This window comes from Diprion similis, chromosome 6 (assembly GCF_021155765.1).
Source record: "Diprion similis isolate iyDipSimi1 chromosome 6, iyDipSimi1.1, whole genome shotgun sequence".
In the NCBI taxonomy this organism is placed as follows: Eukaryota; Metazoa; Arthropoda; class Insecta; order Hymenoptera; family Diprionidae; genus Diprion; species Diprion similis.
The window spans coordinates 6011910-6135000 of record NC_060110.1 but is presented as its reverse complement, the minus strand read 5'-3'; the positions used below and the strand labels follow the sequence as shown (position 1 = coordinate 6135000).

The window sequence follows — 123091 nt, the reverse complement described above, 5'->3', positions numbered from 1 at the left end:
TCCTACCCCCTCCCCCCCACCCCTCCCCCTTATATCTCCATCCAGATCTGCAACAAATCAAACACCCCCGTATCCTGTACTGAGAAGCAGAAAAAAAAAAAAAGAAACCGAAAGAAACACCCCGAACCCATCAGTCACATAGTAAGACACAAGATGCACCCGATTCCTTTCCCATCAGTCGCAAAATCACTCTATATATAATATATATATATAATATTATATTACATAGAAATTTGCCCCGAAAAACCTTGAATCCTGTCCGGCGTACTGTACGGTTGATCATCGCGACGTAAATTTAAATAAGTAAATTCGAATTCGAAATCTTATAAAAAATGAGACAAAAACAAAAGAAAAACTTTGGTTCCTATGATATACATATATATATGTAATAAATAAAAGAAATTTGATGATGAAAAAAAAAAAGAGAAATAAAAAAAAAATAAATAAAAACAAATGAATGAAAACGAATGATGAATAAAAAATTATAACAAAAAGTACAACCAGAGAGAGAGAAAAATAATGTATCACATGATGGATATTGTCATGTAGTATACTAAAACATCGCTCGCCCGCTGGACGACGATCGTTCGCTGTAATGATAATGATGATATGGTAATCACGCGTTATTGTCGATCATCCGGACGACTCTACCCCCATCACCACCAACCTCGGGTACAGGGATGCGATTGTCGAGATACGAACGAAAAAACGATCCAACTCCATTTCATGATATGTGCCTACACATTTAGTACATATGCGCATGTATGTACGACATCGTTGTTCGATCATGCATACATAAACACGCGCACCGCGTTTATTCGTTCGGAAAAAGATCCTAAATCTTAACGTTTATATATATTGAAACAGACATATTATTTACAAAAAACTGCCATACTCTCAATATTTCCTTACTGTTTATACAATTATTTCCGATACTGTGTAGACTTTCTTTTGTAAGAGATACAAAAAAATCTACGCACACATTTCAATTTGTTAACTTTATTATTGTCGATAATGGATTGTTGTTGTTTTTTTTTCAAATTCAAGAAATTATAGTGAAAACTGATTACAATTGAAACAAACGAAAGGAAAAAGTAATGAAGTAGTAAAATAGAGACGCGTTTAAGGCCGCCGAAGCTCGTGTAAACTTTGCTGGAATATTTCGAGAATTAAACGTGGATTCAGATACATAAAATACAATCAGGGACGAGGTCGATGCCACAATATTTCCGCGGACGGGATCATCCCGTTCGATTATATCGAACCTCGTTTTATATCCGGTCGCCACGCGTCCCATTTCCGTTCCCGAATATTAGCTGCTACGTACTACGAAATTTACATTACCCGGGTTAGATTTATCGGATTATCCATCCGCCTATGCATCCATGGGATAGATACGCGTTTGCGTATATATAAACTTTGAATTCACAACCTCTCATTTTCTGCACATTTTTAATTCTGGCATTCATTTTGGCATTCTTGTTTTCTTAAGAACATTCTCACGTTCATTTTTATCAGGCAGTATTCCAGGGAGATGGAGAAAAGTTTTTTCTTACCATTTGTACCGCATGTTATGTACAGACCTGTAGGTATAGAGAAATACGATATCGTCGGAATGAAAATGAGATAACGTGTGAACGCCACACATTACAGTTTGATATTTTTAATTGAAAATAGAAGGAAAAAGAACCATGTCGGAAAAAGAGAATGAAAGAACAAAGACCACACACAGATCCCACTTTACCCCCAATATCCCAAACCCATCCCCTCCTCCTACCCCCATCCCGGTCCAATGTATACACTGTATCTAAAGTCGTCTGGTTTTCTGAAACTCAACTAAAAACTAAACTGTACTTAAACATCAACGTATTCTATTAAACGCTAGTTTATCAGAAAATTACATGTCTGAGTTGTTATTTTCGCATTATATATTATACATATGTATATATTACTATGCAAATTCAATTTATTTTCTCACTTCGTTCATTTTACGGAGAAAAAAAAAGACATTTTTTCTTTCTTCTCCTTGCGTACGTTCGTGGCGAAAATATAACGCCGACCCTGTATACATAATAGGCGATCTTGAAACGCGAGAGACTAGAAAGACCATTGTATAAATCATCCATGCATGCGAAGGAATTCGCGGTTATATAATATACGTATACGTATGTACAATGATTTAAATAACGGACTTAAAGCTTCGCCTGCAATGCTCGCCGCTGAGAATAATGCCGAGTATAACGACTTCATTTAATTTTATTGCCCGCATTGAGTACCGGTATCACTGCAGTTACCTACAAGACTTTACGGTTCTACAGACATTTATTCCGTCTCTGATCTTTCCTGCTATGTTACACGATCGCCGGAATTTTTAGACAGCATATACCCAACATATTTTCTGCAATATTTTAAACTAATTCGACGACATTCGAATCAGATTCCCACCGCGCAAGCACGTTGATTCCAACACCTCTACCCACTTTAGTAATAATTGTTTTTTTTTTTTTTTGTAAGCGTGTGTCTTAACACAACAGAATAGTAGCCGATGTCGAGACGAATCCATCGATACGTAACAACGCTATTTTCGCATTAAGGAAACCCGAGATATCGTGACTTTGCGGACAAAGCCGGACGCGATAGACTCGCTTCAGTCCGACCACGAACGGGCTGTCTCTACTGTCGCACTTTGAGTAACAATATCTGAGCGTGCTCAGTCGAAATATAGCCGTGTTACATGTCGTTGGACTCGTCTCCATTTCGGCTACATTTGCAGGATTAAATAGTGACGATCGTTCATTACCCCTCAGTGTTATAATTTTTTGTGATTGTGCGAACACGGTGTTAGATCTCTGAAATCTCTGAGGGCGGCGGACTCAACGTCATCGGTCAGCTGCATCTTTTTCCACGATCGACGGTAAGTGATCATTGAATTTTGTTGTTCGATAAACGAGTTCCAAGCTGTTGTACAACCCAGTTGAGGTTTGAATACACCCGGTTTTGCATTTGATGCACAGCGTGTCTCCGCGAACAGAGCCAGAAATTTTGTTGCTCTTTTCATCGTGATAATATGTGAAGCCTGCGTACCAAGACACAGCTTGAAAAATATAATCCAACGGCGATTTAAGAACGAGTTTGACTCGTTGTCGTGCGTCGCAACGTCTCGTTAGACAATGGCCCGTTTGGAAAAGGGATCTTAAAACCAGTATAAGCATATACACGCATGGATAGTAGGCACCATCTACTACCTGTCAGCGATTTAAAAAATTACGACCTTTCGTTCACGCCTCTCCGCACTGCTCCTCCAACGTATACGTGTATACTCGCCTCACCATTCGATTTTAAACTCCGTGAGGGTTCCGCTTTAAACGACGTGCAAAAACGATCATCTCTCATTTTCCTTTTACTTTCAAATTACGAGGCGGTGCTCAGTGCTCTGCCACTTCTCGCTTTTACGACAATAATTTAACGGTTCTTCACCTCGTCGTATTTTTATCGTACGGATCTACTCGATTATTGTATGTACATTTTCAAACTCGTTAATCGCACAATGTTACATCTGCCCTGATTACAGGCGCATTGATATGTGTAGGATCAAAAACAGGATGAATTGTAAAAATTAGACTCCTCAATTCATTCGATACGCCAAGAAACTATTCAGAAATTTTTCCACACTATATAATTTAGCCAAGTTTGAAGTGTGCATGAAGACAAATCTTTCCAAAACATCTGATAGAGAAAAAGGAAGAGCTTTTCACCTTGCCCTGCCGAGTGGCATGCCTAGTTTATTTTTGAATCAATCCTGAAATAGCAGCAGACGACATAAAATGTCCGCTATACAGGTATACTTCTGCATATAACCTGCGCTAAGAGCGATGAGAAGCGGGGTCAACAATGATGAAGCACACCTATTAACTTATAAGATTGCCAGACAGCAACGACATCGCCGGGCGTAAACATAACAGCACGCGCGTTTGTACACCAGCATAACATAACCTACTACGTTGACTCTGAGGTCTCCGGACTACCCATGAAAGTAACAGACTACGACTATTATATACCCCGCATGATTTATCACGCGACGTTTTCGCGGGCTGGATGAAACGTCTCCGTCTCTATCTCTAGAAGTGAAAAATTAATAAAAATAAATAATACCGGTTAAACTGGTGAAGAATAAAAATCGCTGAGCCTCATCGTCACGGAAGAATGTTTACCCCTGCGTGCAGAGTCACATTGTGAGTAATAAACATATATTTGTATTATAGTTATTGCGCATAGAAATCAGGAACAACTATAACTGTAACAAATCTGTAAACAGACTTTTTCGGTTTCACGTTAGAAAAAGTATCCACGATCGAGTCAACCTGCTAATGGAAGGTAACATGCGCCTAATTTTGACAACTAAATTCTGAGTTCTCAGAACTTGTGTCGGAAGGAAATTGCAATGAAGATATTCTTGGCATTATTTTGCGCAGTATAAAGTGTCACTTGACAGTCAATAGGTACTGAAAATAATCTTAAGGCTGAAACAAAATCTTAAGTCAGTAAACAGCGGCCATATTGAGCATATCTCTAGCATTTTCTTTCGTGATTCGTACTCTCAAGCTCTCAACGAATGTTGATTGATTCAAACCATATATTATTTCTTCTCTCTCGCTCTCCCTCTTTCTCTCCCTCTCTATCTTTTTTTCTCTTCGTTTCCTTCCTCGTTGTCGGAGATCCTCGAATGTGGGTTGGCGGGGCGGGGTTCAGCTATCGACATTCGTCGTTGAATTCTCGTGGGAGCAGAGCGTCAGGGCGCCGGCTTTTTCGTCAAGTGCCATCTGACTGTACCGCGCCACCCGCGACCCCCCATCATCTTTACATAATGTATTGCCGGGTTTGCATACGCTCTCGCAGAACTTTTCCTCATCCACTATAGGCAGTTCCGTTGGCTTATGTAGGTGTTTATATATTCCCACCTACAACACACATTGACGTCCACATATGACTGGCACAGAGAGCAAGTACCTGTGCGCATCTCGTCGTGCCAGTGTAAAATAATTTCAATAAAGCTCAACGCACCCACCTTGGATCTGTAATCTTGCCAAATTTTTCGTCGCTTTGTATAGGCAAGGTTCATAATATCGGGAATTACATTCACGGTGTAACGGATTCTGTTCTTAAAAACTAACATTTCATTTTAAATATGGGATAGTCGAGAAATAAAATCTGGGGAATAATTTGTAAATAAGATTTTTGGTTTGTTTTTTTTTTTTCTTTATTTAAGTATATTTGTTAATTTTTTTAATTACAATCACATTCACAATAAAATAAAATCGTGGTGTCAAGATTAATGGCTAAAAATGTATATAAGTATAAATTTGACAGTTGAAACTTAGGTTTTATAAAAATGTATGTTTATTTTATCTGGTTCTTTTGGTTCTTAGGTCATACAGATCAATTTATTCATCTAGGTTTCGGTCAGATGTAAATTACTTTCAATCACAACAGGGTTCGTCAATTTTTTGATTATCAATTTATTAATATCACAGGCTACGTAGTTGAAACTTTTTTCTTGATGTTAAATATTTAACTAACGGAAAGAACTATGAATTTAGACGACTTCGGCAAGTTTTGAATGATAGATCCATCGATTTGCGTATTAATTGACGAAATGCTGCTAGCCGAGGGATCAAAAATTCTCTCACCTCTTTACTTCGCATTCGCACCTATCGAATAAGCGCTAGTTCCACAATTTTGGAATATATAGAACTAATTTCTATCCTCTTCTATCTTCTAGCCTATTGCTTCTTACAACGAATAGTTACTTTGGGGATCCTTTTCGGAATTTTTTTTTTTTTTTTTTGCTCTCTCTGTGTTTCACCAGTCACATTTGTGTTGATATAACAATCCTATAATTGACCGTCACTGACTGTTCCATCGAAAACAGAACAGAACGAATCAGCTAGAAGTAAAAAAAAAAAAAAACGCTGATATATGAAGGATAAAAATTGCGGTATCAACCCCAACTCTCACGATATACCTATGTAACACGACTGTTATATGTAGGTATCTCTCTCGTTCACGTCGTTCGTAATGACGCGAAAGACATTCTTTGGAATTGGCAGTCGATTTGCGTCGAGCGATTGCGTGCAACGGTGGCGATTGAGTCAACTGGGGTATGAGAAATATAAGGTAAAAGATAGAATAGGTGTGAGGTACACCTATACATGTAATATACGCCAGTTACAAATCGAGTCTCGGCCGTGTTTGGTTCGCGTTAAATATTATAATAAGCTCGAGAAGCTCCTCCGCTCGTATCACGCCCCCTCCGCAACCCCTTGCGACACCCCGTGCGTCAAACACCCTCGCCTTACCGCCCCCTCCCCCTCTACTGGCGTCACGTAGAGGTGGACGTGTTTGTGAGGAAGAGATCGTGTGTGCGTGTAAAATATCCGAGCGATACATCAGGAGTATTCCCCCTGGACCCACCCCCACCCCTGGTCCCCCCCTGATCCGTCGGGAACGCGAAAACGCGAAGCGCAGCCCCGCGTGGATGCGCCGCTCCGAGTGTTTGCCGGCGAGATGGAAGGCAAATTAGGTTTCGACGGGGATCGAACCTCTGCCGGTATCGAAATAAAGGCGGCACGTAAAATATACGTCTCCGTACCTCACCCCCACCCTTCCTCCTTCCATTTACCGCGACCTCGCGAACGGATCGCCCGTTCAGCCTGCCTTTGGGGCGCAGCCCCTTCACCCCTTTCCGCACCTACATGTAATGCGCGAAACGTCGGTACACGGATGCCCGGCCACTCTTGTGGCAGACGCCCCCACCCTTGAATCTTCAGAAATTCCGCGACCTCGATATGAATTCGAATAAAAAGGAATCGCACGATACCCGGGTTAAGGAATCGCGCAGCTCTTTGCGAAACATAACAGAAATTACTGATTTTCATATTAGATTAATTTCTATTTTTCATTCGATTTTGAAAATTGTCCTTCGTGTGAAGAAAGTATCGGTTTGGTGAGAAATTCATTATCGAGGAAAAATTGTAATTTAAAAACAAAAACGTGGATCAGGTACTTTATTGTGGTACACATTTGCACACCAATATATCTACGATTGTGAAAATGCACCAATCAAATAGTGTATTTGCTATGCAACTTACATGCTTACAGCAGCTATTCTGAGGAATTGAAGAATAAATTCGTTTCTAATATACGGAAATGAAAAAATTGTCTGGTGAAACGGGAACTGAACAGAGGATGAAAGAAGATAAATAGCGAATTGAGAAAATCACATTTTTTGAAAGGCATTCGCCCGATTCTTGGCTTATGATTTTATTTGCTCCGTTTCTTATAAGTTGATATTTAATCGATTCATCATTAAAAAAAAGAATAGATGTTTGTCGATTTATCGAATTGTCTCACTTCTTGATTCATTGGTAAAAGAATTTCTTTTGAGAAATGTTTATAACATTATTAATAATTATAAAAACGGGAAAGAAACACATTCTAATTAGATGAACAGTAATGGCAACTAGGCATATTCAAGGAAATGGTGTGAAATCAGATTTGCGAATATAACAATCTTCGTGAAGTTCTTATTTCTGTCGATATCACGTCTTTATCGCTTCGTTTCATTCTTGATTATTATAAGAAGTCGAGAGGGTAGAAACTGTTGAACGTGTGGAAATCTTTGGGAGGCTGATTAGTCAGTCGTGCCCGCAATTAAGAAAAATCGACATCTTCGGAGAAACCAGAGTAAAAAAATGCTCCGCTAATAAAAAAATATGCAATGCCGCTTCGATGACGCTTGCGCGACAAAGATCGACGTAATTGTAGCCACCGAAGGGTGAGTAAGAAGAGGGGTCATATCTTTTCGTTAGCTTCGAGCAATGACGTAGACGCTACTATATGGGTTGCGGCAAAGTCACGTTTTTAATTTCTACCACCCCCTGAACACGTTATATCCACCCCTCCGAACCATCCCTGTCGACCTCACTCTTGGACACGATTTAGGTGTAGCTATGTAGGTATCTATACGGTCGCCTCGAGAAAATAGTACGGATTTATTTTCTCGAGGTTCTTAAATGTTTCATCATATCTTGCAATTGATTTCTGTTTTCACGAAGAACAATCTCTGCAGGCTCGTCATTTTTGTAAGACTTGGCAGAGTTTTTCCAATTAAATACTATAAGAATCAATATCGATCGAATATCGAAGCATGGACTTGCATTGCAGTAGATTGAGGAGGAAAGATCTGGTAATTTCTATTCTTTCATCACTCGAAATGAAGTATAAGCAAATTATCTGTAGGTTGATGAAGATGCTATGTGACGTCATCGTATCCGGGTGCTAAAGTACATCTAACTATTACATACAGTGTGAATTGCTAACGACAGAATGTTCCGTCGTCTGCTATAATTTAATGCACATGCGCTACAATCCAAGTGCAAATGTTTGCCAGGGTGACCAACAGTCATGAACGTAACCTCAAAATTTTTGACAGTTATCGCTGGCACTTGAGTTTAACACCGACAGCTTTCAAACTTTTTAAGGTTACATACATCGAGGAAAACTGTCGTCTAAATTTATGACGGTTGGTCACTCTGACAAACAACTGCTCTTGGATTGTAGCGCATGCGCATTTGAGCATTGAACTGTATCAGACGATGGACGATTCTGTTGTTAGCAATTCACATTATGCATAAAAAAAAAAAAAAAAAATCCGTTGCATATTTATATTGAAGCGAGCATGTCGTATCATAGAAAATGTATTTCGCGAAGAGGTGACAATTCAGAGAACTATTCAGCGGCGAATTCCACCCTCTTCTATACATCTGCATCATCATCGACCTGTTAGAATTTGCAAAAATGGCGGTATGCAGGTTCCTGTGTGTATGGTGGGCGCTGCGATTCGTCGGCAAAGGAATGGAGAAGGTAGCTGCTGGGAGTTTGAGGATAGAAAAGAAACGGGGTGGCTTTCCCCTCGTCGCTGTAAGAATTCGCGTATCCTTATATCCGTCGTTCACCTCCACATTCGCCTAGAGCACCCCCATTGCACACACGAAGGAAAACGCGCGGCGAGAAAAAGAGCGGGCGAAACTCGAGGGGGTGGTGCTCCTCCCTCCTTACTTAGCATGCATGTGTTTGCCTTTAATATATTTTTCGCTCGTGTTGACCAAGCCGCGCCCCCCGCTCTGTCCGCGCTTATACGTGACGGTGGATAGATGCCCGAGCACCCCCGAGCACCTATAACGCCCAGCGAGATGCGAGATAGAAGATAGATGGAAGGAAAACAGGGCTTGTAGGGAAAACAAAAGAGTGGAATCACATAAGAAATGGGGATTGCGCAGAAAGTTTTATTATAATTATAAGCTGGGTGGATCGTCACAATATATGTATAACGGTTCAAATATTGTTAAAATTACAAGAAAACTACTTGTGAAGTATAATTTATTACCTAATGTTTCCAGTTCAACAGAACCTTAAAATATCAATTGATTGTTGTGCCATCATCAGATTACAGCAATGGTTACAAGAACGAATAATAAGGCAAAGTAGATTTTCTATAGGTTATAACTAGAAAAGTCATTTTCATTTTTTCCTCAAAACTGTATTTTTTGATTACGGTGACCAATAAGAATGAGATCTTCACTGTCATCGGAGGGAAATATTCATTCCGCGTATAATATGATAATGGAGGATTTTTTGAACTCTTCACATTCCTCTCAGCGAGATTCTTCGAATTCCGCTTTTTCCTTTCCCCCGCTAACACATCAGCTTATACTCCGATTTTCAAACATTTTAAGACTGCGAGCTTCGCGTCCTTTCACAAAACTGTACATTTCACTTGTAAAAACTTCTCGGAATAGAAACGGATTGGGTTGTGAACCGTTCGAGATGGCTGATGAAAAAACGCGAATATTCGCCGAGAAGCGGCGGTCCACGATGTCTTGACTGAAAATATTATATAATGTATAATGTAGCCCAAATATGAGAGTGACTCGAATATCGCTTCGCTCGATTTGGTGAGTCTTAAGCTGTGCTTCTATTCGTGAAAATAAAAAATCCAAGGTTCCGTCGTGAAGGAATGCTTTGATTAGGTAGCTACAAAATGTCACGTTTCTGCTTATGAATTTGAAATTTTTAAAATACGAAAAAATTCTTTAAAAATTCATGTGTATTCAGAAAAATCAAGGAATTCATTTCACGTGACAAACGGTATTTACACGCGAATACGCGAGGTCCTTGCGGCTGTTGATGCGTGGATATCGAACGACGGACGTTTCGTTTTGAGAGAGAAATTTACTTCCTAGCTACGAATCGCGAGTCTAGAGAGAGCCCGTTTCTCTCGGCTCGTTCCTTCTTCCCTTCGCTTCCCTTCGCCCCTCTCTTCATGCAGTCCTTACCCCCGCACAGACGTCATTTATTCCGTATAATTGGACAGGAAGAAGTGGAGAGGAGATTTTCGCTCGTTTCTCCGTCTCCGTCGAACTCCGCGTGTACCTTCCACCTATGAAACCAAGTCCGAGACCCTGGCGAAGGTACAAAGAGAGCCAGGCTTCTCTTTAACGACGCCACGTGACTTCGAGGCTGTGCATACTTGCGCAGGTTAACGAGACGATCTCAGGTAGCTCTGAAAATCAAGCATGTACAAAAAAATTTCAACTTTCGGAACACAGGAATCGAAATCTGGAAAATTGCATAAATTAATGCTTGAATAGAAGAATACTCAAGAGTGACAGTCGGAAGCGGAATTAAATGAAAAACAACACAGTTTGTACAGAAACTCAATATGTCATCGAAAATTGAGGAAATATTTATATTAAACCAATTTATATCACTTTTACAAACAGATTACGCACCAACAATTACGTTTAACGTCACTCTGTGGATTTTGACCCCAGGATGTTGAAAATAATTGGCCTATAGCCAAAAAACATTCCTAGAGATTTTTTAAACGTTTGTTTTTTTTTCGTTTTTCCAACTTTGACGCAGGCGATCCGAACGATTCATTTTTACTCGATACATTTCAGGCTTCGAATATCATTACAACTTGATTCAAGTCATTTTTATCTTATTTGTTTTCTAATTACCTGATTATGGCTTTATATGTATTGACCAAATGTTTTTAACATTATGGTGTCAATATGTACAAAGCGATGAAATTTTATAGCTTGAAAGAATGATATTAAATGTTAACGTGATTACCGGTGAGTAAACAATTCGTGACAGCAATAATTTGAATGTTTTCCTCGAATTCAAAAGTCCAAAAGGTAATCAGAATATAAAGATTTCGTAAGTTTTCAACAGTATCTTGAGTTCCAATGTACAGTGTTTTTATTTTTCAGTTAATTCCTCTTTTGTTTGACAATCTGAGTTCTCTTATTGTCAGTCATTACGTAATGCAAATATTGATATTTCAATTCTTGTATATTTTGCAAGTTGAGAAAATTTCTCACAGGCTTGAGCTGTACGTGAATTCTAAATTTTCTCAATTTATACTCGTTTGATCCACACGGACTAAAATTGTTTAAAAGAAAACCGGATTGCCTCCTTTTTTCAAAATCTACTTGCACATGAAAAACACAATAGTGATTCGTCATTCTACAAAGATAGCTAAAGACAGAGTTAAAATAATATACCAGTTCAATTCTTGCATCCCAAATTTTCGTAAGAATTTTTTTTTTACATAATCTCATATAATTCAATATAATTTGAGTGCGAATCCTGCGTAAATATAAAGCATGTAAAAATTCTCCGCACTGGGTTGTAAAGCACAGCCCAATATATAACACCATAGTGAAAACCTTCCTCCCTGTTCCCGTTCTTCCCAGCATGCATAGATGCATATAACTTGCAAACCAGTTCCCGTGCAACATTCCCAGACACACAACTAGTTCTTGAAGAAGGAAAGAAGGAACCAAATGATAGCACGGAAGCGTGTTCCCTCGGAAAAGCCAGTACACCCAAACCAAATCTCTGTTTCTCTTTCTATTTCACCTCATTCCTCCCGTTCTTCCTCTCCTCCAGGACTACGGAAGAGCCAAATGTTTGTCCAAGAGGAACCGAAGAAGTGTAGAGAGATGGAGAGGCGGCTGTGGATGTGGGAAGGGTGGGAGTGAGGTGTGGGGTGTAGGGTGTGGGGTGAGGAGGGGTCGCGAATCCCTGGATGGGTCTCCGCGGTCTCGGCGACTGAGGTAGGAGGAAGCAGGGTGGGAGGGGGGGGGGGACAGCTCCTCTTAGCGCATTTCAATATATGGCGAAGAAGGCCTTTGAGGTTGAGGGAAGGAGGGCGCTATTGATTCCTCTTTTAATCTCGTCGTGCAGGCCCGTCCTGCCCCGCACCTCCTACCCCCAACCCCCAACCCCCGATCCCGGCGACGGGACCCGGGGCGAGAGGGGTTACTTATTTGAATGTGTCGTCGCGCGCGCCCCGAGACAAAAACGAGAGAGAATCCGTGAAATCGATGTGCCGCCCCCGACCCCCACCGACTCCCAACCCTCCGCCTCAAACTTCGGCACCCCCGACTTTGCTATGCTGGGCGAAAGAAATCCAGCGCCCGTCTCTTTATACCGTAATGTGTTATACGCTACACACGCACGCACTCACACCCTTACACGCATTATAAAATACGTAAATGCTCGCGTTCTCTCATTCTTTCGCCCTATCTTTCTCTTTCACTCTTGTCGAGGGGGTAGTGTGCGTGCAGGTTGCGGGGTCGGGATGTAAGATATTGATTGACTACGATATGGGAGACTCGCAACGTCGATGCGTCCGATGTTCATGTCCGATTCGGAATAAACATATATATATATTGTACACTTGGTGCAGTTCGGATTTTTTATACCCTTACAAACCCCCAACCGTTGGAGAGGAATTGGGGACTCGAGTTGAGCTTGGTGGAACTAGACTCTGGAAAGAACATTTTTTTTTATTACTATCATTATTCTTAATAAGGGGGTGATCACCCTTGCGCCGTTGATGGTTAATTAAAATTTGAAAAGCTGGTACTGATACGGGTAGGTTCGTAAAATAGCCGGAGATTATACAGCGGAAAGAGTCCAGTTTTTTCTTTATTTTAAACTTTGATATTTCATCATCAGGCAAGAATCGTTCTATAAGTTTTGGCGTGAACTTCATATTAGAATCGCATTTGCACAAAATTTCATCGAATCACTTCGTGTGAAGTGTTCAAAATCGTTGTTTTAACTAAAATTCGTGTAAATATAAACAACTGAGGACCATTTTTTTCTTTTTTTTTTTTTGCGAAAGCGTAATCATCCCCTTAATTCGAACGAAATTTTTTTTCTTTATCGTCATTTCGACTGATTGATAGGGTGATTAATCTACTGCAGCGGGCTGATTTGTCCGACGCTGTTAACGCTGATCGACGCTAACATCGGTCGTCATTTTTATCGATTTCAGGTCATCGATGACAGGACCAATTACAAAGCAGCTTTTCACGTCCGATTTTTAGCACTGACAATTTTTTTCAATCGCCGTACGTGTGAGTGAAAAGTGAAACGAAGAGCAAGCTTTGTGGAGAAAACGAATCGTCGTACACTCTGTGCTCTCTCGAAATTGTTACGCTTCGCGGGAAAATTATTTGCGATCATCTGTCTACGTTTTCAAACGTTGTGAATATAGGTATATAGATATGGATAAATGGAGAAGAACAGGCACTTCATAAATACTTTAATCGACTGAATTCGTTTAAGTGTTCTGGAAACTTACGTTATTTTATGGGAAGTAATTCGATGCATCGGTCAACAATTTTTCCAAAGCAAATTCAGATTTTCCAGATAAATTATGTAAATTACAGTCGATTATCATCAGTGAAGAACGAACCAATTTCAATTTTGGGTATACAATCTCTTTCGTTTAATTTTAAACTGCAAGCAGGCGAAATAGAAGTGAAAATGGTAATTGTACCAAAAGTTACAACAATAATCAGCATTGATTATATTTAGATTTTCTTTTCTTAATTGTTGCAAAAGACTCAAACTAATAAATTTGGCGCGAAAATTCAGATAAACATGCGGTTCATTTACACACTCACAGATTTAGTGGTAATAGTTTTTTGGTTTCAGAATCGTAAAGTAAATGTCTGAAAATCACCCATTACAGGATCCGAAAAACACACCCTTAAAACCGCTTGAAAACCTTATACAATTGTGATAATCGTGTTTTTGTAATTTTCCGGCAATGCAGTGAAAGCGAGCCCCGCATCTCGAGCAGCAGAGAAAATATTAGAAAATAATGAAAAGAAGGAATGAAAAAAGTGCGAAACGGAGTATCAGCCCGAAGCATCAGAGCCGGCGGGTGAAAATGAGTAGCGCGGGGTAGGTGGGGTTGGGTTCTGGGTTAGGGTGGCGATGACGCCGAGCTCAGGGAGTTCCGGGACGTAAGAGGCGGTCGAGGGAGTCGCCCTATTTTTTTGAACCGAGTTGCGTGGGGTAAGATATTGATTTTTTTATTTTATAATTAGGGGTGCGCACCCCTTGGCTGCCAGAAAAACACGTCACCCAGACGGGAGAGACCCGTCCCCTGGCTTTGCACCCCTCACCCCCGCACCCCCAACTCGAACGATACACACGCGTGCGTAGCGTGCAGTGCGTGAGTGCAGTGCAGGAGTTACAGCCGTTACGAACCGGCCGGGAGGCTAAGCGCCGGTCACCCCCAACCCCAACCCCACCGACACCCCCACCCTCCCCCTTTTATCTGACTCGATGCTTTCTTCGGCAGCGAGGTTTTTACTATCTTCGCGATCAGGGGGAAACCGGGGAACTGCTTATATATTCTTTCAAGAGCGACCGACGGATTTGAACGACTTTTTTTCAACCACCACCCAGCGGCTTTCTTTACTTATCACTATTTGAATGCGTTTATTTACCCATTTCTTTCCGAGAATCTCTGACATACCAATGATGAGTAAAATTGTTGTTTTTAATGAGACATAAATTACAAATGTGTTTTGTAATTTCAATAGAATAGAATACTAAATACATAATTAGTATGAGTAATTGTGTCACTCATACGTTATTGTGTAAATTGTACTCAGGAGTGTGTATGCATTATTGGTACAGGTACCGATACAAGACTTGCATATACTTGCATTGAGACGTTAATTTTATTCGAAAGTTATAATTGATATTGTATAGTTATAATTGATATTGTGGTGTACACTTGAAGATGCCAGGGTTCAGGCCACGCACCTGGAAAACCTGGAAAACCTGAAAATGTTAGGGTATTCAAAAGAGGTCATGGAAAACCTTCAATTGTCAAGGGATTTATAATTTAGCTATGGAAAAAATGATGGGAATTAGAAATTATTTTTTGTGGTAACAACTTTACTTTCTCTCTTCGTGAAAACAAATTGGCTTAAACTGATTTTTAAATAAATAATATTTTTCTTCAATTCGAATCGAATTTGAACCGAATACAACTGAGTTCTATATAATTTCTCATGGTGAATAATCTGATCTTTCTACTTACGATACTTTTCTCTTCCAATGGGAGAAACCTTGAATTTCGAATCAATCGTGCAGCTGTGCAAAATCAACGAGAGAGGCCAAAGATGAATCAAGAAAACTGGAAGTTCCGTACATTTTCCATCGTTCCCGGGCACAGTGCGTTTTTTACTTCTTCTTTTCACCCTCCCTGCACCCTGGCTCTCTTCCGATTTTCGCACCCCTCGGCATATATTCGGGGACGTTTTCCTCCCTCACGTCAGACTAACGTCCGTAGTAATTGGCACCGCGAACAGCGCGTTTCGCACGGACTTGGGCCCTCAAAAAGATGAATTAAAAAACGAAGAAAAAGCAAAAGATTAAATCACCGGCCGAGTAATCGCGTTCCAGCTAGATTTTCACCTACGTTCAATTTGCACTGGCAAAGAAGAAGCGTCGCGAATCTCACGAGAGAGGCGGTAATTTATTCGCCGTTCGAAATGGCATCGAGATTACGTCGGCGTCGGGGGCCACAAAGGTTGGGGCACCCCGATAGCGGGCCCTCAATTAGCTCAGGAGTTTTCGGACAGCGTCCAGGGTCCGCCATCCGACCCGTAACGAGGCAATTAAAAATCCGCGATATTCGCTCACAGCACCACCACCACTTCTCCTCTCATTCGAGTGCGTTGCGTTGGGCTGGTTCTGTGTGTGATTTCGTTTCAAGCCCCATATGGTTCAGCAAGAAAAACGCTGCAATATTTTCCCGGTAGTTTGAAGCGAAATATATCCAAAAACTAAAAAAAAATTTGATGAATGCTGTTAACTTTTGGTAGGAATCCACTGACAACCTACCACGCTTTGACGTATTTGTAATTCAGACATCGTAACCTATTTTGCGAAAAAAAATCTTAGTGAGTTAGCAAATCTACCCCTGATGATGAGGTTTGTATCAAAATAGTGAGTCACTATAGACGAGTTGATTCGATGTTCAATTAGTATACGATAATTCTGATTCACCGAGAAAAATTTAACGATGCCTTAGCTTATTCGGTGTAAGTTTCACGCCCGTTTTCTTACATGATTCTAAAAATTCTGATAATCCAATCGTTCTTCGCAAGAAGCATTTCATAAACTTGCTATATTTTGTGTAGCAAAGTAGGAAATTTCCAATTGTGGTTACACCCTGCTGCAGTCCTTAACAGTAGGTACGTTGTTCTATAACTATAGCGATTTTTCGATACTCGTAAAACAATAAATTGATCTGAAGGTTTTATTTAATTACAAAATCGTAGTAAACTGATAAGTAAATCTAGTATCGACAACTATAATCACACTGAATATAGTTACTTCCATAACAATGATTTAACATAATTTCGAATATTTAAATTGTTGTTCTAACAATATGCATCTCAGTACAGGTTTTCTAACAAATGCAACAAATCAATTTTTTCTCAATCTGATCAAGCTTCGTAAAAACAAATTTCAGCAACATATAGAATCCACCTTGCTCCAAAACAGAGTCAAACTGTACAAACTTCGAGTTATACACTACAGCTCGTGTTCGGAGAACAATTATCGACAACAATCCTTGTTTTTATCATCCACCTGTGCTCCACTGGCGAAAGTCTCGAATTGGCCATCGCCATCCTTCGACGTTCGTTACAGACGCGACCCGGCACATGTACATTCACGGAATTCGCTTCTCCTTCTTCGTCCTCGTCGTCTTCTTCTTCATCATCCCGACTCCAATTCTTCTGCCTGGGATCCCGCATCCCACATACACGCGTCAATTTAGGCGAGGTTCGCACACCGCAACACCGAGTACCAACCTACCTATCCAGTATAGGGTATGGTTCGCTTGTCACATACAGAGTATAATATGCAAAGTCCCGCCCCCGCGTTGCCAGGGCGACCGAGCGCTCCGCGAGAGCCGGTGCCCCCGTCGAGGTGCCGGAGGATGAGGGAGGGGGAGGGCAGACACTCTTCGAAATTTGTATAACTACCCCCGGGGGCGGTGGGAGGCGGTGGGGCGCCGCATCGATCCGTGACCCCCAGCCCCCCTGAACGAGGAGTGAGGCACCGTCGTCATCTCACGAGGCGGAGAGGCAGAAAGGAAGGAGTGGAGAAAAGAAAGAAAGGGGATACCACCCCTTGCCCATTACACGCGTTGAGACGGCGGGTCAAGATGTTGGAAAAGCGAGGATGCACACGGGCACCTGCACGGCATCGCTTTTCCAGGTTCGGATACCATGCGCCTTTACCGAGAGGAAACGGTGAAACTTTGCAGATCAAGCATCCGTCTGCGCACGCACAAGCCCGTCGGATTTTTATGAAGGCTGGCCACCTCAAGCCTGCCTGTGCTGTCGAACGAGACTTCTGGAGGTTATAGAGGCGATGCGGATTTTTTTGGCTTTAAGCAGATCTCGAACAGTTCACGATACTGCGATTCGAAAAGGCTAGCCAAATCTTTCATTAATAACTGAGTGATAAACAACGACTGTTACGAGTCATCGTGACATAATGATATCAATTCGTCATTTAAGGCGATAGAATTGATATATGAGCTCCGTTTCGAGTAGGTTGGCTCCCCTGTCTTGCAGACGTGGAAGTTGCCGCGATAGGATCTCGATGACCAATAGAGTTCAATCATTTTACGCATGCGCAGTCGGTCGCACAGGATTTTTACCAAAAATTTTGACGATTTCGCAAAGTGTTGCAATTAATTTTTCGAGGCACTATTCCGACGAAATTTTGCGAGAGAAATCGATTGAACGCAGTCCCAGTACGCTGCGAGCAACGGATACAAAGTTACAGCCGATGAACGAGAAAGTCGTTTTTTCAGTTTTGACGCTGCTGGTCTTTTCTTCGTCATTTCTCTGCTCTTGATCCTACGCTCTTTTTGCTATGTTTTCTGAGTTCCTGGGGGTCCAATTACTCTAGAAATGGTCCTACAAATTGATCTCGAGATGAAAAATTTCGGGCCCTTAAAATGACCATCCTAAAAACTGATACAGTTTCACCGTTTCCTTTCGGTGCGCATTTCGATTGCTCTTGTAGCGGAGGATCGGTGCAACCATTGCAACCGCGTTTCCTACGTTCTCGATACCGCCCACGATTTTTGCCTCGCAATTTCTGCCTCATGCCCGCTACATACATGTCGCTCAGTGTATGTGTCGTGGATACGCGCTTGTAGAACTACAACGTTTCGTGTGTAGGTATGCCTTATAAACGCACGAGTATTGCCTCGGGGTTTCGCGCTCTCGCACCTGCCCTTTTATTCTGCTGCACCTCTAACTCGTTCACCCTGTTTTGCTCTTTTTTATTTACCGTACACACGCGTACGGACCTAATATATAATACCAACTGAATTGGCAAAACGAGACTGAAGATTGCGGTAAGAAGTAGAGAGAAGAAGGGAGACAGTTCATCCATTGTTGTATTGTATCCTGCATTATAAGTTAAAAATTTCTCAGAAGTTGTACACTCGGTAATTGGTTAATTTATAAACAAGCACAATTTTCAGAACTGTTTTCATTTTTTGAGCTGTGTGGTTTCCTTTTCTTTTTGTCAGATTCTTTGAATATTACATGTATTATTACATATAAAATTATCCATGAAATTATTTGAACAGTTCTTCATCTATACATCCATATGTATTATCATTATATCATATAGGTATACACATTATAATATACTCGTCCATATCGCTAACACAATTGTCCAGAATTCTGTTTAAAAAAAAATCATTTATATTCAAAATGTTGCCAAGAAGTTGAGGGTGAATTGAAAGCAAGTATTGTGCTATACCTTGTTCGGTCTCTCGTAACCCGTGTAACGTATAATAACCAGACGAGCAATAATAACATAATTCAGCCACGAATCATAATTATGATAAATTAATATTATGCATCAGTTCTTTCGTTAAATTTCTTCTCTAGTGTAATAAACGACATTTGTAACTATATGCTTGTAAATCTGAACAATCATGTCCACATAAACTTTTCATATTTTCATTTAATGATCAATTTTAACGGCATAACAAACGAAAAAAATGAGATAAGAAAAAGAAAAAAAAAAAAAAAAAGAAAATCTATTCAAGGTCCATTACTTGTTGCGGATACCGCGCATATTCACATCTCCTTCCTGCAGGAGATGGTGCGTTCGAGAATGAGTGAAGGTATCATGCTTCGCAGGTCCGCGAATATAACAGTTCTCGGTAATTACACGATAAATGTAGATGGGTGAGGGCTGTGAGCCTGCGTCCAAGCTTACGCTGGCCAGCTGCGGCCGAGCTGATTCAATGCTTGGCTAATTATCCTCGTAACCATCAAGTTAATTGCTACCATTGCAGCGGAACCCGGTCTCTTACTCCCTCTATCGGCTCTTCGAAATCCGCGCTGTTCCCCGCCATCACTCTTCAGCTCTCACTCGATTTTTTGATTCATCTCACTATTTTAGAAGTCATTTTTAGAGCGGCGAGACACTGAGTATAACCAAATGGATAATCGATCGGTCGAATAGTTTGATAAGATGGTGTATAGATAGATGTAATAAAATCAGTCGGAAACCATTGAGAATCAATTCTAAAACGCTCAAAATCACGTCAACTTACCTCAGCTTCAGAATCCTCGTAATCGTGATTATGGAAATCGTTGCAAGTGTTACAAAATTGTTACGGAATCAAATGATACTTATTGTTTTTTTTTTCTATGCTTTCTTACTTTCTACGCGGAGCCGGCAAAACACGATTATTAGACGACGTTGTTTTGTAAAAAAATTCAAAACCTGTTTGAGTAAATTTCTAGATGGTAATTCGATTGTCTCACTAACCAGAGAAATTCAAACCTAAGTAAACGCTGCATTGAAATCTTTTCTGTGCTTTTATTCACGGTGAATCCCTTTACATATATATATACATACTATTTATCCCAAAATTGAAATTAAAAGTACAGAAATCATCTACGCCTTATTATCTAATTCTTGACATAACAAAAATAGGAAGATGCATGAAATTTCTCCTTTGTGGAATTAACGTCACGCGCGATTTTTCCTCACGAAGTTGAAGGAATGCTGCCTCGCTCTTAATTGCAAGCAGGAATACCGATTACGAAGCGTAGCACAAGTTGTCTACACTTAGGCGTATAGCACAGTAGATCTCAGTGAATAAAATTTTCCCCTCATTTAAAATCTTCTGTACATTTGGAGAAATATCGAAAAATTTAAAACGCAATACTATTGCTTCCATATATTACACTTATTATCACAAAAAAAAAAACACGAATTGTGTTATAAACGTGAAGTAAAGAAAAATAGGGAATCGCCAGAAAATCGACAAGCCTAAGAAAATCAGTCTTCTAGATTAACGCAACGTTCTCTTCATTTTGAAATATAATAATTTGTTAGAAAAATAATTTGATTTCAGGTAGAAGGCAAAGAGATGAATTGACAAATTTTGTTCATCATCTCATCGAAATTAACCCAAGAGCTAGCTGAAGTATTAAAAACTCGAAATTGAAAAAAGAAAGAAAAGAAAGAGTGAAAAGTAAGAGTTTACGTCGAGAGAAAGTAGCGACTTTATTTGCACTGCACTCTCCGATCTCGTCTTGTCTTCGAAACGCATAAACAGCTTTGATAATTCTAAAAAAACGGTGAGCCGACAACCATCGTTAATATATTCAAAAACGTGACGTAACTGTACTTAGTTTTGCTCGACTACAATGTCAAGTTCAAACTGCGCATACATCTCGAGTCTTAACCCCAATTTTCTCACCCTCGACGCAACCGATTATAGATCGTCGAATAGCGTAAATCGGTAACTACCACAATTAACTTCTTAACTTCGGAAGCAGTCGAACTCATTAATTACTCGCCCTCGCGCCTTTCGAGCAAAGATATTTTGCGCACTTGGGCTTGGCCAATGCCTGCGTACAGAAGAGGAAGAAAAAGAATATGATACGTACGTAGGTACGCACATTCTGGGGTAGGCAGAGAGGTATAGAGGATGTAAAATCGTCGATCCGAGAGGGTATGGCTGTGTGGCGTGGGTGGTGCCGCGGCGTGGACCCCGGGGGCAGAATTATCATACCAACACAGAGGCGGAGGCAGGTCTGATCTAATCACACTCCCATATACATAAAATAACCGCTCTACGCTACGGGCCCCGCGCTAAGGCCCTGGGCCGGGGCCCATCGCACGGCTCTTCGCCTTCGAGGAGGCTAAGAGGCGGATTGTTTTCAGCTGGGACTCTCCGAGTATAAATTGGCCAATTATTCGGAAATAAGGTAATTATATAAGAGGGAGGTGATCTCGGATGTGGCAGGGAAGGGGGAGATCGAAGAGAGAAATCAAAGGCGATTACCTGCCTATGAGAGGCTCGAAATCAGAGACCATGCCTGGCACCGCGGGGCCCGAGCTCCCCCGATCACCTGAGGACCAAGAATTTCTCGCTTCTTTCCGCCCCGGGGGGGTGGAACGGGATTCCTACTCCTGCATGTACCCGACCGACAGACAACCATCCTTGGCCACATCGGCAGATGTTCCTTACGTAAATTGCCTCGAATTAGGCCCCGATAAATAATAACGGAACGAGCTCCGTGCAATCCTTTTTACGATATAAATTAAACTAAAACACTTGTCTCATTTTTCTTTCCGCTGTTGTGTTTGTGCTTTTGTTTCCTTTCTTTCTTGCTCTCTTGCTTTCTTGCTTACTAACAATAGTATATAATTTAAATTGTAATCATAATAATAGTATCATAATTGCGAAGTTATGTCAGTTACGTGTGAATTGATTTTATATCACAATTAGGATATCTTCTCGAAAGTTGGATAACAGTATCGAAAAGTTTTTGAATGCTGAGAGGACAAAAATATCCTACAATCAGCCACTCGTCCCTTATTCTTGCACTGTACTTTATTTTGTTCCACTTCATATTTCATTCTTTCTCCGTGTTCAGTCTGCAAAGTTTAGAGATCTGGGATTTGGAGTTCACGACAAACTCTGTGAGGAGTTGAGTGGACTGGACTTGGACTATTTATTATTTTTTATACATAATTTCAAGTACAATATTAATATTATAAATTTCATTGCGCAGAATTTCTGAATTATCAGAAATATTATTTTACCAACTCGCATCTAGATTTTAAAATTAACGTCGGTATCACGAAAAAGAAATTTAAGCCCAATTGTCTGAAACGAAATTACAAAACGGTGTATTCTCGGCGTGTTTTCGTTTTGTAAGTGTAAATCAAGTGCAGTGGAAATTATTGACTTGAAACTGCACGAATGCAGTCAATTATCAATTATGACCCGATCATTTACCATTCAAATGTGAATCCTCGTCAAAAATACAATGAACAATAATTAGCCAACATGATGACGTTTTGAAAACCGTTCAGGAGATACATTCGTAGATCCTGAATTCAATTAATTGTGAGATTCAGCTTTGAACAAGATAAAATCATCATTCGGGTGAATCTAATCGTAATTGATAGATCATTATCAATCGAGACCAGAAATTCCAACGAAGTTAAAAAATCATCTTGTTACCACTCGGGATTAATCCGATGGTTAAAATTCAACGACTTTTCCAATTTTCATCATACATTTTCATGAGTGCCACAAATTTATCACACGACTGCATACTCGTTTAGCATATATCTGGTATTACTAATATTTTACATAATTTGTACCGAGCGTTGACCCGCGTAAGAATTTTTTCTCAATTTCCGAAATTTTATGATGGTGAATTTTTCCCCCCACAATCTATATTTATAACGTTTAAAGTCCGCTTATGGAAACGTGTGTGCGCTATAAAATTTAAATAAAATCCGTCCAATCGAATCATACGTTCAAAAAATAAAGTGTATATGTTTAACAAATTATGAAAAGTTTTCAAAAACCGCTGTGAATATTTGTGTTCCATTACACAACACAAAAAAATGTCTGGCGCAATAGCCAGATTAATTAAAAGCGACCGCCACTCGATCAAACAATATTCTATGTCAGTACTATCTAATTATAAACAAAGAATACAGTCCAAAAAAAAATCCGTGCCACGGAGATGGTAACAAGATAAATTTCGCACATCCTGAATTGGCGTTGAACCCTTAAAATCTAACAGCAGAGAAGCTCCAAGTTTATCCTGATGCAGAGCCGCAATTGTACCGGGAGCTTTTTCCCAGCAGCTCAGCTTATCTTCCGCGTGGCCGTTGAAAGCTGGAATGAGGTAAGTGAGAGATATGTAGGCATATAATAAAAACGTCGATGTAAATACAAATAGGGGCAAAGGGGTTGAGGTAGGCAGGGGGAGGGGGGGGTAAGGATTCGCCGCGGATATAATCGCGTGAATCGCGAGGGCACGCGCTTGGGTGGCGGGGTTCGCGTCACGGGCGATGGTTATCGGATCCGGGACTGCATATAATTATAATTAAAAGTGATCAAGCCGATACGACGTACGGCGAGCCGGTCGGGCCTTTCCTCGGCTATGGTTAAGCTCGAGGTAAGGAGCGAAGAGGAGAGGCGAGAGAGAAGAGGGCGGAGAGGAGAGGATCGAGGCATTATAGAGGAAGGCACGGAATGGTGGCATAATACCAGCTCCAACTTAAGCTATATATTCCGGCTGAGGATAGCGGAGCTCGGCGCAGCTCGTGTGGAGGTGGAGCTCGTCCGAGGGTATGCTAATTCCGGCCCGGGGCCACCACGCAGCCCTTAATAGCTCAGCGCCCGAGACTTTCCGAGCTTAACCGACCGCTTCTTAAGCGCGCTTGTGTGCCACGTACGACGGTTCTTTACCTACCTACACCGTCTCCCTCCTCCTCGGGTATCGGCCGAGCGAAGCACGCGGGCGATTTTTCAAATTCCGTTTTTCACCCCGTCTGCCGAATTATTCATTCCGTTTTTTATGCCTGACTTATTGAACGCGGATAATCCTCCTCGCGATTAATTCTAGTCTGTGTGCTGAGGTTTTTTTTGAAAGGACTCGCTCGTAGCGAGCGCGATTTAACTTGCTTCATTTTCATTGGCTCAATATTTGTGCTCGCAGTCTGAAGGCAAACCTTTTCTGACAAAGAAGAAATTCCCTAGAATCAACCGGTTGACAAGGTTGACAGTCAGCCGTAACCTCTCGCCTAGTAAGAATCGTCGGATCGGTTACTGTGCTTATCGTGCTGGTGACATTTATGAAGTTGGCTACGCCGACAAACTAGGCAAATTGCAATTGTCGAGCGGGTACTTTTAACAAAAACTCACCGTGTAGAGTTATTGGTAGCTTGTCTGGTTATACGGTTCTGATTTATTCTACCTAAAAAAGGTCATTCCTTGATTCTACCCTGCTCGATCACATCCGTGACTGCACGCGCTCTAGTTTATGATTAATAGGCGATAATCAGTCGTAACCGTTCCTCTTTAATTCTGATAAATGAGAATCTGCATTTCACCAGATTTTTATCATCATATTAATTATTCATATTTTAATAAACATGAGATTGTTATTCTTCATTTTTTCTCATCATTGTCGTCATTTTATAATATGTTTATCCAGATTCTGATAGTAAAATACCAACTGTATAATATTATTCTCTACACGTGATATATTTATACTAGCAGAAAAATTAACAATCCGATTGAGAAAATTGCTTTGCTGCAATTACATAAAGAACGTAATTATGAGTAATCAAACGAGATTTTTTAATTCTGTTCACCTCTAACTAACGGAAATATCCTACTTTCCAGGCTAATAATAAGTTATATCTATTTTTTATCAAAAAAAAAGTGAAACTCTTCCAAAAAATCGGACAAGGTTTTCACAAAATTTTTTACCTGCCTCTTTTTGCCCCAGCTCTCCGATATGGTAAACTTTATTTTGTTCAAATGTAGAAAATGTTTCAAACTTTGAAGGACAATATCTAATCAAACTTGTGAATTTCCATATCTACTGTCAACAAGCAATTTTATTTCTATACGAGAAACAAACTGTTTTTTTTCTCTTGTTATTCTAGAAACTTTTTATTCATAATTAAATCAAATTCGTCATAGTTTACGGAAATTTTTCCTCGTGCATAGAATATGCGTGAATATTTGTACACTGAAAAAAAATTCATTTGATCCGAGTAAACTATCGCTTAGCCATACTTATATTATCACTATTACTTGTATCAGCAAGTTAAAAAGCAATTGGATTAATTATTTGATCCTGAAAAATTATTTAGGTTGAAATGCAGCAAGTTTTTTTTCCCAGCGTGCGATCTTACTTACCTAACACCGCTGGCGTATGACGCATGGGGCGTTACAAGACTCTGAGCATAACCCACAGGGGCCGTAATTAATACAATGTGGGGTTACCGCGAGACGGTGAAGTTTTTTTACGAGTCCATGCGCTTGTTTTATCACCAATTAAGTTGAAGGAGAAAAGCGGGACCGTTTTAACGCTCCGCGGGTGGATCGCAGGGCCCTTTCCAGGGTGGGGGGCAAGCTTCGCCAGAGGAATGCATGCTGCTACAGAACCGACACCTCCGACAACCCGAAGCGAACACCTCTTAAACCTGATTTTTCAGGCTGGCCAACTCAAGCTTCAGCTGTCAAACGCGGCTCATGTAGATTATGTAGGTGGCACGATTTTTTATGGTCTAAGCAGATCCCATACAGCCGACGTACAAGTGATTCGCGAAGGCTTGTCAATCTCTTATTATCAACCGATGACTGCTGCGATTCATCGTAACGACATCATTTCAGTTCGTCACTTGCCGCAGGCGAGTTTGACATCTCATGCCTCGTTTCAAGTAAGTTGGCTCCCCTGCCTTGCAGATGAAAATGCAGCTGCGGTACGAACTCACCGACCAATAGAGTTCAATTATTTTGCACATGCGCTGTCGGTCATTGAGCCTGTCAAGTTTTGCCGTTTCGTTTCGATGTGTTCGAGCAGTTGTACTGGAGTATTACCTGGAGTGCCTGCATGCACGGGATCCTGGAGTTATGACAGGCCGTGGTAACAGCCGTCATGATGACATCCTCAGCAAAAACTAACACGATACCTCGTATTATATCCACCAACGTGACAAACTAGCCTGAAGAAGCATCCGATTGTCATGATGTTAGACAGAATAAATGTAAAGGAATTATCAAGCCACGAGCAGTGGAAACCATATTAATGCACACTGATTTCAGTGAATTATCATTGTCACCAACTAATTGAAGTTAGGCATATTAAATACGAAAAAAAAGGAATACATATAAATTCATGTCCACGTGCATGTTAATACAGAAGAAGAAATCTTTGGTTAAAATCAGAAAATAAAAACATCTTTGTTGCGGTACCTGTAGATAGAGATTTGAGTTGAATTATATGGAGGGTATGTAAAAGTAATGGACCCTGTATTATCAGTCAAAAGTTTCTCGAATTAGCCACTGAACTCGGGCGCTACAATCGGAAGAAAAGTAGCGCGCTGGGTTTCAGATTTGGCAGTCGAGCTCTAGACATGCTAACGACCAGAAGTGCTCGAGTCAGTTAAGTAGATTTCGGTTTGCAAACTAAGCTGTACTAGGGGGGGGGGAGGCCGCCAATTTGAAGATGAATACGAATAGGCTCGAGTTCCCTTTGGCGTGAACACTGAGGTGTTCATGTGGCCGAGTCTGGATCCCGGCGTCTGATTATGAGCAGATTGCACATATCGAATCGACCATTGTTCCGGATTGTTGTCATCGTTGAAAGAAAGCCTTAACCGCTGCCGTGGATAATTATAGAGAAGTTTTTAGCGTGTACGCTATATTGTAAAGAATTATGAACTCCTGAATAAAAGAGTATTTAGACAAGATTGAAAGATATCTGTGAATGTGACCACTACTATGAACCCGGTGAGCCGGTGACGTAACAGGTCCTCGGTGACCTGACTCCGGGCAATCATAAAGATGCTCTTCAGGGTTTCGCACCATCCAGTCAAAAAGTCTGTAACCTTCTACTCACGATCAGGTTCAAGTTATCGTCTCCACACCGGCTTGTTATTAGCAAAAGAAACTAAAATATGCTTTCAGATACGCTTTGGTCGGAAGTTTGGACGATTTTAGTAAACTCTCCTGGTATCTATTTTGAATTGTTCTAATCCAATTTTATGAATATTTCGTTTACAATTTTTCGTCAATTCTATACTAAATTTCAAGCAATTTTCTGATCGGTAAAGAGAGATTATACCAGAGACTGATTCCCGTATCTTCTTTGGAAAATATTTAATTTTTATTACATATTACAGGAAGGAATTTTCCAATTTCTAGCGACACAATCCAAAACTTTTCTACCACTAGTCTAAAAAATCTTCGATTCCGATTTTCAAAATTCGTCGTGTGTAAACGAAAGCGATTAACCGTACTAGGCATCCTGCGACGCGACGAAGAGACGGATCGATGACAATAATTGTAATGAACAGTAACACAAGGGGACCAGAACATAAGAAGACACTAAAAATACCGTGGCCGTTGGATTTACTCGCACCTTTTCATTGTAGGGTAATTACAGTTAATTTCTGTCAACCGACACGGCGAAGGATGAGTCGAGTCCTCGTCCAGCAACTCGGGTAGCAATTAAGAGCTGGCGGCAGAAGGGGGAGAAGAGAAAAGGAATGAAAAGACTGTGAATAATAAAAGAAGGGCCATTGGACGAGGAGAGAAGAGGAGAGGAGAAAAGGGCGGGTAAACTGCTGCTCGCGAAAGTAAGGAAGTGACGGGTTGTAATGGGTCTTTGAGAGCTCTCGCAGCTAGCAAGTGCGCGTCGCGCATGCACATTTACAGAGTTGCATATCTACACTCCGGTTTGTACACGTAGGCGTTTCGCATGTGCGATTCCCAGCACACGTGTATCGCACTGCTGATGCCGGTCGAAGGCATTGGCAGCCGGTTGAAATACACTCGACTGAATTATGAACCGTAAAAAACTCATGCTGGCAGCTTACGGTCTTTTACTGTACAGTAACTACTGCAGATCACTTCGCGATCACCATGCCACCATCTCTCTACGCCGAATGGCTACGCCAGGGCAACGTTCCTCTGTGGTTGAAAAAAAAAAAATTAGTATCCTTAACCAAGCAAATGGGTAAATACCACTTCAGACATCCTTTTTTCCTGACGGCAATAAAGAAAGTCGATACGCGGTAAATCTGGCCGGTGGTTAGTACAACAGAACTTTTACTCGGTTTGTTTGAATGTTATACTCTATATATCTACTATATAGTTGGTATATGCCCGACACGGTGCATTAATATTTTCTTGAACTTCGATAAAATTTTATCGGTCAATTAGACGAACACAACGTGCCATTTCGAGTTACATGAATTGAAAGTTGTTCCTATAGCAGTGAAAAAAAAAAATTAATCCAAATCATTCAGGGTGGAAAGACCTATCCGTAGAACTATTGCAGCGAATGAGATCATCCCTTTTTTAACATCTCCGTTTGATTGAATCTGCCCAAAGTGAAAGTACTCTGCATCAGGGTTCGAGCACAAATATATACAGTAATGATAAAAAAAATAATATCGAGAGTTGTAATTGCGGAAGGTATGGATGGGTAATAGATATATCGGAGTGAGCGAGGGCTGCTAATGGACCGGAGTCGTGGTCACGTCCGGAGGTAATGATATAGAACAAATGATTCGAAAATGCACTGCCATTTGAGATATACGTATATGTATACACCCAACGCTCCACATATAATTCGTGAGTAGATTAATATAAGAGTAAGACTGATCGAATTTGACCTAGAGAACATCAACTTGACATCAGAAGGGAGGATCACAGGTGAAAATAGATGTAGTCCTCCTTTTGCCTCAAGGAAAGCGACTTTATATTTCTTTGGCCTTCGTTCAGCGAATATTCGGCTAAGAATGAAACGAAAAAGTCTAAAAACTCTCCAAGTATTAATTTCTTGAATCGACCATTCCTCTTCCATCCATATACAATAGACAAGTTCGTTTCACTGGATTGACACAAAAATAGTAATCGCAACTTCCTTGTACGTGGATGTTCAGTTTGAACGTATAGAATATGGTATTGAAGATTATGAGTTGGAAAAATAGCGTTAGTTATGTATCTTTTTCTTCTGACGGTTCGTGTTTTTGAACGATTACCGCGTTATTCCAAGTCCCAGACTGCACAGCTGGGAATGAGGCGTCCGAGTATGGGTATGCTTGGGCACTTCATATACCTGGTCAACGATTAGCACCGCGTCGCATACGAGGCATCCAAGATGACTAGGCGCATACCGGTCTGGATATGGTTCGTTCTTTCGCCGGAACGGCGTTGGCCAGATACACACGGCTCGTAACACGCGTGTTATTACGCGGAATAATATAACGATGATAACAATAATGGTGGTAAGAAAAAAGAAGATATATATGTATATATATATATATTATAACGATCGATCGTTGACTCATTCGCGCAGGAATTACGTGGCGACCGTGCCGCTGACATATCGGAGAGGAAGATGATGAAACAAGAGGAAGAAGGCTCGCGCATAAAGGAAGCGAAATCGGTATAAGGCGAACGAGGGTATAATGGAAAATAAGAATTGCAGTGCGAGTCGTGAGGATCGGCGTCGCTCAGCGTCCGTTCGTCGATAATATCGAGTTCAGGAGGAGAGGAAGCTGGAGAGGAGAAGAGGCATCACGGTGCACGGACCACGTGAGATAATAAGGAGATGCGGAGCGTGGGGCTCGGGATGGAAACCGCAGGCGGCATTATTCAAATTGAATCCAGTAAGAATGATTATTGCCGAAGAGGCCCCGGAGAGACGAGGAGACGAGGAGACGAGGAGACGAGGAGACGAGGGAGAAGACGTACGGGGACGAGCACTGGAGGAAGAAGTCGAAGAGCGACGCGGGAAGAATGGGAGGAAGTCTTGCACCGGCCGCGACCTCCGCCACGGTGGATAACCCGCCTGCCCATACCTGATCACCGATCGCCCTGTCATTATTACGCCACTCTCGATGTCATTACGTTATTACTCCTCCGCAGCCAACTCGGATCAGAGATATTACCAGCTGCCGCCTCTGGAGGAGGCTCGAACTAGACCAACCAGAATCGTCCTCTCCCCCCTTTACATCTATCTTTACATCTTCACGTTCCTGATACACACTGGAAATTCATGTTAACATTCAGCGCCGAATCTCTTCGGCCTTTAATTTCTTTTACCAAACTCGTGGAGGGATATGTGTGAGTGTGTCTGATGTTCCCCTGCCACTACACTAGGAACAATTACGTACACGATTGATTGTACACTCACCGACCTGTGGATTAACTTGCCAAGTCGCGAAATCAGACCTCAAGTTTAATATGGCAAGTGATATTCAGTCTCTTTTTTTTCCTTAACTGATTTTTTGAACAGATATTCGCAAATTTCCAAACACTTAAGGACTAGAATGTGTATCCCTGCATGGAATTGAAATGAATACCTTTGAACTCCTACACGTACTAGGTGAACCTATATATTTTCAATTGCAATGAATTCAAGGATTCCTAAATATTAGAAGAAACTGATGTTGCGTGTAGGAATGACCGAGATTATCACAGCCTTCGAACGATTTCCAGGATGGTAGGAGTGATTCGAGAAGATTTCCGTGACTGATGTAGCGGACTGAATGGTCAACCCCTGGTCGATCAGGATAAAAACATGGAAACCAGTGAAATTTTGCCTCATTTGTTCACGATTCAATGCAAGTTCTTCCTCGTCCTCAACCTGATCCTGTTTCGTTCATACCGTGAATCGAAATGTAAAGAAGCGGAGACAGCTACCACGCGGAATGAAGAGAAACAGAGATCCGAAGGAAGTGAGAAGATAGGTAGGAACAGCAGCGAGCAGAGAAGATTCCTGGTGGGATGATTGAGTTAGGCAGTGGCTTCAGAGTTTGAGGTTTGAGGTCAGGCGTGATCATTACGTAGCTGGTTGCATCGCTGTCTGCGGCTACGCGGTTCCTCTGCAGCGGTGTTATGAGAGGCAGCGAAGTGAAGAGGAACAAGAAGAGGTATGAAGGATGAGAGCGGCAGAGAAACGAGATGGGAGGAATGAGCGTTGGCGGGGCGAGGGCCGAGGGGCGGGGGATGAATGGGTCAGGATGGACAAAAACGAGACATTAGCGGCGACAGGCTACCGTGCTGCGCTGTCCGCTCGGCCGCGCCGAGCTAACGCGTCCTGCATCACCAGCCGACGCCGTCCCCAGACCGTCGTCGGCTGCATTTTTACTTATCAAATTAGCATTATTACCCCCGTACTGCCCATCGCGCAAATGCGACAAAAATCTAATCAATTTTAATCCATTTGTGCGATGGGTGAAAGATTTTCTTAAAGAAACCAGCTGACGGATCAAGAAGAATAAGAGACATTGAAAAGGACTCGAGGAAAGTGGGGTCGGAAGTAATAGGGGATGCGTTAACGATAACGACCCTCGATCAGCAATGCATTAGCATTCCATTCTCATCCACCGTGCATGTACATATCCAGTACCTAGCAGTCGAAATCGCGACACTTTGTGAATCGAGTAGGTACTTGCGATATTTTTAACCCGTCTTTTTGAACACCGGTACTATGCTCTCTAAAATTTTTCCAATCAATGCGATTAATCCATTTGACTCGTGGGTAAAGGAAAATTGAAAAACCAAGAAGAATTAGTAAAATTGAAGGAGGGAAAAGGGAAAAGAAAACAGCAATCTAACCACCCTCGACCAGCAATTCGCATCCACATTCCAGTCTCATCTGCTATCACCCGAAATCTTGACAATTTTTGCACGAGGCACTTACCACATTTTGAACTCGTCTTTTCAAACAATAATTCTCCCAATTTATCTTGAAGAAATGGTGTTGACAGAATTCTCAAATAGTAGTTTGAGCATCCTCCAGCCATTGTTCTGTCTTGATTTGAAATCCTCAACGAATTAATCACAACTGCAGGATATTGGACAACGCGTGGATCAAGTGCCTATGCTGCAGACTGCAACAATTTAAAACAAAATTCAATAGCTCAATATTTGTACGTTTTTGGATTCTTGGACCTCTTCGACATTGTGCATGCAACATATGTTCGTGCAACCCTCCGCCAGTTTCATTACGAGGTCTCATCATCGCCAACACTGAAGCCTCGGGCAGCAGCACGGCAGTAATTATGATAATTGAAAATTGTGTGTACCTGTTCTCCTTTTGCTTTCGATGTTTGCGTGCCGGATGACTCGCCGATCTCCATGCATGAAAGAAAGTTCCCACCTAGTACAGCCTGCCAGACATTTAGAAATGGCTTACTATTGTGGAATTTCAGGCTGTAACGAGCATCGAGGCGACTGCATAATCGAGCCTGTGTAGTCGGAGGAAGCCGGACCCGAGGCTGTGTTTGGTCTTAGGGTTTTGGAGCTAGCCCAAACACATTGCGAAGCCGAGGATTCGAAGCAAATCCACATCGCCTAATACAACGCGCGCGTTGGGCCCGATTCGGAGTGCCGAGGTATCGAGTGAAAAACGCAGGTGATAATATGCTGGGCGTTTCAGCATTCAAGATTCGTAACGAAAAACGAAGAAGAACGTTATATACATATATACCTAAGTTAGGCCGATCGAGGTGTCAGCAGCGGTGAAAAATTCACCAATTAAAAAAAAAATCTCATTTCTCGCGGTAACGAGATGGAGAAAAATTGGGCGGAGGTGGCGGGGGACGACTGGCAATTAACGTCAGGGACGAAAATGATTTATGGGGAGGGGGAGAAACGCGCAGCTTATCATAAATTAATGAATTATCATTACGGCAACGCGAGACGGCGCCGCGAGGGTGGCCGAAGCTGGTGGCTCCAGGGGGTTGATGCCCGTCGGAGGATTCGGGGCGGGGAACGACAGCATCGATACAACGACTTCTGAAATATTCATCACTCAAGAATCCCATTAAGCTTCTTCGTTACACTTCGCTCATTTTTATTACACCCTTCGTTGCACCCGGAAATAAACAAACGATAACCCTAAATTACCGCTACATGGCACGTTTCAGTTATTGCCATCTTTGACCGTTAATTCGAGGGAGTGGGCTTGAAATTAACGAATCTCATTCCTTCTGCCTTACATTTTCGCCAAATTTTTCCTCATCGCTTCTCAGATGTAGGAACACTAAACGTCAGTTACAAAATATGATAAAGTGTATCAGTTGGGGTGCTTGTTGCGTTTCAACGAAAACCGATAAAAATCGCGGAAAATCTTCTACTGTTGAGAAAATAAACACGCGCTCACGTAGATTCTAACAATGTTTTTCTTCACAATGACATAGACAAAAAAAATCTCCCACAAGAGATAATCCGTAGGAAAGTGGAATTAGTAAAATTATAGATGCAGAAGAAATTCCTATGGTAAATCGCATGACTCATTCCTCCGATGAATACCTAAGGCATGATTTTTTGAAATCCTTTTTGTTTCATCCTCTGAGCGGATAATTGGTGCGTGGGAATTTCCCAGTATACTTTCTCACGCACCTATACCTACCTATCTAGGTAATACCAACTGACCGACCGCCGAAAAAGCCTATATGGAGAAATTACGATCGAATTTCTGAGTAATTACGCAGCATTCTTGAGTAATTATGAAAAGTTGTTTTTTACTTCTCGTCTGAAGCCAGGGGGAAGTACTTCATACACTTCACCTCGGAAGCGTTCCTTCACCTCCTCGTCCCGCCTCACCCTCTCTCCTTTCGCTCTCTCCCTCTCCCTCTCCCTCTCCCTCCCTCGGCGCTTTCGGACTGCGATGGAGGGGGCGAATCAAGGTCGCCCGTAAATTAACCCGCACACGGCAGAATCCGGAATATAATACTCACTTATTTCTTGGAGTTGCCGCAGGTTCTACATGACCCACACGCGTCGTGCGCACGTACCTGACGGCCTTTACGCCACCCGGTACATTTAACTGCCTCTCGAATGACGTTCGGGCGTATGTCTACGCGCGTGCATACTCTTATTTCCGAACGACGCCCAAGACGCAGACTGAAACAGTAGACGCCATCCCCTCGTCATTGTTGGCCAATTTCACGCGGGCCAAACCGTTAATTACCAAAGCCCAGCTTGTTCCCGTCCCCAAGGCGAGAGGACCCCTCTAGCCAAAACAACATCGCCGAGGCCAAACGCCCTTGTTTCAAGCGAACCTCTGTTGGTTTCGCGCCACTTTTCCAATATCCGCGATTGATGGAACGGCTGCTTTTGTGCGTTGGTTCACTGGCAAGAGAAATATTGAGTGAAAACAACTGAGTTCCAAATGGAAAGTTTTAGGAGAATTCGCGGTAACTGTATTAACGTAGTTTGATTATAATCCTCAATCCTAGCTATTGTCAGTGACGTGAGAAAGACAATTGGGGGCAAAAAATACAGATTATGAATCAAAAAAATTGAATGATCTCGCATCGCACGCGAGTCATGGAGAAGAACCAGTAAAAATGGGAAAATATTTCCCCCTAACGTCAACTGCACGTAAAGAAAGCATAAAACTTTTTCCCTCGTCCTCGGCATGCTCCCTCGAGATTTCGGTTAAAGGGGAGGCGACGCGTTGCACGGGAACAGACGTCATATGTTGGCTGATAACCTCGTTGAAAAAAATTAACGGATCGCTTGAAAACACCTCAAGAAAAATAACGATGGAATTCAATATGTACAGTGTAGTTACAGGTATGCATATTCTTAGAAACCAAAGACGGTTCTCCGACAGCTCTTAAGGGAGAGGGGGGGAGGTATAGGACTGCGTTTTTACAGGGATTTTCATGAATTTTTTCAACAGATGAAGAATTTATATAATTTATTGATATCGTGAGGTCATTTTATACATATATTTGAAAATGCATTCTAAAATTTTCAAACATTTTCCTCGAAAAGTAACGGAGATACCAGCCGCCGCGCATTATAGGTCCCCATCCGATTGAGCAGATTACTTACATCTTGGAGGCTCCAGTTTTTATCTGAAATGAATTGCACAAAGAATTTACTTTCTTTATGTACTTAAAAAAGTGGCAGAAAAGGTTAATTAGAGGCAGTAATGAATCAATTCAAACAACCTACTGTTTAATCAGCGATTCCAGTACCATATAGCAATTCTTCAGCTTCATATGCTTCGTTTTCAGTTTGCAACATATCTTTTCGAGCTATTCCAGTTTCCTTACTGTCTAAAGAACTGCATCGATTCCGTCGATTCACGCTTAATCGCTTATGACTTTTGAACGAATTGGAAATATGACTTGAAATTTTGTAAGCATATTTTTGAATAGTTTGACAAGTGATTTATAAAAGAAGAAAGTTTAAATTTTTTTATGCATCTACACCTATTTCCCTCCTTAAGTCACTCGTCAATTATAATTATTACATACAATTCGGATACAAGAAGAATGTGCGTCGAAAACATTCTTGTTTTACGCATATCAACACCAGTAATCTTACTGTATTGCGTAACATTTCCTAGCTCGCATTTATAAGTATATACGACTAATTGTAAGTGTCTGATAGAACCCTACAGTTTATTTTACAATTATTATCGGAATGAAATTTTTGAATAAGTACCAGAAACGCGACTACCTCCTTGCAAGAGGCTACTCAAAACCTCGAACAATGGCTTGATAGCCCCGACCCGTTTTCACCAAGGTGTAAAACCGGAGATATAAAGCGAGTAACATCATGTCGGTGTCGCGCGACGATTCAAACGCGCGAATCCTACAGCGGTCGGTAATGCATCGGGCCCCTGCGTTACCGACGGAGCACAGATCGCCGCACCGCCCGAGTTGAGGGCTACAGCAAGAGATGGCGATTACTCTGTCAACATGGCCACGTGCCGACGGGGAGAAGGGTCTTCCGTAGAGTGACAGAGCGCGGATCTGACCCGTGTCCTCCGGTATTTAGATAAATTCGGATAAGCCAAGTCGCGGCGACAATGGCCCGGTGCACAGGGCTCGTGGACAGTGTGAGTACGGATCCTCGCAGCGAATGGAACACGTTTACGCGATTCTACTAGCCTTGGCAGCCGCCCAAGGACCCACAGCCGCGTTGTTGTCATCGGGCCGAGGAAGCGGCGCAGTCATGAAGAGTTACCGACCCCGCGGCGGAATCGCGCGGATGATATACGACAAGCAGAAGGCAGACGAGCGTCTTCGCGTCTACGACAAAACCCAGGTGAGGAGTCAAATCTTCGCTCTTAGCTTACTAGTGACCTCGGGAATTTCGGACGCCCCGTTCTACGGAGGAACGATCGCAAGGCTGCGGGAATTCCCGACCGTCTGCGCATGCGCGCGCTGCCCCGCGCTTTCCTCGTAGCATCGAGTGGCTCGACTAGGTATGCGAATGCGTGTTTGTGTTCGTTCACCGCGTTCTGCGTCACTGTCACAGGGCCGCAGGCGCTCCGGGATCCACAAGTTCGAATTTCGAACACAATGAGTTCGATTATTCGCGCTCGATTTACCGGATATTTCTGAGGGAAAGGATAGATAGTTTAGGCGGCTTGAGTTCTGAATTTGGCCGCGTGCGAACGAGCGTTGAATTCGTGTGGCCGTGGGGAACGAAAGGTGTTTGAGAAAAACGATAAAAGAGAAGGAGAACAAAAAATCAGTAAGAATAATAACAATGTCCGAAAGAGTCGAGGGCGCGCGTGCAGCGGTTGTTGGAGGAAAAGATTCGATTTTAAAAGAGGCGAGGACTTGCGAAGGGCGCGGAGCCCGCGGGAAGGTGAAGAGAGGAGGGAGGGGGAGGTATGCCGGTAATAATTAGTACAATTATCGTACAAGGCCAACCACCGGTTCCCGACACGGCGCGTCCTACGCCCTGCGTGAGGTTACGGATGTGTGTATCCGCGGAGAAAGAGCAGGAGACGAAGAGCGAGAATGAGAATGAGAATGTGAATAAGAATAAGAGGCGGCCAGGCTTGCCTGCCTGTCTTGTGTGCCCTGCGAGGCTCCGAAGCGGTAATTATGCGTAATTACGTCGTCGATATTCCTGAAACATCTCTCGCGTTGCTCGCGCTGCGGGCCTCTCGAACTCCCAGCCTATTTATAATTACCCGCTGCAAGGCTTGGAGTAAAGACTCTCCAATTTGCACCGAGCCAAAGCTCGTGCACGTGTGCTGCACTCTACGTAGAATGCGCGTTACCGGCGCACCGCAGACCTGATTCGTTAACATCGCGATAGCAGGGACGCATCGCTCCAAAGCACCGAAGAAAACCATTCGACGAGGGAAAAAAAGAGGGAAAAATCGAACCTAGGGGAAAATTAGCGGGAGCCGGGGAACCGTGCGGCGGCCTCGATTGCAAACTGCAAAGTCTAACTAACCGTGACGGCTCCTTTGCTCGCGCGCTGTGTTCCTTGCCTTGCCTTGCCTTACCTTGCCTTGCCTCGCCTTACACAACCTTCCCGTATATAACGAAGCAGTTCACGCGAAAATACATCCCCCGCTGCACCACCGGGCTTCGGGTCGGTAGCAGCACATCACATCACATCGAGAAGAGAGCTTGCGCCTGCAAAGAATATCAAGTTTCTGATCGAGCCCCGGGCGAGGGATTCTGCGTATCTATGTCTCTGATGCAGACACTTGAGCTATACCCGTTACCAGGGCTCGAATTGGGTCTCTGGGTGTATTTATTATTTTATTGGAACTCGCGATCAGCGACATCCGGTGGCAGGAAATTTAAATGTCAGGATACCCGAATTCAATTCTATAAAAGTCGTTTTTTATCATGTTAACCCATGTATACGTGCAACTTGCACGGACTTTTCTGGTTCTATCGACATTCGCGAAATTGGGCAAAAACTGTCGGGCGATTTCGCAGATTTCTTCCTCTACAACGGCATTTGCTTGGGAAAATGATCCATATACTTGAGCGGTTCTTCGTCGATGGGGTAAAGGAAGAACAATTTTTAACGGCTTCTAATCGCGGTGTAAATTGACGATGCTCCGCATCGGATGCGGGGAATATTCTCGATCCCAAAGTCTGATCGTGATAATTACCTATACAATGAATGTATATTCGATGTCTTATATTTACTTGAGATTCAGAGCTAACGACGTTGTATCACGCACTTTGCACCGTTTCGGGATTAGGCTAAACCCTTACTCGAGACCGTTACGGATTAGACGTTCGATAAGCGGTAATTAATGATCATGCAGTAAAGCTGTCTGCTTGCTCGATTCTCGATATATCCCGGTACAGAACGCTCCGACTTCTACGAGCCTTGATATTCACTCATATTTACATTGTATGGCAGTATACGTAATCTATAGTATAATTTATATTTGCCAATCGTGTCAGAGAATGACACTTGAATGTTTTTGCAAAATTTTTTACACATCCGTGTAGTGCGATATTTATAATAAAAGAAACAAGAGGGCCAGTAGTTTTGAAGATCAAAAAATATCCTTGAATTGTTGAGAAAAATACATACCGTTGATCCGGTTTTGATTATACAATTCAGTTTGAACTTCTTTGCCTCCGATCATACATGTAATTCTTCAAATCAATTCGATCGAGGACCGCATCCTGCGGGGTAACCGAACCGTCTTTTTTGAAAAAAATGAAATCAAATAAAAATTCAACTTCGTCATGATTCGATTTTCGGCGAGCACCATAACCCGGATAAAAATCAGCACCGACGAATCGAGGATGAAGATTTTTGAGGGAATCCGGTTGGCGCGAGATGTGCTATATCGTCGGGGCCCCGAGGAGAAGCCTCGCCCGGATGCCCCAGTCTCGGGCTCGTCGCCTCGGTTCCCCCCGGAGCGCCATCCATCACTCACTTAATATTTCAGTGCGCCTCTGCCCCTTTTTAAAACCTTAAAACACCACGGTGTAGCGTTGCGGCGCACATGCACACGTCCATCTTACGCCCCGCGTCTTGCGTGTATGTGTATAACAACACACTTGTCCAACCTGAGAGCAAAGTTCTCTGATGCCGGACTATGCTTAAGGATATTAGGGGCTGACGGTTTATCGATTTCTGGGGAAAATTCTCCGCTTACTTATTGTTAGCCGCGGCTATAACCCACCCTGCATGCTTGCACCCTTCTTTCCTCGTTTTGGAGCTTGGTGAAAAATGAAAAAACGACACTCTCGTACTTTCTTTCTATGTACGAAGAATAATTGGCGCGAATCGTTATTCCATGATTATCGGCTGAATTTTCGATTTTCGGATTCACGCTTCGGAAAGTTCTACGTCCATAGTCCCTTTTCATGGTAACCACTGATCAGGGAAAACCTTGAAGTCTGAGAAGAGTCGGGAAATTTTTTGGCAGTGCGAAACGAGAAAGAATAAAAGCTTCCTGTGCAAAAGCAAAATTTAAAGATCAATCTCGTTTAATCTACATGCTCCGTTCCATGACCATCAAATGGATGATAAACGTGGTTTCGAATACCGATTGACTAGGAGCTTCATTTGTTAGATAGTCCAATTAGATTATACCTTGTTTGAATTTTAGTCAAGGAAAAATTATAATTTGATCAATGCGAAGAGTTACGAAATGTTTTCAACTATTTCTATTAGTCACCATATCAATACGTCAACCGTGAATTTGTGATTTAGTGTAACGTAAAAAGTTCAGTGGAAGAAAAAGAGGAAATTACGCAACCTTGGAATTTATACACACAAATCTGTTGCTTTTGTTATATAAATTCTTCTAAAAATATCAGAAAGTTATCACTTTCGAGTAAAAAAGTCAGGGGGAGGGGGCAGGGATTCAATTCTAATGTTCTTTCTTTTGCCACTTTCATTGAAGAAATGGTCGATAACCTTATATGCTTTTCGGAAATCACTAGTACATCATAATTATGAATAACAATTCATCGTATCGATTTGAAAGGATTTGTTTGGAAGGTTGAAAAACCGAATATTTGTGGTTTAAGAAGGGGAATCAGTGTACAATTTTCTGATATCGCATAAAATCGTGTGGACAGTTGTGATGGAATCATTCGAAATTAGTGCTGTGCGATTAATCGACTATAATCTTGCAGTTTCGATTACTCGTTTAATCGTTCTTCCAATTAGGTAATCGATTAATCGACGGTTTCAATTCACATACCGACTGACCTGCAGAATTATTATAAATCAACTTGGATTAATTGGCAAAACGATGAATCGAAAAACTCTACTAATCGAAGCTATCGATTAATCGCACAGCACTGTTCGAAATCTTCGCACGCCCTGAAAGCAAAGGGCAATATAGCCTCGGATCCGATACGTCGAGTATTTCGGCGAGCGATGAACGCGATTTCTTGGCGCTTCGCGCCCTGACGAACATCGGCTGCAAATCCATAAAACGATGCGAAAGGGTGGAAGATCTGGTGCACCAGATCCACGTGGCGTCGCAGGCGTCGGTTGTGCGGTGCAGGAGGACCACGTGTGAGGGAAACCAGGACGGGGCACGACCCGAGAAACCATAAACAACGCCGCGGCGTTTACGCCGCTCGGGGCGGCGAATTGTAGGGATGTTTGACCGCCGTAAGTGGAGCTCTTGAGATTCCTACGGCGTGTTGGTACGTGGCCATGGCGCATTCTGCGCGTACGTCGTTCGCTATTCTATTGCCGCCTTTTCACCACCGACGCGACGACGTAAACCGATCGCTCGGAATAATCAATTTAACGATTCCAATCGTCGAGTGATCCAGCGAGTGATTTCCAACGCTACTCCTGATTACCGATCATTTCCGAACCTTCTAGGTGTTCTTCAGTGACTTCCGGGTGGGATAGGATCACAAGAAATCGCCACATGTTACTCGAAATCACGTTGTAGATGGTTGGGAAATCATTGGTGAACAGTGGAAGTCACTTGGTTAACTGGAACTATAGCGCGTGATAAGATAGACGTAAATAGAATGTCAATGAGTTGGAACCGTTTACCGTTTATCGCAAGACTTACTTACACAACGACTTTCATGATCTTCAACGCTTGCTGTTTCGTTTCTTCAGCCCTATCGCCGGATTACAAATCATTCGCAACGTGGACTTTCAAGGATCTTAGTTATCTCGATTGATTTCTCGTTATTTTACAGAATATTTCAGTCATTCGAGTTCCTTCCATTTAAAATTCGATTTCCAACTATTAAATTTTCGTCAGAAAAATCGTGTCTCCAGTTATGAACTTGGTAAAATTTGGAATTCTCGTAGAATTTTAATTCTAAATTTTATTCATATAAACACCCGTTGACTAAACTTTAATTATTGCGTATTAGCAGAGTATATCGTAAGTATACATAATACACCCCGAATAATTACACATCCCGTATAATAAAAATTCGACACCCTTCTACAGGTATACTGGGCATTGCGGGATGACGATGTATAAAGTGGAAGAGCACGGCCAAGATAAATAACTCGGACCCGAATAAAGCCACACATACATCGATGTAACAACGTACAGGTGTATATGTAAAAGTAAACAGGGGGCGGGACGTCGAATAATTTTAATTACAGCGCCGCAGCATGTGTCGTGCACTAATTGTGCCCAGCGGAGGCATCATCACACTTTGATTCCGGTTTTTGTGTCCGAGATATTTTACCTCCGGCGTGTTACAAATGGCTGCACCGCTGCTACTGCCAGGCGGTAGCTCGCCTACCTTGCAACCCGGGCATTCCTCTTCGCGTCATTAGCCGAGGCGATTTCCGTTGTCAAAGAGTCCTATATATATATGTGTGTGTGTGTGTATACATCATACTTGCAGGCTACTTGGTTCGAACCAGTACCTTCATTTTCCGTGTAACATTATCTGTTTACTGCATCATTTATGCTTGACAAATTGGGAAAATAATGCGCATGCCGTAACTAGTTTTCTCTTTTATTTAGAAACTTGTGGTTTTAATTTTGTCAGATCGAAGAGGACGATTATTGTTATTATATGAATGAAGGTAATTCGAATATTCTGAAACTTATTAATCGGACGGCCTATTTTGGTACATCGATTATCATGGAAATGAGTTAACGGAGTCTCATAATCCGTGGAAAATGTGTATACGTGCATTTTTCTCAACGTGTACTGAAATTCGATGTTTATAATAATTATTTTCATAATAAGAAACAGTTTTATTATTTGCCTGGTATTTTCAAATAATTTTTGTCACTTTGTATAATTTTTTAACTATACAGATATGCAGATTGCACTAGTGAGAAAATTCACCCTTCGTGTAAAGACTCGATCTTTAATATTCCACCATATCGCATATACATTCGACTCTGTACTAGAAGTGTATTTATAATTAGTAGACGTCTAATTGCGCATCCAATTGCGAGCTTTGTCGCCACCTCAAACTTTAACTGTCAAACGCGTCTTGCCGAGATTACGTAGTAGGTGGTGCAATTCATCGGGTCTAGTAGACCTCAAATAGTCGATACAGTGATTCGGGAATGTTTGGCAACCTCTATTATTGAACATTGATGACGGATGAGTCATCGTACCAAGATAATTTCAATCCGCCTCTTGACGCCAAAAATTTATACATTTCATTCGCCATAATGCGAGTAAGTTGACTCCCCTGCCTTGTCGCGATTCGATCTCACCAACCAATAGAGTCCCATTACTTCAATTACTATTGAGTTTCACCGTTCCTCTCGGTATACCTACCATAATAAAAATCGTCCAGACAAGGATTGCGATAATCGTTCTTCTGGCTCAGCGACGCGACGTTAGTAGGCAGCAGGACAGCAGCATTGCGGAAGTGCCGGAGCAAGAGTAATTTCCTGTGTTTTTACCACCTAACTATAAGGATCGCGAGGAGACCCGGTGGTACGCAGCATTCCTGGACAGGCATGGCACGCACCATAAACAACTCCTTAGGTCGGCACACCTGGCGCGAGGCGTTAATTACTCTCCTCCGGTCGTCCGTCTGTTCGTCTGAGTTCCCGGCTCTCCCTCTCTCCCTCTCACCCTCTCACCCTCTCACCCTCTTACCCTCTCTCTCTCTCCCCCCTCGGCCTAGGTGGTCGGACGAAGAGTCCGGAAAGCGACGAAGAGAGACAGAGAAAGAGAGATTGAGGGAACGCAACAAGTGTCCCCCGTTGCGAAGCGCGAAAGCCGCCTAATTACCCTCGCCTTCATCCCCTCCCCCCCCCCCCCCCCCGGTGGCTCGGCGAGCGCCGCAGATTGAACGAGACAAAAACTCGCGTTGATTACAATTTCGTTTAATTTCAACGTCCGCTGCCGCGCGCACAGATTAGTCGAGAGCTGGCGGGATATTATGTAGACCGTGTGGTACTAACCGCTACCTTTCAATTGGACTCGTTCCCCAATCCCAGCTGCGGATATCTCGCATAATTGGTTATTATACCTAATATATACCGCCGCGCACGGTAACAAACAACAATTTAATCCAATCACTGAGGTGACTGTGTTCTATTGCCATTCCGATTCTCCTTCAATCTTTATTAGTAATTAGTGATTCTCCTCTAAGCATCGTGGCGATGTATTGGTTTATTCAATTAATCGCCGTTAGTCAACAAAATTAATCCGAGAATACCGAGGGTACTCTTTTTCTACTTGTAATATGAAACACTCGTTAACCGTTGGAGAATTGACTTTTACAACTGTTTAATAATTTTGCATCGCTAATTCACTCTTACAACTTAGATATAATTGTAAAATACTATTGATTGGGAATCGTTTTTTGTAGATGAAAACAAAACGAGACGATCTCAATTGACAGTTCAAATGGCGGTATTATACCTGTATTCGGAAACGGTATAAACTGTGTTCAAAAAATATTCAAATTCTGAGTGAAAAACTATTTAAATTAAAAAATAAATAAATAAATAAAAAAGAAACAAAAATGCTCAACTACAAACGTGCTAACAAGTTTTCTCGGGGTGTGCAGTGGTACAAAGTGGACGAAACGCAGATACGAGAGGATCTTCGCAATCTCTGGGTGCCACTGGGAGTCGGAACGAACAACGATGAGCCGGATGAAGCGGCCAGTGTTTTCCTCGAGAAGTCGGCCGAGAGATCGGACTCGCTACTCCTGCAAACCTGGCACTCATTCGCAAAATCTGCCTTGTCATGGTTCATCAGCCGCACCTCGATCAACGGGTAAGTCAATCCAACGTAAGCGAGATTTTACTAAGGTATGTTAGCAATTTCACCATTTATCCAAATTACCGGAAATATCGAACACACCTCGTAACGCGACATACGAGTGCACTATAGGCATAGGAATTAGGGGTATATAGAGGCGCGTATGTACACATATTTGATACCTGCGAGGTGATGAAAGAAGGCTTTCTTCTATATACTCATGCTCCGAACGACGTATGCCTATACGATATACATACATGGTTAATTAATAACCACAGAGATAGGATCTTCGGTTAGGGTACCATCGCAGCCTGTGTGCATAGTTCGTGTAACAGAGTCGAGGAGTAAGTGGCTCTTACACTGTAGCACGCATACACACTAGCAGTCAGAAAGACCTGCAGGATCACGAGTAAGGCTCGCGAGACCGAAGATGTTATTGATGATCGAGCTCGTTCGCGTTGCTCTTTAGGGAGCTGCTTCGGGGATCGCCTCTCTCTGAACCGTTTATTAAAAACTAACGCCAGTGATTAACCTCTGCATCATCGGTCCTCCGACTCCACCTCCGCCCTATCCATGGCTACCTACTATATAACAGAGCCGAATGTATGCTCTTGCCTTCATTCGACACGTTAGAATAACTACGGGTCTGCAGATTTACTTGGATTATGATTTTTTTCGACACTAGACCAAATCGGGTGCTGTTTTATTCAGAAAATAACTCTGAATAAATATCTAGTGTCAAGTATAAGGTGATCTGCGCCTAACGTCAAGGCAACCCAACTCACACGGTTACGGAAATTTCTAGAGAATCCTATATTTTATGTATAGATACACGACGAATCAAAGGCGTATTTTCCGTGATTGGAATCTTTTTATATATACTCTATCACACAATGGATTCGGCTCTAGGTAATTGAGCAATTTTTGCTCATTATAACCGCACTTCGTGCGTAAAAAAGTGTCGAGAAGTTATTGAGCAATGCATTTTGCAACACATTTCTATATACAGTATTAATAATATAGCGGTATGTATTCCAAAATCTAATTGGTATGAAATTCAAGGATTAAGAATCAGCGGTTCGCGTAATTACAGGTTCATATATATTGCGATTGCCTTATATACGCTGCATGTTTTCTCTTTACTCCTCATTTTGTGTTACAACCGGAGGACGGATCATCATCGGTTCATAATTGTTCATACTCATGGTCGAGGCGCGGTGTTCGCTCGTCAAGATCTTAATTTTCTTTTATTCAAATCATAATAATATAAAGCGATAATAACAACCTGCGTGCATCTCTTAGTGTTCTTGTGTGAGTACCTATACCTACGTAAAACGAATACAACGGTGCAACAATGCAACGGGGTTATATATCAAACGCGATGCAACAGCACCAAAACTCCGATGCGTTGCTGTTGGTGAGACGCGTTGAGCTGCAGCTGGTGAATAACTGAATCAGCTATTGTCCTTTGTAACACCTTTCCACCTCGGGATTTGTAATTAAACACGTTCGTCTCGTGCTTCCTTCGAGATTTTACATGTTAACTTGCTCGCAACGTGATACCCAAGATACCGCATGCATGACCCAGGACCAAATTTGAAATGTGCGAAATATGTACACTAAGCCAATCTTTGAACGATCATTACCGAACATTTTTGCTCCAATTGGCCAAAATATCTGAATATAAATGCTGAAAAATTTAGATTGAAACCCCAAGCTTTTATCTCACTTCTAAATCCCATGCCTCAAAATCTTCGAATTTTTTCATTCGAATGGTAAGGGATTTTCACCATCTTTTTTCCATGCTTCCATAATTAACTATATTACAATTTACATACGTGCAATGTATCTACGCCTACGTTGTTTTTGATTTATTTGAGTCAAATATCTTTGCGTCGTTAGATTATACATATACAGACCCGTTGATCGGGGGTTATTCAGGGTCCAACTCGTTACTTAGGAATTTTAATTAGACATGTATGTGTTGCGGTATAAATGCCTCCAACTAATTCTATATTAGTATGTCTTCTATGATGCACGGTTGGGTGTGGATTTGAAATTGGGACACCCAGGCAAATAATCCTGATTTTTTCCCAATCATACGTCTCTTCACTTCCTCCGAATGACTCGTTATGTGACATTCAAATTTCCAACGCCTTCGCAGTAGGTTTTATTCACACCCCTTTATAATATAAGAAATATAACACGCGCATATCTGTAAACCATGCGGAGAAGTTTCGAAAGTCAATTAAAATTGATTACAGCCTCCAAGTAATAAATACACATTCTTGGATCTATTAATTGCTGCCCTTAATGGCCAGGCAAGAATTTTTCAACCTGATCCTCATTTACACATCGCATGATTCATCTACAAATGAGCCTGCCTTATTATACATATAAATGGAATAGTACAATATGGATCGTTAAAACTTGTTCTCATACCTTCTCAATAAGCAACTTCTTCAATCAGCATTTTTTGTAATACTTGTACAACCGCAAAGACGTCTCTGGAGGAGACCTTCTAACTATTTTTAAGAACAATATACATTTTTTTCAGTTTTTATTTCGTTTCTTGATAAACTGTTATTATTGTTCAATAAATTGGAAATAATTCGTCAAAGACTCGGTGAAAACATGATAATTCGCGAAAGAGAGAATAAATCAAAGACACATGCATGTGAGTGCAGGTGTTTGTATAACAATTGCGAAAATCCAGCGGTTTGTTCAACCAGGGTAATAGCTCCACGTGAATAGCGTAACTCGGGAGTCCAAGAGCGAGGCGCATCAGAAGAACGAGCGAAACCAGTAGCCAGGTTTTTGTGCGGTGAACAGCAGCAGCAGGTAGTGTTTAGTTCCGCGCACCACCTGCTGCTGCCGCCTCTGATTCCTCTTCCTCCTCCTCCTCCTCCTCCCCCTCCTGTTCTTCTTCGGCTTCTTCATCTCTTCCTTCTAGTCCACCGTTCCTGACTCATCGAGAAGCCGGGATGATTAGGGCATTAGACCGTCGCAAGTTGGACTCCTTCGTCAACGTGCAGCTTGCTTGTCTTCAAGTTTCTAAGTTCCGATCAATCAAGCTTGATTGAAAAGAGTTTCAATCATGAACGAATATAGCAATGCAACATTCTGCCGCAACGCGAACATTTCATACTCTCGCACAGCCACTCAGGTCCCATTCACTTCTCAGAAATTCACCATTGGATCTCACTGTCGGTATAAGTAGCAACCTAAGCTTCTGATCAAACTTGGTGAATCGGAACTTGAGATACATTTGTCATCAAGGTCGTGTAGCTGACTTTGTACTACATCACAGCTTAACTAGCGACGGAATTTTCCCTTATATTTTACTAGTGGTCCCATGGTGAGGTCCTCGAATGAATTGATTATACACGCACAATGTGCATGGGTGCCGATTTACGCGCTAGATGCCGGGGTGCAAGTGGAAGGCCTTCTTATAAATACGATTATAATGAGAACGGAAGACCACCGATGCCGTCGAGACCGCGCGCGGAATTAATGCCGGTGCGAAAACCAGTCCCTGTTCTCTCTCCAGCTATTGCTATATATTATACTCTTATTCTTTACCTTCTGCTTCTTCTTTTTCTTCTTCTTCTTCTTCAGCTTTTTCATTCCGACTCGGGTTCGGGATCGTCTCCCGAGTGGTCCCTGTCCTCTCGGTTCTCTTCCGCCCCCGTTTCGAGCGCACCCTAGTCAGGTCGAGTATCGGACACGACGCGACGCCATGGAATTCGTAATTTACAGAAACGACAGAAACACGTGCCTCCTTCAGTAGCCAACCCTCGGTAGCGAAAGGGGAAAAATTCTCCCACGAACCGAACGCAAAAACAATAGCATGGCTCTACCGATCGAAACACATACGTTCTACACCAGTATTAGAATACAGATGCTATCATCCTGAAATACCTACATGAAGGTCTGAGAAAAATTTATAATAATCTCTTTTACAATTATAGTTGATGCTATTCTGGTTTAGGTACCGATTGCGTAGGCATTTGTACAAAAACGTTTAAGGGGATGTGTACACCTTACGGTATGAAATTTGATTCCAGGAATAAATGTTGAAAATTGACGAATTTTTTTATTCGTTTCAGCATCTTTTATCTCATGATTAAATTCACTCCAACCTGCGCAAACTTGAATTACAGCAACATGGCGATCGTTGTATAACAAAATCAAATCTTATACAGTAGAGACTCGATTCATTGATAGTGTACTTTTTTATCCAGATTCCTTAGGTAATAATGCTTTAAAATAGTTCGAAAGAAAATCGTCTTCGGAAATGATCCTATAACAGTGTGCAGGTCCTATATTCACGAGGTTACATTACCGGCTCCTCCGCATCTTATTACACCTAATCAGAACTGAATTTAGGCTTTCGCGAAAGGTGCAGAGCCATAACCGTTGTCCCAGTTATTGGGCACTTATCCTCATCCGGATTCCGATCCCCAGCCCTATAATCCCACGCCCGTATCTCCCTTATCCTCCCCCACTTTATCCCTGGGATCCTCTCGCGGCTCCTCCCAGCGTTCGATTGGGCTTGGTCCTGGCTGGCGGTCAGTAATTATCATTAACGCGTTTGCGCTGTCGGCGTCACACCCTCGCACACAGACGAAAAAGCAGCCCTGGTATATACCGTAGGAGGTCCTCCAATTGCCGGTCGTATACTCGAGCACTGGGTGATGGTGGTGGTGGTGGTGGTTGTGGTGGCGATGGGCTAGCTGTAGCTCTATACGTATCCCTTGCTGCATCGGTCCAGACGTAATTAACGCGACGGGGCGCATGCGCTACCTCTCACCGCGGTGATCTGCGTCGCGTTCCTGGATGCGCAACGTACCTAGCTCCGACAGAAGCCTGCAGGACTTCGGGACGACCAAGCCTGGAAATCGGGGAAAACGGGAAATCAGGAATGTAAAACAGGGAATTTTGTCTTTGACACTAACTGTAACGCAATTTTCACTCGGTAATATACGAGTTTGAGATTTACAGAACTTTTTCTTCCACGTTACAATATAGAACGTACAGTTATATGTACCGTTTTTCATCGATTCATTACCACATCTGGCCAAATTTAATAGGCACATCTAATCTGAGCTGCTGTAGAGATGCTTTGATCTATAGGTAAACTCTACAATTTTCGAACAATCAAATACACCAAGTATTAAGAATTTATATCCACGCTGCTCAATGTCGGATTCTATTCAAGGATCGAGTAATTGAACGCATTAAACATCAAATTAATAAATACAGAATCTTACAAAGATGTCCACGACCGATCATTGACCACAATTCATGCATTTACTCTAGTCTACAAAGAATTTTCAGCTAAATACCATCCTACTAAAATTGAGATTATTTAGTCGAATTTCATTGCCTAAACCGTCAGGTCTGAATATAATACTTATATATTTTTGAGTCGCCATTTTTTATTATGATATTTTTACACGTTACATTATAACGATATACATATATGTATAAATGATGTTGGCCATACACTAAAATAATGAGGGACGCGTGCGCCTCTGATGATGTGGATGCGAAAGACGAGAGGGAAGGAAGGAAGGACCTCCCGGCTCTCGAGGCTTTTCTTTCTTCTCAGATTCGTTGTCGTTCGGGCTGACGTCGACCAGTAATTAAACCAGGGGCGGCGCCTGGGGCGAGCCGAGACACTCCGCGACTGCGCTCTCTTAATTACTAATCAACCCTATCGCGAACCCTCCTCCTCCTTCAGATTCCACCGACGAATTGTCCCGCAGACTTCGCGAGGACGAAACTCAAAATGGCGGATTTCTCATCTCGCCATGCTATTATCAGACATATTGTTTTTCATTGAATTCATACATGATTATACCGCTGCTCGCAGTTATTGTATACAACAAACAGACGATTTATAACGTGGGCCGATCTATGATTGAACTTTTCCATTGGTCAGTGATGAAAAGAATACATAAAAAAAAACCAAGTATGTTGTTGAGATTAAATTGATATATTTCTGAAGTCAGGCAGAAACGAAACAACGAAAAATAGTAATACAGCAGGCTTCTATCTGAAGAAAACACGCTACGTTTGCTCCTAGGTGTATGCCTACCAGCATGGATAAGCAGTAGCAATAACGAAACGCCTGACGAGAGGCCAACGCTTCGCTCATGTCGCCAGTAGTAAAACCGCGTCTTGGTCCGGCGCGGTGAACGAAACGTGCGGTTCTAGAACGTGAGTATAAGACCACGGATGTGTAGACTCTCCATTTCGTCTGGCGCGTGCCCCAGGGTGTGTACATATCAGAGAATAGAGATAGCTCACCGGCGTGGCCAGTCAAGATGAGTAATGGTGAAACAGACGAGCTCTAGATACGTTGAAGAATTTATACAACGCAAGTATGTTTTATGCGCTTTTTCATGCGTGTTTTCCATACACGAAGTACTTGTTTCTTATATGACTGTATAGAGTGTGTCGGCGAATGCGCAGTTGCAAATAAATCTGACATTACGCGAGCCTAACTTCAATTTCGTGGTTGGTGAAAAAAAGCGTAACATAGATACTCTTGTTGTGTAAAAAATCGTCTGCACCCGGGAGACAATGTTTTTATCGCCTTGCGTATTTGCGATATTCGTCTTCTATCGGCTCATATTGCAAACTTATGCTCGGCCCGAGAATACCGAGTTTGACAATTTGAATAATTTGCGCAGTTTTTTTTTTCCCCTGTTTTGACTCGTCGTGCGGTTATTTAAAACGTGCCGCCGTGACGCGGAGCCCACGTGGGTTGTTTCAAGTCGGCAATAGAAATAAGACGAAGAAGTAGACCAAAGCCAAGAAGAGGAAGCGAAGACGCGTCGGAACGGTCGGTCGGCGGCATTGTCGACATAAATCGAATAATATGAAAGCGGCGGGTCCAATCAGAGTCGTATTTAGCGATCCGTAAAAAGTTAGAAAGACGACCGATGATGGTGGTGGTGGTGGTGGTGGTGGTGGTGAGGTGGACCCGGGATTGGGTGGTCGTATAGAGAGTCCTCTAGCTGCGTCGCGTCGCGACTCGCGCATACATGGGCATGCACACATATTCCTCGGGATGCAGTAACCGGCAGCTTACGCTCGTTCGCGCGGCCAAAGACAGCAGCGCGACAGACAGAAAGACAGGACAAGACAGACGGACAGACAATACAGACAGATAGATAGATGCGCCCGCCTTCTTTCTTATTCCCCTCCTCAGCCCACTCGCCTGTACTTTTCAGAACTTGGTCTACCCTCTTGTATACCTATAACCAATGCCTGTTATACGTTTATGGGACGAGACTGCCGAGCCTGCCGATGTTACACACTTGTGTCGCACCGCTGGCTATCGGTGATCTAACCTCGTCTTGATAGACACTCGCTATATAGCTCTTTATGCTCGAACTAACTGCACCAGATTTTCCAAGCCTGAATCTCTGGAATTTGACATTACAATCTAACGCACGGTTTGTAAAAAATTAAAGTCCCCCAGCGTCGATTGCTCGTTCGTGAACCCTGTGAAGGCGCCATGCGAATAGAAAGTAGACTCGTCACAAGTTGTACGTTAGGTAGAGTTTTAATTGCGCATGGTGTGCGTAGTATCCATGGTTTTTTAAACCCCTAATCTATCCGTGTGTGCGGAATGACGCATGAGTGTGCGCCAGTATACGCGTATCTACGTGTGAGACTGGCATAACGATCCCGTTTAAGAATCTGCCTTCTCCCTCGTCTCCGCCGTTGCTCCGCCGCCCATTTCTCTCTCTCTCCCTCTATCTCTCTCTCCTTCCCTCCCTCTGGCTCTCTTTATTTTTCTCTCCTCCGCATCCCATCCACCCGCCGTAGTGAAATAGCGGGGACCCGTCTCCTCCCCCTCCCCCTCCCACGCCTCGCGTTCCACCACCACCACCCCTCGCGACAAAACGGGGCTAGAAACACGCACACACGTGCACGACCGCGGAGGGTGAAATTTCGCGATGAGAGGAGCAAAACACAGCTGACAAGACGACGAACGTGGAGGAGCGTGCGCGGTAAGTGGTAAGCGCGCGACATTTTCAACCTCGCGTGTATAATTGTCCCCCCGCCCTTGCGCCTTCCCTTTCTTCCCCTCTTGCCGTTCTTCCTCTCCCACTTTCTCCCTCTCACTCTCCGCATATATTCACGTTATCGAGAGGCGGGGCATCCCTTCCACTAGGATCCCGGGGTGGTCCATGGGTCCGCCCCCTTCCCCCTTCGCTCCAGCTTCATCATCCCCACCGGCACGGGGGTGGAGGTACGCTCCAAGATCGGGAAAGGGAAAGGGAACCGTGCTTGATAGGAGGGCGAGGGAGGAGGAGGAGGAGGAGGAGGAAGAGGGGGGGGGTGGGACTCCTCACCTACCTCTCCCTACGGAGATGCCTCGCTCGCGAGATGAAACGGAAAGAACTCGAGGGGTATAGCTAACGAGACGACGCCGCCGCCGCCGCCGCGGCCCCCGACTCTCGTCTTCTCCTGGGGTAGGGGGAATGCTAAATACACGGGACCTTCCCGGGCATACTATATATCTCCTTTCTCTCTCTCTCCCTCTCTCTCTCTCTGATGCTAGGTTCTCTGCGCGGAGAGATCCCTGAAAAACGCAGGAGTTGGGGGGCGCACTTCGTTTCGCGCCCCTCTTTCGCCGTCCTGGGAGGCCGCGGAAATACGACGACGACAACGCGTTTCCTACTCCGCTCACACACACGCACACACACACACACACACACGCATTGTACATTGTCACCACGCCTGCACCCTCGTCTTCTTCACCCCTATCCTCCCGCGCCGCACTACACACGCGAAGGCGAGTCTAGCTAGTCTATATATACATATATGTGTACATATGCATATGTGTGTATATATACGTGTGTGTGTATGTATATATTATAGCTTTGTGTACATTTATGTGTGATTGCATCGTGTAGCGCAATATATAACATCTCGTTTCTTGATTGTATAATCGCCCGGACCAAGGCGAAGAAGGGATCGCGAATCGCTGGAGGAACGGGAAGGACAAAGAGGCAACGGAGGAAGGGGTGAACCAACGATCTACCAAAGGGTGACCTCCCTCGCCGCTCTTGCTTCTTCCTCTGGCTCCCGTACCGCACCCGCGTCCTTGCACATATACCTTACATATTCCTAGTTTCTTTATTTTACCACTTCGCGATCCTAGCCTAACCTTTCTCGTCCCTCGAAACTTTCGACCCTGCACTGTGCAGTCACCCGCTTTTACATTTACACCGTTTCTGCATGCGGTATAGCGACAAAAAGGATGTAACCTGAAAAAAACGGTGATCCGATTATTTTAAAGGTTTTGATTCCGGTTTTTGTTTATCATCGAAATTTTAGAAAATGCAACGCAGAAATGAATTAATACGACAACATAAGATTACGATGTAAAAATCTTCCGAGAGTTATTCAAAAATATGTTACGTTTGTTCGTCTTTTTTTACCTAATACATTGCTCGACATTTCATTATAAGGGTAATCTGCCTCTGTTTTAGGTTTTGTGGAGGGCACACGTGTGTTGAACTTTATTTCATCAATCCATGTATCTTATAATCATGTATTCCAAGCATTCAGTATGCCCGTGCAACGGGAGATGTTAAATTTGAAACATTAATTTTTGTGTATCCACTATGCCAGTGTATACATCATACCTACATAGTTGTGCAAAATGTCCGTTATTATCAATTATTCATAATACATCAAACATAAATATGAAGATATTCTAAATTTTTAATATACATACCACGTGCACCTAAAGATACGTACCTACACCTGAAAATATTAGATGCTTGAATTTATTTAATCAATTTAATGACGACGAAGGATTATTGTACATGGCCGTATCACAATTTAGATACATCAGATACATACGTATTCGTGCTCTCCATCTCGTACGTATGTATCTGCACGGGAACATGCAAAGTATTACAAAACTATAATATACCTACAGTGAAGATAGCTGTGCACGACCTGTGCCCGGAACGTCACGATGACTGGGCAAATTCCTGAACGAGAGTCCAATCAGATCGCGTGTCACTCGCTTCATTAGGTCGGATATAAGCCCGCATGTATGCGGCCAGGTGTCCAAAGTGGGTATCTCTTTGCAGTACCAATCCGAGATCCACTCCCAGCAGTCCCAGTTCTATGGTGCTTGTGCACACGTAGGATATAAAATATCCGTGCAATTTCGCGTAAATCGCAAATGCGGAAGTTAATAAAGAAAGCTAGAAAAATGTACATTTAAAATTGTCTGATATTTCTCCAACCGGATTCCACGATTTAAGTCGCCGTCACACGGTGTAATATCTGACGATTGAAATACCTATTCTAGAAAGATATTCCATAAATGCTGCAGCGGTGCATAGTACATATAAGGAAAGCCTAGATCCGCCTGTGTGTAGGCATCTGCATTGTCATATCACGCTCGTAAATGCAGCAAATCGAATATCAGTGGCTTTGCGCGGCATGGTTGCCTACGCGCAGGCGAACATTATCGCAAAATGAATGCTTATATACGGGATTACTTCGTGGCAATGTCACATAGGCAATTTATCACTGTATGCAGGCTAAATCCGCATGCATTTATGCAACTCTGCGTATATTTTCCGATCGAAAATATTCCCTATACAGTTAAAGAGGGCGAGTCGGCCAATCGTGAACATTGAAACAAATGCCGATCTTTAAAATGTACTCTCGGTTGCATTAATGCAGGCGTATTTCGGTAATATTTGCCTTAAATCGCATAACTGGGGACGAATTTACATCGTATATATTAAATTTCCGGTGGTACGATTCCGCACAGAATAACCCGGCATGCGATTTAATATTCAACGTAACTACAAAGTATGCAGGTATATACCTATGCAATAATAATCAAAAACGCGCTGAAGTGATACCTTCTGAATGATGCAATGGTCGCCTGTGAGATCTGGGAAAAGGTGACAGCGCCGCACACCCTGTAGGTTTAACTAGTCCGGGAAGGATGCAGGACAAGGTGGCAGGAAGGAGCAATGTGTGCACGGGAGCAGGAGCTAGTTGAGACGAAGCTCGAGGTTCTTCTCGGTTCTGGAGGCCGTGCCTTGCCGTGTCGTATCGATTATTGTTGTTTGCGCCCTGTTCATAAAACAGCTATAAGGGCGCCTGCCTCGGTCCAGTGTTAAGGAGAGGCGCGCGCGCCGCGCGCCTCGTCTTGCTTGCCTTACCTCACCTCGCATCGCATCGCATCGCCTCGCTGGACCACCGTTTACCTAATAATAGCAATAATATGGAAATGCGACGGGTATCAGCCGCCATCTAAAGAATCCTCGCTCCCCGAAGCCTATTGTTTGCAAATCCCGTCGTTCGACTCTCGGCTCGGGCCCGCGGGGGCTGCTGCTGCTGCTCACGCTGCATCGAGAATTCTCCAGCTCGCTTCTTCTTCGTCAGAGCTATTATACGCGCATGTATTACTATATTCTGATGATATAAAGGAGCCAGAATAAGGAACACGTATACCTAGATCTACACGTGTATACTTACACGCGTCATGTTTTCACGACGTAGATGTGTGCGCGTGTGAGTTCGGTAATCGGTACAACTCCTTATCTGTGTACACTACGCGTAATCTAATGAGAATATTAACCTATCCGACCGTCTATCTGTGCTGCGCGTATGTTTCATGACTTCGAAGACTGCGCCTAGATCAGGCCCAATGCAAGAAATAATATATACAATTTACAAGCGGCTGAACGAACGAACTGGTTTTGAATTTAAAACATCCGGGGCAAACGATTACCGCGGTTAAGTTAGTTAATGCAGTTATTTAACGTGTATATAGGTATGTTATAATTTGTAGATATCTGAAGCTCTCAGATCGTTTCAATTCCTCGTAATTCAATGTCGAGATTCTTCAGTATGGCGACCGTTACAGTCGCTAAGGATTGAGAAACGAAGAATAATTTTGCTTCTAATAAAATTAGTAATTTAGATTTAGTTTTTCTACAGAGTACAGATTCGTCATAACGTAGGATATACATTTGTATATAATATTTGTAGTACTCGTGTTATGTCGCTAATCGCGCCTGATGTATATGCAAGCGGACGTACAGCGGTGCACAAACGAGCCGATGAGGTATGCATAAGTACCCACACAAGTATTAATACACGTAGGGCTTCGAGTGTGTACACAAGAGAAGAGGGACTCCGATATCGGCACTGGACCCGTCTGTCCAGACTGCTTGCCGCCGTTGGGGATAAGGCTATAAACCGAACTGCAAGGTACCCCCAAAAGAACCTCGCTCATCGGCTTCGTCGAGACAAGAAACGGAAAAGATAGAAGAAGAAACGTCGAAGGTTTGGTAGAGTGCTTTCGCTGATGCGTAAAGGGGGAGACGATTATTCAGTTCGTTATAAAATTATTCAACTCCATCGCTGCCTAAATGTCATTTACTGAATTTTGATTTTCAACTCGTTTTTCTGCGATTAAACTTGCGAGGGCAGACTGTATCAGGTAGAATTTCGAAATTGATGATAAAATTAGTATAATATTATCGTCGTGAAAAAAATCGCGTCAAATGATAGTTCAACGCGTATGTCCGGTTGCGGTTGATGCGGGGGCGTCGCATACCGGCTTTGCTGCATACACACACGCGATCCTGTCAGAGATGCCTATACAGTGCGAAACGAGATGTCGAAGCTGGATGGCGGTATAATCGGCAAACGGGCAGTTGTATATGCGCGTTGGATCGGGCATGCCGAAAAGTGGTCGAAAAGCGAGGGATCGAAGCGATCGAAGCGGCTTTGCGACTCTGAAATGCTATACATATAACGGAGGAAGGAGCAAACGCGGCGAATTAATTGTCGATGCACGCGGGGAGCGAGGACAGTATGTGCGATGCAGCGGGGGCTTGATTTGTGGTCCGCACGTGTGTGTCCGAAGCGATGCAGCGCTTACGACAATAAAGATAAATAAAACGGAGACCTCCGAGCCGTAGTGGCCCGGGGAGAGAGAGGAAGAGAGAGAGAGAGAGAGAGAGAGAGAGAGGGAGGGATAGAGAAAGAGCCGGTGGCCGAGGTGGTGGTGCGCCCGTCCTCCGGGATAAACGACAACGAAGTTGCGGGCGAAAAGAGGCGCGGGGCATATATCCAAGAAAGGGTGAAGGGGGGACCAGTCAGCAAACAATGCGGCAGCCAAACCTTTCCTGTATATGTGCATATACGCGGCGTGTTGTGATAGTCGTGAACCGCGACACACACGCCTTCTACCCTTCCTCCTCCTCCTCACCCTTCTCGTCTTCTTCTTACTCGTCTTCTGTAGTAGGTACCAACCGACCTACCTACCTACCTACCTACCTACCCACCTACCTTATACCTCGACTCGCGAGGCTTTTATTTTTGTTTATTATTCAATAGGGCGAGGTGCTCGTTAATTGATGGCATCGGCTATCTCGAAGCGCGGACCATCCACAGCAGATTCGGTTATTTATAACTTGGTTCCTGAATGCGCACGATCAAAATCTGCTTTGCTTCTGCCGGCAAGGGACACGTTAGCCTCGTGCCTGTCGACCCAGGATGCGAGGGGGAGGAGGTTCCTTTTTAAGGAAACCGCGCGCACAGGCGTCTCGTGACAAAATGAATAAATAACGTTACCGAATATCAGTTTTTGTGTACTGTAACACACAGTGCATCAAGCTAAACACTGTGTTACATTGCTTGTTAGCGTGTTATCTGGAATCTGGGTATCTAAAGTATGCCAAATTTTTCAACAAAGTATGGTTATCCTCTTGTGATTTCTCGGTCGCAAAAAATTATCCTCAGATTTCGTGAATTTTCACCTGTTTATTGCATTCGATCCAAAATGCGTGAAAATACATGCATAGAACAATTTTTAATCATCCCGTCATTCGAAAACTTCGCAGTTGTGGGTACTTGTCGTACATATGTACCTACCTGCATTGAGGAAATTCTCATCTACTATAGTTAGTGCAAAAATGTAATACAATTGGCATTGTTAAATAATGGTTTAAATATTTTTCATTTCATTGAAGAAAATGTCATACAATTTACTATCGAGCTTGAATGGTGAAAAAACCTGCTGGATTTACATACGTGACGATAATTACATCAACTGCACTTTTTTGGAGTAGAAATGACTTCGATTTCGGTATTCGACAAGTTCAAAGAACACTCCCAAATGTAACATCAACATCCTAATACGTAACTCGCACCGCAATCCCTATAATTTCTATTCCAAAAGGGTACGTATATTAGGGTGGTCCAAAAAGGTCGATTATTTGTTGTTTTTATTCAAAGTCGCACGTTTAGCACGGAAAATAGTTGTAGCAAGCGGAAATAAGACGTCTGTTATAATTTGAGCCCTTAATGTTAATATTTAGCAGTTCCTGAACGCAATCTTCTATAGTTTCTATAACAGAGCAGTGAATTCCCTTCAACAATATGTATCTGATATTTATGTACATTGCTTCGTTACTAAACTTCAAAATTCAGAAATAACTAAAATTATTTTCGCGTGTTAATTAAATGGAAAATAAAAGATTGCATTCAGGTATCACTAAATATTAAAATTAAAGGCTCAAAATATAACAGGCGCTTATCTCCTCTTCTTACGACAAACGTGTAACTTATAAAAAACAAACAAAGTGTATATGTATCAGGTATTTTTTCATTTCCATTGTACCTAAATACATGTGGGGGTTAGTGAAAAATTAAATCTGTTCAATTGAGGACATTTTAGAAATTTATTAAGACCTTAGCATCAATTTATTGTTGCGCCAACTTTGAGTTATCGCAATAATCACAAAGAAATATATGTATGAATAGTACGAGTAACTATAAGCAAAGAAAATGGTACGACATACTCGAAATTTTCTGGTTACAGTTGAAAAACTTTATTTCATTTTGTACGCAGAACTGTATTGAAATTGATTAAAGAGTCCAAAATTAAACTTCGGTCATAAATCAGAATGCAGTGTATACATATAATAAGCCGGAAAAATTCAAATCCAGCCATAAAATAAAAACTAAAATCTTGAATCGAGAGGCTGATACATGTGTAGTTAATAAGAAGTAATTATTTAGTTGGCAGATAATCACGTTTTTCGTGGTTCTTGTGATTTCTGATAATACTAAATCATTTTTTGATTTCTATCACAGACTGCTCGGCCGAGGTTCTATGCACGTGTTCTCGTCAGATCAGTTCAAGAAGCTAATGTCAGCCAGCAAATACTCGGGATCGTGGAACTCGCTCGTTGATTTGGGTGCCGGCGACGGTGCAACGACTTCCCACATCGCCCACCTTTTCAATAACGTCTATGCCACGGAGATATCGCCACCGATGAGGTGGACCCTTGCCCGAAAAGGATTCACGTGAGTCATTGCATGTACCATGATTGGAAAATCGGAAAAATCACAAGGGTGTGTGTTTTTTCTGTAATTAAGATTCAATCACCACTGCATCAGTATTAACATCTAGCAGGGTACAAATGAAGAAGTTCAAGTTCATATATGACGTTGAAGAGTTCACTAAAGTTAACGTAAAAAAATATGCATAAAGAAAATTGCTATCCTGCAACGTGAGAAATAGTTTCTAACAATTCCTATAAAGTTGCGTGATAATGATTTTTGCCCAATACTGCATCGTTAAGTTTGCATTACGAACTTCAACCTTACAAGCTCATCTCGAAATCGATAAATCAGAATTTCAAATTATTTAAAAAATACGAAAGGATTTAGGAAAGGATAGTTTCACCGTGAATCTACTTACCGGCATTCGTCAGTGGAAAACAGTCGCTGCATCAAATCGAAGAGTTTCAGACAGGGAGCAGTGGGGTTGCTTGTATACATATACCTGTTACAGCATCGGAGTTCTCCATCGCGCGGCAAGATCTTAATTGAAGTCGTTTCAATCACTTAGGACTTAGTTCGACGATTCCACTCGCCTAAGTTTAGTGCTATTGCCAATTGCCAATTGCCGGTGGTCGTTGAACGTTCGGAGAGGGAAGGATTTGATTAAAGTAGATCTTTATGGGAGTTTTACGTACCGCGACGTCGGTCTCGAAGCTGGAGCGGTAGTCCGTCGAAGACGACGTTAAATTTTAAGGGTTCAAATCACCTACTCTGCAATAATTTTCACGTTTCGATTATATCATTGCGCGGAAACCTGTATAAATACGAGAATATCTGCCACCTCCAGGGTGCTGGACGTTGATAATTGGCACAAGGAGGTCAGCAGCTTCGACGTGATTCTCTGCCTGAATCTACTGGACCGATGCGACAAACCGAACACCTTGCTGAGGCGTTTGAAATCAACCTTGGCGCCCGGTGGACGCCTCGTCGTCGCTATCGTTCTTCCGTTCAGTCCCTACGTCGAAGTGGGCGAAAGAAATGACCACAAACCGTCCGAGTACTTGCCGATAAAGGGAAACGGCCTCGAAGGGCAAATAGCCAGCCTCATTGACAGAGTCTTCAGCCCCCTTGGGCTCAAGTGTCTGGCGTGGAGCAAACTGCCTTACTTATGCGAAGGGGACCTGGGACAGGCCTTCTACTTCCTAGAGGACGTCATCTTCGTTCTCGAGGCGGAGGATGTAAGTCTACGTATGTTTCGATATAATTCTTCACGAGGGTGAAAGTAGCAGCCAGAATAAACAGCGTAACGTTCTAAAGTTCATTCGAATAAGGTAATGAAGTCCGAAAATCAAAATAATGTGAAATGCCTTGAACCCCAAATACTTAATAGGATTGAGTATAAAACTGAACTGTATTTTTATACTCCCAAAAAGTTTAACACGTTTGGTTGCTAACTCTGAAACTGTTAGATTCAGTTTCATTAATTGTTCAACTTTCCTCAGATCGATGTCAGAGCTTAAATCTGTGAAAAAGTTTTTTAAGCGACGGTTAAATTTTCTTCTTCCAGCAGCAAGATTACTGCCCAGCCGATGATACGAGGAGTAAATCTGGCAATGAGACGGCGAATTATGTGCAAGAGATATAGGAGGATGTGTCATGGATTATAGAAGAGAAATATATGTGTATATATATCTGTATACATCAGGCGAGTATTTCACACTGGTAAAAACTTTAATATAATATAATGTAATATAATATAATTGTTTGTTTCTTTGTTTTTTAATTATATAAGTAATATGCTGGAATACAGAAGAGCAATACTGGGCAAGCGACGACAATTTTTAGTGTGCAGACACAGAGCAGTATAATGTATATAGAATTCTTGTATTTATGTATATATGTATGAATGTAATATACACAACGTACGTACGTTATTTTCACGCAAACAGTTATAATATTGTATCACGGATTCAGAACGGAGCAGAACAATTACTTTTACATACGTTATTTTTATTAATGTGTGAGGCTATCAAAGTCTGAACGTCGATAGTAAAATTTCTCTATTGTAAGTAAACCCCAATGTCAAACGCTTTTTGTCATAGAATGTAATTCGCAAACGTAATTAACCCGAAAACAAAAACGAGACTAGTTGAGTTTCCTCGTTGTATATCCATTAAAAATATTACATAACGAACGGATGGTTTTCCTCAGACTTTGATAGTAAAAAATTAGTAGTACAGTATTACAGTGATATTTATTAAATGTACCTATGTGGAGTAATTACTTGTAATAACGCGATAAAATCAGCGGACTTAACTATTAGTACGATAGCGTATGATTATAACGTGAATAACAGTTAATTGATATACATACGGTTTCACTGTATGTATATCAGTATAGGTAATATTGCAGCAGCCAATTAGGTACAAAAGGATAAAAATAACTTAAGGGCCTATAATACATATATATGTGTGTGTATAAAACAAGTCTGCAGCGATTTATACAATACTTAGAGAAACGGAAAGCAGAGATTTCAAATATACGCATCAACACCCGGTCTTTCCTTAAATTTATCATATTTAATTTTGCTATTTTATAGCCTAGGCCCACACTTCTATTAATATAGTTAATTTCATTTCAAGATTTGTTTTTTCTTAACTTCTTATTCTCTCGCTTCCAACTTTCATATATAAAATTATCTCACATACAAACACTCAAGCGTACACGCATACTTTAGACAAATTGAGAACAATTTTGTTTGATTCATTCGTTGATATTTAAGCATTGCGTACTTCAATAATAATGATAAGTGTACGCCGTATATAATAACAAATTATTTTCACTATCAAATATTAGTAATATTACTACGTGACGATCGCGCATTTTTCAAATAACAATTATTATTATTACACTATCATTAATATAATATTACTTATGAAGCACTCGTTAAAAACAGTTCTACCTTGAATTCGAGTTCGAATAGAGCAGAATATTTGTTAGCGAGTGTATTTTGAATACAAAATGTAATATAGTTGAACTATGATTAATTGCATATGTATTGAAAAATCAGAAGTAGTCTTGTATTTTACGTGTTTGACAATTTCTACAATGGTACATCGATTCGAAAGTTTTAAATGGTTCCGAAAATAATATTACATTACCCGAACAAGCGGAAATGAGACAATTTTTTTTTAATCATATGGAAACAGGCCTAAAAATAAATGAACGAAATCCATGCCACGCGTAATTACTCATCACTTATGTAATAGATAATCTCGATCTAGAATGGTTACATTTGTTTCTTTGTGTTAATTGCTCATCCTCTTCTTTTCAAATCAAAAAATGAGAATCATTTTCAACAACATTTTAATAAATATAAAACTCTAGAGTAAAATAAATATTCTCAAATTTGGTGGGAAACAAGGATATGTTGAGAAAAAAATTTTTTGGCTTGGCAAAAAAACTATATCAGAAATTATTAGGCTATACCTAACGGCCAAGAAATTTCAGTCTTGTTTAACGGACCAAATATACATATACTATACCCATAATATAGTAATATGTTTGTAGAGAGTTATTCAAAGCTGATTATTGTTTACGCAACTAGCTGCGCTAGTCGAGTTCTGAAAAACTCTGTACATCACGTAACTATTCATATATATATATATATATATATATATATATATATATATATATATATATATATATCATAATATATATATATACATATTATTATTATACATAGTGTGGAAATGCATTGTTAGACGATACTGGAAAGAAGAACGAACTATTTCTGACATGATGTTAACTTTATATCCTTCTCATGGGGTGAGTTTTAGGGATTGTTTGACGATACTAGAAAGAAGAAAGTACTATTTCGAACAAGATGTTAGATTAAAATCCATCTCATGAGGCGAGTTTTAAGCTATATTGTGATACTTTATCGCTGAATAAAATTAAAAAAATTTTCTTTCCTACTGACGAAACAAGCAGAAATACACTACAGCATTGATTGAGATAATACTGAACTAGCACATACGGGAAAAATATAATCTAAGAATTTGAGATCGCAAAATACTATGAGAAAATTAGAACCATGAGGAGAGTATAATAATAGTTGTATGTGATGGATGATTGAAAACGAAGCTGCGTCTTTGGAATAAATAAATAAGATATAGGTATATATATAAATATATGTACATGTTACAGCAAAACCCTGGATCACATAGATATAAAATACACGTACATACATAGTATTGCATGAACATAACATAGTAAGTCAATTATATATCATAACTTTTACAATTATAACAAGAGTTTATTCTAAAGACGCAGATGTGATTTTTTCCTGTTTAGTTTAGTTTACTTTTTGCACCATCTACGTTTATCACAGACCACGCATGACTCGTTTTGGCTCCTACCACGTCAACCTCTAAATGCCAACAACCTTTGAGCAATCCATGGGGGAAAAATCAATCGGTTTTAGACTCGATTTAACGGTCTAACTCATACTCCGTCTGACTAGAACACCGAAAAGACTGTTTGAACCGAAAAAGTACGGCCTAGTCTAACTTACGCTGCTCGCACATCTCCTCTAGTCCACCTGCCTTCCTGTAGGAATAGAAAATAGTTTCTAATAAATTAGTATAAATTATTATTATTAATATTATCATCAACTCAATAAAGAAACAATTTATGGTTTCTTACAATGTTGGGAGATAAGCACTTCCTGAATGATCTAATCGATGCTTATCCTCATTTTTCCAGCTCGAAACGGGGATGTGAGGTGGCGGCAGGAAACTTCTCAGAGACTGAACAAGCTGTATCGTATCGACCAACGCTGAAACCAATACATTTTTTTTTTTTTTTTTTTAAGTATTCCACACTGTTTTAGAAAGTGGACAAGTATGAAATATAGTATTAGGTAAAAAGGTCAGAGCCAGTTCAAAAGTGCACCCTGAAGTCACCCTGCTCGAACGTTTTAATAATTAAGCCTGTAAGTACACAAGAATGATCACTACTATATTGTTTTAACATTCTATCGAGTATATTGTAATATTAATGGGGGATATAAACAATAATAATCTCGTCACTTCAGTGACAATTCCAAAAAAAAAATAATATTAATAATAATAAAGGATTTAAAACATTATTAACTATACATAAATTATAGACCTGTCGTTTCATCACAATAAATGTGTAGACAATATAGGTGTACAGATATTCAATTAAATACAATGGATCAATCAAAATTACGCGAAATATTATAATGTACAGAGTTCAAGAAAAATTCACTTCATACCTTATCATTTACCACTATCAAAAATAAATTCTCATCCAATCATATAAAACTCACTTTTTTGTAAGGCCTCAGACTGTTTACCATAAGGTTTACACATCGCTGGTCTAACACAAGCTTTCATCCGCGCCATGTTCTTCATCACTTCGGCAAATGCTCTTACAATTTTTTCTTGTCCACCTGTAAAGTTTAAAAAATAATTACTCAAACATCTAATGTCATAAATAAGTAACTGATGTAAATAGGTAAAAAAATAGCTGACCACCTTCTGAGTTCGACGAAGACGATCGAGAGCCCTTATCGCTGTCGACAGACCAAGCTCCATTATGCAGCGCAAGCAGATCTTTATTGGCATTTCCCAAGCTTTGAAGATTGCCCAAAGCACCTAGGCCACTGAGTCCATCGAGATTGTCCAAATTTGCCCTAAGAAAATCAGTCAATTTATGATCTGTTATTGGAATGGTGGGTATGAGCGACTCGTAGTGCTGTTTGCTGGCACATTTCTTCTCCTGAGAAGTAGGCCGGTGAGGAATATTAAGCGAAGGACGACTAGGAGGACGTTGGAGATTCATTTGGTTTCCACTTCGCATTTCCGACGAGCCAACCAGATCAACGACCGAATTAGTCATGTGGGTATTGGATGGAGCAGCACTCATAGTCTGTGGCAGCGGAAGAGTTGCGTTAAAAATTGTCTTATACTTTGCCTAAATTTTATCTCAGATTCTAGCACAAGTGCGTGCAAAGAATAAATTACCGTTTGAAAGTCGGCGTTGTGAGGAAAGCTAGAGCGTAAAAGAGAGGCTGTTGGTTCGTTGTCTTGAATGTAAGTCGGCCCCATGTGATTCATTTTCTGGCTCATCTCGAGCTGATTTTTGTAATAGCGACACGCAGGATTGGGACAATTCTGCACCACTTCAATAATAAACTCCTTCTCCATGCCAAAACACTCTCGTCCAATGGTGTATGACTCCATAACGGCTCTTACAGTACCTTCCATACCAAGGTGAAGACCGTGCGGGCCATTCATGTGCTTAAGCATTACTGCGTTTGCAAAATGTTCATATGGCAGTATTATTTTGCCATTTTCGCGTAGGACCAGCCTGCCTTGCGAATCTAAGGCAACTCTGGACGCCATCATCCTGAAACAAGATTGAATTTGTTTAAATTTTTGGTGCGTTTTTCTACCATTTTTTAAGCCTCACATCATGACGTGAAATATATTGACTGATTCTAATCTCACTGAAGGTAAGTGGTGCTCGGTAACATGGAAGCCTCTTTAAGTTCGGTGAAGCATTGGAGCAGCTCGATGCTCGGATTCCAACCCTTATTTTGCAAATAAAGCTGCAGCAGCATGTACATTTTCTCAGTGACATATCCAGCCCCATTCGCTCCTCCCGGATAACCAGCACCAGGAGGTCCCATCTCTGTTTGCATACCCTTAGCCACTATATTTTTCATAGTTTCCGCCAAGTCCATTCTGGAGATGATAATAATAAAGATTATCAACGAAAATTAAATAATATGCGATATACATAGTGCTCGGAATTGTTTGGGACAAAATAACAAGCTATTGTTTACTTAAAAAATCTGTCAGAATTGCGGAATCAGTGACATTTTATTCCACGCTGTTCTTTTTTCTGTTTTGCTTCGTGTTTATTGGCATACGAGAAATTTCTTAGTGAAAGAAATAATCGGCTTAAAAACATGTTTGGTATCTGCCACGAATCCCGGGTGAGCCGCGAGCTAACGATATTTATTACTTTCGGCCATTGTTGTTTTCGGCAAGTGCAGAGGCAGCGGGCCGCAGTTAGTCGGTGTCCAGGGAGTGTGAAAAAAACATTAGCGGATTAAGCCGCCGCCCCCCTCCTGTCTGGCCTTATATTATTTGGGTGAGCTTACCCCAGCCGGTATCACCGCAGCATTCACAGCACCGTTGTTATCACAAATTTAGGGCCTAGTCGCCCCTATACTATCATTTTACAATTAATTAACTACTTTGCATTCGCAAATATAACATAAATCGCAATTATTATATCCGCGAGTATAACTTGCCCGTACACCCGCTAGGGGCGGTTGGGAAATTTTCTACGGTTTGCTCCCTGAAAGTTCTACGTCACTTCCGCAATGCTCGTCAGTACCAGGCGTAACTTCCGTTTTCGATCCCTCCCGCGGTAGAACGACGATCGCCGCCATTTTCATTTCATCTCTCCGAGTCGCCGCGTCGTGTTAACGTTCCGGCTACGCTGTTCCAAAACGTTGAATAAAAATCCGCTGGCATCGGCGGATTTTTACCAGTTCAAAACAGCTATCAGGTAAAACCTTGTTCATCTAATCAGCCTCTGTCTATATCATGTCGTATTTATTTTCCCAAACAACTTCATGACCCGAAAATTGCATTTTCGTCAAAGCTGCGTATAGGCGCAGCCGGTTTTTCTTTTTACCAAACAACTTATTCATCGCAGTTATTTCTCTTTACAGCATGGCAGCCTGAAACTTATCTATGAGCACGAAACTGACGCTGACCAATTAACCTTCTTACAACGGATTATCGCCCGCACCCACGATGTATCTGTATAATCTAACACTGCAGCGCGCCACCGGCATCACCCATGCCGTCCACGGGAATTTTTCCGGTAGTAAAATGCAGGAGATACTTGTATCACGTGGCAAGTCGCTAGAGCTGCTCAGGCCTGACCCAAACACTGGAAAAGTTCACACCCTCCTGACCGTCGAAGTCTTTGGCATCGTCAGGTCTCTAATGGCCTTCAGGCTTACTGGAGGCACCAAGGATTATATTGTCGTAGGGTCCGACTCTGGTCGTATTGTCATTCTAGAATATATTCCTGCTAAAAATGCCTTCGACAAGGTGCATCAAGAAACCTTTGGCAAAAGTGGTTGCAGGAGAATCGTACCTGGACAATACTTGGCTATTGATCCAAAAGGAAGAGCAGTTATGATCGGTAATTACGAGAATTTGTATTTTTTACTCCGTTAAACCATGACCAGTTTCGTACCGAATGATGCTGATCTTATGATCCGTGTTTCAACTGATTATCCATTGATTATATTCTTACAAACTGATGGTACTATTAAAACTGCTAGTTTCTTACCAACTTGGCAAACTTTTTACAATTTAATCGATGTATTCTATTTCATATATTTATTTCTGATGATAAAATTGTTTTTTCAGGTGCTATCGAGAAGCAAAAACTGGTTTACATATTGAACAGAGATCCAGAAGCCCGTTTAACAATCTCGTCTCCACTTGAAGCCCACAAAAGCAACACTTTAGTATATCACACAGTTGGCGTAGATGTCGGGTTTGAAAATCCGATGTTTGCCTGCTTGGAGATTGACTATGAGGTGAGATACACATCTCTTACGATTTATTTGCAAGGGTTCTGAACTATATGTAATTGTCTTCTCTGTTTTTCCTGTACAGGAAGCAGATAGTGACCCGACTGGAGACGCAGCTGTTAAGACTCAGCAAACTTTAACCTTATACGAGCTTGATCTTGGATTGAATCACGTAGTGAGAAAGCACAGCGAACCTCTAGAGGAGCATGCAAATTTCCTTGTTTCTGTTCCTGGAGGAAATGATGGTCCTAGTGGGGTCCTCATCTGTTCAGAAAATTACCTAACGTACAAGAATCTCGGCGATCAGCACGATATACGTTGCCCAATCCCCAGACGTAGAAATGACTTGGACGATCCCGAACGTGGGATGATCTTCGTCTGTTCAGCAACTCACAAAACCAAGAGCATGTTCTTCTTTCTTGCCCAAACTGAGCAAGGGGATATTTTCAAAATCACCTTAGAAACTGACGAAGATATGGTAACAGAAATAAAACTCAAGTATTTCGACACAGTGCCTGTCGCCACAAGTATGTGCGTCCTGAAAACAGGCTTCTTGTTCGTCGCTTCTGAATTTGGAAACCAGTAAGTTCAGTATTTTTATTACAGTCAGATCTGATTTAGCTTTTAGCCGAAATATCATGTGATGTTTTTATCAATCCGTGTTTCAACTGATTACCGATGATTTCAACTTTTGATGCTGATGATGTTACCCATTTCTGGTCGTATCAATTCACTTTCCAATTGATCAAACACATTTGTAATCATTGTACTTCATTTACAGCTACCTATACCAAATTGCTCATCTTGGTGACGATGACGACGAACCAGAGTTCAGTTCAGCAATGCCACTCGAAGAAGGTGATACTTTCTTTTTTGCTCCTAGACCACTCAGGAATTTGGTTCTAGTCGATGAAATGGACAGCCTATCACCGATCATGACCTGTCAGGTACATAAAACTGAAACTGCATTTCTTCCACGTCCAAAATTTTTCAAGCATTTCCAAGTAGGAGATTGATCACCATTGTATTTTCTCCTGAGTTGTAATGCGATAAAAAAAATTCCTTGTCGCCTTTGTTTTGTACTATTACAAGCCGAAGTGAATCAAGGAATGACAATCACTTGACATACTTCACAATATCGTTGATATCCGTGTTTCGGGACAACAATAAATCATTTTGCTTGGTTTGTGTATGCAGGTCGCTGATTTGGCCAATGAAGATACTCCTCAACTGTACATGACTTGCGGTAGAGGTCCAAGATCCACGCTGCGAGTCCTGCGTCATGGTCTAGAAGTTTCGGAGATGGCAGTCAGTGAGCTTCCCGGTAACCCGAATGCAGTATGGACAGTGAAACGAAGAGTTGACGGTTAGTTGGCCACGTTTTAAAGTTAAAAAGATGAACATGAATGTTTTTTTGATCCACTTGCAAGAAGATGCAAGCCTATCGTAGCCCGGAAACATGCAGTGTATTCGTTTCATTTGATTCATTTGATTCATTTGCAAGATTTTTAACGGAGTATTCAAATCCGCTAGCTAGAGTCTCTGTTTAAAAAGAATATTAACGAACCTGGTGGCTTGATACACTTTTATCAAACACCAGTTCTCTCTTTCAGGCTGCCAGCGAGCTAGTGGTTGACTGATGCAATGCAGAAAGACTAACAGGTGAGGATCTTATCGATGGGTCTGGGATAAGTCCGACCTGTGAAACAGAACGGAAAAAAAAATTAGTAAAATGCGTCGCCCCTTGTACACCAAGATGCGGTCATTTTTCCGCGTGTCTCAACGTTCTTTGCACATTGGTTACTTTTCTTTCCTAATAATCTAGACGAATCCTTTGATTTCGGTTACAGAGGAGTATGATGCATACATCATAGTGTCCTTCGTCAATGCCACTCTTGTGCTTAGCATCGGGGAGACCGTTGAAGAAGTAACGGACTCTGGTTTCCTTGGTACAACACCTACCCTCAGTTGTTCTGCCCTTGGAGAAGACGCCTTAGTACAGGTAAATTTATTGTTCATTATCAAAATTCTAAACATAATGTCAAATGACCCTAAAACTCTAGTCATCTTAGACTATCTTATTAATTGACTGAGATACAATACATGAAATTTATAAGTAATACTTTGCACTGCGGTATCTCCAGCGCCTGGTCAACCACGCGTTGGTCGCAAAAACAGTGCTAAATCAAACTCTGAGGTTTCGCATCGTTGGAGCACACTGTCACTCAAACGTGTTCTCCTGGTATTTTAACCCGAACACTTGTACATGTAGCTATTGGTCGCATATCCAATATACGACTCGTGTACGACGATGTGTGAATTGAATGTGCATCCAATTTCTCTCTCTTTGTCACAGGTATACCCTGACGGAATTCGTCACATTAGAGCCGACAAACGAGTAAACGAGTGGAAAGCACCAGGTAAAAAGACCATTGTAAAATGCGCTGTGAATCAACGCCAGGTTGTGATTGCCTTGACAGGAGGAGAACTGGTCTACTTTGAGATGGATCCTGTGAGTTAGATTCTTTTTTTCTTGTGGATAGATTGCACAGTTTGTTCTCTCTGTGATGTGCCTTATTCTATGGAGATGTATAACGTGCAAAAATTAATCCGCTTTTGCTTCTTCTGTCCGGTAAATACTGGCTGGGTGAAACAATGGTGAACAACACGCCGTTTGACATTCAAATTCTGAATAAACTGAAGACCTGCAATTGAAGTTGTTCTTTATTACAGACTGGCCAATTAAATGAGTACACAGAGAGGAAAAAAATGCCATCCGAAGTGATGTGCATGGCCCTTGGTAACGTCGCGGCAGGCGAACAAAGATCCTGGTTCCTTGCTGTTGGACTTCAAGACAATACCGTCAGAATCATTTCCCTAGATCCGTCTGATTGTCTGGCACCCAGAAGTATGCAGGCCTTGCCTGCAGCTGCTGAGAGTCTCTGCATTGTTGAAATGGGGTCTAAGGAATCTGACAATTCGGAAGATTCTGCCTCTCAGCAATCAAGTTTATACCTAAACATAGGTAATTTTGAAACCAATGCTTAATTTCGTAAGATTTTTATAAATGCTGAAAATTTTCTGATGACAAAAAGACAGTTCCCTGAGTATTGATGAAAAACCTGCAGTGCTGATTATCTTCTGCTTCTCTGCGAACAAGCAATGGCGTGATTTCAATTATGCTCAGATTTGTATCTTGTGTTCTAGGTTTGCAAAATGGCGTACTTCTGAGAACGGTTTTGGACCCGATTTCCGGTGATTTAGCCGATACCCGAACTCGATATTTGGGGTCGCGACCGGTAAAATTGTTCAGAATAAAGATGCAAGGCAATCAAGCGGTGTTGGCAATGTCCAGTCGCTCTTGGCTCAGCTATTATTATCAAAATCGTTTTCATCTAACACCTTTATCATATGAAAGCCTGGAGTTCGCGTCCGGTTTCAGTTCCGAACAATGTCCCGAAGGCATCGTTGCCATATCCACAAATACACTAAGAATTCTTGCTCTCGAAAAACTTGGCGCTGTTTTTAACCAAGTTAGTTTCCCGCTTGAATATACGCCGCGTAAATTTGTGATTCACCCCGATTCTGCCCATCTAATCATCCTTGAAACCGAGCACAATGCATACACTGAAGAAACTAAGCAACAAAGACGCCTACAAATGGCCGAGGAAATGCAGGAGGCCGCCGGAGCCGAGGAAGCGGCTGTCGCCAGAGAGTTAGCTGAAGCTTTTCTGTCTGAAGAACCAAATGAAGCAGTATTCGGAGCTCCTAGAGCCGGGCCAGGCCTGTGGGCTTCAACTTTGAGACTGATGGCACCTGCCACTGGACAAACCTTGGAGCTACATCGACTGGAGCAAAATTACGCCGCTTTGTGGTATGTTTAATTTTTTATGCGTCTCTTTGTTTTCATTTCAAATTTATATCTGTAATTCTTGACCTATTGTATTAATCATTTTTACAGTTTGGCATTAGTCAGATTTGCTAATCAAGGTGATCAACAATTCCTCATCGTTGGTGTTGCAAAGGATTATCAGCTCAATCCTAGAGTGAGCAACGGCGGATTTTTATACACTTATAAGTACGTATAAAAATTGCTATTTCGCTATTGTGTTGTAGATTTTTTTTATGAGGTAAACCTATGATGAAAAATATCACATTAATTTCTGTACCTTGATGATATACCTGCAGTTCTGAACACTCGAGTCAGTATTAATATTCCGATGTAATCGAGAAAGAATTTTATCAATCTAATTTTTATGTTCACTTCGTTCGGTTCCAGAGTAAACATAGACTGTACAAACCTTGAACTTATGCATAAAACTGTGATGGACGAGGTTCCCTTAGCAATTTGTTCTTATCAAGGACGGGTATTGGTGGGAGTTGGAAGGATGCTGCGTCTGTACGATATGGGAAAGAAGAAACTCTTGCGAAAATGTGAAAACAAGCACATTCCAAATGCCGTAGTATCAATTAACGCCGTAGGTCAACGTATATACGTTAGCGATGTTCAGGAATCCGTGTATGCAGTTAGATACAAACGACAAGAAAATCAACTAATCGTATTTGCTGACGATACGCATCCGCGATGGGTCACGACGACTTGCGTTCTTGACTACGATACCGTCGCAACGGCTGATAAATTTGGAAACATTGCTGTGGTAAGTACTTGAACGATCATTGAATTTCATTTAATCTTATTTTTACCCAAAAATCAATTAACCCTGTTCGATTTTACGCGATTTTAGATTCGTCTAGCTTCGGGAATAAATGATGACGTCGACGAGGATCCAACCGGAAATAAAGCACTTTGGGATCGCGGGCTTCTGAACGGAGCCAGTCAAAAAGCCGATACCGTAGCGTGTTTCCACGTAGGAGAGACTGTGATGTCGTTACAGAAAGCTACGTTAATACCTGGAGGTTCTGAAAGTTTGGTGTATACGACGTTGAGTGGAACAGTTGGTGTTCTTGTACCATTCACTAGTCACGAGGACCACGACTTTTTTCAACATTTGGAAATGCATATGAGATCGGAACATCCGCCGCTATGCGGTCGTGACCATCTTTCATTTCGATCTTATTATTATCCTGTCAAAAATGTAATAGACGGTGATCTTTGCGAACAGTTCAATTCAATTGAACCGACCAAACAGAAGGGTATATCGGGTGATCTGGAAAGAACGCCCTCTGAGGTCTCAAAAAAACTTGAGGACGTCAGAACTCGATACGCCTTCTAAGTTTATTATGAAGAGGTCTCACTTTGAGAAACCATACGGTAAGTGAAGTTGCGCTCGACTGAATGACCCTTATTATGTTGGAAACATCATTCAGACTGTATAAGGTGACAGAGTAAAAATATTTTAACGGTATTGATCTTGTACTTTCGATTTCCCTTTGTTTAACGGCGCGCTGTGTGGAGAACTCGCTGATTTTTTTGAAGCTGGTTAACTATTGCTTTAAAAAAAGTAAATACTTGTTATCCTAAAATACTGAATTATCATCCAATACGTGGATTTTAAGAGAAATTGCAAAAAATGTAATTCCACGAGCACGAAACTGCTTCGACTGCACAAATTTGATTGCTTATCTGAATTTAATTCGTGTCGAATTTCACTAAAATTAAAAATTAAAACGCCAACCTCATGAACCCCGACTTATCAATAGAGCTTTTATGCGACTAATTTTCGCCTCCTTAACGTGAACGAAAGCAAGAAATTCTCTGTAAAGTATATTCATTATCTGATTACCCAGATTCGCGAAGAACTTCCTGAAATAAAATTTAGTTTCTTATGATAATATTACTTTGCGAGTTAACCAAGAAAGTGTTTTGAAATAATTAAAAACCGGTTTAGACTTGTAAAAATTGACAAAGGCCGACACACAACGTTATTAAGATTGATTAATAGTAGTCGCACAAAGCAAACAAATCAGGATTTTATTCAACCTAAATAAACAGTTTCAGTTTATCAATATAATTAATTTCAGAATTTTTTATTCGAGCGTAGAATCACGTTCCGTTGCTTGAAGGGGGAGAACGGTATGAATGACTAATTGTATTAGAATACGTTCGTTTGTATTTATTATTATCACCAACTTAGTGTATATTTGACTAATAAAAAATAATAAATGGTAAAAATAAAAAAAAATATAATTGTTTCAAACAAATCATAAAACTTTGAAACCAGACTGTCCTTATCTTCATTCCGCGTCAGCTCCCGTTTGTACGCCCTTGGGGTTTTCCGGAGGGCTTGGATCCTCTCGATGTGTCGTGGATGAGAAAGATGAAGGGGCAGAAGTCCCCGCGGTATTATCGATCATTACAGAACCGTGGGAGGGTGCGCGTGAGCCGCAGAAGATGGCTGTACAACGTTTCAGAATCTCGCTCCCTCCTATACGAGTCACAAATATCTATCCCGGTAGCATCAAGGTATGCGTCAGTGCATATAACGCACGGGGAAGCCAAGTCCGCAATTTCACGGATTTGAGTTGCTTCAAGCCGGTTGCGCAAACGCGCTACCATCGTCTGCCGCCTCAGACTTTCTTCTCTATATCGGCAAACGTTATTCTGGCTGACTCCGATTCGAAGAATCAATAAATCTCGAAGATTGGGTTTGGCTCGCGAGAGAGATGATGTGTACCTAGCTCCTTATCGAGACTTATCGCGACGATTCTGCGCAAGCAATTTTGTGGTAAATACAAACTGGAATAAGTCAAGAAAATGAAGCACTCAATTTCGAATTGACGTTTTGTTCCATAATGAATTAACTATAGCTACTAAGATGGTTCGTGGTGCTCAGTTGCGTTAGGTTTCATGCTCGTGCGATGATTTGCAGATTCACGTTTCGTAATTTTTTACTAATCGAGAGTTTGAAATTATCCAAAATGTATACACAGTCGAATCTCATTTTCAAGGATTTTAGACTACGTTGTGTATAATAATGATCTGATTTTGACATCTGAATGGATTCCTCGCAATTTCAGTTAATATACTTTCATCGATTCAAAATCTTGAAAAGAGTCAACTGACCAGACTATTTTCAATCACCGAATGGATTTTTGGTCTTAATGAATTTGAAATAATCACTGAATTGCGAAGGTAAAAGATTTCAATAAGCCCTGGGCCATACAATGCACACCAGACTGGATATTAAAGAAGGACGGGATTCGTGAATACAACTGATTGTGAGCTTATGTTTGGGTTTGAATTATTAATAAAAAATTAACCGACGACCGACGGAATTGTTACGCATTTCCACGGACCAACTCTGCCGACCGAATTGACTCTGAAATATTAATGTGCACACGCAGCACTCCCCCCTTTCGACGAGTACCTACATACAGTACATACATACTGCAGAAACTGTTTGCACCCGAAATGTGATTCTACATATACGGTCACGTATTTCAAGATATATGATGTTTATTGACAATAGAAATTAGTGACATTTTATACTCGAAGTCCAGGGAGATACTCCGAAAGTGAAAACCTTTGTGTGAAATAAAAATGAGACGGGGAAGCTTCTTTTTCACGAAAGAAAGCGAAAGTTGTTCTCGAAACTGATGAGTAATGGTTTATTTTATACATTTTCATGCATTTTCTGGTACATACTAAATCCTAATGACACAGTTTTTCATTATATATTCGTTATATAAAAAAATATATGTGCAAAACGAAATTTTATTTTCCACCGCTGTGTAGAAAATTGACGCAGTAAGCACAAATCCAACGCTCATCGTTATCGTAGCTTTAGGGGGTTGGATGCGAACACTCAGAAATCTTACAAATATCGATCACTGAATGGTAGGTGACTAATATCATAATTATCGACGCGCGATATGGAGCAAAAAGTTCGTATACCTAGATTCTACGTCACGATGTTAACAATTCAAAAAGCCAAGAGCCTGGGGGAGGGGGGATGACGGTGTGCGCGAGGTAGAGAATACTGATCCAAAAAAATTTTGTCCTTTTTGCGGTCCACAACAGGAGCCTGCGGCCGCTGAGCGAATAAGTATTGCTCCGCGGGTCGCGTCGACTTTTGAGCCCGAACGGATTTGAATCGGGGAGTGCGCGCGGCAGACAATCGACGTCAAACCAACAATGTGCACAGGCTCGCGACGTTCAATCGACGTCCGTGACGCGCTTACGTCTGCGTGGTAAGCGGGGATAGATATTTATGCATTTCAAGTTCTCCCGTAGCCGTTGGGCTTATCTACCCGGTTGGCTGTCCGCAGGTACATACATCGCACGTCAGCCTTCAATATCGAACGCGCGTAACAACGAGACAAGAAAACTGGATCACACGGTGATAGCCTAGGCCATGTCCGATCGCATTACAGAATCCCACCAGCCGGAGCTCCGCGGTCTGCACGTTAATTAAGCGGAAATCATAGCGCGTCCGCTTCGATCTGCTCATCGGACGGAATCTGATGGGCGAATCTTGAACCGCGGCGAACGGGGGTGGAGGGTATTTCTGGTACACGGGGTATGTAAGGGCGACACGGCGATCGATGCACACGGCGCCCAGCGGCCAGGCTCTCGGCTCTGCCCCCAGCACATCGTGCCTCGTGCTGCGTGCACCTCCAGCGTACAATTCGCTCCCGGATTGCCCGTACGTGGGTGCGTGGGTGCGTGCATGCTTGCCGTGTGACAGGCGCTGGAGCTGCTCCTGCTGCTGCTGGTGTCGTTGCTGTCCGGTTTTTATGGGTGCAGAGGTGATTTAGTGCGGCGTGCGTGCGTGCGTCTTGCCCGTCTAACTGTTCGTCGTCTACCTGCGTGCGTACGTACGTCTGGGGATTCAAGACGCGTGCCAAGAGTCAAACGGCTGGGGTAATACGCCGGGTGAACATGCCGAAAAGGATATCACTTGCGTATTACCACCTGCACCACAGATCTGCGGACAGCGAAGAGGCGGCGTAGAGCTGCATGACGACGCAGCATGGTGGGTTTGTAATTCTATTACTCCTGATTCACACCTTGCTACGATTCCCCAATCTCGATCATTCCCCCATGTACTTCACTCTCGCTTGCCTGTGTTCGCGGTTTTCTTCAACTTCAAGAAACTCAATTAGCCTGTACCCACTCCCGCTTCTATTCAACGCGTACTTTTCTAACCATTGGGGATGCACGATGGTGTTCATCCGTTATTTCTACTCCTTACCTGCAACGACAATTTGTGCATTATAATCGTAGTTGAAGCCAGCTGTAAAGGTTGTAATGATTATTAATTTGGAAATGAAATCGTAAAGGTGATGTGTTGTTTATTGTATTACCACGAACGTGTCTTTTCATGAGGGCAGAACTAATTGACCTTTTACACTACCCTGCGTAAATCGTACAGTAGGGTTCATTCGCTTAATCCAATTACTTTTTCAGACCTGTAATCCCCACGTACGTAAGGCCAACTTCCATATGCTCTAGATTTCGGGCCGGATTTCTTGTCACTGCCGAATTATCCAATTATTTTCAGATTTGAAAAGATTGTAAGAACCAGGCATCGAGATTGAAAAGCTTATCTCAATCTCGACAGTGAAAGAGCGCAACATTATGTATCTATATGGCTTAATAATTTCGACACATGTATATCAAAAATGAATTACAATCCTTGAGCCAAGCATCAGACCGTGAATCACAGTAATTGACGGGGTCTCCGCAAGTCTCGGGACAAACTGCAGAATACATATCAAACTCAGGTCTTCAAAGCAACGTGATAGAAAATTTTGTAGGAGTATTCGAATACTAAATGCGTGATATAAGATAATTATTATTATATTTACTCGGTTGCAAAATTGCTTTAATCTAGAATAACGTTGGGCGTGGATTCGACTTGGAATATAACTCGGCGACGGTGTTTATAGAAATGTTCATTATTGCTATGTTTTTATGCACCTGTATTTAAAACCCTGAGCCAGTTACTTTCGAAACGTTGGCAACAGCAATTTGCACAGGATACGATAACATGAGCCGTCCAAAACGAAATAATCCTCCCTCTAAAGCAGGTTTTAATTAATTACCATACGGTTGAGCGAATAATGATTGAGGGTATGGATGAAAAAGAGGGTTAAGTTGAAAAATACAGATTGAAATAACCGAGAAAAACGTGGCAGAGTGCTGAAACGGTATCAAAATTGATCGATTTCACCAAATTCTTGTTAAGGTAATTTTAAGGCGGAAATATGTGTCAATTATTCAGTAATTCAAGTGAACAAAAAAGTATGAGACAAATGGAATTTTAATTCTTATCTTTTTTATAAATTTTGACACTTACGTGAAGAATAAACTCGTTTATTGATATAAAGAGGAAATCATTGAAGGTATCGCTTTTGTTCACTCGTCTTGAACGAGTGCGAATTGTGAAACTGCAGTGGAATTATTTCGCGCTACGATACCTCGCGCTCGACTGCAGATCGCGAACTTCTATTTACCTTCTCGTTAAACCGCGAAAGGACGAAAAGACAAACGTCGAGCTGACGTCGTGCCGCGTTGACTACGAACCGTCGCGTCGCGTGAAAAGGCAGAGCTTTTGTTCAGCTACAAACTCTCTCCTTCCCTATACGCCACCTAACGCAATCCTGCACTCTCCATTTATATCTCTTCTCTACTTTTTACATTTTTGAACTGTTTCTGTCATGCCACGCGGTTCTCTTCACTACGGCTTTGCATACTTGATATCTGTATGAAAGCAAAAAACAGAACTCGTACTGTTCGAAGCGCCTTGATGCGACGACTCTTCTCTATTGAAAGAATACGTTTTGCGTTTAGGTGTCAAATATTTACACCAATGTACGTTGTTTAAGAAACGTTGATAAGAATGAATCGGTCAGAACTTCTGATTCAAAATTTGGAAAAAGAGGAAAACTCGTTTGAAAAGTTTTCAGCTATGTTATTTACATACGTCAATGATATTGAACACGAATGAAACAAATCTAATCTATCTACATTGTCTATCATAATCTCAGTAAGAAAAAATAATAAAACAAAAGATACGCCGCATAAATAACAAAAAACAGGAAACAATATAAAGTCGTTCAAAATGTATCCTAGTAGACTTTTATTCTGTCAAACTGCGTATTTCACCCCACACAAAACATTTATCTCTAATGGACGCACCATGGACATCCATGATGGATATGCAATACCTCTATCTATCTCTATCCATTTCAAGCGAAATGAAGTACGTGAGAGCTTTATTAAAGATCCAAACGTTTGCTTGCTATACTTCTTCTATAACTCTACTAGATATCCACACTGATCTCGATTAGAGATTTCATCAATTTTGCGAAGTACAAGTTTGAACCTCCCATGGACGTCTTCTCTAGTCATTATCAATGTGCACCACGATCTTGTAAGATCTTATAGATACATTATACCGGAAGTCTCTGGTGAAAGTGCCAACTCCGAGTCACGCGGTCACCCCCAGTGATATTGTGGATTTCTGTGGATGTCTTTTAGACAGTTGTGGATCCTGTGTGGACCTCTAGTAGATTGAGTTTTCTGTGTGAAACGCTCCTGAAATTTTCAACAAATGTGTACCTCCATATGCTTTTTTAACGGTAAGAATTACCCATATGACCTAAGCCCTGAATTTTACAACGGTAGGGTTGGCTTGTGTTGCAAACAATTTGAAGTATGTTTCGCGAAATTCGCTGTCGGAATTCCAGAGTACAGTTTTATTTTTATCTTTGGGTTCACACCAACGTACAGACATACATGTATTCTGGGAGTGCGCACATTTTTTTCTTTCGCTTTAAAAACTGCAACGTGTCTCGGGAATTTTGCCTGTTGCATGTCCAGCTAGTCTCAGTGGGGTGGCTGGAGTATTATATTAAGCAATTTCATGCACGTCTGTTTGCCGTTGGAAAACAAGTGTACATAGGGGGCCACGGCTTATCCCTCTTGTCATTACCGTGATTCAAGCGATCGTTCAATTCCGTAGGACAGGAACGAATCTCATAGTTTCCAGATATAATGTTTATCGAGGCCAATTGAGTCGGGCCTACGAACATGGATCAACGTTGTTCAATATCATGTATACCGATTGTTTTTTCTGATCATGAAATTCGCCGTTCTACGCCAGCAGATAGGCAACCGAAGGTACATTTTGGATACCTATGGCATGCAAAATGTAGCTTCGGTTGCCTATCTACTGGCGTTGATGGGGCGAGTTTAAGAACAAGCGCCGAACTTCGAGGTGCGCAGCGCGTGACCATGAAAAAAGAGGTAGGAATGCCGGTGAAACTTTATTAGCTGTGGAAAAGCGAGCTTCTTTACAGTGATATTCGTGTATACCTACCCATTTCCAGCTATCGATTTTCAGTCCGAAAGAAACTGTGACTTGGATTCTACACGAATTATGTGATATTGCATGACAATCTCTTATGTCGGCTGAATCACCAGTCATTGTCACAAAATTCGTATAGAATCAAATTTGCGTTTTGTTTCGGAGCGAAAATAGGTGACCGGAAGTGGGTATGCACGGATGAATATGGCTGCACAGTAATATTCATTAGTGCCTTAACCGTCCAACTAACTTGTTGTCGGTAGTTTCTCTTGTCCCTCGTGCGTATGCGGGTGTTTGTATTTGCGACTGCCAACCTGCTCTTCTCTCCATTCCTCACTCCCTACATTACAAACATAATTGTAATGAATAAAGTCTGTTATTATTTCCATTATTATTCTTTCAAGTCGGCTGCATCGCTCGTATTTTTTGACATAATTCGTCTAGTCCCGAAACTTGCATTTTGTTTCGGACCGCAGATAGGTAGCCACAAGTGGGCAGGTATACACGACTATCACTGTACTACATGATCGAGCAATTTGCAATCCCCATCTTTTTGCTCTGCGCAGCGGTTACCCGCGGTGAAATGGATGAGACAGAAAAGTAAACGGTTGAACGAGCAGGTGAGGAAAAAACGAAAAAGATATCAGGATGAGAAGAGCTAAAAAAATATATATTGAAAGGATGAAAGAAAACTTTTAGCCAACACCGTTCGAGTGGCATTCCCGTAGTCCAGGACACCTTCTCCTCCACCTTCGCGGTTAGTGGGAGACAAACCGCCGCCTCTGCACTCCACTCCCCTCCCCCGCCCCCCTGCCCTTCCCTTTCACCGCACGCAGACAATAGCTAAGCTTGCTGCAGGGTCCAGCAGGACCTGCCGGTGATAATAGCGCTCTCATCTCAAAAAACCGCACCGCCCTGGGACAAAGATGAGGGAAAAGTCTAGTGGCCTCGTAAAACTATCCCCTGTGGCCTGTACTCGCTTACCGGAGCAAGGGCCTTCATGAATCAAATCCATTTCCACCTCTTCACATTTTTGCTCCCTCCTTCTCATAGCTTTGCCTCTACGCGGATGTAAGTTTAGAATGCGGCAAAAGGTGTGCTTATAAAATTTTACGTGTGAACCAGAGAGACAGGTAGATATGTTCATGTATCCCGCACATACGGGATAGTCCGATATTGTAAAAAGAGAAGAAAAATATTATCCGTATCCTGCCGCGCGTTGGCTTTCCTCGCAGAGTTTTAGTAGAGGAAAAATTTCCATCAGTTTTTACAGTGAGATTAATTTTTAAAACACAATTACAAACTACTGTATTGTGTTATGTGGTCAAATTTCCAGTTTGTGTATCCAGGGGAAATAGCTGTTGAAAGTTAATTAACGTATTAATTTTTCAACTTACAATAATTCACATAGTTATTTCTTTCGATTCCGATCAACACCAAAAAAGTGGATGAATGCATTTATTATTTTATACTGGATTGAGTTAGATATTTCGAGTACAGTTCTAACTCTAATTCTGAATACGCGTCTACTTCGAAACGATATTTAATCGCATAAAATTAATGAAATTTCTTTTCGAATGTATCATTATACTTGAAATTAGTAAAGTTGATTCATCTGCGCTAGCAACAAGCCGCGGTAAGTTTAGGCGCGATCGCGGGGGTACGCAATTAGGTGGATCGTCGTTAACCGCAAGATGGCGCTGATCGGTGGAAGAAAAAATAATTGACCGGGAATCGACACTCGGTTAGTCAGTCTGATTTGAGTCTCCGGCCATTCCAGTCGCGCTCGGAACTCACTTGTTCTCTTCTTCTCCTCTCCAATTTAAACTGTAGGTTCCCGCCAGCCGATCGAACCTCCATAGATTCACGCCTTCGGCCTCCGAATCTTACGGCAGCTCTCCACTTGCGAAACACAACCATTGATCGTACACTAACACCTCATACACTCTTGACACAACTTTACTACTATAATAATAAGAGGTTTTTAAGCTACAGCGGCTTTTTCCTTGTGAGCCAATAAATTGCAACACATTCTCTTGGCTCAACTGAGTATTTAGACAAATTTATTTCGTTTCATATTTCATCCTCAAATCCTTATTTCTTTTCATATAGAATCACGGAAGCCTTTCATGTTGGAAAGTTTTCCGACGCTACAGTCCGCTTCAACTTTGTTTCAAATGAAAAAAGAATATATAAAACCTAATTAGTCTTGCGCAAACTACTGCAACATTGAATTTAAAAAATTCATGAAACTTCCGTATTCTACCTCGAATGATTTATATACAACATTTGTTTGTAATTCAGGATAGAAAATCGCGCATTGGCGTCACTGTGACGAAATTCACAGCGCCTTTCAATCCCACGTGCATTTTAATTTCCTCCCATTTCAGGGCAGAGCTGATGCTGGGGGAGGATGGAAAGGAGTATGGTTGAGCATAATCGTGATGCTGGGAGGATCGGGTGGTGTGGAGGGTGCAGGAAGCTGCGGACTTGCGGAGCTGGGCTGCAAAGACGGTCATTGCGTGCCACTAGACGCGTACTGCGACGGTAAGGACGACTGTGGAGACGGAAGTGACGAGCCGGCATTGTGCACGCCGTGCAACCGGACGTACCACGGAGTGGAGGGCCGGACGTATAAGCTGGTGCTTCTGCGGCCGGTGCAGGTGCGGCTACCCTTCTTCTGCCACCTGACATTCACGGCTGGGGGTCCCGGGCACGGCGAATTGGTCCAACTTCTTTGGGAGGAGTTCAAAATCGGTCGGTTGGACCCGGATGCCAAGGACGCAACGGGCAGCTGCCCCGAGGGCTCGCTACAGCTCGCGGAGCTGGGTCGGCCCTTTACGGGGGGCTCATGGTGCGGTGCGGGGAAAGGGCGCGCCTCCTACTACAGCGAAACGAGCACCGTGACGGCCTCCGTCAGGCTCTTCCACGCGCCGACGTCGGTCCCCTTCGAGTTCAGCCTGCGCTACCGGTTCGTCGCGCGAAGCGAAGCGATCGCGCGGCTGGGCCAGCCGGGACTACCGTTTGAGCGGGGGGCCCCGGTACCAGGGACCTACTGTTCGAGGAACTTTTACGAGTGCTACCGTAAGCGGTGTCGCGTCCAGAGTCCGAACTACCCGGGCGAGTATCCGCGCAACGCGACCTGCCTACTGAATCTGCGTCAGAAGGAGGTCCCCACCTGCAAGCACGCCATGATGGCCGTCAGGCCCAGCGCTCCGGGGCCCGCCGGTCTCGCCGCGAGTAACACCACCCTCGCCGTCTGGCAGGACTGCCCCCCCGAGCGGGACCGCATCGTCATTCGCGACGGCACGGGGCCCGACGACCCCGTGCTTCTCACCTACTGCGGGGGGCCCCTCCCTCGCGTCACAGCACGGGGCCCCACCATGCTCGTCGAATTTCGCAGCTCCCCTCTCGCCATCCCCCTCGGCGCGTCCGCGCTCAGACTCGAACTCGAGGCCGAGGTCGTCTTCGTCGACTCCGACGGGCTCGACTACGCCCGCGGTATCCAGGGCTGCCACTTCTTCGTTAACGGCACGGCTTGGCGCTCCGGCGTCCTCAAGGCCCCCCTTCATTCTCTGCCACCCGGCTCGAGCTGCACCTGGAACATTCAGGGCCTCTCTGGCGACCGCGTCTGGATTTACTTCTCGTCCTATTCTCAACGCGACCTCACTGGCAACGCTGAAAACAACGTCAGCGCTCAGACCGATCGGCCCTGCGCCGTCAAAATCACCCTCTGGGACGGTACCCCAAGCAGTGGGCTACCCATTGTTACTCTCTGCGACGAGGCACCGAGACTCTGCGCTCACGCGGCTCTTCGCAATGCCACCAGGGCTACTAGGCCATGTACCGCCGAAGAAAGCTACCTCACTGTCGCCCCGACTCTCACCCTCAAGATGGAAAGTTCACCTGGGACGGTGCTGCATACAGTCAACTTTCAGGTTCGCTCAACTTTTATTTATTAGCTGCAATACTAGTTATTTGTATTATACTCGTCGTTTTCGATTGGATATAGATTGGGAAGAACAAACTATTTTTCATCCACTTTAGTCGACCTCGGGCGGGCGGTATTTGTAGTTCGCAAATATTGTGCCTACCGACGATTGTCATTCGACGGATATACCTATGTCGACGCTTTATTGCCTCTCCGTCGACCTGTAGTCGTGTTTATAGATATCTATCCGGATCCCCGAATTGATTGCAGCTTGAATGAGTTTCAATAGCGTTCGCTCAAACCAATTGGATTTCGATGTTGTTATTCTGTTCGATTGACATAATATTGAACCAATTCTGAGACTATCTAGCTGCATCATTACATTCAAAAAATTACATACCTATCGTACGTTATGATGTATAGGGTGTCCCGTTACTCGGGAACTATATTCCGCAGCAATATTCTTGTTAAGTGAAATTTTTCTACAGCACTGTATGTTGACGAAGCTATAAGTATGGATAAGTATTACGTAACAGAGATGCAGGCTGTTTAGCTAATGGGTCATACGTTTTTCTTTACGTCTGATTAACTTGAAATTTGAAAATTGAGTGATTTGATATGCGGTCGTTTATTACAGAATGGTTGCTATTTGGCTTCCCTATTTTGAATTTTAGCATTTCTACTTCCGATAAGTTATCAGCGTTCACTTCCGGGTACCAAGTTTCGTCCAAGTCAAAGAATTTCTGGTATTCACTACCGCCGTGATGAATAGATATAAAAAAATTATGAATTTCTCTTTCTCGCAGATGTAGCAAGAATATGTGTTCCACACATGACGTATTTATCTGCAGCAAAATAAATACAAGATATGTATGCTATGTACATTTCAAATTAATCGTGCATAGGTATATCTATAACATACCTGCATATACTTGTATTTATTTTATCGTTTTTCTATATATATGACTAATATACGACAATAACATTAATCATCTATATTTTGAATTCATATATATATATATTTTCGTACAAGAAGGGTTTATTATCCGCAAGTTACGGGACACCCTATATGATACATAAGAGATGTTTGAAAAGTAAAGTGGTGAAAATTTGCATAATAGTTATTCAAACGTTATGTTTCACTCAAAAGTGCGTGTTTCACCAAACGGTAATATCAATTTGCAATGCATCGCGGTGATAAAAATTCAAACATATTTTTAAAAGGTCCTGACGAGTAAAGCAATACTTTTGATTAAAAATTTGACAACCGAAGAGATAGCATTTATATTTATGTAGAGTTCCGCGCCAAGTACATTAGCGAAACGTAGAAGGATACCGATACTCTTTACCGTATCTCATATTTCCGGCTGAGATCTCCGAGAATTTTTCGAAACACATCAGGCCGTGAGAGACACCCTTCTCTCTCTCCTTGCGAAAAGTGCTGTGCTAATCGTAAAAATGCTTCGCTTTTCTCCCCCAGGCGCGGTACGAATTCGTGGCAACGTTGCAGGGCGGCGAGAGCTGGATCGAGGGTGCGTGCAATCGGGTGTGGCGGAAGGTACGAGCGGGGACCATAACGTCGCCAAGGGACGTCCGTCTCTTCGGTAGGGGCGGCGCGTCGCGGTTGGAGTGCCGCTACCGCGTCGAAGGGGGCCCGGGTGAGCGGGTCCGTCTTACCCTGCACAACGCAAGTCTCGGGGAGTTGACGACTTGCGTAAGCGAGCCGGATTCCCACACGGGGCGACCGCGTTGCTTACCGGAAGTCGGATCGCGGGAGGCCCACCTGACGCTCTTCGAGGCGCCCTGGAGGGACTTCAGACTGCCGCGGGCCTGCCTTTGCGACAACACCTCGCACCTCCCCCTGACTCACATATCGACGAGCCGAGCCCTGGAGATCACGTTCCTTGTCGATCAACAAGCCCCGCACGAGGATTTTGAAACCGTATATTTCCACGCGAGCTTCGAGCTCGTTAGGGTGCCGGAGTGCCCGCGAAAACAGAGGGTTCGGGGCGAAGGTGGGGAGCTCAGGTTCGTCGCACCCCCGCTATCCAGGCCCGATATATACTGCGAGGGCCTCCCGTGGCTCGTTGAGGCCCGGGAAAATCGCTCGCTGTTTCTCCTCACCTGGGGCTGGTTTCTGCCCCTCGACTCGAACCCCGCCGTCGGTCAGTCCGTCATCAGCGACGCGCCGCGATGCCCCACGAGCAATCGCGTCCTCCTGTACTCTGGGAAGCCCCCCAAACTCCTCAAGGTTGTCTGTCCTGCCGAGCCCGGTGCCCGGGAGTACGCCGTTCACGTCTTCTCCGAGGAGTGGCTCAGCACCGAGGGGGAGGGGGGCGCGGGCAAGGATGCCTGGCTGGGACCCCCGCGGGCCCCGGCCCTTCTCATCGACTTCGTCGCTAGGGAGCCGGGACAGGCCGCGGCTTCTTGGCTCGAAATATCCAGGAGCAGATCGGCCCTCCGGAGGCAGCTGAGACTCCCCGAACGCGGCGTCGAAAATGACACATCTACAACCGGTGACTGTCCGCACAGGTGCCCAGAACTCGGTGCATGCATTGCTGCCAGCCTATGGTGCGACGGCAGGCCCCATTGCCCATCTGGTCACGACGAGGAACACTGTGGAAACGGCGCAAGGCTCTTGGGCATGCTTCCCCCCGCCGTTTGGCTCTTCGTCGCCGGGACTGCCGGCGTCGTTACGGCCTTTGCCTGTATCCTCGCTATCTTAATTGGCAGGTATTCTTGTTTTTCATCTATCTATGCATCGGTTTGCTGTTCTGTATCTCTTTCTGTGTCTATTTTTTAATTACTTTTATCGTCTTCTTCTTTTTCTTCTTCGTCTGCTTCATCTTCATCTGTTGCTATTGCTTCTTTGTCCTGTACACCGAGCGTTTTCGATGATACTCTCTACTCAACGCTAGTAGATAGGCAATCGTAAATTCAATTTTCAAAATGTAACAATACATAATTAGGCTTCGGTTGCATATCTGGTGGTGTTCGGAGGCAAGTTCCGCACAAGACTCACGGGAGCTTTTATCTTTAATTCTGTTGATCGAGTTTTCTTTTCGAGTTTTTGCTAAACAATTCATGATGAAGATCAGTGAAAATAAAAAATAAAACGAATTCGTAAGTACATGTAAAAATATTATTTATCTTTTATCGATTCACAAAAAAAATTAAAACTCATTTCCTCCCAAAAATACATAAACAAAAAAAATATCCAACGGATTGTGTTTTTTCCATCAAACGTTAGAAAGCCGTCGACTGAGCATGCTTTCCAAATTTGAAGGCAATCTGTTGAATAGTTTTTTAGATATCACGCACATCGTCAACTGAGGATCATCACGCGTCGAGGGAGTGTGAGGCGTATTTTTGGGTGGAAGTGATTTCTAATTTTTTTGTGAATAGATAAAAGATAAATAAATCCACATGTTAAATTTCGCATTGATCCGTTGTACAGTTTCTTCACCAGAAAATTAGAAAAAATCGATACATTTAGCAATAATAAAAAAAAAAAAACCCTCCCTTAAATATAACTTTCGTTGCCTAAGCTTCAATGAAATCGCGCGGTATGGACAAAAGCAAAAAAGAAATGACGCTGAAATTTTGTTGCTAAAAATTTGGTGTACCTGGAATTCCTGGAAAACAGTGAGAATGTACTGATGAGAATTTGCGTGTGCTTGGTTGTTTGTTACACGTTATACAGGTCCAAGAAATCGGCACGAAGACTCCGTTACGAAGGACAGTACGAGGGAAAGAAACCGCGCCGAGCACCAACCGAAGAAACCCTATTGGGCGCAGCCTCCTGACAACAGCAGCCCGGCTTCGTGGAGTACATCCACGTCGACCGGGAGACAACAGTCTAGAGACACGATGCTGTACTTTACCGTCCAAGTTACTAACTTAACTGAAAACACCCCCAGCTGGTGCCAAGATATCGGCACCGTTACAGGGGCGTATCTCTGTGATACACCACCACGATCTATTTTAGGGGACTTCTAAAGCGTGGGGGCCCCGCTTAGTCGTTATCATGTATGTTATATAATGTACTCCCCACGGTAGACCTATTCCCACTGCCACATTACCGTCGTATATGTATGTATATACGATACACCATTGTACTGTGGACACGAATTAACAAATTCAGCACAGTGTAGCCCGCCATAATTATTGCGTATAAAAATTACTTCGTATGAGTGGGGAATTTCACGGTTATTACCTACATTGAATAGACGTGTGTTCTGGTTCAACTCCGACGACGAGCTTGTTTTACAAATGTATCCGTTCATTGAGTACTATTTGCACCCAGTACAATTTGTCTTTCGTCTAGTACTCTGGGAATTCATTTTACGTTTTTAAGCGTAAAAACATAAACATAATTTTTTAGTACAAAACTAGCGACGACGCGGATATTGAAATGTTTATTTACCGGTGGGGAAGAAATAAAACGAGTCAACCGATTACGGTAGAAACCTGCATTTCGAACAAGCGCGAGAACCTTAGTTCCACGGTTCTAAGGCTATGAAAGTTTGGAGTACTTGTTCACCTGCCGAGGGACGGTTTTACAACAACAGCCATCCGAATGAGGAAAAAAACACAGTTCATCTCAGCATAAACATAATACATAGAACACACGAACAGGGAGTGAAGTACTCCAGATGAATTCTCCAAAATATATTAAATATTTTTGCAATCTTATGGTGGAGTGTATTCACGACATGTGAATTCAAACAGTGAGCTAAGATCTAACATGGCTGCCATTGACGCGTCACAATTTTGTTTTCTCTGCCCGATTATCCTCGGTATTAATCGGTGAATGAGCGCTTCGTCACCCGACAAAAAATCACGACAGGGAAAATTTAGTTTTAATTTTACGGTTGTTAGAACTTTAGAAATTGAGAATTCAACTTCTGAAACACTTCCGTACGTTAGTCCAAATGCATTGCCTTTGTTTCATTCTAGCAAGTGAATGTCATACACGCCTAAAAGTACACTCGGATCAAAATACGCGGTTGTTAGTCAATTGCTGTCACGGGTAAGGACCGTATGCGGTACGTCAGACTCATCCGCGCCGACGGAATTTTTGGACTGGAATTAATTGCGAATGTGAACACAGTAGTGCTTCCATCCTCATTATATGCTGAGCTAAGGTCGTCTAGTTTTCCTGCAAAGTGCACTAGGTGAATTGTGAAAAAAATCTACGAAATAAAAATTAAAAAGATACTTCAAATCCCTCTCTCGCATACATAGGTGTACGTTATACATACACTTACATATAGGTATACGTATATATTCACAGTAAGTGGGTCTATTTCCGGTCTGTTGAGTTCAGTACTGCAAAAGAAGTTCTCCGGGTAGGGGTAAAAACCTGAAATTACCGATTGACAGAAGTACGAGAGTATCGAATTTTCATAGACACGAAAATTTTATTCGTAGAATTTAAAAATGTGGGAAATCCAAGAATAGAAAATTGAAAATATTGAAAGTCGAAATGAAGAAACAAAGTATAGAAAAACAGAACGGCAAATTCGAAAATCTATACAGAATTCTACATTATCGAGAAGAATCTTGATGATTCTAGAGTTTGGCATTCTGTGTTGTGGCCTTTCTCGTCTTTTACTACCCCATACTCTGACTTTCAACATTTTGACATTCTATAAATCAAGTTTCGGCTTTTATAAAAATTCGATATTATGTCCCTTAGATTTTTTGATCTTTCTATATTTTTACCCTCACCCCATTGTGATTGTATAAAAATTGTAAGTTCACGATCAAAAAAAAAGACGAAAACGAAACACTGCCTTCCAATTACCGAATTGAATTCTACGTAAGCTTCGCAGTAATCTCCAGGGGCCGTCATTACAGGTACTTCGCAATGCGATTCAGCTCACCCCTACTCGATTCATTCGCTCCCTTGTTCCAGCTCCTCTCTTTTTTTTCATCCTGGGTCATCCCCTTTAAAAGTTTCTCCATGGAGGTGACCCACACGTATATACTGCACACTAATTACTCTCGCATAACCTAACCATACCTAACACAGTCGTACTCTGCATATACACACACATTTCTACAAAACACTGTACATATACATGTACACACGTCTGCACATTCCGTTTTACATACCTACATGTTTCCACTATGTATATTACGCATACGTATATACTTGTACGCGGGAGCGAACTTAATTAGCACACTAGTACATACATACATTTTCATTCATTCATACGTGATTATATTCGCAGGGTTTTCCACATACTCGCCAGCGAATTCAGTATAGACTGCTTACTTAATTAGGAAACATGAATTACTAAATTATATATAATTATAGATCAATTGTTAAACTTTACTTAAATATAAAGTTCTGAACTAACGAAATATTAGGGTATAAACCTGTGTATATGTGTGTGTGTGCAAATCGTGATTAATCACTACCAAATGTTTATACATATTGTAATGACACAAAATGCAGAAACATTACAGTTTCGTTTTCATTATACAGATTACACGCACACAAGATTATACGGTAATGTTCAGAGGTTTAGGTGCAGAGTTTGCTAAATTGTTATAGGTAATTGGAGGTATATTATAGATATATATGGGGAATTCCATGTCAACTCAAACAACGATTTTTCCTCACCATTTTTTATTTGCTTCAGGATTTTTCATACGGTTCTCTAATCACAATAAAGCACTTCTGAATATTTTTCAGATTTTTTCCTACAACCGTTGATTTTTAGGATTATTCAAACCTACCAAAAAGTTGGCATTTTTTTAAAATCTTGTTCAGAATGATCGGGATAAAAAATAAGATTTTTTGAATTATTTGATCTTTTTAGAAAATGCCAATTTTTAGATAGGTTTGAATAATCCTGAAATATTGGCGGTTGAAAGTATAAATTTGAAAAAAATTGAGAAGTGCTTTTTGTGGACGCAGAACCCTATGAAAAATGTTGAAGCAAATAAAAAATAATGATGGAAAATCGTTGGTCTAGTTGACATGGAATTTCCAATATATATAAATAAATTTAATAGGGAATTAGGTGTGAGCAAGAATGAGCGCAAGAAATTCGCTGCCACTACATGTATTTCGAATATACATATACATTATACATACACATACATACATATATATATATATATATGTATATAATATAAAACATACAAATATATACACGGCGACGACATGCTTATACATTAAACATGTGTGCTAAAAAACGCCCTCGCAGCGTTGGACAAACATTCCACGCTTTGTATCCTTGGTTCAATTTGATTTGCAAATTGAGTATATTTATACATTATGTATGAATACTTTAAACGAAATTCCACATTTGAATTTAAGCGAAATTTTCAACTGAGGTTGAAGACAGCTAAAGCTCAACTTCCGGTACAAACAACTTTACATAAAAACGATATCACATTTCTTATCATTTCCATCAATCCTTTAAGAAAGTTTAAATACAACGACCAATTAGGTTTTGTAGCATTTAACGTACAATAAGTCGCCGTGTAGATATAATATGAAAAAAAAAAAAATCGCACGGTCTGCGCGGGTCGGTAGAATTTATTAGGGTAGGACCGCGCAGCTAAACCATAATTTAATGTCACGAGTGACAGATGCTCACAAAAGTAAGAAAAAAATCACTCCTCACGTACGTTCCACAAATGAAATCTCCTATATTATAATTGACTAACGACCCGATTAATTATATACACTATTTAATATAGCTCTATATACATACAAATATAAAAAACCGGATCAATTGTAATATACATACATCAATCGCATATGAGTTCCAATAAAAACAACACCGATCTTGTAGTAAATATTTTAGGCGGCATTAATGTATAATACATACGGCGTATGGTATACCTGTGTAAATATATATAATATACACCCTCGCTGCAACCCTCTGCTACTGACCTACATTAACACTGATTGCGAAAAGAGAACTCTTGGAGAGACTTTTGCAGCCTTGAGCCTTGCCTACTATCGCCTTTGACTTTGCTCCGTGACGCGGGTATCAAAACGAATTTAGCCCCAACTCAAAAGCTGTCCAGAGTGCAGTTGGCGTAATTAAAATTCTTACCATTCAGCCAAATGCTCGAGTTATCTAACGATCGAGATTAAAAGTCAACCGAGGCTATTTAAGCTGCTTGAAAAATCTCTTTTTAAATTACAAAAATTCTCTCCGGCGAAGACGAGGACTATGTATCTATAGGTACTAAAGTCTTTAGAGGACATAATAACGACTCTGATGTGCCGATATGCAATCAATGTATGTACACAATTGTTAACGTGCACATTGTGGACGTGTACACGTGTATAAAGTACACAGAGGCGATCTTTCGAACAAACTCTAGCAGTGACGGAAAATCAATTTCTAAGTGTGACGTGGTTAACCGTAGTGCACGATGCAGCACGTATAGCGTAAAATGTCACACGAAGCTTGCAGCCTCGGAAAGCTCGTTACCTCGATAAATGTTCTCCAGAGACAGCTTTTGTTCTCGAATATAACTACCACACCTACACATATTTCACGTAGGTGCCACCGCGAGTTACATTGTTAACTATCCTGCCACCATTGTGTCTATCCATGTAACGTTATACATTATGACATAGGTATGCAATATGCATGTGTATAAAGTACATAGCTGCAAGCAGCGACTTTCAAGCCAAGAAACAAGACTAAATTGAAACAACTCGATATAACCGGAGCATTATAAAAGTTAACCGTGCCGATGCGACACGTTTAGAACGAAGGTATGTGTTTTATTATGATTTTTCAACATCCTTTCGCGCCAGCTCTCAGATAAGAAATTGTCGCGAGTAAACTTTTTATGAGACGAGATTTGTCTGTTCATAACAATTTCCAATAACTAATCATGGCTGGGTAAAATGCTTTCATAAATGCATTTGAAATGAAAAATGGAAAGTGCTTATAAAAATATTATTCAAATGGACAAATGAAAATGCTTTGCGCCATTCTATTTGAAATGAAAAATGTAAAATAGGTATATAAAATGAGTTATAAAATGTAAAATGATATATTATAACATACCTGTAAATAGTTACATTTTTTTTAATAACTGATACACATCACCTTATGATTTTAATTTTATTTTGTACATGCTGCTATGACATCTGCTATGGTCAATGAGTCTCCTATTGGACACTTTAGCATTGCATCGTATGAAAATAGTGGGGCAAATGGTGTATAATAGATTCGTACTGTTGTTTAAAGAGATATTGATAGATCTGGATCATCGATGTAGGATCCGCGAATTAGTGATGACAGACAAGAGTGAGTGAAGGCGGGATGATGATGGATAGATAATGATTAACGAACAAAAGATATACTTTATTTAAGCACACGATACGAACCGTATCGCTGATAGAGATCAGAAAGACAACTGAGGGCTTACAAAACCAAGATAATACACAGACATGATTTTGCGACAGTAGACACATGAAATACACAGCTGATCAATTTTAAGGCGTGACATAGGCAAGCGGCGAGATTTGAGATAGAAACGGATAGGTAAGCATTGCATTGCGGGTGTGGGTACATATGTAAGGACGATTTTAAATTGCAAGTGAAATGAAACAGTGATGAGTGCTAGATAATACTTTCATTTCAACTGTTATATCGCTACTTTGCCAAAACCACTGTATTTCAAAAACGTTTCTTCAACCGTAGAAGACTGCAGTTGTTAAGATGTTCGCTATACGTAACTAGTCAAATTGTTTTTGAAACAATATTTCGAATACTTCAATTATATTCTGCCCATGTGTAGGTCAACAAACTATAAACCTCAGATTGCTATTTCGGAACCTGAACGTATAATAGTGACCCGTCTCACAACTTTTGCCAGTTAGGACTTCGAAATGCTAGGGATTTGAACTTAAGTTCTTTCTCTTCGTTAGGAAAGGCCCGTTTAGACAAGAGCCGATTGGACACTAAAAATAATCGAAAGCCGTATTAGACATCAACCAGATTGAACAACAGCCCGTTTGAACACCGGCGGTGTTGCCCATTGCGCCCCAAAAAATAAATAAATATATAAATGCTCGATTGAAACCAAAAGTCTTCCGTTCCATAATGTGGCCCTTGACTAAAGATATACCTGCCAAGAATGTGAACCTTATCGACATTGCTCCGCGGCTAAGGATACGATGAAGGGTGCTGAAGGATCGGGGAAGGGAGGATTGCAGTATTCTGCTATGCCAACTCGATTTTATATTTGGATCCTACAAGACGGGTCGGTAAGTGCAAGGCAATAGAATGACCACTGGACCCACTAAGACCTACCCAGCCGGAGGAAATATTAGCTCAGGGCTGAACGTTTTATACAGGATGTTTCCGAATAAACGCGGTAGCGTTTGGGTTGTATACTACCGAGTGAAACACGTATCGATACGAGTCATCGGGACGTAGGCGGTTTAAAGTCCTTACGACTGAGCTGGAACTGCCCATGTTGCCAAGATGTGTGGATTTGGCCAATCAGTTGAGTAGTTATTTATAACCCTTGCTGAAGCATTCTGTAATCGCATTCCGGTGTCACATTAAAGTGATACGACTTAACTTGACTAAAGTGATTAAGATTCGGTAGGTCTACTATTTTACCGATATTTGATCTCCTTAGTGATAGGCAACCTAACATACTGCGGCGTTTACTCGGGAATACTCTGATATATGATATCTAAGGACAACTCGTGCAGAATTCATTGCATGGATTCAAATTTTCGGTGAAACTATTGAACAATGATTAACCAGATACTCAGGATTCTGACTTATTTTTCACATGTGAAAAGATTTTCTGTGTAAAGTTGCCACTTGATTGGTCCAGATGGTACTTATCACCGCCTTCACGAGTGAAAAATAAGTCAGAATCAGAGGCCAAGCCTTCTGATAAAACGCAACGGTGTTTTCATCATTTTCACGGATGAAGAGGAAATCAGAATTAAAACCGGATACATGACTCGATAAGTTGATTTCTTTGTTTTCTTTCAGCGTGTTCTAAGGTGTGTGCGCTCGGCATAGCATTTGCACTGCAGCGCCATCACACGGGTAGTTTACGCCGTTTACGGTCCAAAATACCAATTGGAGTTGTCGCCTTTGGTTTGACTAGTCCACGGTATACTGGCATAAAAATTAAACTGCCAATATAATTTTAAGAAAAAGCGTGAGCAAGCACCGGGGGTGTAGAATTTCAACAGAATGCCACTGCCGATTCAGGCTGTGCTGTTTCAGGTAAAAATACAATTTGAACAATGTTACTGTGTACCCTAAACGCGGCAGTATTGATAAAAAATACACTTTCCAAATTGGGGTTAACTATGACAGATTAAACATGTCATTTAGTCACTCTTAATAGTGTAAGAGTCGGCAAACCGATGTATTGTGTCGTACAAATCACTCCGAATGTAATACAATGGATTTCATTTTCTATTCAACAGCAGAATGCAATGGAGCCAATGCAAGTTGACGCACCAACTGAAGACAACGACAACACAGAAGAAGAACCATATATTGTAGAAAATCCCTCACTGGTAAGGAGCTCCGAATCTTTCTTGCCAATCTTTTCTCATCCCATCGATGTTGAAATTTGCTTTTTGAACGACAACAGGCTAATTCAATATCTGATGAACCTTTTTAGGATTTAGAAGTCTACGCAAACAGCTATACAGGACTTGCCAAATTGTACAGGCTCATCTATATCGCCGATCATTGTCCGACACTACGGTTGGAGGCATTGAAAATGGCAATTACATATGTGATGACAACGTATAACACAGGAGTCTATCAAACTCTGCATAAAAAGCTGCAGGAGACAATCGGCACGCCTGGACTGCCTGATATAGCAGCCCAATCAACATCTCAGGATGTACCGACAATCGATCACATGTGGTTAGAGTCTAAGTCGAAGAAGGCAGCCCTGAAGTTAGAAAAATTTGATACCGATCTAAAGAACTACAAGAGTAATTCAATCAAAGAAAGCATCCGGAGAGGTCATGACGATTTAGGTGACCATTACCTGGACTGTGGTGATCTCAGCAATGCTCTTAAGTGCTACTCGCGAGCACGTGACTATTGTACCAGCGGTAAACATGTCGTTAACATGTGCCTTAATGTTATCAAGGTATCCGTCTACCTTCAAAACTGGTCCCATGTCCTCAGTTATGTTACGAAAGCTGAGAACACGCCTGACTTTACCGAAATTCACGGCAAGGACAACAATCAGGCTGTCATCACCAAACTTAAAGTAGCCGCTGGACTTGCAGAGCTCGCTACCACGAAATATAAAATGGCGGCGCGAAACTTCCTCCAGGCTTCACTGGATCACTGCGACTGTCCTGAGCTCCTCTCTCCAGGAAATGTTGCTCTCTATGGAGGACTTTGTGCGCTTGCTACTTTTGAAAGACACGAACTTCAAAAGCAAGTCATATTCAGCAGCTCGTTCAAATTGTTCTTAGAGCTCGAACCTCAACTCAGAGATATTATCTTCCAGTTTTACAACTCAAAGTATGCCTCATGCTTGAAATTGTTGGATGAGATAAAGGACAACATTTTACTCGATATGTACATAGCACCACATGTCAATTCTCTCTATACTCAAATCAGGAATCGAGCACTAATTCAATACTTCAGCCCGTACTTAAGCGCTGACATGAGGAGAATGGCTACAGCATTCAACAGAACTGTCTCCGCCCTTGAGGATGAGCTCATGCAGCTTATACTCGAAGGTCAAATCCAGGCACGCATCGACTCGCACAATAAAGTAATTTTACTTTCGATATGGTGCACTAAATGTAAAGTTTTTCTGGGATGCTTTCATTGTCTACCCGTTCTTATTACAGATTTTGTATGCCAAAGACGTTGATCAGCGTAGTACGACGTTTGAGAAGTCAATCAGTGTCGGCAGAGAGTACCAGAGACGTACTAAAATGCTCATTCTCAGAGCTGCGATGTTGAAGCATCAAATTCATGTGAAGGTAGGAATTTCTAAGAACTGAATTTTCAAATTTTTCTGTGGGCGAGTATGCCCGGAAAATAATTGGCATCTATTGTTTTCAAAATGTTGCAGAGTCCACCGCGTGATACGACGCAAGGAAGTGAGTTATCCGTGGCGCCAGGAAACAGTAGCATAGTATCAAGAAATTGAAGTAATTTATTTGTCAAGTTGAAAACGTGATCGAAAAAAACAAAAGGAATCCACACGAAACTGAAACGCTTGGACATTAACTCTTATGTAAATTAATCCTTTGCCATTGTGTTCCTCAACTTTTACTTTACCATTTTTTTGTAATTTTTTTTTTTTTTTTCTTTTGTTCTCAGTCGTAAAGTTATATACTGTACATAAATATGGCCTTTACGTTATAAATAAACAATTATTATCAATCACCAAAAACTGCAATATTAAAGTAAAACGTTTGTAGCATCATCAAGAAAAGTGTTAATTACACATGATAAATACATGCATGCATATACGTAAAGTACCCAATGTGTATATCAATTATTAGAATCTCTACTAAAAAATTAAAATCTTGTACTCTTCAGGGTTGAATCTATGTTATTTCTATGGCTTGCAAAGTCATTTGCTAAATGCAATTATTAATTATTTCTACACTGTTCAAGTAATTATTCATTTATCAATTAATAAATTCCAAGTTTTTATATGATATACAAATGTATGTACCATACATGATTGTTATTTTGTTTTCTTTTTGCTTAAATCCTGTTTGCAGTCAAAATAAAACCCCACGGAATAAGCAAGTGATCGTTTCTGATATTACATCGAGAGTTAATGTCAGTGTTGGTACGGACCGCATTCATTGCAAATTACTAATACAAATGTACAGGACTCTTGACTTTTTTTGCGTACCGGAAGTGACTACGTGAGCTAAATTGACAGAGTACCCGCATTCACACGCTTGGCGTCGCAGTCGTTCGTGAGCTGGGGATATCCATTATCCACTTCATCCACTTGCAGACTTGCTTCGCATCACTGGACGTCTCGGGGGAAAATAGCAGTCGTATTATATGTGAATCTGAGCCGTTTTTTACTGCACAGTGAACCACACTAAATTTCCTGCGCCTGTGCGCGTATCTGTAATCAGTATTAATTAACAAGAAATCGTGATAACCTAATAAGAAAAATAATGGGCCGTTATCGAAGGTACGTAAAATAGGATATACCTTGATATACAAACAATCCACGGGGGTACGAACGATGGAACAAAATGGAAGTTGCATGTACCTCGCCGACAATCAGCGCGCGGCAATATGTCAACTGAGCCACCCTTCTCTAGCTAATTGTGTCATCGACCCGGCTAACCGAAAGAGATTGACTAAGTAGAATAAACATTCGGCATTCTCTGAAGATATAAATTGCAAACGCCGCCTAGTTGTTACTTGTTCTCTATTTATTGCAGCCGGTATTGTTCAACAACGTTTTCGTCAGTCTCTTTACGCTTCTTGCGTTTTAAAAATCGCCATTTTGTTACTCTGTTCATTACCCGCGCACTGACCATATAAATCGATGCTTCCCTATAGGTATACCCCATTATTGAGAGTTAGCCTCGACCAATTTCACCCGGCGTTAACGCCCCTCCTTGCAAATGAAAACAAAATAAACTAATTTCAGACGAAAAGTAACTCGCACGAAACCACTTCAAAATCAATAGTTTTTATCCTTATCTAGCCGTAGCCGAGAAAGGGATAGGAGGCGCAAATCTCGCAGCCGGTCCCGGAGCAGGTCGCCTAGGGATCGACGTGGCTGGGGAGGACCTGGCGGTGGGGGAGGAGGTCCAGGACGTGACAGAGGAGGCGGTGGAGGCGGAGGTCGGGGCGGCAGAGGCCAGCCTGGAGCAAATCTCCGAAAGCCGCGCTGGGACTTGAGCCGTTTAGAACCATTCAAGAAGGACTTCTATGTGCCTAGCGATGTTGTACAACATAGGGATCCACGTGTCGTCGAACAGTACAGAAGTGACAAAGAAATCACCCTTAAAGGAAGAAATATACCTAATCCTGTATTCACGTTTGAAGAAGCTGGATTTCCTGATTATGTCCTGAAAGAAGTCAAGTAAGTAATGAACAAACCGTATTACATGCAAACAGCACTCTCAAACTTTTCCTAATGTTAATCTGGATGCTCTGGGAAATGTCAGAGGAATATACATGTTTTATGGAATTGATTCCCACTTTCAAATTCTTAAGTATAATTATACCGAATTCACAAATGCCTGTTAAACAATTAGTGAGTATAATATATACCAGCCCGTTATAACGTTTTGTTTTTATTACTGTTGACTGTCAAATTTACGCTGGTTATACATTTCATAAAATAACAACAATGAAAACAACATTATAGTTCGTGAATTCAGGTTTTGGATTGACAAATAAGTTCCTTCAAACCAAGCCCAATGAATCAAGGAGGGAACAAATTGTGTTTTGGATTTTAGGAATCCCAAAAGTAATTTCAAAACAGTTCAAATTTCATTATTTATAAACACTATTATGGGTGAAGTTCATATAGAAACTAATTACCAATTTTCAGGAGGCTTGGATTCAAAGAACCGACATCGATTCAAGCCCAAGGATGGCCGATTGCTTTGAGTGGGCGGGACATGGTGGGAATAGCCTCAACTGGATCAGGAAAGACCTTATCTTACATACTGCCCGCCATAGTGCATATAAATAGCCAGCCTAAGCTAAGCCGCAAAGATGGTCCTGTAGCTCTAGTCTTGGCTCCGACGCGGGAATTGGCTCAGCAAATACAGCAGGTTGCTGACGACTTTGGTCATTCGTCAGGCATCAGGAATACATGTTTGTACGGAGGTGCGCCGAAGGGTGCACAGGCTAGGGATCTCGATGGGGGTGTAGAAATTGTGATTGCAACACCCGGTAGATTGTTGGATTTTTTAGAATCCGGTAGAACAAACCTGAAAAGATGCACATATCTAGTACTCGATGAGGCTGATAGAATGCTTGATATGGGATTTGAGCCTCAAATTAGAAAAATTATAGAACAAATTAGACCAGATAGACAAACGCTTATGTGGTCTGCAACATGGCCTAAAGAAGTAAAGAATCTGGCCGAAGACTTTCTTAAGGACTACACGCAGATAAACGTTGGCTCTCTGCAGCTTGCGGCTAATCACAATATTCTCCAAATTATTGACGTATGTCAAGATTACGAAAAGGAGAACAAGTACGTAACTATCTCTTCGCAAAATCTCGTTTTCTTACTATTATAATTGCATACAGATTTGTTCGTACCTGTGTATCATCACAAGTATATGCTTCACAAGTATGCTACATAAACTGGAGATAAATTAACTTAGCTTGATTTCATTGGCAAGTTAGGTCAGTCCTCTTCAAACAAACGAACAAAAACATTTTTCCAATGTCAATATTTTTTGAAACGGGTTATTCGTTCCTGTATTGAGAGAACTAAAATTATCCTCTTTTCTTTTATGCAGACTTAGCACATTGTTGAAAGAGATAATGGCCGAAAATGAGAACAAAACGATAGTTTTTATTGAAACCAAACGCAGGGTGGACGAAATAACTAGAAAAATGAAGCGTGATGGCTGGCCTGCAGTCTGTATACATGGGGACAAAACACAACAAGAAAGAGACTGGGTTTTACAAGGTGAAATCTCAGTAAATTGGTCATTAAACAAAAACTTTGCATTATTTCTTGATCATTTCTTTTTTACTGACAGTGAGCTATAATTTACCATTTATAGATTTTCGATCTGGCAAAGCACCGATACTAGTAGCCACTGATGTAGCAGCAAGAGGTCTTGGTGAGTGAGCACCTTTTATTATTATGTAAAGAATACAATTTTCTCCATTATCCTTTATTTATTTATTCGATTATTTATTTTTGTTTCATTCTTATTAGTTCTTGGTATAGAGTTACGTGTGGTGACTCTGTAAATACGATAAGCTGCGGGAATTTTGTATCATGCTATTTGTTCTATCATTTGATTATAACTTTGCTGAAAGATGTATAACTGTATAAAAATCGATCTGAGGATTCACAACGATTTATGATCTTATACGCATTTGATAAGAGCATTAGTATACATATTGGCTACCAACTAATTTGTTTATGATTTCATTAGAGAAAACGTTACTCTTGTCATTACTTACTGCCTTATTTTTCTCATTAAATAGCATCATAGAATACAATGAGTGATTAGCATTGATATTATCTTCCCACTTTGTTTATCATTCAGAGAATTTCTTGCCATCGTGCCGAATTTATAGAATTCAATTATTCAATCCGTTGGAACTTATAATACAATCCCATGTGATGAATTGCCGTTTAACTAGTCGAAAATTATTTACTTTTTATTGTACATCTGCAAGTATTTGTTGATTAATTTTATTATTTTTTTTTTTTTCAATTCCGCATTACACATATCTGCATAATAAATTTAATTTCTAACTATTACATTGATTATTGGTAGAGAAATAAGCGTCAGATTGGTAAGAATAAACGAAGAGACAAAAAGAAGTGAATAAAAAATACATATCCTCTGAATTTTTCTAACATCAATATATGTAACATCTCCAAATTCGTCAAGAAAAAAAAATACATAAATAAAAAATTGAAAATGACGTGAACCAAAAAGTATATAGCTAACGCGGCTGGATGTTTGTTTGCATTGCAGAGGCACATTGCGCGCAGGCCCACGCCGGGTAATGCAAAGCATAGGGGGGCCCCCGCCTCTTAGTTCGGTGGTGCACTGGTTTGCATTGTCTGCGCTGGCTGCTGCGCGTGCCTCTATCCGTCAATTGCGTGACGGGCCAGTCCGGGCCTAATTGGGCCCTACTTAATCTACCTGCGTACCGGATATCTCACTCCTACGCTACTACGCTGTGTACGCCACCTGGGCTGGCCAAGTTGTTGTTGCCAGAATAGAGTCCCTTCCACTGGCCAGTCGAGCTAGTCTAACCCGACAGCGGTCCAATGAGAGGCGGAGGCATGCTAGAGCAGATGCCTGAGCCTCTAGTGGGCCCTAAGCAACCGAGCCGCGGAGGCTGTTGCTGGAGCGAGCGCAAACAGCCAGGCCCTGCCCGTACGTTGCTTGCGAAACTCGCCCACTGCCTAATTTTAGTATGATAAATAATATCAAATCAATATTGATCATCCATGTGTCCGTCCGTATTATCCTTCATAAATACTGTGCGATCCCATCCCATTTTGCAATCCTTCGTACTGTTCATAACAATACATGCTCCTTTCATGTATACCATATCCAAATTATCACTAACCACAGCACCAGAAATCTTATTTACGTACTAGATTCTAAACTAGGACTCTATGTTTTACTCTTAATGCCGATTCAGCGTCTAACTAATTTACTTTCATTATTTATGTGTATATTAATCTTCATTTCTTAATTATATACATATTCAAACATGGAGGTATTTTCGAACCACCAATGTGCCTTATATAGTTTTACAATAGTTTTACAATAACGTGGCTTTTTCCCAGCTGTTCAACAATCTATTTTAGAGTTCACAAGTCAATAGTACGTAAAATGTTACCTCTCATGGTAAGAGCGTTTGTTATAAGGTACAGGTAAGCAGATTATTTATCCAAACAACAAGTTTGACATGAAGCGTTGTCATTTGCTAAGAGTCTTTGTTGAATGATTAGAGTCTGTATAATACAGTTAATGCTATGAGTGATTAGAATGGTAATCTGAAATTTTCGCACTTTTACATGATTATGTTATGAAATACTGGCAACTGGTGGTAATAAGACTGCTTTCTGAAGAAGAAACAAGTACTTGAAATACATTGTTTTTTTGAAAATATCTTCTTAAGATATGTATAAATCCCGTCACAGTATTGATTGGTAATATTAAGCGGCATTATGGGATAGAGACTAGATTCCATAGTGTAACAGTTTGGTTGGGTATGAACTATTCTTCGTGTAATCAATGCTCTCCAAAGATCAGTGCAATTCCTATTTGCTGTATATATTTTCTTCTGTTACTTTTGGAAAAGTAGCACGTCATTAAATTATCTTCAACAATGCCATATCGCATGCCTATGTTTTATTATGAATTTAATCATTCATAATTATTAGACTACCCTAAGATCTTTCATACTTACTCAATTTTGTTATCAATCCAGATTTGCTTCTTTGAGAGCATTTGATGACACATGTGGTACATTTATCATCAATCCAAAGAATATGTAAAAAGTATTGCCTGCGGCAGCAGTCTAATGTACAATTCAGATGTTTGTCTACGGTTGACTGTTTCAGAGAACATATTCTCATTTTACGTGTTGGTTTCAGACGTTGAAGACGTTAAATTTGTCATCAATTTTGACTACCCTTCATGTTCCGAGGACTACGTCCACAGAATCGGCCGAACAGGTCGAAGGCAGAAGACTGGAACTGCCTACACCTTCTTCACTCCAAACAACTCGAACAAAGCAAACGATTTGATTCAAGTATTGAAAGAAGCTAATCAAGTTATAAATCCTAAACTACTGGAACTCACTGATAGCAGAGGTGGTGGTAGCAGCGGTGGCGGTATATTTGGAAGGCATAGAGGTATGTTTGAGAGAAGACTTTGAAAATCATCCTGACAATCAAGTTCAATTTGATCCAAAACAATAGTTCCCTATGCTAACACTTTGAAATTTCAACTTGAATAGGAGGAAGAAGCAGGTGGCGTTCTAAGGGCGGAGGAGGCGGAGCAGGAGGAGGAGGGAGAGGTGGAAGAGATCGCAGTTTCTCCAGGAGTCGAAGTCGCAGTCGTAGTCGTGAGCGCAATGGTCGAGGAGGAGGTCGTCGGAGCTACAGCCGAAGCTACTCCCGCAGTCGCAGCCCCGTAAACAATCGCACAGGCAAGTCCTCAGCCAGTCCCACCAACGGTGCAAGGGGCGCCATTCCACCCCCGACCCTGGCAGCCGCCGCTCGTTTAAACTTACAGCCACCTCCTCCGCCCCCTCCCCCTCCTGCTCCTCCTCAACAACCGCCACCCCCTGCCCAGCCTCTTCCTCCATTGCCCCTGATCTCGTCGTCACATCCCCCCCCTCCTCCCCCTCCTTCTCAACCATCACCCCAACTTCCTCCTGCCATGCCTTCTGTTATGGGGCCGATGGGCCCTTCTTTACCCTCGCATAGCCACGTTGCGTATATGGAGGCCCCGTCACCCTCTCATTTGAACATAATGGGTATAATGGGTTTGGGAGGAGCTCCTCCCCCTCCAAGAGTGAACGTGGGGAACATGGGTGGAGGGTTCCACCATCAACATGGGGGTGGCCCGCCGTCAAACATGAACATGACCCCTCCGTCCAATTTAGGCGGAGGTGGCTACCCCAACATGCCACCCCCAACGTACTACCAGTCGCCTCCACCATCAATGCACCCCACCAATGGCTTTCATCGCTAGCAGCGGTCTTCCTGCTGTGCTGCGTGGCCACAAGGTTTGTTTAGATCATCGGGGGAGGGGGATATCTGTCCAATTGATTTTTCCAAGATTCCAAGAGGAGTAGGAAAGGAAGGAACAGGAAAGGAAAGGTGCGCGTATCGTATCAAGTCGATGATCGATACCCACGGAGATTGACGGTACCATATGGGCACCTCTCCTCTGCGTCAATTACTGCTGTTGATGTCTAGTCAATGGATTAGTTAACTGCGTCAAGCAGGTCTACCATGCGAAAATTATCTGCTGGCTAGTTTTTCGTTTAATATTGCACATCCATGTATATGTATCTTTATAAATCATTTATTCAATTACTCTCACACTATACTTGAAACAATTTTTATCACTGGTTTAAGACAAATCAATGAACGCTAGCGTGTTTATTCCTTTCAGAAGTTATTGGAAAGAGTTACTGGAGCAGCGAAAGATGATCTCTGATGAGCAGTTCATAACAAAATTATTGTGACATGGGCAGCTCTCATAATTCCGCTTCTACTTGAAGATGACGAGAAAAAGATACGGTGTGAAATGAATAGAATAAAATATATTTGATAATGAGTTGACTACTGCGGTGAACGAATGTGCGCGTCACATATTTTTAACTGTCGTAATTTATGAAGAATTATTGATTCAAACGAAAAAAACAATATTAAGAAATACAAGAAAAAGATTTATGTCAGATGTAAGATTGAAGTGACCGATCGTGTATTTTTTAAGTTTATTCTTAGTTAATGATTATAGTTATAAATTCGTGGTATTTTACTTGCTACTCATTCCCACCCTCTTTCTCCCTCTATGTTTACAAAAATTTAGGAAAGGTGATTCATTAATGTACAGTATTTAAACGTCGATATAACAAATAAAATTTGTTAATCATAATATTACGTGTACCGTTGTTCTCTTACGTCAATCCGTGCTTTTTTTGAAACTATGTGAAGAATAATTTAGTATACTATGTTTCCAAACTTGCACAATAATATGCGGTGCGTCTTGAAACAGGTTTAATTTCATTAAGCACTAATTAACGTTTCAGCAGTCTAATCTAGTGTATTTCATTCGCAAATTCTTATGTTATCAATTGACACTGTCGTATGTACGCGATCGAGATCAATCTCGAAAGTTCAGATCTCTTCCCGCCTTTCCAATCTTGCACAATAATGTCCGATACGTTTCGAAATAAATCTAATTTTATCAAGCAATAAATAACGTTTTAGCAGTGGAAGTTAGTGTATTTTATTTACAATTTTTTATATTATTCATAATTTTTTATATTATCAATCGACACTGTTGTATGTCCGCAATCGAGATTAATCTCGAAAGATCGGGCCTCTTCCAGCCCTTCCAATTTTGCACAATAATATCCGGTACGTCTTGAAACAAATCTAATTTGATCAGTTAATAAATAATGTTTCAGCACTGGCAGCTAATGTATTTTATTTGCCAATTTTTACATTATCAATCGACACTGTTGTATATACGCGATCGAGATCAATCTCGAAAGTTCGGATGCTTTTACGGTTCCATATCTGGAATCTAGAATTGATCTGGAAAAGACCATGCATTGTCCTTCTGATCAATAATTTGAACACGTATGCGCATAGGTATGTGTGTGACATCTACATAGATCAGAATGAAACGTGCTCTCTTACGTATTAGCACGGTATTACTTTTCGCAAATTATCCGTTATACCACTATAAAAAAAAGCGTAGCGGATGGGGAGGAGCAGCATGGAATGAAATGAAATGAAAATCATTTCAGTGACTTACTTTAATTAAACAGAATCAAGATATTTCTCATTCATTTATTCCCAAAAGCAGATTTTTTTTTTTTTTATTCATTTGTACAATAGGCGTGTATGTGAGTCTGAGAAGCATAAGTAAAAGAAATTAAAAAATACATATATACAGTTACATAAGGCTGCGCAACCTTATGCGCAAGACCAGTATCGAACCTACTGTCGTATCGATTTCGGTACGTGGACGCTGATTGGCTAGAATGGTATGACGCAAAACACCGTTATGTTCTGATTGGTTCTAGAAAATCATGCGCGGACATCATCAGCTGCTAGCCGGAAACGGAGTCTAGTAGGAACGCTGGTAGCTCGCCACCCGCTTCCATCCTCCTAGCGCCTGTCAGCCATTATCGTTTTGTTCTCGCCGGGTTCATAGGTAAGCTCATCGTAGTTTAACAGGTCTTCTGTCCCTCAATTAGCCACATTAACATCGAATACCCAACTCGCCAAGATTCGTCCGCGGTTTGGCGTCGGAATATACTAGATTTACGGATCAAGGACTTTCGGAGGCGACTCACAGTGTAACGTTCATTGTCCCCAGGTCCGATTGGGGGTAGCCGACACGAATTTTCACCGAAGATCATCGCAGGTAACGCAAAGAACGTAGAGCTGTACCGAGATGTACGGCAACGGATATTCCAATCAGACATCGTGAGTTGTTTCATGTATTACATTAGATTTTTTGTGATTTCCGTAACGCCTTCGACGAATTATCGCCTATCGCACGATCAATAATACCTGGGCTCGGGTGAAGCGAATTTATCCGCTAATACGGGGCGACGACTGCTTGCTTCGTCGTTCTTTCTTCCTACATGCCTCTTTCCGCCAGAAGCGGCAACATCGGCCATTTTGTTCATTAAATTCTTGCATTTTATTTACGGCCGCACAGCATTTCTCTCGAATATTCACTCGACCTTATTCTAGCCATATGTCGTTGGTAACGGGGACTCGGAAGAAACCATTACCAACTTTGTCTCATATCTATGCTCCTTCCTCGTCGACTAGCCTCATCTGTACCATTCGTGATATGTGATTCTCGCGAAATTTTTCCGTCATATTTACTCTTTTTTTTATTATTCACTCACCTCATTAAACAGATCAGTATTACGCAATCTACTTATTATTTCATTAAAATTTCGAACAGAGAGTTTGATATATAATAAAGGTTCAATTAAATAGCTTTATTTTATATTAAAATTTCATTCCTACTAGGTAATCAATTAACGCAATTAAATGTATGTGTAAATCGAAGGAATCTGCTGATAAAAACAATTAATATTTTCACTCACTAACAAGCTCAGGCAGCATTGGATTATTAAATTGTGTCATCAATACCCTTGAATGCTTTGTCTACTCCTAAATAGTATTTCTATGCTTTCTTAATTGAAGACACAATATATCTCATTCATATAATTTTCAAACATTATATTGATCAGTCCAACTTATATCATATAAAACACAATCAAACCATCAGCAGTCCGAGTACCAGGTAAGCTGTATTTCAATCTCTTAGCACTTACTGAGCTGGTTGACAGTGAGTATAGCATGCTCCTTTTTATGGGGATACATGTATCAAGAAAGATGAAATGCTTGATTGATAAATATTTTGTTCTTCACGTGTCACATGCATAAGTCTGTAATTTTGATACACCTGCATTTGGAATTTTATTCTAAAAAATTTGGAATTATTTGATCGACAAAGTATGGAGATTTGCTTTCTTCAATTTCACTATATGTAAAAAAAAGTTCAATTTTCTGCTAGTCAATTGCATTGTGGGCAAAAACTATAACTATACAATTAATGTTAAAACAGAAATTTCACGCTTTAGATAAGGATGATTCAAGCAGTCAAATTAATTGTGATACATCTGGCATATGGTTTTTAAACTTGTTGCCATTCTAAACACTGTGACCTGTGCAAAATCAGTTCTGAAGCTACTATTTGGCCTGCCTGCCAGCTTGCTATGACAATGTATTAAAATCTTATAGTTGACTTTTCGCAAGTCTCTAGAGATGCACATCCTCCTAATATCAGTCAATTAATTTTTTACAATGACAATTGTTATGAAAAAGAATAATAATAAATGATTATAAAGATTCCTTGGCTACATGTGCATACATTGTGCACCTTAGTCTGCATGCCATTACAAGCTCATACAGGCAAGTTTTTATGCATGATATATTGTTTACTGACGCAGTTACAGACCTAGGACAGACAGAGAATATGGCAACCGCACAGGCGGAGGCACATACTGGAACAGCCAACAACAGCCTCACGGAGACATGGGTGGGCTGAAGCAAAATCAAAAAAAGGCGCCTGGTGATCTGTTGAAGAAACCAAACTGGGACTTGAACTCTCTCCAACCGATAATTAAGAATTTATATGTCCCACACGCAAATGTTGTCAGCCGATCTCCCGACGAAGTAAACAAGTACCATATTGGCAAAGAAATCACTGTAAAGGGAAACAACACCCCTTTCCCAATCCAGGCCTTCGAAGAAGGAAACTTCCCGGACTATGTCATGGAGGAAATTAGAAAACAGGGATTCAAAGAGCCTACTGCTATTCAGTCACAAGGATGGCCCATTGCTCTCAGCGGTCGTGATATGGTCGGCATCGCCCAAACTGGATCCGGCAAAACTTTGGCTGTGAGTAATCCATCTATTCTTTTTTAAAAATGTTTTACGAATATTGTTATTAAGGATGAAATGTTATCTTATTCACTTATGTTGAACAGTACGTGCTTCCCGCCACTGTGCATATCAACAATCAGCCGCGACTAGGGCGAGGAGAGGGACCAATCGTTCTCATCTTGGCGCCAACGAGAGAGCTTGCGCAGCAGATCCAGAGCGTAGCTCGAGACTTCGGATCCTCCTCATGCATTCGTAACACTTGTATCTTTGGAGGGTCACCAAAAGGACCACAGGCTCGTGACCTAGAGCGTGGTGTGGAGATTTGCATAGCCACGCCTGGACGTCTAATTGATTTTCTTGAGAAGGGTACGACTAATCTTCGCAGATGCACGTACTTAGTTTTGGATGAAGCAGACAGGATGTTAGATATGGGATTTGAACCTCAGATCAGGAAAATTATAGAGCAAATTAGACCCGATAGACAAGTTCTGATGTGGTCAGCTACCTGGCCCAAAGAAGTACAAGCTTTGGCCGAAGATTTTCTCAGTGATTACATTCAGATCAATATTGGATCCCTGACTTTGGCTGCCAACCATAATATACGACAAATAATTGAAATATGCCAGGAACATGAGAAGGAAACGAAGCTCTCTTCCCTCTTGAGAGAGATTGGAGCAGACCGCGGTAACAAAACGATAATATTTGTTGAAACTAAGAAGAAGGTGGACGACATAACCAAGGCAATAAAACGTGAAGGATGGTCAGCAATTGCGATACACGGAGATAAGTCGCAGCCAGAAAGAGATTACGTTCTGTCAGAGTTTAGAAATGGAAAGACTGCTATACTGGTTGCCACTGACGTAGCTGCACGAGGCTTGGACGTTGAGGATGTAAAATATGTAGTGAATTTCGACTATCCAAATAGTTCCGAGGACTACATCCACAGGATAGGCAGAACAGGTCGTTGCGAAAGTGCTGGTACAGCTTATGCATATTTCACACCAAACAACGCCAGACAGGCTAAGGAATTGGTCTCTGTCCTGGAAGAGGCTGGCCAGCCGATCAATCCCCAATTATCAGAGATGGCAAACTCGCAAAGAAATCAATTTGGAAAGGGTCGTCAACGCTGGAATACTGTCCGACCCACCAAGGACAATAGTAGCGGAGGTCCCGGGAGCCCACGAAACATTGGCAGTCCCAATGCAAACAACTGGCAAAATAATCAGCAGAACAGTATTCAAGACAGGTCGACCCCGCGCCAGCAAAACGGCTACCAAAACAATCGGCAAACAAATTATCACAGTAATCAGAACAGCTATCAGCCGAGGCAGCCGAATGGTTATCAAAATGGATATCAGAATGGTAATAGTGGAGGTGGATACCAAGGCAATTTCCACAATCAGAATGGAGGTACGCCCAGGTATCAAGGACGTGGTGGATACCAGGGGAATAGGTACAACAATAGACAGAATGGGTTCAATGGTAACCAAAATGGACAGGGCATGTACTCTATGCCACCGCCATTCATGATGCCACCAGGCAGTCATACAGATGCAGGCATCCAAAGCCTGGTAAACAACAAGTTCTTCCAGACCAACAGGCCACCACCAGGCACTAACCCGTGTGCTTATCAATCAATGGGTTATGGCCAGTTTCAACCAGTGTCACCATACGGATACCCTTATCCACCAACCCCGGTGCAGCAGTGACATCTTTCGAGAGGGAAACCCTCTGGGGCACGGGCCAAGTAAGCAGGAAATAATATTTTATACTTCCCTGTTTCCTAAATGTCCCGTGAATAATTCTATAATAATTAATGTCAAATGGTAGATTTGATGAATATGTTCTTAATGTAGTATCAATGATATGTTGTTTTTTTCCATTTTTCTTTTAATTCCTCGGTTTTTTTTTTTTTTTTTTTGGTTTTTTTCTTTATTTATACTTTTCTGGAATGGTGCTAAGTTTAAACGTATTACTGTACTACCATCAAATGTCTGAATATCAGTCTATATTGAGAATAATACTGAATTAGTCGCTTTTGGTGAATTCTTCCTTGAAATTGGCCCTCTATTGACAGTTCAGGAGGGTCTCTGCGCTTAATTAGTTTATTAAAGTTTATACGAAAATTGTGCAAATTTGACGAGTGATCGTGAATAATAAAACGATATACTACGCTACTTTTTGAGGCACATTCCAGTCGAGTCTTGATATAGCTTGTTAGTAATGGTATACCGATATAAAATTATATTATTAATAATAATAATGAATATATTAATGAATATTGAATGTGGCCACAAATGTAGTAATCGTGGTCATAATCTATGATAATCTATAGTAATCTTCTTACGATAACTATGTAATTTACCTGTATGCTTTTCTGAAATGCACGAAACATATAGAAGGGCGGGTGGGTTAGGTTTAATAAGTTAATTTATTTATATTATGTATACAGGCGATGCTCTACTCAACGTGAGGCCTTTTGCATAAAAATTAAGCCAAGCGCTTAAAGAGAACCGTAATATTGTTACTGTGTGACGAGACTGGGTGTGTCTCGACTTAGGAAAAAATTCTTGATAGAAATTCGGGGATCACTAAATACTAATTAATTAAAGTAAAAGTAAACCTTAAAGCTACTACTTGGGAGGGGGGGCCTAATATTCAGGCGCGTAGTCATATGGCTGTGCATCTCAGAGCAAAGCTGAGTTTATTTTTATATATCAGAAGATGAAGAATAATATGAAGAAGATCAATAAGAAATGATAATTTTTTCTTGTTAAATGAAAAATAATTAATATTAACATTGTTGTTTGATATTTATGCAACTGGCCACCGAATTGCCATACTGCGTAATTAATTTGCAAAAATGATTCAAGGAAACCAACAAAAAAAAGAAAAAGATGGCAAATGTTCTGAAATCATACCCTCATATATACCTGTTTAGTTTCAATTCAACAAATTGACCATCATTTACTTTAGTAATTAAACGAATCTAGGTTGTTATGTATAGATAAATTTGTAAGAAGCTGCATAAGATATACCTACACATGAGGCTAGCAGCTGTGAGCCGTGTTCCATATAATATGTATACATATAGTACAACTGTATTATCGTGCTATATAATACTAAAATATTACGTACTCTCTAATCCGCTCGCATAAGATGCAAAGAGTAAAGTCGAGTTTTGTGTTACATTTTTTGTGAGCCTCCAGTGTCACTAGGTTTACTCATTGTGAACGTTGCATAAACCTGGTGTAGAATCTAAAAATTCTTAGGTGATTATATATATATGTATATACATAATATGAAACGGCAAGAACGTATCGGAATACAAAATCCACCATTCTCATTTAAATATATACTGTCTAATCGTTTTCCATTCAATATATGATAGGGTTTTCAACGAGCTTACAGATTTTGCAAGTTTAATGATCTCAAGTACGTTGGGAATATCCTAATCTAATTCAAAGAGGTGACGACAAGAGAGAAACTAATTTTCACACATTTCTTTCCATCGATCATTAATATTTTTTTTTTAATATTCCGCTCAGTAGTGAATTTAATTTTTGTATCACCTGATGAGATGGAGTACAATCGCCGTTTTGTGTTGAGAATGGTTTTATTTTATTGTAGGTGTTTTCAGGTATTCGTTCAAATATTCAATAACTAAAACAGGTCTTTATCCTATTATAGATTTAAACAAATGCACACACTTGTCAGCTTTGTACGAAGTAAAAAAACAAATTTTATAAGTTGATCAGAATGTGGAAGCTTATGCACATTGCGTACTCCCTCTATCTGACCCTCTATTGAGTACGTCGGTCACAGTTTTGGTCACATTCACAGGCGTATTTGTCAAGGGGAGTAACAATAGAAACTTTACACTTTACCTATTATTTAGTTTAAAAATAAATTCACACGATAGCGGGTGTACGCGTAGTTCTGTGATATGTAAGATGTAGCGTATTATAGATCCAATGCTGTATTTTACATCATGGTTTAAATAAGAAAGGTTCTCATGTAAATCAATCTTTGCGAAACAAAAAAAATTTATGTATCATATCGCTGCCTCGATATATTTCAAGCATCTGTCGAGCTACAGAGAGTCTGGTGTAGTTTTTGTAATTGTTCCAACAGATCAAATTTACACATATATAAGAAACGAAAGGAAGCGAATAACAAGATAAAAAAAACCTTCTGTTTGGGAGACAGTCGAAAAAACTACTACTATTATATATGTATAGATACATACGTACATACATAACATAATTATGCGCGGAACGATGCGTGCGAAACTGCAGTTTAACAGTTTAATGGCGGTCAAAGAATTTATACTTACACACACCTTAGTAAATACACATTCAAAGTCGTCTCACCAACTGATGAGAAAGATAGGCTGCTTTTGAAAAGGATCCCAGTCACAAATTGGGGCAGTGAGACTGATAATTGTTGTTCTTTATTGTTACAACTAATCCGTAGAGTTTAAGTTTATATCTTGTTGTTTGTTTAGTTTTACTTCAATATATATATTATACATATATGTATTTCTCTTTTTCTCCGCTTTGCCGCGGTAACGGTTCTCATTCAGCAGCAGTAACATCAACTTGAATGATTTGAATGATAATCTTTCATCTCGCTGCCCAGTTTGTTAATAAATCGATTCAATTCTAATATTTGAATGAAAAATAAGTGAAAAAATAATAATCCTAGTGTGCGTGAATGTCGCGGCTCAGTATACTGGTGATGTTTAAACTAATATATCTATGATCTACATACCTACTGTGGATATATAAGTACCTTCATATTACGCTGAGTGCTGTGATATCGCGTACATAAACTTTTTATTATTATTATTATTATTATATAAAGAATTACAAAATGAAAAAAAAAGAAAACAAACAAGTACGCATATTATAATGTTACGAATTATCTCCTTTATACAAAGACTGAATCTCTCGCCAATTTATATACATTACAAGTTTAGCAGCCGCAAGTACGCGTTACATACTGTACACTATAAATACCTATTTGTATATTATAAATTACATACTATATTTTACATATATAATTGGATATACCGTCCCGACGAATGTACGGACGGACGGACAGACGGACCGATGCAGCTGTACTATTGCTTAATTTAATGTTTGGGGCATATTCATCTGCACAATACAATGAATTAAAAATTATAAAAATGTGAAACAGGGGTTGGAAAATATTGGCGCTGCGCCACTGCAATAAGATTTGATATCAATGAAAGACAATGGGAATACAAATCTGAATAATTTATTTTGAACCCTGATGCACGATGTTGTAATAAATCTAATTCTTATCAAATCTGATATTGATCTCTGGACTAATTGATACGTACATACGTGAGAGATTACTTTTTTCTTTTCTTTTTGAAGATTGAAGATTTAAGTCAAGCGGCTCTAATTTGTTACACCTATCATTCAGATCATAGTATTTTGAATATATATGATTATTTAAATGGCTATATATAAACTTCCTACCTTTCTCGCGCGTGTGAGACAAGTCATTGAAATAATAACACACTGATGAGCGCGCATCACATTTTGGCCTCCATTTAGTTAAATTAACAAATATCTAATAATATCCTATTTTTTAATGTAAAACATTGGTACTGTATTGTATTGTACAACTGTTATTATTACTTATTGTACCGTCTACTTCTACATACATACATTCATTGATTACGTATCAGTCCCTTGTGCTGGGACAGCTGTCAGTCAGCCGTTAAGCAAATTATCAGTCGCAAGGCCTGTTCAGGAAACACACTTTGTCTTTTTCCTGGAAATTTATTATTTTTTACATTATCATTTTTTCAATATTGTAATATAAATATTATATTATGTACAACAATAATATTTATATGTAAATCTAGTCAAAATTGTTTTAATGTTACTTAAGATTTAAGTCGATTAAAACATTAATCTCAATCCTTTAGAAACACATATCCGTTTACTGAGTTCATAAATGTTGTATTCTCTTTTGTCATTTTGAAAGATGAAAGTAAGTTTTTGAAGAGGCCTTTATTGTTCATTATCGTTTTAATATTTACTTTTTAAAACAAATTTTTTTTTTCCTATCCTTGAGCAACTACTATTTGCTCAATACAATCAAACTGTTGCGGTGATATTATAAATATAAAAAAAGGTATTATATTGTGTAAATGAGCGAACTTGACAGGCATGTATAAGTTTTTATATTTGATACTAATTTATGATAAACTTGAACGCAAGGGAAAAAGAAAGCAAAAAGGAGTTGAGAAATTATTTCTTGGTTTGGTAGCCGAATGTTTATTCCAAGGACAACTATAGTTCTTACTTGAACGAGAGATAATGGGAGAGAAAGAAACTAAGAGTAAAAGAATGAGAAACAAGGGAAGGGGAGAGAGCGAGAGAATTATTGTGAAAAATGCATATTTATTTTTTGACCATGACACGATTCAAGAATAAAGTAATACTTATAGTAGTGTGTATGATAATATGAATATATTGCTACAACCCTTGCTGAAAAGAATAACGTCTATCAATAATAACAATGTAAAAAAAGAGATGAAAATTGCCTTTGATGGTTGACGATTATTACACTGCTCATTACATATAATTATTATTTTCGAGATTAGGGAGAAAAATCTGTTAAATCATTAAGACCGCAGGAAGCAAGTTGACAGTCAAACAACAAACAGAAGCAACATAAAATAACTACTCTACATTCAAATTCTCTTCTGTAGGTTTCACTAAAGTGCATTTCTTGTATGTTATACAGTATTATGATAGAAAATAATAATAAATGAATAAAAAAACAAAAACATTGCGATTATAGAACTGTGTCTGTTGTCTCTTACTATATTTATTTTATTCCTTTAATTAGAATTTAGACTCAAGCATGCTCAGATTACGAATTCACTGTTCAGAGAAGAGTGAAAAATGAAAATTCTGTGAAGTTGTAAATGAATTATGAACAGTTTCAGAAGCCAAAATGCACAATACTGTGATAATTTTTTACATCAACAATATTGCAAAATACATCTTTTTTTATTAAACTTGCAGTAAATAGTTGAACAAACGACTCTGATTTTGTGGATAAATATCTCTTGTTACGATGCTACCTTGTAGTAACAACAGCAGAGATGAGGTTGAAATTAGAGATGTTAATGTAATAGAAAAATTATAAGAACCATTACTTTGCAACTTGACAATTACTTTGGAGAAAGTCAATTCGAAAAATATCTTCATATTTTGTTGTCTTACAGTAGTGACTGAATTTCAATCAAATTTAATTTGGCCAATAACGATTTTTCTATGCAACAATACGTCATTATTTCAACCTCGTAAACAGAGATCAATTCTACGTATATGAAATCGGAAGCGTGTGGCAAAACGCAATTTCAGTACAGCATGCCAATTTGTGTAACTATAAACTGTAACGAATTAGGTAAAGAATTGTGCCCGCTTTGGAAAGAGTTTGCTGCCAATGCAAACTTGAAAGAAAAAACAACGGCAGACTCTGGTTATTGATTTTCTCAATCCCACGCAGCGTCGGCGCATGTAGGTCGTGGATTTTCAGCATATACTGTGACTCGGCACTACATATGTACAGGGATTGATGAAATACGGCAATTATCGACGTCCATTACAGTGGAGTGTCTCGCTATTGGAAGGAATAGAAGATCAAATTGACCTTCTTTCACAACCACTACAGCTGAATAGACGAGATCCGTTAACTGAAGATATGTTCAAGGCTCATAGCCCTGGGTTATTTTTCGTAAAAATTTGGCGGGTTTAGGTGGGTTTGGGGAAATTGTTAGTTGGAGCTACTTGAGCTATTATCAACCAAGGTACTAGATTCATAACAAACAACTGTCGCGTGCAAAGTATTGGTGACAAACCGTAGTAGCTGTGTAAGTGGAAAGTTCAGGAAAGCTCGCGTCGAAAATGTCTACGCCGCAATTATGGGACACGAAAATGAATGTCATTCGAATACACCAATGTGGATCGTTTGTATTTACCTGAATATTAGAAATCGTTTGTAGAAAACAGTATCATCTCTGAAATGCTCGATTTATTTTTCAGAGTTTTTTACATGGCTTCTCTGTTGTTGGTCCTACGCTTTTTTTCTTGCGTTTTCTGAGTTCCTGGGCGTCGAATTAATCGAGAAAGGGTCATACAAATCGATTCCCAGACAAAAAATTCTCGGCTCCAAGAGTGACCGAAGAAGTGAGAACCTTTAGATTTTTGGCGAAAATTTCGACGACTTTGAGAAGTGCTGCAATTGAATCTGTGAGGCACTATTCCGACGTAATTTTGCGAGAACAATCGATTAAGCGCAATCTCAATACGCTGCGAGCAGCGCCTAAAAAGTTACAGCCAGAAAACTGCAGATTTTCGTCTTCATTTCTCTGCTGTTGGTCCTACGCTCTTTTTCATGTGTTTCCTGAGTTCCTGGTGGTCGAATTACTCTAGAAAGGGTCATACTAATCGATTCGGGGACGCAAAATTTTCGGCTCCGAAAATCAAGAAAAAACTAAGGCTAACCCCTTTGGATTTTTGTCGAAAATTTCGACGATTCTGGAAAAGGCTGCAATTAATTTCTTAGGGCACTATTCCGACGTAATTTTGCGAGAGAAATCGATTGAGCGCAGTCCCAATACGCTGCGAGCAGCGCCTGAAAAGTTAGAGCCAAAAAACTGCAGATTTTCGTCGTCATTTCTCTGCTGTTGGTCCTACGCTCTTTTTCATGTGTTTTCTGAGTTCCTTGTGGTCGAATTACTCTAGAAAGGGTCATACTAATCGATTCGGAGACGCGAAATTTTCGACTCCGAAAATCGAGAAAAAACTAAGGCTAACCCCTTTGGATTTTTGTCGAAAATTTCGACAATTCCGAAAAAGGCTGCAATTAATTTCTTAGGGCACTATTCCGACGTAATTTTGCGAGAGAAATCGATTGAGCGCAGTCTCAATACGCTGCGAGCAGCGCCTGAAAAGTTACAGCCGAAAAACTGCAGATTTTCGTCGTCATTTCTCTGCTGTTGGTCCTACGCTCTTTTTCATGTGTTTTCTGAGTTCCTGGTGGTCGAATTACTCTAGAAAGGGTCATACTAATCGATTCGGAGACGCAAAATTTTCGGCTCCGAAAATCGAGAAAAAACTAAGGCTAACCCCTTTGGATTTTTGTCGAAAATTTCGACGATTCCGCAAAAGGCTGCAATTAATTTCTTAGGGCACTATTCCGACGTAATTTTGCGAGAGAAATCGATTGAGCGCAGTCTCAATACGCTGCGAGCAGCGCCTGAAAAGTTACAGCCGAAAAACTGCAGATTTCCGTCTTCATTTCTCTGCTGTTGGTCCTACGCTCTTTTTCATGTGTTTTCTGAGTTCCTGGTGGTCGAATTACTCTAGAAAGGGTCATACTAATCGATTCGGAAACGCAAAATTTTCGGCTCCGAAAATCAAGAAAAAACTAAGGCTAACCCCTTTGGATTTTTGTCGAAAATTTCGACGATTCTGGAAAAGGCTGCAATTAATTTCTTAGGGCACTATTCCGACGTAATTTTGCGAGAGAAATCGATTGAGCGCAGTCTCAATACGCTGCGAGCAGCGCCTGAAAAGTTACAGCCGAAAAACTGCAGATTTTCGTCGTCATTTCTCTGCTGTTGGTCCTACGCTCTTTTTCATGTGTTTTCTGAGTTCCTGGTGGTCGAATTACTCTAGAAAGGGTCATACTAATCGATTCGGAGACGCAAAATTTTCGGCTCCGAAAATCGAGAAAAAACTAAGGCTAACCCCTTTGGATTTTTGTCGAAAATTTCGACGATTCCGCAAAAGGCTGCAATTAATTTCTTGGGGCACTATTCCGACGTAATTTTGCGAGAGAAATCGATTGAGCGCAGTCTCAATACGCTGCGAGCAGCGCCTGAAAAGTTACAGCCGAAAAACTGCAGATTTCCGTCTTCATTTCTCTGCTGTTGGTCCTACGCTCTTTTTCATGTGTTTTCTGAGTTCCTGGTGGTCGAATTACTCTAGAAAGGGTCATACTAATCGATTCGGAGACGCAAAATTTTCGGCTCCGAAAATCAAGAAAAAACTAAGGCTAACCCCTTTGGATTTTTGTCGAAAATTTCGACGATTCTGGAAAAGGCTGCAATTAATTTCTTAGGGCACTATTCCGACGTAATTTTGCGAGAGAAATCGATTGAGCGCAGTCCCAATACGCTGCGAGCAGCGCCTGAAAAGTTAGAGCCAAAAAACTGCAGATTTTCGTCGTCATTTCTCTGCTGTTGGTCCTACGCTCTTTTTCATGTGTTTTCTGAGTTCCTTGTGGTCGAATTACTCTAGAAAGGGTCATACTAATCGATTCGGAGACGCGAAATTTTCGACTCCGAAAATCGAGAAAAAACTAAGGCTAACCCCTTTGGATTTTTGTCGAAAATTTCGACAATTCCGAAAAAGGCTGCAATTAATTTCTTAGGGCACTATTCCGACGTAATTTTGCGAAAGAAATCGATTGAGCGCAGTCTCAATACGCTGCGAGCAGCGCCTGAAAAGTTACAGCCGAAAAACTGCAGATTTTCGTCGTCATTTCTCTGCTGTTGGTCCTACGCTCTTTTTCATGTGTTTTCTGAGTTCCTGGTGGTCGAATGACTCTAGAAAGGGTCATACTAATCGATTCGGAGACGCAAAATTTTCGGCTCCGAAAATCGAGAAAAAACTAAGGCTAACCCCTTTGGATTTTTGTCGAAAATTTCGACGATTCCGCAAAAGGCTGCAATTAATTTCTTAGGGCACTATTCCGACGTAATTTTGCGAGAGAAATCGATTGAGCGCAGTCTCAATACGCTGCGAGCAGCGCCTGAAAAGTTACAGCCGAAAAACTGCAGATTTCCGTCTTCATTTCTCTGCTGTTGGTCCTACGCTCTTTTTCATGTGTTTTCTGAGTTCCTGGTGGTCGAATTACTCTAGAAAGGGTCATACTAATCGATTCGGAGACGCAAAATTTTCGGCTCCGAAAATCAAGAAAAAACTAAGGCTAACCCCTTTGGATTTTTGTCGAAAATTTCGACAATTCCGAAAAAGGCTGCAATTAATTTCTTAGGGCACTATTCCGAGGTAATTTTGCGAGAGAAATCGATTGAGCGCAGTCTCAATACGCTGCGAGCAGCGCCTGAAAAGTTACAGCCGAAAAACTGCAGATTTTCGTCGTCATTTCTCTGCTGTTGGTCCTACGCTCTTTTTCATGTGTTTTCTGAGTTCCTGGTGGTCGAATTACTCTAGAAAGGGTCATACTAATCGATTCGGAGACGCAAAATTTTCGGCTCCGAAAATCGAGAAAAAACTAAGGCTAACCCCTTTGGATTTTTGTCGAAAATTTCGACGATTCCGCAAAAGGCTGCAATTAATTTCTTAGGGCACTATTCCGACGTAATTTTGCGAGAGAAATCGATTGAGCGCAGTCTCAATACGCTGCGAGCAGCGCCTGAAAAGTTACAGCCGAAAAACTGCAGATTTCCGTCTTCATTTCTCTGCTGTTGGTCCTACGCTCTTTTTCATGTGTTTTCTGAGTTCCTGGTGGTCGAATTACTCTAGAAAGGGTCATACTAATCGATTCGGAGACGCAAAATTTTCGGCTCCGAAAATCAAGAAAAAACTAAGGCTAACCCCTTTGGATTTTTGTCGAAAATTTCGACGATTCTGGAAAAGGCTGCAATTAATTTCTTAGGGCACTATTCCGACGTAATTTTGCGAGAGAAATCGATTGAGCGCAGTCCCAATACGCTGCGAGCAGCGCCTGAAAAGTTGGAGCCGAAAAACTGCAGATTTTCGTCGTCATTTCTCTGCTGTTGGTCATACGCTCTTTTTCATGTGTTTTCTGAGTTCCTGGTGATCGAATTACTCTAGAAAGGGTCATACTAATCGTTTCGGAGACGCAAAATTTTCGGCTCCGAAAATCGAGAAAAAACTGAGGCTAACCCCTTTGGATTTTTGTCGAAAATTTCGACGATTCCGAAAGAGGCAGCAATTAATTTCTTAGGGCACTATTCCGACGTAATTTTGCGAGAGAAATCGATTGAGCGCAGTCTCAATACGCTGCGAGCAGCGCCTGAAAAGTTACAGCCGAAAAACTGCAGATTTCCGTCTTCATTTCTCTGCTGTTGGTCCTACGCTCTTTTTCATGTGTTTTCTGAGTTCCTGGTGGTCGAATTACTCTAGAAAGGGTCATACTAATCGATTCGGAGACGCAAAATTTTCGGCTCCGAAAATCAAGAAAAAACTAAGGCTAACCCCTTTGGATTTTTGTCGAAAATTTCGACGATTCTGGAAAAGGCTGCAATTAATTTCTTAGGGCACTATTCCGACGTAATTTTGCGAGAGAAATCGATTGAGCGCAGTCCCAATACGCTGCGAGCAGCGCCTGAAAAGTTAGAGCCGAAAAACTGCAGATTTTCGTCGTCATTTCTCTGCTGTTGGTCATACGCTCTTTTTCATGTGTTTTCTGAGTTCCTGGTGGTCGAATTACTCTAGAAAGGGTCATACTAATCGTTTCGAAGACGCAAAATTTTCGGCTCCGAAAATCGAGAAAAAACTAAGGCTAACCCCTTTGGATTTTTGTCGAACATTTCGACGATTCCGAAAAAGGCAGCAATTAATTTCTTAGGGCACTATTCCGACGTAATTTTGCGAGAGAAATCGATTGAGCGCAGTCTCAATACGCTGCGAGCAGCGCCTGAAAAGTTACAGCCGAAAAACTGCAGATTTCCGTCTTCATTTCTCTGCTGTTGGTCCTACGCTCTTTTTCATGTGTTTTCTGAGTTCCTGGTGGTCGAATTACTCTAGAAAGGGTCATACTAATCGATTCGGAGACGCAAAATTTTCGGCTCCGAAAATCAAGAAAAAACTAAGGCTAACCCCTTTGGATTTTTGTCGAAAATTTCGACGATTCTGGAAAAGGCTGCAATTAATTTCTTAGGGCACTATTCCGACGTAATTTTGCGAGAGAAATCGATTGAGCGCAGTCCCAATACGCTGCGAGCAGCGCCTGAAAAGTTAGAGCCGAAAAACTGCAGATTGTCGTCGTCATTTCTCTGCTGTTGCTCATACGCTCTTTTTCATGTGTTTTCTGAGTTCCTGGTGGTCGAATTACTCTCGAAAGGGTCATACTAATCGATTCGAAGACGCAAAATTTTCGGCTCCGAAAATCGAGAAAAAACTAAGGCTAACCCCTTTGGATTTTTGTCGAAAATTTCGACGATTCCGAAAAAGGCAGCAATTAATTTCTTAGGGCACTATTCCGACGTAATTTTGCGAGAGAAATCGATTGAGCGCAGTCTCAATACGCTGCGAGCAGCGCCTGAAAAGTTACAGCCGAAAAACTGCAGATTTCCGTCTTCATTTCTCTGCTGTTGGTCCTACGCTCTTTTTCATGTGTTTTCTGAGTTCCTGGTGGTCGAATTACTCTAGAAAGGGTCATACTAATCGATTCGGAGACGCAAAATTTTCGGCTCCG

At 41.3% G+C, this 123091-nt stretch overlaps 7 protein-coding genes across 13 annotated transcripts; 6 read left to right on the top strand and 1 right to left on the bottom strand.

The window, feature by feature from the left end:
• Window positions 1-36224: 36224 nt before the first annotated feature.
• On the top strand, window positions 36225-63145 carry LOC124406857 (protein-L-histidine N-pros-methyltransferase). 2 transcript variants are annotated; one of them, XM_046882503.1, is made up of 5 exons: window positions 36225-36583; window positions 44255-44466; window positions 59626-59838; window positions 60665-61055; window positions 61388-63145. In XM_046882503.1, exons 1-5 carry the CDS (start codon window positions 36398-36400, stop codon window positions 61460-61462), a joined length of 1077 nt encoding a protein of 358 aa, XP_046738459.1. In that variant the 5' UTR covers window positions 36225-36397; the 3' UTR covers window positions 61463-63145. The 2 variants fall into 2 exon arrangements, with proteins under 2 accessions (XP_046738459.1, XP_046738458.1); XM_046882502.1 differs by having other exon boundaries at window positions 36226-36583; window positions 61385-63145.
• Window positions 61385-67193, bottom strand: LOC124406853. 5 transcript variants are annotated; one of them, XM_046882496.1, is made up of 8 exons: window positions 67016-67193; window positions 66697-66875; window positions 66357-66596; window positions 65871-66255; window positions 65382-65775; window positions 65174-65296; window positions 64525-64657; window positions 64166-64428 (listed from the first exon to the last, which is right to left on the bottom strand). In XM_046882496.1, exons 3-8 carry the CDS (start codon window positions 66590-66592, stop codon window positions 64380-64382), a joined length of 1320 nt encoding a protein of 439 aa, XP_046738452.1. In that variant the 5' UTR covers window positions 66593-66596; window positions 66697-66875; window positions 67016-67193; the 3' UTR covers window positions 64166-64379. The 5 variants fall into 5 exon arrangements, with proteins under 5 accessions (XP_046738455.1, XP_046738452.1, XP_046738453.1 ...); XM_046882499.1 differs by lacking the exons at window positions 64166-64428; window positions 67016-67193 and adding an exon at window positions 61385-61507 and having other exon boundaries at window positions 64582-64657; window positions 66697-67003; XM_046882497.1 differs by lacking the exon at window positions 66697-66875 and having other exon boundaries at window positions 66357-66593.
• Window positions 67194-67268: 75 nt separating this feature from the next.
• LOC124406842 (splicing factor 3B subunit 3) lies at window positions 67269-74148 on the top strand. Its single transcript, XM_046882475.1, has 13 exons — window positions 67269-67428; window positions 67595-68076; window positions 68307-68479; window positions 68559-69055; window positions 69255-69420; window positions 69671-69839; window positions 70324-70475; window positions 70830-70985; window positions 71207-71498; window positions 71681-72347; window positions 72435-72551; window positions 72753-73131; window positions 73219-74148. The coding sequence occupies exons 2-13, from the start codon at window positions 67680-67682 to the stop codon at window positions 73705-73707; spliced, it is 3654 nt and encodes a 1217-aa protein (XP_046738431.1). The 5' UTR covers window positions 67269-67428; window positions 67595-67679; the 3' UTR covers window positions 73708-74148.
• A 2828-nt stretch (window positions 74149-76976) lies between these two features.
• LOC124406844 lies at window positions 76977-88993 on the top strand. Of its 2 annotated transcripts, none has more exons than XM_046882481.1 (4): window positions 76977-77409; window positions 83139-84686; window positions 86160-87408; window positions 88383-88993. In XM_046882481.1, exons 1-4 carry the CDS (start codon window positions 77407-77409, stop codon window positions 88676-88678), a joined length of 3096 nt encoding a protein of 1031 aa, XP_046738437.1. In that variant the 5' UTR covers window positions 76977-77406; the 3' UTR covers window positions 88679-88993. The 2 variants fall into 2 exon arrangements, with proteins under 2 accessions (XP_046738437.1, XP_046738438.1); XM_046882482.1 differs by having other exon boundaries at window positions 86160-87412; window positions 88383-88633.
• Window positions 88994-95779: 6786 nt separating this feature from the next.
• On the top strand, window positions 95780-98174 carry LOC124406851 (COP9 signalosome complex subunit 1). The gene is made up of 5 exons (XM_046882492.1): window positions 95780-95928; window positions 96135-96227; window positions 96335-97456; window positions 97536-97670; window positions 97763-98174. Exons 1-5 carry the CDS (start codon window positions 95896-95898, stop codon window positions 97838-97840), a joined length of 1461 nt encoding a protein of 486 aa, XP_046738448.1. The 5' UTR covers window positions 95780-95895; the 3' UTR covers window positions 97841-98174.
• A 522-nt stretch (window positions 98175-98696) lies between these two features.
• On the top strand, window positions 98697-105776 carry LOC124406849 (ATP-dependent RNA helicase dbp2-like). The gene is made up of 8 exons (XM_046882488.1): window positions 98697-98854; window positions 99380-99760; window positions 100235-100888; window positions 101160-101332; window positions 101430-101489; window positions 104003-104263; window positions 104368-104559; window positions 105534-105776. The coding sequence occupies exons 1-8, from the start codon at window positions 98838-98840 to the stop codon at window positions 105569-105571; spliced, it is 1776 nt and encodes a 591-aa protein (XP_046738444.1). The 5' UTR covers window positions 98697-98837; the 3' UTR covers window positions 105572-105776.
• A 1415-nt stretch (window positions 105777-107191) lies between these two features.
• On the top strand, window positions 107192-115838 carry LOC124406847 (DEAD-box ATP-dependent RNA helicase 20-like). Its single transcript, XM_046882486.1, has 4 exons — window positions 107192-107309; window positions 107475-107584; window positions 109132-109582; window positions 109672-115838. Exons 2-4 carry the CDS (start codon window positions 107553-107555, stop codon window positions 111274-111276), a joined length of 2088 nt encoding a protein of 695 aa, XP_046738442.1. The 5' UTR covers window positions 107192-107309; window positions 107475-107552; the 3' UTR covers window positions 111277-115838.
• The last annotated feature ends 7253 nt before the right edge of the window (window positions 115839-123091 follow it).

Excerpts from the sequence above, each read along its gene's own strand:
- LOC124406842 (XM_046882475.1), top strand. The coding sequence starts at position 67,680 with ATGTATCTGTATAATCTAACACTGCAGCGCGCCACCGGCATCACCCAT. Across the intron at positions 69,840-70,323 it reads AGTGAAACGAAGAGTTGACG|AGGAGTATGATGCATACATC; the intron begins GTTAGTTGGCCA and ends TTTCGGTTACAG. Across the intron at positions 73,132-73,218 it reads AATTTGGAAACATTGCTGTG|ATTCGTCTAGCTTCGGGAAT; the intron begins GTAAGTACTTGA and ends ACGCGATTTTAG.
- LOC124406849 (XM_046882488.1), top strand. Across the intron at positions 101,333-101,429 it reads AAGAGACTGGGTTTTACAAG|ATTTTCGATCTGGCAAAGCA; the intron begins GTGAAATCTCAG and ends TACCATTTATAG. Across the intron at positions 104,560-105,533 it reads CCCCGTAAACAATCGCACAG|AAGTTATTGGAAAGAGTTAC; the intron begins GCAAGTCCTCAG and ends TATTCCTTTCAG.
- LOC124406847 (XM_046882486.1), top strand. The coding sequence starts at position 107,553 with ATGTACGGCAACGGATATTCCAATCAGACATC. Across the intron at positions 107,585-109,131 it reads GGATATTCCAATCAGACATC|TTACAGACCTAGGACAGACA; the intron begins GTGAGTTGTTTC and ends TTACTGACGCAG. Across the intron at positions 109,583-109,671 it reads GATCCGGCAAAACTTTGGCT|TACGTGCTTCCCGCCACTGT; the intron begins GTGAGTAATCCA and ends TATGTTGAACAG.
- LOC124406844 (XM_046882481.1), top strand. Across the intron at positions 84,687-86,159 it reads TGCATACAGTCAACTTTCAG|GCGCGGTACGAATTCGTGGC; the intron begins GTTCGCTCAACT and ends TTTCTCCCCCAG. Across the intron at positions 87,409-88,382 it reads TATCCTCGCTATCTTAATTG|GTCCAAGAAATCGGCACGAA; the intron begins GCAGGTATTCTT and ends CACGTTATACAG.
- LOC124406851 (XM_046882492.1), top strand. The coding sequence starts at position 95,896 with ATGCCACTGCCGATTCAGGCTGTGCTGTTTCAG. Across the intron at positions 95,929-96,134 it reads TTCAGGCTGTGCTGTTTCAG|CAGAATGCAATGGAGCCAAT; the intron begins GTAAAAATACAA and ends TCTATTCAACAG. Across the intron at positions 97,671-97,762 it reads AGCATCAAATTCATGTGAAG|AGTCCACCGCGTGATACGAC; the intron begins GTAGGAATTTCT and ends AAAATGTTGCAG.
- LOC124406853 (XM_046882496.1), bottom strand. The coding sequence starts at position 66,592 with ATGGACTTGGCGGAAACTATGAAAAATATAGTGGCTAAGGGTATGCAA. Across the intron at positions 66,256-66,356 it reads CCGAGCACCACTTACCTTCA|GATGATGGCGTCCAGAGTTG; the intron begins GTGAGATTAGAA and ends ATCTTGTTTCAG. Across the intron at positions 65,297-65,381 it reads GTCTTCGTCGAACTCAGAAG|GTGGACAAGAAAAAATTGTA; the intron begins GTGGTCAGCTAT and ends TAAACTTTACAG.
- LOC124406857 (XM_046882502.1), top strand. The coding sequence starts at position 36,398 with ATGGAACACGTTTACGCGATTCTACTAGCCTTGGCAGCCGCCCAAGGA. Across the intron at positions 44,467-59,625 it reads AGCCGCACCTCGATCAACGG|ACTGCTCGGCCGAGGTTCTA; the intron begins GTAAGTCAATCC and ends TTTCTATCACAG. Across the intron at positions 61,056-61,384 it reads TCGTTCTCGAGGCGGAGGAT|CAGCAAGATTACTGCCCAGC; the intron begins GTAAGTCTACGT and ends TTCTTCTTCCAG.